Here is a 144179-nt window from a genome sequence, read left to right as displayed (position 1 = left end):
CTAATTATCTTACTATTTTGTTTTTCCTTATTGTCTTTTCTTCTATGCCAAGGTTTCTTATAATTGTGTGTGTGTGTATCCTTCTGTTTTCACTTCACATCATATCATTACCATTTTCCCAATGTCTTTAGTACAGTCATTATACACATCATTTAAAAAATTTTTTTTAATTTCTTTTCAGTGTACCAGAATTCATTGTTTATGCACCACACCCAGTGCTCCATGCAATACCTGCCCTCCACACCCACCACCAGGCTCACCCAACTTCCCACCCACCACCCCTTCAAGACCCTCAGATTGTTTTTAGAGTCCATAGTCTCTCATGGTTCATCTCCCCCCTCCAATTTCCCTCAACTCCCTTCTCCTCTCCATCTCCCCATGTCCTCTATGTTATTTCTTATGCTCCACAAATAATTGAAACCATATGATAATTGACTCTCTCTGCTTGACTTATTTCACTCAGCATAATCTCTTCCAATCCTGTCCACGTTGATACAAAAGTTGGGTATTCATCCTTTCTGATGGAGGCATAATACTCCATAGCGTATATGGACCACATCTTCCTTATCCATTTGTCTGTTGAAGGGCATCTTGGTTCTTTCCACAGTTTGGTGACTGTGGCCATTGCTGCTATGAACATTGGGGCACAGATGGCCCTTCTTTTCACTACATCTGTATCTTTGGAGTCAATACCCAGTAGTGCAATTGCAGGGTCATAGGGTAGCTCTATTTTTAATTTCTTAAGGAATCTCCACACTGTTTTCCAAAGTGGCTGCACCAACTTGCATTCCCACCAACAGTGTAATAGGGTTCCCCTTTCTCCACATCCTCTCCAACACTTGTTTACTGTCTTGTTAATTTTGGCCATTCTAACTGGTGTAAGGTGGTATCTCAATGTGGTTTTAATTTGAATGTCCCTGATGGCTAGTGATGATGAACATTTTTTTCATGTGTCTGATAGCCATTTGTATGTCTTCATTGGAGAAGTGTCTGTTCATGTCTTCTGCCCATTTTTTGACATGATTATATGTTTTGTATACATATCATTTTTAAGAGCTGTATAACATTTGGTTATAGTTCAAATAATCCATTTTCCTTTTGCTTGATATTTAGTTTGTTTTCAATTTTAAAATAAAATTTCTTGATCTTTCTGAATTGATCCCTTTTCCATAAGACTGACTTTTTGTGACATATTTATAAAAGTCAGCTAGGATGATTACATGAATACATTATTTCCTATGTGAAGTAATGAGAACTTGAAGCATTATTCCTCAGTCCACTGACGACTTTATCATGCTTAATCAGAGCATCCAGGAACTAAGTGTACATAGGACTGGGTTGAGCATACTGACTGAACCCTGGGAGGTTTCACTTCTATCAAACATGATTTTTTCCCAAGTGGGTGGCTGTCACACCATCACCAGCAAGTTCCAAGTTTATCTCTTCTTAGCACAACATGAAAACAAAACAAAAAAAACACGTTTTGCTTTAAAAAATGTATTAGTGGCTGGGGCTTGGGTGGCTTAGTTCGTTAATTATCTGACTTGGCTGGGGTTGCGATCTGAGATCAGCCCCACTCCCACTCCTACTCCCTCTGCCCTCCCCCTGGCCTGTGCATGCTCTCTCTCTCTCTCTCTCTCACATAAAATATAAAAAAATGGATTTGTGACACATGTAAATCCACAAACATCAATAATTTGAAACAGTTGAGTATATGTTTTATATTAAAATTACTAGCTCTATAGCACTCATATATTAAGTATATGTATCAGTTCAGAACTGCAGATCTCCTAGAGGAAATTGGGGCAGTGATACAAAAGTGTGGTTAGCTGATCCTTCAGACAGCCATGAAGGAACTCTACCCTTCTTTGTCCTGCCAGATTAGAGTTATATGAACAGATAGTCAGAAGATCTATCATTTGCTGCTGAATTCTTGAAAAAAAACAAAAAAACAAAAAAACTTACCCAGAAGAGGGAGACTTCATATATGGTATTCCCCTTTGCTAGATTTGATTCCAAATGTCAGTCTTGGGTAGGTGTGGGTTATTGACCCCATAGTATCCCATAGGAGGGACAATATGCCCTGCACTGAGTTACTTCCTCCTCTTCATCTGGGTTTGTGGGCTTGAAACTGGAGTAGAAACTTCTGTAGTTAAGCACAGGCAAAACACAAACTCTCTGGTTTAATGTCCGGCTTACCCAGAAAATTTATATGTTATGAAGGTACTATTAGGTTTAGGGGACAGCTGTTTAGGGTCTGCATATTTAAAAGGAAAATTTGAGGCAAAAATCTTGATTCTTCTTTTTTTAAACGATGTTAATAAAACACACCATTATGGGTTTAAATAACAGTGAGTTCAAAAGCAAGTTAATAGGAGTAGTCTTGATACTTTTTGGATTCAATGGAAGGGAATAAAAAATTAACTTAATTTTTAGCTCATGCTACTAACTCACAGTAAAAGTGTTTCAAAAATAGTTTCACCCTCAATTTCTGTTTCTTAAGTCTTGGATTGATAATTTCTTGGGAAGTTTCTGTGTTTTGCAGATGGAAGGCCATGAAGCTGTGACATTGTTATAGTTCTTATAAATGATCTTCCACTATAATCAATTATTATATTGTATGAATATAATTTTTTAAAGTGGTGGACTTCTAAACGGTGACCATTTCCACAAATGTGGTTCATCTTGAAATAATAGGAAATTATAACACTTTCGAAACTCTGTGCATGAACTTTTCGGTGGCATCCCCTAATTTCTTTTAAAGTTGATGTAACCCAGATGTTTGCTGCTCCCTTTGCCTTCTCTTATGCTCCCTCAGAGACCTCCTCTGCCCCTTTCCCCAGAAAGGCATCAGAGAGTAAGGTAAAGTTGACTGAAGATTTGGGGGGAGATAGAAATTAGCAAGTTTATTTTACACACCCCACAGCTAACAATGTGAAATCCTAGTTTAATGTTTTCTCATAGTTGTTCTTCTCTGCTGCTGGCCTTTGTAATCTCTCCTTCCCCCATTCAGTGCTCAGTGTAGTTGGCTCCAGTCTCTTCTCTCAGTGTCTGGGACCCCTCATATTTATCTCCCTTTTATTACTCAAAGTCTCTTGGTTCTTCCTTGGCTCTGAACTCAAACTTGTCATAGCTGCTTACCAAAATAGAAGAGCCTTCTATAACTAGGACCCACTTATCTTAGATAATAATGAAAGTAAAAAATACATCAAACTCTATGTAACATTTAAAGCTTGATTCTCTCTCTTTTAAAAAACAGGCTTATGCATCTCTTCTCAGTTGTCGTAGGATTTCTTTTGAAAAAACAAACCTACACCTAAGTCACAAAGGCATTGGAATTGTTAGAACATTAACTTTAATGAGGCAGAGGTTTCTTAAGATCTTAAAATCTGAGCGCTAAATGAGATCATAGTATTATAGTGAGTAAATTTGGTTTTCATCAGAGCCCACAGGTTGTTTATACCAAACCAAACAAATGTTAATAAACATTCTCAATTGACTATTTATCATTAATTAACTATACATATGTTTCTACTATAGTGGCATTTTCTTTAGAGCTCCTGAGATAATCTCAGTGGATTAATTTCTTCCATGTACTTTAGACTGGTATACTATCTTACCAGTCTTAATTCTCTTGTGGGTGTAGAATTAAGAAAACTTGGGGCACGTAGGCGGTTCAGTGAGTTGAGCCTCTGCCTTCGGCTTGGGTCGTGATCTCCGGGTCCTGGGATCCAGCCCCACGTTGGGCTCTGCTCAGCAGGGAGCCTGCTTCCCCCTCTCTCTCTGCCTGCCTCTCTGCCTACTTGTGATCTCTCTCTCTGTCAAATAAATAAATAAAATCTTTTAAAAAAAAGAATTAAGAAAACTATATATTTACTTATATAAGACTATAAGTAAAATACAGAAATTACTTTTGATTCAGTCACCCAGACCAGAGCAAACTACAGTGTTATCACTCTCTTTCCTCTTCCATCTTTGCTTTTTCCTCTCTACTCCTCTACACAATATTAATTTTAAAATACTTGAGATTATATTATATCCTGTTGTGGTTTGAAGCTACCCCTTCCCCCATATGTCCCCTGGAACCTGTGAATGATCTCTTTAGAAAAAGGGGTTTTGCATATGTAATTATAGTCTTGAGATGAGATCATCCTGGTAATCCAGTCTTCGTAAGAGAAGAAAAGGAAGACGGATACACAGAAAAGATTAATGTGAAGATGGAGGCAGAGATAGGAGTCAAGGAATGCCTAAAGCTGCCAGGAGCTGAAAGAGAGAGGCTGGAACAGATCCTTTCCTAGGTCTTCCGGAGGGAGCACCACCCTGCTGACACCATGATTTTGGACTTCTAGTCAGTAAAACTGTGATAAAGTTTTGCTGTTTTAAGCTACCTAGTTTGTGGTAATCTGTTAGAGCAGATCTAGGAAAATAATACTGAGTTGTTTTTAGCTTCTAATTGAGAGATTCTGTATTTGATCACTTGTTCATTCTTTCATTGAGTACACATTAAATGCCTATTATGTGTCAGGCAAAATGCTATATGCTGGGGATACAGAGTTAAATAAGACAATTTCTGCTTCAAGTATGATATAATCATACATAGATGGTATGTAGCAAGTTTATTTCTAACATTGCCATGATGCTCTCACATTTCATTGTTTTTGCTGACAGGTAAGATAAGTGAGAAAAATGACTCATTTTATTAGGATGTCCAACTTCCAGAAATTCTTTTCAGTACACAGACTCTATAGACAGAGCTATGCCAGGTGGTAGAAAGCCTTGGTAGAATTTGGGAAGCTGTTTGGAAATGGTGTCTTGAAGCTGTAACTCAAGGGAACATTGGACTGCCTTTAAACTTGAGTACTATTTTCAAAAACCAAGATCGCTTTCCCTATTTAATATCAGGAATTAAAAAAAATTCTCTCTTATTGATCTTTAGTGAGGATTAGATGTGCACAAATAGAAGAAAATTAAGAGGTGCAAAGAGCATAGAAAGTAAAAGTATTGATCTCTAAACTAGATTCAAAGACTCAAAGGAACCTGTGATATTTGGGCAAGAGTGATATTTGCTGTAAGAGTGATATTGTCAGCAACCTAGGGAAAGAAAACTCTGGGAGTGGCATTGTGTACCAGTTACTAGAGACAAGGAAGAAAAAGTGTAATTGAGATTGTGATGCAAAGCAGAAGGAAGGAAATGGACTCTAGTGATGGAGAAAGAATGGATTTTGAAGATGTGAAGGAAGTTGATAGTATTTTTTAATGGAAAATATATTGTAAAATGAATATGCTTTCTGTAAGCTTTGGAAAAGAAGTAGCATTCTTTCACAACAAATACCTATTGGATTCTTTTTTAATCGAAGTATAAATAACATACAGTTTTATGTTAGTTTATATTAACAATATAATGATTAATAATTCTATACATTACTCAGCCACCATCATGGTAAGTGTACTCTTCATCTCCATCACCTATTTCACCCATCCCTTGCCCGCCTTCCCTTTGGTAACCACAGTTATTCTCTGTATTTAAGAGTTTATTTTTTGTCTTTCTTTGTTCATTTTTTTTGTTTCTAAAATTCCACATATGGGTGAAATCATGTGGTGTTTGTCTTTGACTGACTTATTTCAGTTAGCGTGATTCCCTCTAGGTCCATTCATGTTGTTGCAAGTGGCAAGACCTCATTCTTTTTTATGGCTGAGTAATATTTCATTGTATATACATACCATATCTTTTTTGGATCTTAAATGTGCCTAGAGTCCAGTGTTAAATTCAGTATGGGGGAGTTCCCACGGAAAAGAAGGAAAGTGCAACATTGAGAAATGGAATTGAGGCTGGAGAGGGCTTCATGGCGAACACATGAACATTAGTGAAGATTGAAGGAGCTATGTTGGCAACAGGGTATCCATTTCATTCAGATGATCTGATTTGATCTGTGTTAATCAGCATGTGCTGGGGCATCATCAGGGACATGAAATGGAAGTTTGATAGGGGCAGTGAGAGTAGTAGCAGGGATCCAGGTTCTCCACTAATCTGTTCATTCACCTATATTTATGTAACACTGATTTGTTCCAGCCACTGTGCAGGATACTAGGGTACAGGGATTATTAGGACCCATGTTCCTTCCTTCAAGAAGCCTGAAGTGCAGGGGAAGAGGGGGACAAATAAACAGACTTCTGTTACAGTAATAGGACCAGGGTAAAAGGAAGCAGGAGTTGCTCTGGCAGCACCCACATGGGAGGACTCCAAAACATGTTTTGGGAGGCTGGTAGCAAGGATATTGTTATCTCAGACTAAGTCACAGAAGAAAGGTCAGCCATTGAAAAGGTAATTGAATGGTGGGCTGAGAGGAGCAGGGAGAAGAGGAGGATTTGGGAAAGGTGCTATTTTTAATTAACACCTCATGGAATTCTTACTCTTACTGAAGTTTGAGTACCCTTGGGCCAGTTACTTCAAGGTACCTCCCAGCCCCCAAATACTATGACTCTGATACTCTCCAACTTTGCTGTGATAGTGAGGCACTAAAGAAGAGAAGTCAGTAAGTGGTCCTATAGGGTAAAGAGATTTAACAGAAAATAGGAGGTTAGAAGTATATGGATGGATCTGATGGTAATAAAAATGATTATGAAGATGATGATGATGGTGGTGGTGGTGGAAGAGAGGAGTCAGATATAAGAGAGAAAGTTACAGAATGGATTGGGGAAAGAAGAGAGAAACTTTATAGAATATTCCATGTGCTAGAAATGCAGTGAATCCAAACAGACATGATCTTGTGCAGTCATGGAGCTTAGTGTCTGGGAAGGGGTAGGTAGACAATAAAGTAATCATTCTAAGTGTAGTTACATGGTGAAGGAAATGCTGCTAAGGAAAAGATTATGGATCTAAAGAAAGGGTTTATATGTGGGGGAAGGAGTGGGCAGAGGTGAGGCAGTTTAGGAATGGGTTTTTTGAGGAAGTAGTAAATTTGAGCTGAGAACTTAATGACACTAGTAGTTCATTAGGCAAGGGAAGCAATGGGATGAAGAAGAATTATAGAGGGAATAGCATGTGCAAAGGCCCTGCAGAGGGAAGGAGGATGGTGAGTATCAGGGACTGAACACAGAGAGTATGGCTGAGAGAAGAGCAGTGTGCGCTGAGGCTAGAAAAGCAGTCAGAGGCCAGATCTTGCAAGACTTGAAGACCATGCTAAGAACTTGTGTCTTTTCCCTAAGAACAGAAGAAATACATGGAAGGATTTACCTTTGGAAAGGCTCATGACTATTTCGTGGAAGAACAGGCAGTGGAGAAACTCCAGGAAAGTGTGGAGAGAGGTGGCTGCTGACTGCTGTACTTGTCTGTCTGTCCTTACAGTACTGTGAATTACTGGAACCTGAGACAATCTCTGTATTCCCATCATTTAACTTAACAATGTCCTCCATGTGGCCAGTGCTCAATAATTACATGATGTATGAACCAAATGCATTTAGATGAATTAAATGAATCATTTTGAGGCAAGATCAGAATTTCTTTTAGTCATTTCCCTCTTCTTCCCCCTTTCTTCACTGCAGCTAGTGTGTGGTAAAGGGAAGTATCCACATGCTGCATGTTCTGCGCACATCATTTTCTGCCGTCATTGCCACTTGATAGTGCTGTCTGTTGTGGGACTGTTGGCTACCAAACCTATCTTTAATCCAGGTGCTCTGGGTTACAGAGAGTCTCCCTGACATCACTGTACCTCAACATGCATGGGACTGTGTAAAGAAAGAGAGAGGATGAGGTTCATCTGGGTTTCATTTCTGCGTTAGCAGAGCTCATTGAAACAATGCTTATGGTGTCTTTTCGCAGCTACCCACAGACTGTAGCATCTCAGAAAAGCAAAACATGTGGTAACCTGGGTGCCCAAGATACTTGAACAGAGAAGCAGAGATGGGCTTCTTTGTGTCTGCATCAGATGTTTCCCTCCGGCAGGACTTTCTGAATTGCCTGGCTAACGAATCCGGTTAATTCAGCTTGCCTCATCTGGTTATCTTACCCCTTTCCAGGCATTTGTGTTCAGACATACTTTCCCTCTTCACACTGCTAAATTTAAGGCTTAATTTTCAAATCAAATGCTCATCTGGCTGACTGCCTGAGAAATCACATATGGAGAGCTCATAGACCCAGGCAGGGAATTGTGCCCTCGCTTCTGGGGAGCAGGTCTGGAAACCATATGAACTGTAAATAGTTTTAAAATGTAAAAAAGTAAAGCTTTCTGCCAAAAGGGGAGAGCTGAGGTGTTTTTTTCCCCCCTTCTTCTCTAGACTTAGTTATTACGTATCTGTTAGAAATTACTGACCTCTAGCATATAGCCTGTTTACTGTCTCTATCAGCTGGGCTGGACCAGCCAGATTTAAGTCCCTTGAGGACTTAGCTCTGCCAACACTTGCTTTATTAGAAATAGGTTCTGAGATCACAGCTATGCACCATAAGTTGTCAGGTATATGATTTTAATAGAAATTGGCTTACTTCACTTAATACTTCGTTCTAGAAATTGGGTGATAGAAATAGTTTATTATTATTTTTTTTAATAACAGAGCCTAATTTTCTAGTAAGAGTAAGAAAAAGAAAAAGAAAAACAGGAAAAGGGTCATGGCTTCCTTAATTGCTCCCCACCAGGTAACACCACAACATTGCCTCCCACTTTGAGAAATATTGCTTAGCATATGTCCTCTTTTCTTTGTTGGACTTTCTCTTTTTTCTTCACTTGATCCTTCATTATAGAAAGTAGTTCCATAAGACTTTTCTTCTCCTTTTCTTTGCCTTTGTCCTCAATTCTTGTGGGTGTCAAGGCACAGAGATGTTGTCACTCTTTCTTATGTATAGACTAACAGAGATACCCTTTCATTCTGAAGTAGCAAAAATCTTCAGATTCTCCTTTTTATCCCCTTTGTAGTCTAAATTTAATTCTTTCTCTATATCTCTTTCTCACTCTTCCTTTAGGAGTAAAGAGGAAAGAACACTGGAATCAAGGTGCAAAGTGATAGAAAAACAATATTCAATATAGGACCTTTAAAGTAGAGGATACTTTAGAATATTAGATGTTGCTCTTGGATAGAGATTATAGCAGAGGTCATACAAATAAATATGCAAAGGACCACGGCATAAATGCTTAGAATTGGCACGCAGATTTGTTGATGTTGCGTTTCTAATCTGGTGCTGATAATGTTGAACTAATACAAGTTCTATTCAAATGGTACCTAATTATTGGCCACCATCCCAGGCATGAGATCTCCCAATTAAACAAGTAAAAAATGCAATTCCCAGCAGTGGCTCTTGTGATTAGGAAAGAAATTCAGAAGAGAGAAGATTGCTTACACATATATTTCAATACATTTTTGCAGATTACAAATAAAACCATAAGGTCTGAAACCTCTCCATAGCTAGAAAACTTCAAGGGCTTGGGGAGAGTGTGAGGCCAACCTGTCATTGCTCTGAAGGAGAAAAATTTTATCCTGGAGAACAGTGGAATATATATTATAGAATGTTTACCAGAAAGAAATTAAAAGAAACTTTCTGCCAGAAAGTCTACTCCAGGCAGAAAGGCATCATCTAGCTATATGCAGGAAGCAGAAAATTCTAGAGACTTTGGGACTTAAGTAATGTTAGAGAGAAATAAAAGGGTTGTTTTAGAAGGACTTTGTCTTCCCCCTTTCCTCTAAAATATGAGAAATGGAAACACCATTTGATCTATCAGCCCTCAGTCCAAGGCTGTCAGCTGTTCCAGGGACTACAGAATTACGGTCTATGGGGCACGGGGCCATGAATGTGTAAGTACCTTCACCAAAAGTCAAATTTACCTAGGCCTTCGGGGTCCAGGGATAGTGGATTAGTTTGGGAGCTCCAGTTCTTGTCCTAGGTTGGGGCAAGGGAGAGTGTTGTAGTTCCTGCTCATACCCCAAACCTAATGGCTTGAATTGGCAAACTGATGGGACTCAACAATAGAGTCAATCTTATGGGTCCAGTTGAATTACTGTTCTGGTACTATTAAAACCAGACATATGGCTGCTCTGAACCAAAAAAGAATGCTTAGGTTTGCATTAGTTCCCCAGATATTGAGTATCTTCAGTGTACTAAAGATGATTAATGTGCCATTGCTTGTTTTATGGATTCAACAATTTGGAGGAGGGAGATAAACAAGTGGATAGTTTCAGTATGATGTGTATAATGATGGGGTTATTTACTGCCATGGAAGTACTGAAGACAGGTAGTTAGCCCAGTCTCAGGATCAGTAGAGAATTCCTGGAAGAGATGAGTCTTTAACTAAAATAAATCAATTAAAAATGTAAGAAACCAAAAACAGTAAAAATTTCTACTTTTTAGAGAAGAGTATTAACACTCACCTCTATATTTATTTGGTTTCTGCAAGTATGCATAGATGCAAAAACCCATGCAATATATACAACTTGTATTCCACCTTTTTTTTAACATGATAACTCATATATGGCATTAAACATTTTTTTGAAAACATTTTATTAGCTAAATAGTAGATGCATTCCCCTGTTGTTGGATAATTTTTTGTTTCTAATTTTCTTGTTTTTGTAAGTAATTCTCAGAGGCACATCTTTGGTAAACTTCATATGCATCTCTTTCTTTAGGCTATATTTCTAGGGAATCTACATTGCCTTTTTAAAAAGATTCTTAATGCATACTGTTAAATTACTTTTGAGGAAGTTTGTGCCCATTTGTCCTCCCATTTGAACAAATGAGTGTTTATTCCACAGTATCATTAGAACTTTGAGTATTATCTTTTAGAAAATCTAGGCCAACTAGATAAGTATTAACAGGTGTCTTGCTCTTTTAAAAATTAATTGGTTCCTACTGAGGTTGATTATTATATTTTAAATATTTATTAACTGTATTTCTCTTTTCAGTAACTTACCTATTTATATTCATTGCCTATTGCTGATATATAGCATGTGTGTGTGTGTGCGCGTGCGCGCAATCTGTTTGGGAATATAGTTTAAATTTTGTCTTCTAATAGATCCCTCCAGTGGGAAAAAATGACATTGCTCTGTGTGTACAGACATACTGTCTCAGGGATTTTGCTGGTATAGTGTGTACCTCGAATATAGTTTCTCTAAGCAGGACCAGGTTGTACGAAGCCATCTACTTTCCTGACCATTCTCTTTCTGTAAAATAGCTCAGATCCAAAGATACTCTTGCTAAAAACTCCTTTGTAACTCCCATTTCCATTCCTTACCATCAGAGCACCTATCACAGTCAAGCTTCCAGTTAGCCTTTTTATCATTGCCTATAGTCACACAGAACTACTTAACTTTTTTAAACCTGCAGTGTGCTCTTTCTCTTCTCCCTTCTTCATCCAACAGGGCTCAGCTTCTCTGTTAATCATCTCTGGAAATCTCTTCAATATCTCTGTCAGACAGGTGGAACAATTAGTACCCTCTTAGTGCTCCCACAGGCTAGAGTTAACCACAGCATTTTAATACTTCGTTCACTTTAGGCTTCCCATTGACTCCTCTTCATACCAGAAACTACACTGTGTTTATCCCCAGCGCTTGGCTCCATGTCTGATGTATATAGTAGGTACTCAATATTTGTTGAAGTCAGCAGAATCTACTTACTCTTTCAACTAGCAACATACATTCATGACATAGATAATAATAAAGAAATTGGAAATTTAAAGACACGAAGAAAGTTGACAGTCCTGTGGAATGTGCATCTTGCCTTGTAGTCATATGAAGTGTAAGTCAAAAGTTAACACTTTGGGCAAAATGAATAATGCTATTATTTTTAAACTGTTAAACTTTGCCAGAAGTGATTCATCCTACCCTTACCCCCTTCCTGTATTTCACATTTACCTCTGCTAGACTTTCTTAGAGCCTCACCAGCAGGTGTAGCCATACGGAACTATTACTCACTTCAGCCCCAGAGCTAAATGTGCTAAGCACACAGCATGAATGACAATGTAAACAATCCACTCAAGTATTGAGCCAGGCACTGTCCTAGAATTGGGGATACAAAAATGAGCAGGACAGACAAATCCCTGCCCTAAGGGGCTTACTATAAGGGGAGAAGACAAATAATAAGCAAAATATAAGCAAATAATATGACTTAAGTTAGTTATAACTATAACAAAGAAAATAAAGTAAGATAATAGAATAGAGAGTAATGGGATTAGAGATGAGGTAGTGATTTCAAGTAGGGTGACCAGAGAAGAACCTTTGAGTGGGTAAAATTTGAGTTGAGAGTGAGCTAGCCATGTCAAAATCTTGGGTAAAAGGAACAGCAAGTATAAAAACACCAAAGCCAAAATGAATTTAATAGTAAGATATCTACTGTGGCTAACGTCTTACGATAAAGGAGAATCCTGGGGCGTTGGCAAGAGTGAAGTTTTAGAAGTTACGGCGGAGAATTTTAATTTTATACTCAATGTAATGAGAAGGTACTGGAGGGTTTTAGTTGGGAGAATTGCATGGTATGACAAAAAGATTTCTCTGGCTGCTGTGTGGACAATGGACTGCAGAGAGGGGCAAGAGCAGAATTAAGATAACAAATCAGGAATTTCCTACCATCTTTCAGTTGAGATGATGCCATGGACTTGGTGGTAGTAATGTAGGATATATAAAAAAAATAGGAATATATATTGTTATGGATTTTCAAACACATGAAAATAGAATAGTACAATGAATTCTCATTTAGGTATTACTCAGCCGGAGCCACTAACTTTCTGTTACTTTTGTATCCCTTGTCACTTTTTATATTCTGGGGTTTTATAGAAGCAAATCCTGTATGTCATATCACATTATCAGTAAATATTTTAGTATATGTCTTGAACAGATAAGGGCTTGCAATATATATATATATACACACACTATATATATATCTGTTATATATATATAACTTATCTGTTATATATATATATAGTGTATATATATATTGTAAGCCCTTATCTATTCAAGACATATATATATATACATATATATATATAGTAAGCCCTTATCTGAAATATATGTATATTTAAATATATTTTGCCATAATATCATTACTGTACCCAATAAAGTAGCAGTACTCCCTTCATGTCATCTAAAACCCAAAGATTAAAATGTATTTTGAGGGTAGAACCAATGAAAGTGCTGCCATATTGGGTGTGTGTGAAGAAAGAAATTGGAAGTCCATGGTTGTTATCTGAGGTTCAAGGATGGGAAATACTGGGAAGGAGGATGCTATTGTGGTAGTGTTTTATTTGTTGTTTTTTGTTTTTTGTTTCTTTGGGTAACCCGGGAGACCAGAATTTTATTGAGATATTAGTCATTCTGCAGAGATGTGGAATGGGTGGTTGAAACTCAGTGAAGACTGAGAACTCATCCTTGGATTTAGTAGCTTGAAGAGAGGTTGCAGTTGGAGAGATGGAGAAAAAGTCCTCACTGGAGAAAGCACAGGCAGTCAAGAAGTGGAGACACTGAATATGGATAGCTTTTTTGACGACTTGAAATAAAAACCAGAAAGTACCATCCTTATATTGAGATACTTTATAATAATAAAAAGCAGTCACAGTACTTTATATATTATAGTTTGCAAAAATGGTTGCATAAATTTATCTTACATGACATTCACAGATGTCCTGATAGGTGTTGAAATGTCAGATGAGTTTATCCCTTTTTAAAGACCTTAGTGTTATGAATAAAGAGGCATTCTGAGGGATTGGCTGAGCCAATTAATGTCGGTCATAGAGGGAAACTTCAATTTTGATCAACTTCTTTCCCAGGTCACATTGCTGATTGGTGGTGAACTTGGACCCAAGTCCACCATCTTCTGAATCTAGGGACACAGACTTTCTACCATGTTACATTGTTTCTTTCATAAATAGAAGGTCAGGATTCTCCTCTTTAAGAATGTAAGGATTTTTTAAAAAATTGATTCCAATTTCCTGTCCTTTCTGAATAATATTTTGTTTCTGAAAGTATCAAGATTGTCTGTACAATGTCATCTTCAAAGGACAGAGTCTTTACTATAAAATGTCTAGCCTTTTGTTTAAACAATCCATTAGGATTTGTTATTCATGAACTTGAAACATTACCTTGAACTTTGTCTGTCTTCCTAATGAGAGTGTCTAGGGTACAAAACTGATGGCCCAATGAAAGGAAGCATTCTAGTAATTGGACGCAATAAGATTTATCCTGGTCCTGAGAGAAATATAAATGACATAATGGTTGAATCCTCAAAAGGAGGAGATACTTTACTCATGACCACAAGTAAATCCTGACTGAAATCTGTTGGCATGATGTTAAGTCATAAGAAGCCAAGTCTAGAGGGACCGGAGTAATACAGTCCAGGCGTATAGTTTTCTGATGAGCTCACTGTATAAGGGGACAAAGCTGGGAATATCTTGAGGAATGAAAGTTAATATATACTTTATTAGACAATTTCTCTGGTCTATCAGTTTTCTTGCTGGGCTTTTGATGATAGCTATATGGCAAACAGTCTTACACTGAGATCATTCTCCTGGAGTACAGGTATTCTTCATTGCTGACTAAAAGAATATCTACATGCTCCAGGTATCAGAAGGCAAAGATGATTTAACTAGTGTTATTTAAGAGCCAGATTTATATTTTCCCATAAGTCTCTAGGTTCCTTGATAACTACAGTCTGCATCTAATTCTACTTGTCGCTCTGACACACAGCCCCTGGCTCAGAGGGTTCATTTTGCAGATTTGGAGCAGCCTAGATCTCACTAATGAAGGGTGATGCTGCTGGATGACGATCTAATTAAGAATTCTACCTACATACTATCCTATTTCTGATGAACTCACAATGATGAACATTATGACCTACTTTAAAGTAACATTTAAAAACTTTCTTAAAAAGTGTTTAAGACTTAATGTGACTATAAATCTAGTATGTAAATAAACTCATGATCTTCCAGTAATATCCATAGCTCTGCTTTGTTCCACAAAATCAGGAATCCTATTTCCAGAAATATTAGGTTCTCTGATTAGAGCAAATCAAATCACACAAGAGACACCATTGCTTTATCTATATTGGTATGGCATATGTTATTACTTGGCACATTAACCAACTAATATTTCTTTTCTGGCTTAACCTGGTCCCATGTAGGAAATTTGATTAAGAATAGCAATGGGGGCACCTGGGTGGCTCAGTGGGTTAAAGCCTCTGCCTTCGGCTCAGGTCATGATCCCAGGGTCCTGGGATCGAGCCCCCCATCAGGCTTTCTGCTCAGCTGGGGGCCTGCTTCCTCCTCTCTCTCTGCCTGCTTCTCTGCCTACTTGTGATCTCTGTCTGTCAAATAAATAATCTTAAAAAAAAAAAAAAGAATAGCAATGGGAAATATAACGTAACTCTTTTATCCTGGAACCAAGATAATCAGGTTTCATTCTCCTCCACTGGGAGCTATTTTCTTTTGAGGTGTTTTTCAAGAAGAGTTGCTTGGTCAAAGCATATTCTCTGATTTCTCAAAATAAGGTGTGACAATTTAAATATTTTACTTATTTATTTATTTGAGAGAGAGAGAGAATGATAGAGAGAGAGGTTCTCCAGCAGACTCTCTGCTGAGCATGGAGCCAGCCCTGGGGCTGGATTACAGGACCATGACGTCATGATCTGAGCCAAACAAAAAGTCAGACGCATAACCGACTGAGTCAGGTGCCCCAAGATGTGGCAATTCGACGAAGAGAATGGTTGATCTACACAGGCTAAGGTGATTTCTTATAATTTTTTTATTAAAATATGTTCCTCATATGAGGAATATCTCAGGAATAGTGACTTTTTTCCCTCTGTAGAAATTCTACGATATTTGAGTAGTCAGTGGTTATCAGTAGAGTATTTTTTAATGGTGAGCTACTAAAAATTTATCTTTCAACTTCATTTACTAATCATTGGAAAAAGGAGTGAATTGGAATACCCAAAGTTGTACAGATTTTTCTCCAAAAGTCGTAAAATGGAGTGGGGAGTTCACAGACTCATGGCAGCTGCTCATATTGACTTAAGAGGACTGAAACTGGAAATAGAGAAAGGTGAAATAGTTTAGAATTGAACAGGCACATTCTAATTACAAGAGCATGTCAGTGGTAAAATTGGGAAGTGGGCTCTCTGTAGTGGCTTCTTTGCTGTGCCACCCACAGTCCCCTTCCACACTGCAGAACATATTTCCTGAGCTACCAGGAATGCTGCCTATGTACAACTCTCAGCTGTCAGTCTCTTCTGGGAACCCATAAGCTGAGGAGAGCTGTTTTGCTAAAGTCACCTCTTCTTGTTGGAGTCACACTGCATTCAATCAGTGAGAATCACAAAGTATAATGGTCTGACACCCTTGATCGAACTCTAAAGGCCTGTTCCATCTCCAGATCTCCGCATAAATTTGGCTGAACACTTTTTTTGTTATAGTATCAACAGCCCAGCTCCATCCTCTGCCCCTCTGTTTCCTCCACTCTCCCACAGGTGCTAATGTAAAGAAGACTTGCAGATAAACTACTACTACTACTACTACTACTACTACTACTACTACTACTACTACTTCTTCTTCTTCTTCTTCTTCTTCTTTTTTTTTTTTTTACTCTTGCCATTAAAATTTTAATTTGGGGGGAAACATGAACACTTAAATGAAACTCTCTATTTATATAATCTTTCTCAATTTTTAAGTTAACATATAATGTATTATTTGCCCCAGGGGTACAGGTCTGTGAATCATCAGACTTACACATTTCACAGCACTCACCATAGCACATACCCTCCAAATGTCCATAACCCAACCACCCTACCCCACCCCCTCACCCCCCAGCAACTCTCAGTTTGTTTTGTGGGATTAAGAGTCTCTTATGGTTTGTCTCTCTCCTGATCCCATCTTGTTTCATTTTTCCCTCCCTTCCTCTATGATCCTCTGTATTGTTTCTCAGATTCCTCATATCAGTGAGATCATATGATAATTGTCTTTGTCTGATCGACTTATTTCGCTTTGCATAATGCCCTCTAGTTCCATCAATGTCGTTGCAAATGGCAAGATTTTTTTTGGCTACATAATATTCCATTGTGTGTGTGTGTGTGTGTATACATGTGTGTATATATACATATATATGTATATATACATATATATTCACACACACACACACACACACACACACCACATCTTCTTTATCCATTCGTCTATTGATGGGCATCTAGGCTCTTTCTATAGTTTGGCTATTGTGGACATTTCTGGTATAAACATTCCGGTGCAAGTGCCCCTTCAGGTCACTATATTTGTATCTTTTTTTTTTTTTTGAAAGATTTTATTTATTTATTTGACAGAGCGAGAGATCACAAGTAGGCAGAGAGAGAGGGGGAAGCAGGCTCCCTGCTGAGCAGAAAGCCCAGTGCAGGGCTTGATCCCAGGATCCTGAGACAGTGACCTAAGCCGAAGGCAGAGGCTTAACCCACTGAGCCACCCAGGCACCCCACTACATTTGTATCTTTAGGGTAAATACCCAGTAGTGTGATTGCTGGGTGGTAGGGTAGCTCTATTTTCAACTTTTTGAGGAACCTCCATACTGTTTTCCAGAGTGGCTGCACCAGCTTGCATTCCCACCAACAAGGTAGGAGGGTTCCCCTTTCTCTGCATCCTCGCCAGCATCTGTCATTTCCTGACTGGTTAATTTTAGCCATTCTGACTGGTGTGAGGTGGTATCTCACTGCGGTTTTGATTTGTATTTCCCGAGTGATGCCGAGTGATCTGGAGCACTTTTTCATGTGTCTGTTGGCCATTTGAATGTCTTCTTTGCAGAAATGTCTGCCTACTTCTTGATTGGATTATTTGTTCATTGGGTGTTGAGTTTGATAAGTTCTTTATAGATTTTGGATACTAGCCCTTTATTTGATATGTCATTGGCGAATATCTTCTCCCATTCTGTTGTCTTTTGGTTTGTTGACTGTTTCCTTTGCTGTGCAAAAGCTTTTGATCGTGATGAAGTCCCAGTAATTCATTTTTGCCCTTGTTTCCCTTGCCTTTGGCAATGTTTCTAGGAAGAAGTTGCTCCAGCTGAGGTCAAAGAGGTTGCTGCCAGTGGTCTCTTCAGGGATTTTGATGGATTTTGATGCATTTCTGTCTCAAATTGAGGTCTTTCATCCATTTTGAGTCTATTTTTGTGTGTGGTGTAAGGAAATGGTCCAGTTTCATTCTTCTGCATGTGACTGTCCAATTTTACCCAACACCATTTGTTGAAGAGACTGCCTTTTTTTCATTGGACATTCTTTCCTGTTCTGTTGAAGATTAGTTGACCATAGAATTGAGGGTCCATTTCTGGGCTCTCTATTCTGTTCCATTGATCTATGTGTCAGTAGCTTAGTTTCTTGATGATTACAGCTTTGTAATAGAGCTTGAAGGCTGAAATTGTGATGCCACCAGCTTTGGTTTTCTTTTTCAACATTCCTCTGGCTATTCAGGGTCTTTTCTGGTTCCATATAAATTTTAGGATTATTTGTTCCATTTTTTTTTTTTTTTTGGAAAAAAAAGTTGATGGCATTTTGATAGGATTTCATTAAATGTATAGATTGCTTTTGGTAGCATAGACATTTTCACAATATTTGTTCTTCCAATCCATGAACATGGAATGTTTTTCCATTTCTTTGTGTTTTCCTCAATTTCTTTCATGAGTACTTTATAGTTTTCTGATACAGATTCTTTGCCTCTTTGGTTGAATTTATTCCTAGGTATCTTATGGTTTTGGGTGCAATTGTAAATGGGATCAACTCCTTAATTTCTCTTTCTTCTGTCTTGCTGTTGTGTATAGAAACACAACTGATTTCTGTTTTCTGATTTTATATTCTGACACTTTACTGAATTCCTGTATAAGTTCTAACAGTTTTGGAGTGGAGACTTTTGGGTTTTCCACATAAAGTATCATATCATCTGCAAAGAATGAGAGTTTGACTTCTTTGTCGATTCAGATGTCTTTAATTTTTGTTGTTGTTGTTGTTGTCTGATTGCTGTGGCTAGGATTTCTAGTACTATGTTGAATAGCAGTGGTGATAGTGGACATCCCTGCCATGTTCCTGACCTTAGCAGAAAAGCTCTCAGTTTTTCCCCATTGAGAATGGTATTTGCAGTGGGTTTTTCACAGATGGCTTTGATGATATTGAGGTATGTACCATCTATCCCTACACCGTGAAGAGTTTTGATCAAGGAAGGATGCTGTACTTTGTCAAATGCTTTTCCAGCATCTATTAAGAGTATCATATAATTCTTTTTCTTTCTATTATTAATGTATTGTATCACACTGATTGATTTGTGGATGTTGAACTAACCTTGCAGCACAGGAATAAATCCCACTTGGTTGTGGTGAATAATCCTTTTAATGTACTGTTGGATCCCATTGGCTAGTATTTTGGTGAGAATAAGGTTAATGGTCTGTAATAATGGTCTGTAATAAACCAAGGATAATGGTCTGTAATTCTCCTTTTTGATGGGGTCTTTGTCTGGTTTTGGGATCAAGGTAATGCTGGCCTCATAAATTGAGTTTGGAAGTTTTCCTTCCATTTCTATTTTTTGGAACAGTTTCAGGAGAATAGGTATTAATTCTTCTTAAATGTTCAGTAGAATTCCCCTGGGAAGCCATGTGGCCCTGGGCTCTTGTTTGTTGGGAGATTTTTGATGACTGCTTCAATCTCCTTACTGGTTATAGGTCCGTTCAGGTCTTCTATTTCTTCCTGGTTCAGTTTTGGTAAATTTATATGTCTCCAGGAATGCATCCATTTCTTCCAGATTGTCTAATTTACTAGTGTATAGTTGCCCATAATATGTTCTTATAATTGTATTTCTTTGGTGTTGGTTGTGATCTCTCCTCTTTCATTCATAATTTTATTAATTTGGTTCCTTTCTCTTTTCTTTTTGGTAAGTATGGCCAGGGGTTTATCAATATTATTAATTCCTTTAAAGAACCAGCTCCTAGTTTTGTTGTTCTACTGTTCTTTTGGTTTCTATTTCATTGATTTCTGTTTTGATCTTTATCATTCCTCTTCTCCTGCTGGGTTTAGGCTTTCTTTGTTGTTCTTTCTCCAGCTCCTTTAGGTGTAGGGTTAAGTTGTGTACTTGGGACCTTTCTTGTTTCTTGAGAAAGGCTTGTATTGCTATATACTTTACTCCCAGGACTGCTTTTGCTGTGTCCCAAAGATTTTGAACAATTGTGTTTTCATTATCATTTGTTTCCATGAATTTTTTTACATTTTTCTTTAATTTCCTGGTTGACCCACTCATTCTTTAGTAGGATGCTCTTTAGCCTCCATGTATTTCTGTTATTTCCAACTTTCCTCTTGTGTTTGAGTTCTAGTTTCAGAGCACTGTTGTCTGAAAGTATGCAGGGAGTGATCCCAATCTTTTGGTACTGGTTGAAACCTCATTTGTGACCCAGGATGTGATCTATTCTGGGGAATGTTCTATGTGCACTAGAGAAGAATGTGTATTCTGTTGCTTTGGGATGGCATGTTCTCAATATATCTGTGATGTCTATCTGGTCCAATGTGTCATTTAAAGCCTTTATTTCCTTGTTGATCTTTTGCTTAGATGATCTGTCCATTTCAATGAAGGGGTGTTAAAGTCCCCTACTATTATTGTATTATTGTCAATGTGTTTCTTTGATTTTGTTATTAATTGGTTTATGTAATTGGCTGCTCCCATGTTAGGGGCATAGATATTTAAAATTGTCAGATCTTCTTGTTGGACAGACCCTTTAAGTATGATATAGTGTCCTTCCTCATCTTTTATTATAGTCTTTGGATTAAAATCTAGTTTGTCTGATACAAAGATTGCCACCCACCTTTCTTTTGATGTCTATTAGTATGGTAAATGGTTCTCCACTCCTTCACTTTAAATCTGGAGGTGTCTTTGGGTCTAAAATGAGTTTCTTGTAGGCAGCATATTGATGGTTTTTTTTTTTTAATCCATTCTGATACCCTGTGTCTTTTGATTGGGGCATTTAACCCATTTACATTCAGGGTAACTGTTGAAAGATATGAATTTAGTGCCATTGTATTGCCTGTAAGGTGACTTTACTGCATATTGTCTCTATTCCTTTCTGGTCTGTTACTTTTAGGTTCTCTCTTTGCTTAGAGGACCCCTTTCAATATTTCCTGGAGGGCAGGTTTGGTGTTTGCAAATTCTTTTAACTTTGTTTGTCCTGGAAGCTTTTTTTTTTTTCCCCAAATCTCTCTTTCTATTTTCAATGACAGCCTAGCTGTATATAGTATTCTTGGCTGTATATTTTTCTCATTTAGTGCTCTGAATATATCATGCCCGTCCTTTCTGGCCTGCCAGGTCTCTGTGGATAGGTTTGCTGCCAGGCTAATATTTCTACTACTGTATGTTATAGACCTTTTGTCCCGAGCTGCTTTCAGGATTTTCTCTTTGTCACTAAGATTTGTAAGTTTTACTATGAGATCATGGGATGTGGACCTATTTTTATTCATTTTGAAGGGGGTTCTCTTTGCCTCCTTGATTTTGATGCTTGTTCCCTTCACCATATTAGGGAAATTCTCTAGTATAATTTCCTCCAATATACGTTCTCCCCTCTCTCTCTTTCTTCTTCTTCTGGGATCCCAATATTCTAATATTGTTTCATCTTATGGTATCACTTGTCTCTCGAATTCTCCCCTTGTGATCCAGTAGTTGTTTGTTTCTCTTTTGCTCAGTTTCTTTATTCTCCATCATTTGGTCTTCTATATCACTAATTCTCTCTTCTGCCTCATTTATCCTAGCAGTAAAAGCCTCCATTTTTATTGCACCTCCTTAATTGTTTTTTTGATTTCAACTTGGTTAGATTTTAGTTCTTTTATTTCTCCAGAACAAGATTCTCTAACATCTTCTATGCTTTTTTCGAACCCAGCTAGCACTTTGATAATCGTTATTCTGAACTCTAGTTATGAGATATTACTAATGTCCATATCGATTAGGTCCCTAGCCATTGGTACTACCTCTTGTTCTTTTTTTTTTTTTTGTGGTGATTTTTCTGCCTTATCATTTTATCCAGATAAGAATAGATGAATGAGAGAACAAAGTACTAAAAGGGTGGCAAAGACTCCAGAAAAATATATGCTAACCAAATCAGAAGAGACTCAAAACCAGGGGGAGAAGAAAGAGGGGGAAAACTGTGTGTGTGTGTGTGTGTGTGTGTGTGTGTGTGTGTGTATGACTGGTGAATAGAACAGAGCCACCCACTTGATTTTGGGTGTATTCTGGTCCCTTAGAAGAAACTACCTCCCAAAATTTTAAAGAAAAAAAGAATTTATATAAAGTAAGAGTAAACTTGATGAAGGGATGGAATATAACTGTAAGGACAAAAATTTTAAAAGATTCTAAAAAAGGAATTGACAAGATTAGAAGTTGGTTGGAGAAAGAAAAAAAAAAAAAAGGAGAGAATGCAGTCAGGCCTGAGACTAGAATAAAGCCATACACTAGATTTAGAGTATATTTTGATCTATTAGAGGAAATTGTATCCCAAAATTTTAAAGCAAAAAAACCCCTATATGTATACAAAAAATAAGGTTAAATGCAATGAAGGGATAAAATGTGATTATAACAATGAATATTTAAAAAGATTTTTAAAAAATATATTGATAAGATAAGTAGTTAAAAAACATTAAAATAGGAAAGAGAAAAGTTAAACAGACTACAAAAAAAATTTTAAAAATTTTAACTTTGAAAGACTAAAGCATCATGGGGAAAAAAGCCATGAATTCTGTGTTGCTTTCCCCTAGCTCTGGAGTTCCACAGTTCTCAGTGACTGGTGAACTTGGTCTTGCTTGGATGCTCTTGCTGGTTTTCTGGGGGGTGGGGCCTGTGATTCTCAAATGTCTATGTGCAAGGGGGAATTTCTCTGCCTTTGTCAGGGGCCAGGCTAAGTAATCTGCTTGGGTTTGCTCCTTGGAGCTTTTGTTCCCTGAATGCTTTTGGTACAGCTTTGGAGGATGGAAATGAGGATGGTGGCCTCCAAATCTCCAGCCCCATAGGAGCTGAGAGCTCGGGCCCCTACTCCTCACTGTGCCTCCAGAGAAAAGCTGTCAATCCCTCCCATCTCCCTGGTCTCCAGCTGCACTCTGAGCTCCCCCAGCCTGTAACCAAGCATTTCTATCTCTGGTACACTGACCCATTTGGAGTCTCCAAACCCAGCAGATTCCTGCAGCGTGATCCTGCACTGCTCCTCCCAGAAGAGGAAGGAGGGGGTCTCTCCAGATCTACCATTTGTGGGGACCCTGCTCAAAGAGCAGTGGTCTGACTGTGCCTTGGATCACGGTTTAAGGTAACCCCGAGCTGACAGCTCCCACCTCGGCTCCGTCTGTGCAGCCAGATTTCCTACTCCAATACCTGGGAGCTCTGCCACACTGCCACACTGAGACACCCCTGGTGTTTCTGTGACTCCATGGGTCCTGAGACCACAGTGTTCCTGTGAGGGCTCTACCCGCAACTTAGTGTCTGGAGTGACATCCCTCAGTGGAGGAGACTTCCAAACGTTCTGATTTTGTGCTCTGCTGCTCCACCACTTGCCAGGAGCTGGCCTCTCCCCCTGTGGTCTATCTTCCCATTGCTTCGGATTCACTTCTCTGCACATCCTACCTTTCAGAAAGTGGTCACTTTTCTGTTCCTAGAATTCTTCTTCTCTTTGATCTCCTGTTGAGTTTATAGGTGTTCAGAATAGTTTGGTAACTATCTAGCTGAACTCCTGGGACCTGACGATATTTTAGTCTGCTACTCCTCTGCCATCTTGCTTCCTCTCTCTTGCTGATAAACTTCTTGCACATAGATGATCTTCTGAATCTGCTGCCCAGAAATCAGACTATACCTAAATAGGGCTGTTTTCTCCATGGTCAACATAAGGCATTTCCTTCAGCATTCATATATGAGAGCAGATGTAATAGTCTTTCTTTGAAATAATTTTCTTGCAATTTTCTTGTGGTCTCATCATCAATTAGGCATCTGTTAATAGAATCCTACTAAAATTTTATGGAAGACAGGACCTTAAGAGGCTGATTCAGAGGAAGGGTTTCAGTTTAGGGAAATGATTAACGAGAACATGCTTTCTGTACAACTTTTAGTAGGCTTATTGTTCAGGTAAAACTTAGCAAATCGATTATTCTGTTTTAAGAATAGGAAGGCTAAATTATATGTGTGTTTGTGCATCCAAATAATGCACAACAGAATTTGCAAGGATTTATATAAATTAGGCAGGACATCTATACAATTGATTACTTTTCCTCAGCAAATCATTAAATTATCCGTGCTGAAGGACTACATCTTTTATCACCTTGCCTTCCTCCTGACACCCCCCAATCCCCACTGCCATAGGAGAGCATCCTTCAGCAACTGATTTCAGACCTCCCTGTGTGACTCTGCCTCAGCATAAGCACTGTGTGAATAAGAAGGGAGAAAAAGGAGGGGAACATCTGTATTTTTCAAAATAAGTAGATTCCAAAGATATGAGTATTATGCTCATTCTCAATGTAATGAGATCCTGTTCACCAGTCTGTTGTTAGAGGATTAGTGCCAAGCTTTATGTCTTATTCTAGTGTGGTTCTGACAGCAGTGGAATTAGAAAAAAACAGAAATTGCTGCTGTCCATTGAGCATTTGTGTCAGGGGACCATGACTGCAAGCTGTCTCGGGATTAGCAGATTTTAAATACGGTAGTATGTACTTTGCTGTGATCAAATCCCTTTAGCTCTTTAGGGTTCATTTTCTTTCTAAAGAGGCAAAACATAATTATCACTGAAAATGTAGCAAAAAATAATAAATATAGATATGTTAAGAACATGGGCTTTGTAGTCAGACAGATTCAGGTTCCAGTCCTGGCTCTGCCACTTACATGTGACCTTGGAAGATTTTTCTTTTCTTCTATTTTTGACTCCCCAGTTGTCCTTTAATCAATATATGTGACACCCCAAATTCTAACAGCACACAAATGTATACCATAAAATGATGTCTCCTTTCCATCCCAGTTTTTGTTCATTTCCTTTCTCTAGTAGCAATTACTGAATAGTTTCTTGGGTCTTTCAGGAAGTTTTCTATGTAAGAACAGTTATGTGTAGGTATGTATGTTCCTGCTTCAAACCACGGTTAGAATCTCACCATTTATATGCAGTGTTCTGCACATGCTTATTTTTAACCTAGTATGTAACTGAGAGGATATTGTATATTAGCACATATAGACCTATCTTATTTTTTTTGGTGGCTGAACTGTATTCATTCCATTGAGTAGATGAGCCATAACTAAATAGGTATACCGTGGTATGTCTATCTAATCCTTATTAATGGATATTGATAGTTTATAAGCTAACATTGCAATAAACATTATTGTACATCCATCTTTGAGCTCCTGTATGATCAGTTGTTTCAGAGGAAATATCTATTTCATAGTAGGTGAGCATTAAAATTTTTGATAGATGTTGCAAAATAGGGAAAATGTCTCTCTTTCTCTGACCCTTAGTTTTCTATTCTATAAAATGGGAGTAGCAACAGTACCTATCTCATAGGGTTGTTGTGAGGATTAAATGAGATAAGATCCATGACTAGGGTTGCCAGGTGTAGAAAACTAAAATACAGAATGCCCAGTTAAATTTGAAGTCCAGAATAATAATGTTTTAGTATAAGTATATTCCAAATATTGTATAGGGGAACTTATACTAAAAAATGAGTTGTTGTTTATCTGAAATTCAAATTTAATTGAGTATCACTTGTTTTATTTGGAAACCTTGTACATGAAGGCTTCAGCACAGTCCCTGGAATACAGTAAGCACTAAATAAATGTTGGTTATTATAATTCTTATTAGGCATTCAGGGAAATGCTGTCACTCAACAAGTGTTTTTGGCAATAATGATTCTGTATTTTCATTCAGTCAACAAAAATTTACTGAGTGCATACTAGAAATTAGGCATTATTCTAGGTCCTGAGGATGCAATGATGTATAAAGCAAGATCTGTCTGGGCAGGAGAATATTTTTGTAAGTTATAGGTTTTACGTGAGCTTGAGATTAAAGAAGAAACCAAACTCATTGTACGTGGATTGTCTGGTTAATGAGGGGAGGTCAGTTATGTCGACCTTCTTGATTGTCTCTTTAGTACTCCAACATGTCATCTGTAGCTTTGAGGAAATTATCTTTTCAGGAATCTATGTTGCTAATAGGCATTCAGAAGTATTGAAATATGGAAAGGATGACAGGAGACTTATGGAGCCCACAAGATCTCCTTCTGCCCTTATGCTTCAGCAATGGGCTTGGTATCTTGCTCAGAGCAAATGCTTGATTTCTAGCCTCTGGAACTAATAGTTCAATGACAGGGAGCATGGTAGGTGCTATCTCACTCAGAATTACATTTTCTCAAGTCTCTAGATGTCTCATCAGGAGGAAGCAGATTCAGACCAATTTATCAAACTATTACTATATACAGTTGCCAACTCTCCCCACATTTTCTCAGAACTCAGATTCTCTGACGTTCTAAGAATAGTCATGTAGTTAGTGGGTGTATTTTTTAAAAGTTCCTTCCTTGAGGTAATTCTAGTTGCCATTCTGTGGCAGTTTAACTTCATATGTTTTATGGTGACTTTGGAGTTTAAATTTCATGAATCGCTTTCTGGAATTTTGGCTAATTATTTAACAACTGGCTTGTGAGTTTACTAAGGTGAAGTCTCTATCATTACGGCAGCCAAAGCCTGATTGAAAGAACCATTAACTAGATTATATCATTTCAAAACCTGGAATAGTTACGTGATGTTACTGAAAATTGAAGCTTATTTTAAAATTTTGGAATTTCTGGATTCAGTGCAGTGAAATGAATTAACTTGCTTTTGGAATATACATATACTGTAATTCCTTTATGACAGCAGAAGAGCTTTCCCTGACAAAGGTAAAGGCAAAGTTTGTTGGTGCAGGTCTGTGGAGCTGGGTGTCGTCATCACAATCCGTGAGGCCATCCTGTTCTCCCTCACAGAACTGTGATGCAAGCTTGATTCAAACACAAGCCCCCAAAACAGCTGCAGTACACATGGAGAGACAGGGAGCGTGTTTTCATTATTTCAGGATGATGACAAAATGCAATTGCTGTTTAAGCTAAAATCTTAGAAGAAGTCAAGAAATATTTCAAAGATGAGCTTTAAAGCAAATCTTCCTGTCTGCTGCTCCTGCTGGTATGTCTTTGATGTTGTGTCATCAGTGGTGTTAGTAGTGGGTAGGACAGTAAAAATGGTGGGATACAGATGATTTAAATTCACTTGCAGGTCTTTATCAGCTTATACTTGTTCAGTAAGTTTCGATACTTTTGTAACTATGATCCTGAATGCTCATTGAAATATACCTCTGAGATCCTAGTATTATCATTACCTGCCAAGATAGACTAGGAAATAATATTTTTGAAAATACCTCCTTTGTTTGGGGTTACCAGCTTTTTTTGACAGATATATATTCAAATAAGGGGTTTGGCCAAGATATCACACATGACCTACTGTAATTCCGATGGACACTAGCACACTTATACTAATTTCTTTTCAATTGCTTTGGTTTTACAGAGGGAAATAAGATACTAGACTTGAGAAAAACAAGTTAGAGAGAACTTATGTGAGAAAACTCAGGTTTTGGTTTGTTCTCCCAAATAGTGACTGTTGCTGTTTATCTGTTCAAACTTAACTATAAAACATGAATTTTGAAATGTGTAAGAGATCCTGTAGAGTTGGTTTCCTTTTTACTTTGGTTGATTTTCCGTTTGGGTGGACAAGTTAGGGTGCAGTCTTTCCTAGTCCTTATAGTAGATGGGAAGCAGGAATAAGTTTGGAAATGAAACTTTGTATCATCTGAGCTTCTCCCGAAAGCAGATGGCACTTTCAGTAGAGACTTAAGGGCAATTCAGTAGCAGTGAATTTTGTATAAATAAAGACAGGGTCTCTATCTCAGTCCATTCATATCAACTTTTATCTGAGATACTCTCCCCTGGGAAATGTCACTAATGCTCCAAAGGAGGTGATGTCCAGGAGGAATAAACCAGCACATAATCCATATCTGTAAAAATAAATAAAATGAGATTTAGAAGGCTTCCTAGGTTCTCCCATTGTTGTCAAGCTAGATAAAGTGCAGGAAAGTGTGGCATTGGAAAAGCGATTGAATTTTGGCTAGAGATGAAAATGCTGCAATTGAAAACTTTCCAGAACAACATGTACTTGGATCCGTATTAAAGAAAAATTCTTTGAGTGTTTAAGCCAAATGACCCAGCAGGGTTGATAGTGTGAGGCATATTTCACAGTTGTATAAATATTTAAAACTGTTTTCCAGCCTATAAAACAAGTAAATTAGGTTGTCTTTTTTTTTTTTTTTAACTGCAGAATGAAATTAATATGCTCACCTTCACTTGTTGGGGAACCTGTCCTTCTCATACCAGCCCATTCTTTTAAAAGGGGATTGCTAGGAAAGAAGTGTGAGGAAAGCTTTTAACTCAGAAAACAAAGCTGGTTTATGTTTCAGGGAATTTCAGAAGGGGCGATTAACATCATGGTAGACTGCCACAGGTGGTTTGTTTCCAGAGGGCCTCTCTCCCCTACGTGTCACAGGGGGCCCAACCAACTAAACACAATAGCTTTTTATCATAAACCCTTTTGAATCTGGCAAAGGGTAGACTAGGGGCTCCATTAGATAGTAAGCCTAAAAGAAAGCAGGGCAGCATCTTGGCCCTATTGTTCTCAATTCCCAGCTGCTGGTCCTAGCCATTAAATTGCCACCAAGCCTGTCCTTTAGCTACAGTGTTGATGGATGATTGGTAGGTGTTCTTTCTCATTCAGTCTTCCAAGGCTGTTTTTATCATTCATTGTTGTTCATGTCCTTTCCAAAATTTTTATCCTTTTCCTCTTATATTTTAGCTATTGCTGTGGACCACTTTCTTTTGCCTCTGGTTAAACAGACTTTGGAGACAATGGCAGTGATGTTTTATTTCTATATTTTTTTAATATAGAATCTGAAAAGAATGTCAATGACTGAATTTATTACTGCCACCCACCCATCCCAACTCGCCACTGTTCTGGTCAAGGAAACACAAGCAAGAGTTAATAGCTGGTATATAAAGCTGTCACCGTGGGTGATGGAAAGATCACACAGCCGAGAGTTAGGCATCTTGAGTTTAGTCCCAGGGATACCCCTAACTCACTGGGTATCCTTGGGCAAATCACTTGGCCTCTCTGAGCCACACCACTCAGGTGAAAGACTTTGTTTTGCAAGGTCCTTGGAATTTTGCATTCTAGAAAAGTCTTATCTGCTTCTTTTATATGATGTACCATTGTGAATACATTCCCTTGATTGTTCTCTATTCCTGAAAACAATTAATTTTGTTTTTGTTCTTAGACTACAGAATGAAAAATGGATGAATGTCAAAGTGGGAGATGTCATTAAATTAGAAAATAACCAATTTGTTGCTGTGAGTATTTAGTATTGTTACAGAATTTATCTCATATTAAAATAGCATATGTACTGTAGCATTTACATTTGCAAGTTTGGATACATCTATGCTAATTCATAATAATTAAGAAGAGAATATCAGAATGTATTAGTAAAGTCTCAATTATAAAATGCTGTTAAAAACATATTGATTAATTACTTTGAATAGTGTGGTAACTCAGATAAGCCTGAGTAATTATCTCTTTTTCAACTTCCCTTGTGATCTTTTAAATTAGTAGACACAAAAGATTTTAAATCAAGCTGTCAATCATTTCATATAAATAAGAGCTTTTAAAATGCTCCAGAGTACTTTAAGAATGCAATTTTTTTCTCACACATTTTGAATCCTATCTCTCAGTAATAGGATTATTACTGTTAATTTGCAATATAGTTAAAGACAGTATGTGCTTCTTCCTGAGTGACCACAATCAGAAAATGTGTGTTGATTGTTCTGAGCTAATAAAATGCAATTTATGAACTTTTGCTTTACATATGTATCAAATGCACTATAGTTTATATTCTCAAGCTGTCTATGTTACAATTTCCTTGTTAAAATTCAAAGAGTCAGTTCAATGACTATAATACATGTGATGAACTGTAGCTCATATTAAATAAAGGGCAATAAGAGCTAACCAGGTCAGAGATTAAAAATTCAAGTTATTGAGGGCACCTGGGTGGCTCAGTGGGTTAAAGCCTCTGCCTTCGGCTCAGGTCATGATCTCAGGGTCCTGGGATCGAGCCCTGCATCAGGCTCTCTGCTCAGCAGGAAGCCTACTTCCTCCTCTCTCTCTGCCTGCCTCTCTGCCTACTTGTGATCTCTGTCTGTCAAATAAATAAATAAAATCTTTAAAGAAAAGCAGGGAGCGGGCTTCCCCCTCTCTCTCTCTGCCTGCTTCTCTGCCTACTTGTGATCTCTGTATGTCAAATAAATAAAATCTTAAAAAGAAATTCAAGTTATTGTAGTCTTTATGTCAAATACACACTAGATTACTTATGAAAATTTTTGTGTTCAGTGCAGTTTTATGTATTAAGCTGTGTTCTTCATTAAATTTGAGACATTTTCCCACAGGAAAAAGAAGTTGCCCCAAGATCTATTTATAAGAATAGCTCAGTGGAGACTCCTAACCATTTCCTTTCAGAAAATTTTTCATTAATGCACCATCTGTGCGTACTGATCTTCTAGAATAACCTGTGCTAAGGAGACATGGGACCGGCCAACTGCAAAAGAGCTCACCCTCTAAAGAGAAAAGTGTTTATGTCCCTAACAACCTCGGTTCTTTAGAAAATAGCTGAAAACCAAAAATAAGCACAAAGGTGTTGGCACAGCCAAGACAGAGGTCTCATAGTCCGTGTTCTGTGGCCTCTGCTCCTTGTATGTAGGACAGTCTGCTGCATTCTCACATTTTACAATTGGCCCTCAAACAACATGTGTTTGAATGGCATGGGTCCTCTTGTATGTGGTCCCCCCCCCCCGCCGATATACATGGTATAATACTATAAATGTATTTTCTCTTCCTTACAACTTTCTTAATAACATTCTCATTTCTCTGGCTTACTTTATTGTGTGAGAATGCCATGTATAATACATACAACATACCAAAATAAGTGCTAATCCACTGTTTATGTTATTGGTAGGGCTTCTGGGCAACAAGAGGTTATTAATAGTTAAGTTTTGGGGGAGTCAGAAGTTACACATGGATTTTTTTAAAAGGTTATTTATTTATTTATTTAAGAAGGGGGAGAGAAAGCATGAGAGGGGAGAAGGTCAGAGGGAGAAGCAGACTCCCCATGGAGCTGGGAGCCCAATGTGGGGCTCAATCCCAGGACCCTGGGATCATGACCTGAGCCGAAGGCAGATGTTCAACCAACTGAGCCTCCCAGGTGTCCCGCACACAGATTTTTGACTGCATGTGAGGGTTGGTGCCTCCTCTTACTCCCATGTTGGAGGGTCAGCTGTGTTTACTTTAATATTAGACACAATTTAAATTAGCTTATCCAGCTTATTTTCCAGCTCATTAAAGATTAACAATAGTACATTAGAGGTGGCATCTGTTAGAAGAAAACACCCTGTAGGAAAGATGGAGACAGATATAGGTATCCTTTGTTATCTGAAAGCAGAGTATTTCTCTGAAGCCTTGAATAAGCCAACCTGATGTAAAACAAAGAAACAATTACCATTAATTTATATGGACAACCTTTTGAGTATTCCCAGAACCCCAAAATAATGTCTCAGGCCTTTCTGATACCTTAGGACACATCTTGCTAATGGATGCACAAAATGAGATAAAACACAAATGTTCACAGACCATTCAAAGTTATGGCGGCTTGATGTCAAAATGCTGAGGTTAGCTCCCCTGGGAAAGAGCTTGGTGGGGCTGTTATTGGTCTCTGGTGCACATGACCTTTGTAAGGGCTTGCTGCAAAGCAAAGGCTGAAAGCTATTTTTGCTTGTCCTTTTTTCGTAAAAGTAAAAGTCCTTTTTGGATTTCTTTCGGTTAGTGAAAACAAGAACAAATGTAGGTCTTCTGTAAAATGAAGTGTTATAATGCAAACACCCAAAAAGCTGGGGGTATCTGTATAGTGGAAGGACACCGAAGGGAACTGGGTTAGCGCTGGGTCTGCTCCATTCCTTCAGTGATAGCAGTCTTTGTTCTCTGCCTCTGGCTTCTTCATGTGTCACATCAAGGTGCTAGACCATTATATGATTTCCAAGATCCCTTCCAGCCCTAGTGCTGTGATTGTCTCAAATGAGAGGACTATAAGATTCTTGAAGGCAAAGAGCATGTTGATTTGCCGGCTCTTTCACACCTAGTGCTGTGTTGGATCGTAGGGGGCAGACAGTAAGTGTCGGCTGAATGAATGTCAGTCTTTTGGAAGAAAGAAGACAGAAGGAGAAAATGGTTAAAAACTTTAAAAATTCAGGGTGTGTTCTGGATGAATAGGGTACTAATATACATCTACATGCTCTAATTAAGAAAAAAGCTAAGATATAGTCAGGATTCTTAGCTTTAGAAGAAAGGGCTTCATGTAACTTGTTTGAGTTCTACTTTCAATTAAAATGATTACAGTGAAAGAGTTTTGCTGAAGTTAGATAGTTAACCTCAACCCTCAACTTTTTTTTTTTTTAAACTGACATACGTGGAATTCTAAGAACTATGCATTAAAAATTTTTTTTGGCAACTACATTATGCCAGAAATGGTGTCAGGTTATAGAGGAATTAGCAACAATTAAAGTATGCCACACGTTTAACTGTTGTATTATTTGGAATTGAATATTTCAGTGGCAATGCTAGGTATATTCCTACTTCAGGTATTCATAAAAACTGTGCATTTAAAGAGCCCCCTTACATGCTCTAACAGGGATAAATGTTAGACTGAAATCACTTGTTCACTAATACTCCACACTCTAGTGTGTTCACTAATCACATTCTTTGGGGTGAGTCCCAGAAAGGCAGGAATCAAATGTATGTCTCAAATCTCCTAACTCTGTAGGACCTCATGGCCAACTTATCTGTGCTCCAATTTGCCCGCTAGCCTTGGTAAAGTAGTTTGTATTTCTCTTGGTCTTCTTTCTTAATTTAGTTGTATTTCCATGTTATAGTACACATGCTTGCATGTTCTTGCAAAACCGTCTATGGATTGAGGCATGGAAGGCAAGTGTACATGCAAGTAGCAGGTGGAAGAAAACTAGTCCAATGGGCATATAATTAACATTGCTTTAAGATGAATTACACATTTAGACAAGTTTCCATGAGGTCATGATCTGTGTGTCCCAGCACTGTCCAATAGAACTTTCCACAGTGAGGAAAATATAACTTTGTGCCACCCAATGTGAAGACCAAAAGCCCCATGTAGATACTGAGCCCTTAAAATTTGGCTAGTGCAATTGAGGAACTGAATTTAAAATTGTATTTAATTTTAATTAATTTAGGTTTTTAAAAAAAGATTATTAATTTATTTATTTGAGAGAGTGTGAGAGACAGAGGGAGAGGGAGAAGCACACACCCCGCTGAGCAAAAAGCCCAATGTGGAGTTCCATCCCAGGACCCCGGGATCATGACCTGAGCCTAAGGCAGATGCTTAACCAACTGAGCCACCCAGGGGTCCCAATTTGGATTTTTAAGTTTAGATTTAAATAGCCGTATGTGACTTGTGGCTACCTGATTGGATGGCACAGAGTGGCTTTTTAATTATGGCTACATGATGAGATGGGAATGCTCATTCTCCACTTTTTCCTAGGTCTCATTCTTTACATTTTCACTTGGAGGGACAGCCGCAAAATAACAATTCGAGCTTCTTGAACTTCCTTGCTCACTCTCCCCTCCCCCAATAGTGACTTCTCTAATTGCTGTCTGGGGGCGGGAGTGGGGGCTGTGTGCTGGACCCAGAGCCTCCTTCCTTCCCTTTTTCTTTGGACTCTGCCTGTGTGCACAGTAGCTTCTGCCTTTCTCCTTCATTCCAGCAATCTTACAGGAGCAGATCCTCCTGGTGGGGGTGGTAGGAGGGTCCTGGTAGTTCAGAGTCTCCCTTGTCAAAAGCTAGATGAGTCTAACAGGTCAAGTATTAGCAAGCCCATTGAGTCCACAGACCTATAGCCTGGCCTCCAGCAGCTTGCTTGCTTTATTTTATTTTATTTTATTTTATTTTATTTTATTTTAGAGAGAGAGTGAGTAGGGGGATGGGGGTCGGGGGGTGGAGGAGCAGAGGGAGACTGACATGCAGACTCCAAGCTGAGTGCAGAGCCTGAGGCAGGGTTCAGTCTCAGGACCCTGAGACATGACCTGCACTGAAGTCAAGAGTTAGACGCTTAACTGACTGAGCCACCCAGGTGTCCCTCCACAGCTTTATTAATAACAAAGATGAAATTTTTATCTCCATTGATCTCGGTCTGACTTCTACAGTTAGATCTTTATTGGTTTAATCTTTGGGTCAGTGAGGAACGGAGTCCTCCAAATGCCAAAACTCTGCGGTATGTCTTGATTAGCCCACTGTATTCAAAGTTTTTCTATGTCTAACTACTTGGCACCTACAAAACTATTTTTTAAGGGCAAACAAATGTTTTTATGGATGAATTGCTGTAATCACTTAGAAGTATAAATATACCTCCTACTCTTTGAGGTTTAACTCATTTAATCTCTACAGTAGCTCAGTGAAGGCAGATTATGTACTATTATTATTGTTCCCATTTTACAGAGGAGAAAACAGTGCCATCAAATAGCTTGCCAATAGGAGAGCCAGGAGTTAAACCCAGGCCATCTGGCTTTTAACTCCACTCCTAATTGCTACCATATGCTGCTCCTTACTCCATTAAAGTTGTCATCCTAATTGCCTTGAACCTGGGCTTCCAGCATTAGTGCCTTCGGGCGTGGGTGCTGGAATTGAAGCGACCAGAGGATGTTGCACCTAATTCTGATGCATAACCTCTAGCTGTCCAAACTTAGAATTTTAAATTAATTTATGTCAGCTTATCAGTACATTTTAAGTAAGGAAAGGAGCTTGCCTGAGATGACCAATTAGCTGGCATATTCCGAAGTTACTCACCTTTATTTTCCAGATAAGGAATCCTCACTGCCCTTCACTTAAAAAGAAATTTAAAACATATTTGGGCTGAATTTCCAGAACTCCTAGTTTTATTTTCGGGGTGGGGGGGGATGTAGAGTGTGATTCAGTCACTGCAAGACCAACATGCATTAAAAGAACTGAGTAAACTATTAGAAAAACATACTACAAAGCTCTCGATACTGCCAAGACTTGGACCCTGGGATCCAGGCACACCTTCCTTCTTTACTTGATGCAAGCGATCTTGTGTTTTGATTTTCTTATCTGGGGGAAATAAACCCCCCACTGGACATGAACATATTTGAACATTACATGAATTTAGTGGTTTAGCTTACTTGAAAGAGTGCCCTCACCCTCAAAAAGAAAGGCATTGAGGTGTTTACAACCGTAAAGGTTTTATTTTAAAACAAAGGCATTCTTCGGCTGAATGGATTGGAAATTTCACCTTCAGAAATGAAAGAACTAGAAAGATGAATCTAACCTACACTGCAGTCCTGACTGAGGGTGGGCTTTGGCTCTTTTTGACCTATCTCATCTTTCCTAATCTTTGACTCATCTAACCTTTCCTAGCACCTTGGTCCTTCCCCAGAGGCTGTTTGGCAGTCTAATTGCCCTCTTTCTTATTTTAAATTTTATAGCTTCAAGCCAGAGTTACTTGTTTCACACTAATTGTTGTAAATAAACTCTCTTTTATTTTTAAAAATATGTGAGACAGTAGAAAGTTGAAAATTTCCAGAGACAGATTTTTAAAAAAACTTTTATCTAAGCTGTATTGAAAAAGAAGCTTCTTGGTGAAATTTAGAGGTGCAACATGTATTTTCTACATGTTGCATGTACATGTTGCAGTACATGGCCAATGTTCTGTTAGTAAGCAATTACTAATTTGTGGGGGTGAAATATATAAGGCAAGGGTTTTTTTTTTTTTTTTTTTTGACTAAAGAAAGGGTGAACCCATGAGTAAAAACTATGATGTCCTTTATTAGTCTCCTTTCCACCTTCTGGTCTTTCTCCCACCTTTTTTTATTAATCTCAAATTCATTTAATTATAAAAACCAAAACAATGTATTAGATTCTAGTAGACACTCAGCATATATTTGTTGGATCTGAAATTTAATTTTTATTTTTATTTATTTTTTTAAAAGATTTTATTTATTTATTTGACAGAGATCACAAGTAGGCAGAGAGAGAGAGAGAGCGCGCGAGAGAGAGGGAAGCAGGCTCCCTGCTGAGCAGAGAGCCTGATGCGGGACTCGATCCCAGGACCCTGAGATCATGACCTAAGCCGAAGGCAGCGGCTTAACCCACTGAGCCAGCCAGGCGCCCCTGAAACTTAATTTTTAAATAAAAATATTACCTACAATCTTACACATTTTCATTTTTACAACTTCATCCTCATTTTTGTCCATATCAAACCTATTTTCCTGTAAGTATAATCATATTGCATGAGCCATTTTTAGGCTACAAAAAAGGAGATAATATTGTAGAGGGTAATGAAGCTAAAGAAGAACTTTATGTGTGGAAATGGCTTATAAGAGAAATTCGAGTATGGTGTTCTAATTCTACAAATTTATCCTTCCATCAGGATATGGGGTCAATAACCCAATATTCTTCACTATTGTGGTTTTGGGTTTTGAACATGAACAAAGTAAAATGAAACAAAGCAAAACACTTTGTTTTTCATGGTTCTATTCCAGTGAATTTGTATCCAACCAGAGGAAAGAGTACGTTTGGGATCGGAGCTATAAATTCTAGTTCTAGCTCTGCTCTTTAAGCTCTGTGTGGCCATGAGTATGGCATTTAATCTCTTAGGGCCTTTTAGAAGTGACGAAGCTCTCACCATGACTTTGTAAAGGCTATGGACTTTACATGAATTAATTTAGTTCATCTACTGCTTGTGAGCCAGAGATGACCTTCCCAAGGTTTCTTATTCACATATAGGAACAAAATTATCTCCTCACAGGGTTATTGAAAGAATAAAGTGACACAGTTGTGAGAGAGTGTTTTGTGAACTCTTAAAGAATTATATAGCTTTTTGGTGTTATCATTGCTTGAAATTTTGGTTTATTCTTTATATCAGCAAACATTAATTATGCCTAATAAACTTATGAAGACAGTGTTGTTGGTTATGAGGACTCATAGCCATGAGGCTCTTTGTGACCTACCAATCTGATGTATTCTTCCTCATTGGCACCCCGCCCATAGCACTTTGGTAATCAGACCTTTAGAAGCCTTATCATATTCTGCCTGTACTAAACTCTACAATCCTTGAAGGAAAGATATTTTTGTTCATTTTAGTATTCCAGCTGTATGTGCCTTCAATTGTCTGGATTCATATCCTGATACGTCACTTACTGTGTGACTTCAAACAAGTTACTAAACCTCTCTGGGCCTCACTTTGCTCATCTGTAAAGCGGAAATAACAATAGAACCTACGCTATAGGATTTTATTAATGCATGCAATATTAAATAAAATATTGCATGTAAAGCTCTTAGGATAGTACCACAGACATGGTAAGCCCTTGCTAAATACTGGTATTATAAACCCCTACAACTCAAATACAGGTTTCTGGGTCAACTAGGAATTGAGTACCCTGTGAGATACTGAAAGGGTCAGTATAAGGAGGCTTGATCTGGGACTCAGAGTCATGAAGCTGGTGGGGTTCTAAGACCACCCCTGAGTTGCTGAACTCATGGCCCAGAACCTCTGACAAAATGATGATGACCAGGGACTAACAGTAGGGCTCTCTTGCCCTACTGCAGCTTTCTTGTCCTTTTCTTTTTAGAATTCTTGCGGAATTTTAGAATTCTTGCGGAGTACACCTGGAAATAGGAGCACTGTGTGATGAGAGGCGGACTCCTTATTTTTCTTGAAGCCCCTATTAGTCCTGCCCCTTCACACTTCCTCCTCAACTGTGATGAATCTAAAAACTCGAAGGGGAGGTGTTAGCAAAAGGGAATGGAGAAGCTTGGCAGTGGGGCAGGGAGAATAAGGATGAATGGGGGGAGTGCCGGATGGGGATCAGGGAGTAGGGAAACAGTAGCGAGGTTCCAAGGACATCAAAGGAAAAGATGACTACAGAGGGTACAGGAGGAGGTAGGGAAGGTGGAAGGTAGGAAGGTAGATGACCCAGGTTCCCAAGGGGTAGACAGGGCAGGAGGAGTTAGCTCAGAACTTGTGGGCTTTTCAGTTCTCAGTAGCAGTCTTTAGGAAGTTGAGTTAGTGCTCAGGACAGAATCTAGTGGCCAGGTGGTGGTGGTGCCTCACTCATGTGTTCTGAGCCAGTAGCGGACAACCGATCCTCCCTTTGTCTACTAACATCTAAGTGTTGAGCAACTAAGCTCAGTACTAAATAGTAGCATCAAATCATCCTTACAGTGCAGAGTTTAGAAGAAAAGCAATTCTGGGTATAAATGGGGCTCTTTCTCTGAACTTTATAACTATTTTCAATCACAGAGGATGAGAATTAGAAAAATTTAGATTTTACTTAAAATGATCCTATGAGGCTCAGGGGAGGAGAGGCATGAAGCTGTACTGCTGTCATATCTACTGAAATTTCAATGTGAGAAGTAAGACTGTGGTGAATTTTTGAAAATACTCTTGTCTTTTTAAAATCAAAGTGTGTGATTTTTGGCTCAAGATTTGTGTACAACTCTTTTTCTTAAAATTAAAAAATTATTATTATGTTAGTCACCATACAGTACATCATTAGTTTTTGATGTAGTGTTCCCTGAGTCATTGTTTACATATAACACCCAGTGCTCCATGCAATATGTGCCCTCCTTAATACCCAGCACCAGGCTAACCCATCCCCTGCCCCCCCAACAAAACCTTCACCATGACAGATTGTGTACAACTCTTTATAAGTTCTCTTTGTAGTGGGTTTGCTGTAGTCACATTGTAACTATTCAGAAAATAATTTTCCTCCTCAGCCTTCTGTGACTGTTGTTTGAATTGAGGAAGAGTCTTGATATATAAACCCATTTATTCCTTTAGAGGATTGTCATTGAGTTGTTTTTCAATTCTGTTTTGTTACAATTCAGACAAAACTGAACACACACGTGTATATACCTCCCCCCCACATCTAAATTTGAATTGGAAATTTAAAAGCTTGAGACAATGAAATAAGTGGATTGATTCTAAACTTAACCTCTAAATTTAACTTGAGAATGGGACAATTCTACACAATTGTTAATGTGTCAAAATAAATTGTTAAAATTTTAGTCAATTCATTTTAGAACTTCAGATCTTTCAGAATCTCATAAAAACCCTTACTTTAAAGTGAAATTTGAAATAAATTGTTCCCCAATATAGGAAGCACCCAGAATTCTAAAACTGAATTTTGATAGGTCATTTCCGAAGCTCAGATGGACAGCTGACTGGAATGATTTGATGTCTGTGAAAGACCCACAACTTGGTTTCTGAATGTTTTCTTCTGTCTTTTGGAACATTTTCTATTCTTTCTTGCCTCTTGCTTAGCCCCTGTTTTATTTTCTCTTTTGCCTTCCTTATACCCCATTATTTTTTCTTACATTTTTAATTTTTTCTTTTAATTTTTCTTGTTAAATTTTCCTTGCCTGCTTTGTTTTTTTTCTATGGTTTTCCATTTACTCCTACTTTACTTCTATCCTTTCCCTGTCAGCTTTGCCTGCTTGTTACTTTTAAATCATCTAGAGAATTAAAGTATATGTATGGAAATATTTCCAATTATCTCACTTATTGGGGAAAATTTTATATTTTTCATTAGTAATTATCAAGATGAGAATGTAGAATTTTATCTATTTCTTGCAAAAAAAAAAGGTAAATGAAGTGGCTATTAATTTATATGATATCCCCTGCTATTGCTTATATTCTGATGTTGAAGGGGTGGACCCAACTGGAGCAGGGAAGGAGAGGGAAGATTTGATTTGGGGCATATATGGCAGAGAGGTGGAACAGGATTTTACTTCTCTCACTTTTTTAATCTAAGGCTCTCCTGGCTCATTAGTTAGTAGGGGTAGTATAACAAAGAAGGGTTTCAACCAGTCTTCCCTTCTCATATATTCTTTATGATTTTTTTTTTTTTAATAGGCTGATCTGCTTCTCCTATCAAGTAGTGAGCCACATGGCCTTTGTTATATTGAAACCGCTGAGCTTGATGGGTAAGTTTTTAAAGTTAGAATAATTATTTAGATTGGTTTTTAATTGAGCAGTAATAGCTTTAGGAACAGTATTCAATCTAAACCTTATTCCTCATTTAATTTTCTTGGAACAAATGAGAGTCTAACTTGCAAATTCCATTTATTAATTACTGTGTGGCTCCTTTGAAAGCTCTGTCTTTTTCTCTTGAATTTATTTTCTTTCCAAAGCAGTAAGTTAAACACGTCTGTGTGAATTATTGTATAGGACTCTTTATTCATATTCTTTAGAAAAGTTGTGTTTTTAGTTTTTTTTTAAATTTTATATGATTCTCCAAAGAAAATTTGAGGAGTATTGATGAGTTTCTGAGGAAAGAAGCATTGATGTTACTTTAGAAGGCAGTCTTTTGGAACTGGATGAAATGAAGGTGAAGAAAGAAGAGAGAGGTGGAGTTTTGACATTAATGTTAATTGAAAAATTTAGTTATAGAGAACATAGCAGTTCCGTTTCAGTGGATTCAATATATCTGGCTGGCATAAAAACATTTATTGGATGTTTACATTTTAAAAGTACTATTACATTCTTTAGATGGATTTTATTACTTAATTCTGATGTAGGTAGTACATAAGCCCCATTGTATAGTTGACAAGGCTTAGAGATACAAAGTAATTTACTCCAAATTTCTCAAAAATGAAGCCAGTACTCATACCTGATAGTCTGACAAAAAGCCCCTGGTTTTAACTGCTGCCTCCCAAATCATTGTTCTACTGGGCTATTCAAATGGAATGTGACATGTGTGATCCTACCCTTGGTTTGGGCAGAATCTAAAATAGTGCTGAGAGGGAAATTTATGATACTGGATGTATATACTTGAAAAGAAAAAGACTGTTAAATATTCCAATGTTCCATCTCAAGAACCTAGAAAATAACAGCATAAACCCAAAGCAAGCAGGAGGAAGGAGATAAAAACAAGAGCTGAAATCAATGCACTTGAAAACCGAAAAACAAGAAGTGGAAAATTAACAAAAGAAAGAGTTGAATCTTTGAAAACATCAGTAAACTTTATAAACCTCAGGAAGACTGAAAAAGGAAAAAGATACAAAATAACAATATTATGAGTGAACTGGGGATATTATGACAGATCGTTAAGATATTAGAAGGTTAAGGAAATCCTACAAGCAACTTTATACACATAAATTTAACAACTTAAATGAAATAGACCACGTCATCAAAAAATAAACTACCACAACTAATTCAATATGAAATAGACAATCTGAATAGCCCTGTAACTATTAAGGAAGTTGAATTCAAATGTAAAACATAAAACTATAAAAGTTTTAGGGAAAAACATAGGAGAAAATCTTCAAGATCTAGGGCTAGTCAAAGAGTTTTTAGACTTGACACAAAAAAACATAACTCATAACAGGATAATTTGACAAACTAGACTTCATCAAATCGTTCAAAAATTGTTGCTGTGCAAAAGACCCTATTATGAAAAATTAAGCTATAAATTAGGAGAAAATATTTGCAAACCATCATCTGACAAAGGATTTTTATCTTGAATGTATGAAAATTGCTCAAAACTCAATCCTAAAAACACAATCCAATTAGAAAATTTGCAAATGATATGAAGGGACATTTCACCAGACATGACATGCAGATGGCAAATAAGCACATAAAAAGATGTTCAACATCGGGGTGCCTGGGTGGCTCAGTGGGTTGGGCCGCTGCCTTCGGCTCGGGTCATGATCTCAGGGTCCTGGGATCGAGTCCCGCATCCGGCTCTCTGCTCGGCGGGGAGCCTGCTTCCCTCTCTCTCTCTCTCTGCCTGCCTCTGTCTACTGTGATCTCTCTCTGTCAAATAAATAAATAAATAAATCTTTAAAAAAAAAATGTTCAACATCATTAGCTGTTAGGGACATTAATCAAACCACGAGGAGATACATACCTATCAGAATGGCTAAACTTAAAAATAGTGACAACTCCAAATGCTGGCAAAGATGTAGAGAAACAGTATCACTCGCGCATTGCTGATGGGAATGTAAAATACTACCATCACTCTGGAAAATAGGTTGGCAGTTTCTTAAAAAGCTAAACACACAACTACCAGATAACCCAGCAATTTCACTCGTGGACATTTAATCCCACGGAAATGAAGACTTATGTTTACACAAAAACTTGTATGCAGATGTTTATGGCAGCCTTATGTGTGACATCCACAAATTAGAAAGAACTTATATGTCCTTTAACAGGTCAAACAAACTATCCGTATCATGGAACACTATTGAGCAATAAAAAAAAGAAAAAGAAATATTGATACATACAAAAACCTGGACAAATCTTCAGATAATTATGTTGAGTAAAAAAATGGCAATCCCTAAAGGTCACATACTATATGATTCTACTTACATAACATTCTTGAAATGGCAAAACTGTAGAAAGGGACGACTGATCAGTGGTTACCAGGAATTAAAGATGGGCTGGAAGGGGCTGGGAAGTGGGTGTGTCTACAAGGGGTAACCTAAGAAATCCTTGTGATGGAAATGTTCCCCATCTTGACTATGTCAGTTTCAGTTGTGATATTGTGATATTGTAATACAGTTTTGCCAATGGTACCATTAAGGGCAACTGAGTAAAGGGTACACAGGATTTTTTGTATTCTTAAGCTAAAAATCTTTTTGAAGTTTGAAGTCAAGATAATGAAGCATGTTAAGGAAGAAAGAGTATGGCATGACACAAGATACTAATCAGGAGTCTTGGCACATTTTTTTAAATCAATAAGTCCTATGTGTGATTATGCTTTCCTTTAATTTTCCACATCTGAAGATGGAAGTGAGATATTGAAGAGAATCCTGAGGAAGTAACCTAAAATGATGATAAACCTCGCTGAATGACATGATGTGTAGAGCTGGGTTAAGGAATGAGGGCTGTCTGGCCTAGATGGGGTCACTGAATGTTTCAATTATTTGAAAAATTGTTTAAATGAATGGATACATTGGTCTTTTAACCTCAACACCACTATCTCACTCTTGTCCATCAAGCCCAGCTCAGTTTCTGCCTCAATTATGAAGTTCTTCTTGAGTATCTCAACCCCTACATATTTCTGCATCCTAGGAACTGATAGATTTGGCAATTAGTGATCCATGAGATTACTATTAAGCAAATTAACTTCAATTATATATCCAAATTAGTGTTTCCTGGAGAAAGCTATTTAACCAAAGGGTATTCCTTGGATTGATTTCATGTTGTCTTAACATCATCGTGAAATTCATTTACAGGAAATTTAAATTAAGTGCCCTCTCGAGCGCCTGCTTCTCGGTTCTCTAAATTCAGTTATTTCATGGTTTGTCATGTACTTACAAATGGTGATATTTGCTTTTTACCTACCACTTGTTTCCCTCAAGAGAACAGTAACCCTTGTGGGGGCAGCACTGAATCTCATGGGTGACTATGGTATGTATTCAATCAGTATTTGTTGACTGAATGAACTCACTGCTAAACACTTCCATAAAAGATAGAACTCTGACAGATGATGTTAAGCTACAGTAGAAGAGAATTAGGTTGAACTCAGTGAGAAAACTGGCATGACAAGCCCTTGTATGCAAGATGTGAGCAATGGCCATAGAATCATGACAGCTGGTCATTTCATGAATACCACAGAGCCATCCATCCAATGTATGTGTGGTTCTGCCTGGAAGTAGATGACCAGCTCACTGTGACCTGCCGAATTACTGTCCGGTTGTATGATTCCAGACTTACAGGATTTTTGGCTTGATTCTCCACGAGAAAGAAAGCTGTATTCCTTTTCCCATTTAAATTTCAGCTACTGTGAAATGAGCCATGACCATCTTTTACAACTAAAATTCCTATGTAGATAGTAGACTCCAGAGTGATACTGGCCTCCTTTATTTGGCAACTGTGTTCCCATTCCTAATATGTTTTGTAACTCATGCATGATGTCTGAGTAGATTCGAATGAAACCATATTTATTATATCCTCTGTTCTTTCAAATAACAAAACAGATTACTGTGTGTTGTTATACAGATGTGCCATGTGTGAAATGCCAACTCTTAGGAGCATGCAAAGCCCTGTCCACTTTACCGAGTCCACTTGACTGAGAGGTGTGAATGACATTTGAAGGGCGTTTCTTGAATCTCTTGTGTTGGATTTTGCATGTGCTGCTCCTGCCTGATTATATAAGATGCTGTTGGGCTGTTCCATATAAAAATTCATGTCGTGTCAATTAATTTCACAGGGAAACAAACCTTAAAGTCCGCCATGCACTATCAGTTACCTCAGAGCTTGGAGCAGACTTTAGCAGACTTGCAAAATTTGATGGTAAGTGTTTAAAACAGAAAAACAAAAACCTCAAAACCCAAAAGTAATAGACTAATTATCTGAAATCCAATTCATGTTGCTTTTTATTTGGTGGAAGGACATAAAATTCTGCAGGCATCAAAGCCTGTAATCTCTTCTCACGCTAAAGAGTAAAACTGTTTACCAAGGGGATAGTGGCTTTATAAATTCATTGTTCATTTCATCCGTGTTCCCTCTTCTGTAGATCTCATTTCCTCTAGTCCCACAGTACCCTTTCCTTGCCTGACCCTGGCCTCCCTGGGGCCCTGTGCAGATTTGCTGAGCATGAACACAGGCCACACTTGTATTTCTAACACTAGGTCTAGCCATCCATCCCTTCTCTGGCTCCATAACAAAGACCAAATACTGGGGCGCCTGGGTGGCTCAGTGGGTTAGGGCCTCTGCCTTTGGCTCAGGTCATGATCTCAGGGTCCTGGGATCGAGCCCCGCATTGGGCTCTCTGTTCAACAGGGAGCCTGCTTCCCCCTTTCTCTCTGCCTCTCTGCCTACTTGTGATCTCTGTCAAATAAATAAATAAAATCTTCAAAGACCAAGTACTAGACTACAGACATCACCAAGATGATAATCCAACCTCATGTATTTCTGTATCGTGCAAAATGCCCGGCATAATGTCTTAAATGTAGAAGGTATTCAGGAAGAACATTCTTATTTATTAATCAGTCACTCTTTATTTTAGACCATGGTTTCCTCATCACCATCTTCACACCACTCAACCCAGTCCCTTCTTCTCAGCATGGGGAACCATTTCTGCCTGTTCTGTTCCAGCTAGGTCTTTTTCTTTTCTGTTAAAGCTCTCACAGAGAAACAAAATCCTTCAGAAGTCAAAGGGAAGGACCACTAGTGGCAGGACTGTAGGCACCGTGACAAGCTTTGGGAGAATCTTCGGGGTCTTCCTCCCATTGCTCAGTGATCTCTAGTTTTACACACTTGTATGTCTGGCCTTGAATATCAATATTTCCATATAGATTTTTTTTTAAATTTTATTTTATTATTTTTTTTCAGTGTTCCACATTTCATTATTTATGCACCACACCCAGTGCTCCGTGCAATATGTGCCCTCCATGATACCCACCACCAGGCTCACCACCCCCCACAGCCCCCAGAACCTCAGTTTGTTTCTCAGAGTCCACAGTCTCTCATAGTTTGTCTCCCGCTCCAGTTTACCCCAACTCACTTCTCTTCTCCATCTCCCAATGAAACCCATATGATAATTGACTCTTTCTGCTTGACTTATTTCACTCAGCATAATCTCTTCCAGTCCCATCCATGTTGATACAAAAGTTGGGTATTCATCTTTTCTTTTTTTTTTATTTTAAATTTTTTTATTTTAATCAACATATAATGTATTTTTATCCCCAGGGGTACAGGTCTGTGAATCGCCAGGTTTACACATTTCACAGCACTCATCATAGCACATACCCTCCCCAATGTCCATTTCCCCACCACCCTCTCCCGTCCCCCCTCTCCCCCAGCAACCCTCAGTCTGTTTCTTGAGATTGAGTCTTTTATGGTTTGTCTCCCTCCCAATCCCATCTTTTCTTTTTTTCTTTTCCTACCTCCTCCCAACCCCCCCCACCTTGCATCTCCACTTCCTCATATCAAAGAGATCATATGATAGTTGTCTTTCTCCGATTGACTTATTTCGCTAAGCATGATACCCTCTAGTTCCATCCACGTCGTCGCAAATGGCAAGATTTCATGTCTTTTGATGGCTGCATAGTATTCCATTGTGTATATATACCACATCATCTTTATCCATTCATCTGTTGATGGACATCTAGGCTATTTCCACAGTTAGGCTATTGTGGACATTGCTGCTATAAACATTCGGGTGCACGTGCCCCTTTGGAGCACCACGTTTGTATCTTTAGGATATATACCCAGTAGTGCAATTGCTGGGTTGTAGGGTAGCTCTATTTTCAGTTTTTTGAGGAACCTCCACACTGTTTTCCAGAGTGGTGGCACCAGCTTGCATTCCCACCAGCAGTGTAGGAGGGTTCCCCTCTCTCCGCATCCTTGCCAGCATCTGTCATTTCTTGACTTGTTAATTTTAGCCATTCTGACTGGTGTGAGGTGGTATCTCATTGTGGTTTTGATTTGTATTTCCCTGATGCCGAGTGATGTGGAGCATTTTTTCACGTGTCTGTTGGCCATCTGGATGTCTTCTTTGCAGAAATGTCTGTTCATGTCCTCTGCCCATTTCTTGACTGGATTATTTGTTCATTGGGTATTGAGTTTGATAAGCTCTTTATAGATTTTGGATACTAGCCCTTTATCTGATATGTCGTTTGCAAATATCTTCTCCCATTCTGTCAGTTGTCTTTTGATTTTGTTCACTGTTTCCTTTGCTGTGCAAAAGCTTTTGATCTTTATGAAATCCCAATAGTTCATTTTTGCCCTTGCTTCTGTTGCCTTTGGCGATGTTCCTAGGAAGAAGTTGCTGAGGTTGAGGTCAAAGAGGTTGCTGCCTGCATTCTCCTCAAGGATTTTGATAGATTCCTTTCTCACATTGAGTTCCTTCATCCATTTTGAGTCTATTTTCATGTGTGGTGTAAGGAAATAGTCCAATTTCATTTTTCTGCATGTGGCTGTCCAATTTTCCCAGCACCATTTGTTGAAGAGGCTGTCTTTTTTCCATTGGATATTCTTTCCTGCTTTGTCGAAGATTAGTTGACCATAGAGTTGAGGGTCTATTTCTGGGCTCTCTATTCTGTTCCATTGATCTATATGTCTGTTTTTGTGCCAGTACCATACTGTCTTGATGATGACAGCTTTGTAGTAGAGCTTGAAGTCTGGAATTGTGATGCCACCGACTTTGGCTTTCTTTTTCAATATTCCTTTGGCTATTCGAGGTCTTTTCTGGTTCCATATAAATTTTAGGATTATTTTTTCTATTTCTTTAAAAAAATGGATGGGATTTTGATAGGGATTGCATTAAATGTGTAGATTGCTTTAGGTAGAATAGACATTTTCACAATATTTGTTCTTCCAATCCATGAGCATGGAATATTTTTCCATTTCTTTGTGTCTTCCTCAATTTCTTTCATGAGTACTTTATAGTTTTCTGAGTATAGATTCTTTGCCTCTTTGGTTAGATTTATTCCTAGGTATCTTATGGTTTTGGGTGCGATTGTAAATGGGACTGACTCCTCAATTTCTCTTTCTTCTGTCTTGTTGTTAGTGTAAAGAAATGCGACTGATTTCTGTGCATTGACTTTATATCCTGACCCTTTACTGAATTCCTGTATAAGTTCTAGCAGTTTTGGAGTGGAGCCTTTTGGGTTTTCCACATATAGTATCATATCATCTGCAAAGAGTGATAGTTTGACTTCTTCTTTGCCAATTTGGATGCCTTTAATTTCTTTTTGTTGTGTGTTTGCTGAGGCTAGGACTTCTAGTACTATGTTGAACAGCAGTGGTGATAACGGACATCCCTGCCGTGTTCCTGACCTTAGCGGAAAAGCTTTCAGTTTTTCTCCATTGAGAATGATATTTGCGGTGGGTTTTTCATAGATGGCTTTGATAATATTGAGGTATGTGCCTTCTATCCCTACACTTTGAAGAGTTTTAATCAGGAAGGGATGCTGCACTTTGTCAAATGCTTTTTCAGCATCTATTGAGAGTATCATATGGTTCTTACTCTTTCTTTTATTAATGTATTGTATCACATTGATGGATTTGTGGATGTTGAACCAACCTTGCAGCCCTGGAATAAATCCCACTTGGTCGTGGTGAATAATCCTTTTAATGTACTGTTGGATCCTATTGGCCAGTATTTTGGTGAGAATTTTCGCATCTGTGTTCATCAAAGATATTGGTCTGTAATTCTCTTTTTTGGTGGGATCCTTGTCTGCTTTTGGGATCAAGGTGATGCTGGCCTCATAGAATGAGTTTGGAAGTTTTCCTTCCATTTCTATTTTTTGGAACAGTTTCAGGAGAATAGGAATTAATTCTTCTTTAAATGTTTGGTAGAATTCCCCTGGGAAGCTGTTTGGTCCTGGACTTTTGTTTGTTTGGAGATTTTTGATGACTGTTTCAATCTCCTTACTGGTTATGGGTCTGTTCAGGTTATCTATTTCTTCCGGGTTCAGTTGTGGTAGTTTATACGTCTCTAGAAATGTATCCATTTCTTCCAGATTGTCAAATTTGTTGGCGTAGAGTTGCTCGTAGTATGTTCTTATAATTGTTTGTATTTCTTTGGTGTTGGTTGTGATCTCTCCTCTTTCATTCATGATTTTATTTATTTGCGTCCTTTCTCTTTTCTTTTTGATAAGTCTGGCCAGGGGCTTATCAATCTTATTAATTCTTTCAAAGAACCAGCTCCTAGTTTTGTTGATTTGTTCTATTGTTTTTTTAGTTTCTATTTCATTGATTTCTGCTCTGATCTTTATGATTTCTCTTCTCCTGCTGGGTTTAGGTTTTCTTTGTTGTTCTCTCTCCAGCTCCTTTAGGTGTAGGGTTAGGTTGTGTATTTGAGACCTTTCTTGTTTCTTGAGAAAGGCTTGCACCGCTATATATTTTCCTCTCAGGACTGCCTTTGTTGTGTCCCACAGATTTTGAACCGTTGTGTTTTCATTATCATTTGTTTCCATGAATTTTTTCAATTCTTCTTTAATTTCCTGGTTGACCCATTCATTTTTTAGAAGGATGCTGTTTAGTCTCCATGTATTTGCGTTCTTTCCAAATTTCCTCTTGTGATTGAGTTCTAGCTTCAGAGCATTGTGGTCTGAAAATATGCAGGGAATGATCTCAATCTTTTGGTACCGATTGAGACCTGATTTATGACCCAGGATGTGGTCTATTCTGGAGAATGTTCCATGTGCACTAGAGAAGAATGTATATTCAGTTGCTTTGGGATGGAATGTTCTGAATATATCTGTGATGTCCATCTGGTCCAGTGTGTCATTTAAGGCCTTTACTTCCTTATTGATCTTTTGCTTAGATGATCTGTCCATTTCAGTGAGGGGAGTGTTAAAGTCCCCTGCTATTATTGTATTACTGTCAATGTATTTCTTTGATTTTGTTATTAATTGGTTTATATAGTTGGCTGCTCCCATGTTAGAGGCATAGATATTTAAGATTGTTAGGTCTTCTTGTTGGACAGACCCTTTGAGTATGATATAGTGTCCTTCCTCATCTCTTATTATAGTCTTTGGCTTAAAATCTAATTGATCTGATATAAGGATTGCTACCCCAGCTTTCTTCGGATGTCCATTAGCATGGTCCATTGTTTTCCACCCCCTCACTTTAAATCTGGAGGTGTCTTCGGGTCTAAAATGAGTTTCTTGTGGGCAGCATATTGATGGGTTTTGTTTTTTTTATCCATTCTGATACCCTGTGTCTTTTGATTGGGGTATTTAGCCCATTAACATTCAGGGTAACTATTGAGAGATATGAATTTAGTGCCATTATATTGCCTGTAAGGTGACTGTTACTGTATATTGTCTGTTTCTTTCTGATCTACTACTTTGAGGGTCTCTCTTTGCTTAGAGGACCCCTTTCAATATTTCCTGTAGAGCTGGTTTGGTGTTTGCAAATTCTTTCAGCTTTTGTTTGTCCTGGAAGCTCTTTATCTCTCTTTCTATTTTCAATGATAGCCTAGCTGGATATAGTATTCTTGGCTGCATGTTTTTCTCGTTTAGTGCTCTGAACATATCATGCCAGTTCTTTCTGGCCTGCCAGGTCTCTGTGGATAGGTCCGCTGTCAATCTAATGTTTTTACCCTTGTATGTTACGGACTTCTTTTCCCGGGCTGCTTTCAAGATTTTCTCTTTGTCGCTAAGACTTGTCAATTTTACTATCAGGTGACGAGGTGTGGACCTATTTTTATTGATTTTGAGGGGCGTTCTTAGCATCTCCTGGATTTTGATGTTTGTTCCCTTTGCCATATTAGGGAAATTCTCTCCAATAATTGTCTCCAATATACCTTCTGCTCCCCTCTCTCTTTCTTCTTCTTCTGGAATCCCAATTATTCTAATGTTGTGTCGTCTTATGGTGTCGCTTATCTCTCGACTTCTCTCCTCGTGGTCCAGTATTTGTCTGTCTCTCTTTTGCTCAACTTCTTTATTCTCTGTCATTTGGTCTTCTATGTCACTAATTCTTTCTTCTGCCTCATTTATCCTAGCAGTGAGAGCTTCCATTTTTGATTGCCCCTCATTAATAGCTTTTTTGATTTCAACTTGGTTAGATTTTAGTTCTTTTATTTCTCCAGAAAGGGCTTTTATCTCTCCGGAGAGGGTTTCTCTAATATCTTCTATGCCTTTTTCGAGCCCGGCTAAAACTTTGAGAATTGTCATTCTGAACTCTAGATCTGTCATGTTACCAATGTCCGTATTGATTAGGTCTCCAGCCTTTGGTACTGCCTCTTGTTCTTTTTTTTGAGGTGAGTTTTTCCGCCTTGTCATTTTGTCCAGATAAGATTTGCTTTCTCCTGCTGTGGAATTCCGCTGTTCTTGGTGACTGAAGTTGGTTTTGGATGGGTTTCTTGTTGATCTTCTGGGGGAGGGGCCTGTTGTAGTGATTCTCAAGTGTCTTTGCCACAGGCGGAATTGCACTGCCCTTGCCAGGGGCCGGGCTAAGTAATCCGCTCGGGTTTGCTTTCGAGAGCTTTTGTTCCCTGAGCGCTTTCCGTAGAGTTCCGGAGGACGGGAATGAAGATGGCGGCCTCCCAATCTCTCAGCCCAAAGGAGCCGAGAGCTTGGGGTTCCGCTCCTCAGTGCGCTCTCAGAGCAAAGCGCCCAACCGCCCCGCCTCTCTGGCCTGCGTTTGCACCTTGAGGAAAGCAGTCAATTGCTGGAGCCAGAGAAAAGCCCTGGGTCGCTTCCGTCTCCGCAGTCTCTGGCCGCGCTCTGAGCCCACCCAGCCTGCAACCGGCACAAGGTAACCCCGGGCTGAGAGCTCGCTCCTCGGCTTTGTCGCTGTAGCCGGCTTCCCCGCTCTAATACCTGCGAGCTCTGCGGCACTCAGACACCCCCAGTCCTTCTGTGACCCCGTGGGACCTGGGGTTATGCTGACCCCGCCTGGGTTTCCCCGTGGTTTAGCCTCTGGAGCGATGTTTCCCAGTGGAGCCAACTTATAAAAGTCCCGGTTTTGTGCTCCGTCGCTCCGCCGCTTGCCGGGTGCTGGCCACTCCCCCCGGGGTCTATCTTCCCGTCGCTTTGGATTCACTTCTCCGCAGGTCCTGCCTTTCAGAAAGTGATCGATTTTCTGTTTCTAGAATTGTTGCTCTTCTTCTCTTCAATTTCCCGTTGGATTTGTAGGTGTTCACAATGGTTAGATAAGCTATCTAGCTGATCTCCTGCTACCTGATGTCGTCTCAGCCTGCTACTTCTCCGCCATCTTGACTCCTCCCTCCGGGTATTCATCTTTTCTGATGGAGGCATAATACTCCATTGTATATATGGACTATATCTTCTTTATCCATTCATCCATTGAAGGGCGTCTTGTTTCTTTCCACAGTTTGGTGACTATGGCCATTGCTGCTATGAACATTGGGGTACAGGTGGCCCTTCTTTTATTTATTAATGAATCTTTGAGTTTGATACTATCATCCAAATGTTTTCTTTTGAATCCATCAAAGAAAAATGTGGTGAAGGGTCTTAGCATGATCCCATGAGTTAAAGTGCAGGCAAATTTATATTATAAAATTTACCCAGTGCACAGCTTAGAGTTTATATTGCCTGGACTTTGCATTCACCTATAAATTCTGTCTGTATTCTGTTAATATTTTAATCTCTTAAATGAGTGCTGTTATAATACACATTTATAGAAAACAATACTCCTCTAGTTTGGGATTTAAGTCAGGGGAATAGCCAGGAAACTTTGAATTGCCCAAGAAATATTTTGATTAGAGTAAAACAAATTATTTTCTACTAAGTAATTTTTTCAATGAAATTTTACTGTTCTAAAAATCCAACAAAAGTAAGTTGTGTTCATGAATCAAAATACTAGCTTAAAATATTTCATAGAATATTTACAAAGTCCTAAAAGGGCAACGTAAATATAATTTCCCATTACTAATTTCTTTCTTGGCAGAACTGTACGTTTATTCCTCTGTCAACCTATGAAGGAGTAAAAATTCATGCTTTTTAGTTTTCTTTACCATAAAAAGGCAGAAAATGATTGTTAAAATTACCTAGTTCACTTTCTTTGATAGTGGCACAGAGAGCCTCTACTGTGATTTAGTTCAGCCAACCCTGAAATAGTTGTGTAAACAGTGGAAGGGTTATTTCTTGCTCATGTCACATTCTGATGTTAGGTCAGGCAGCCTTCTCCATCTTAGACCCATGGTGCCTAGACTAATGGCCTCTAAGGTTACCACATTAAAGCAATGACTAGATGAGGGGACATGCTGACTTTTACCTGCTTCTTCCTCTCACGTTTCACTAGCCAGCATGAGCCACATGGGCCTGGCCTAACTGCAAGGGAGGCTGGGAAATAACAAGGAGGTATATTTGTTGGGCACTGTCTTTACCGTACTCTCCAAGAACTCTGATCGTAGGTCATTGCCAAGATAAGGTATCAAGGGTCAGGATGGAATAAGGTTGATTTCTTACATGCAACTGTGGGAATGGGGCCACGAATCCTCCTCCTTAGTCAGAATATGACTCCTCTTACTCTCAATCCCCTCTACCCTGTTCAGCTTTTTCTTTTTCTCATAGCTGGTATTACTATCTGACATACTCCATAACTTGCTTATTTTCTAAGCAAGTTTCTGTTGTCCATCTCTACTTGCTGCAGTGCAAACTGCACAGGGATCTTTGTTTTGCTCACTGATACATGACACGTTCCTAGAACAGTGCCTAGTGTATAGTAGGTGCTCAAGAAATACTTGCTCAATGCATGAATAAATGGTTGCGAATGCCAGAAATTAGAGGGCAGGATCAACATCAGGCCCCAGAAAGACAGGGAAGAGGGGCCTAAGGTAAAGGGATTGGGAGTGGTGGGTGGAAGGATGGGGTGAGACAGCAGCTTCCTGATGGGAACTTGCGGGATAAAGCAAGAGTGCTGGGTCCCCTCCTCTTGGAAGACAGGCGGCTGAGAGAGGGATCATCTGATGGGGTGGTTTTATATTGTCTTTTCTTCAGAATCCTTTTTAAACAAAATTTTACACAGAAGCCCAAAAGGTAAGCCAATACAAGTGGTGCTGCTCAGACTGAGGCAAGAAAACATTTCCTCACCTAAAACAGTTCCTTTCTCACAGATGCAGTATCCTGAAATATTAAGAAACTTGCTTATATATAAACTAGTCTTTAAATATGTCATACAATTTATTTTTAAAGTGTGTTAACAGTTATTACTAGATATGGCTTGAATTTGCTTCACAGAGCATAGGTAACTCAACAAATCTCTATCGTATAATTGTTTTCTCAAAGACAACACAGGCTTCTCTTTTTTCTTTTAGTCATTTATACTTAAACTGTGGTCACTTCTCAGAAAACACATAATCCCAAATTCATAAGGCTAAGAACCAGATTTTTGCTGAATTTGCTCTTTCATTCTTAAATTTTAGGTTGAATTTCGATCTACCTTAAAGTTTAAGGCAATATGGTATTTTATAGGTTTAATTTTGTTAAAATATAATTTCCTGTTTCCAAGAAAGCATCTTGAAATGGATAGAGGGATTAAGGGGAAATGAATTAGATACAATATACAAATTAGATTTCCCCTGTTAGCAGCCAAATTTAAAGCCCAAGAGAATGATGTAAGATGTGGTATGGAAAGTCTTAAAAGAGATGGGACACTTAGTAAACACTAAATTCTTCCCATGAATGCTCTTGCATTTAAGCCCTAGTTTAGGCATGAAGAATCAGCATCTCCCTGACTCTCTGACACGTGCAGTCACGTATTATACACTGTATACACACATTTCTTTACCCAGTCCACCATTTCCTTCCTTCCTTTCCTCTCTTTTGGCATTCTTTCTTACTGTTTTCATCTTCCTCTTCCAGTCTTTTTTTAGTTTGCTTATGTTATCTCTGTACATGCATTGTCTGGTTTTCTGTAATTCTTCATCTTTTCTCTTTCCATCCCTCTGTCCATATTAATTAGCTTATGAAGTCTATTTATTAAGCATTCCCTAGGGACAAGATGCAGTACAAACTGTGTAGGATTATAAAATATCTCCATATGTATTATCTGGTTTCTTTTGATCCTTTTACTACGTTCTTTTCCTGCTGCTTCTGCTGCTGCTGCTGCTGCTGCTTCTTCTTCTTCTTCTTCTTCTTCTTTTTTTTTTTTTTTGGTCTTCTCTGTCCACCTTCGTCGTAATGGGTATCGGTAGATTTTAGGTTTTCCTCTGCGGACTAGAAAAAACTTCCTTGAGTCATGGGAATTAAAACCACATACTGCATCCTTTAGTTTAAACTAAAAGCATGATATCAATATTGTGTACATTTGGCAATGCCCTGACTAGCTGTGGCATGGTCTAATAGACGAGACAGAAATGTGAGGCACGCCCTTTCCCATGCTCTGTCTGGGCTAAGTATATCTTTTAGCTTGTGACTTCTGGGCAAATCTCGGTATGGTATTATTTTTGCTTCTAGTTACCATGTGGTTTTTCTTCTGAGGCTTGGCCAGAATACTTTCTCTAGGACCAAACTACAGTTTTTTGTCCTTGAGTCATAAGTGCACATCTTCTAAGTATTTGAAGACCTCAGTTTCCCAATGCTATTCCTAGAGAAGTCCCCACTGTGGACACTAAGGCTCAAAACTGAGATGGCGAGGGCCTTAGGATATCCCTTGTGAGTCTCCCTGCCTTCCCACCTTTGCACCCAAACCCAAGGACAGCGTCTTGCTAGTGGCTTCCTTAGGGCTTTCATTCATTCTTTTCTTTCATTCATTCTCTCAGTCACCTGTTCATTTACTTAGTAAATGTATCTTTAACATAATGACAAGGTATTTGCTAAGCCTGCAGATACAGTGGTTAATAAGTGAGACCCAGGCCTTGCGTTCATCGAGCCTATGGCCCAGCAGCGAAGGCAGACTTGAATAAGTGCTCATTCCCAAAGAAGCCTTTAATTAGGTAAAGGTCCTAAAGTTCTCAGGCCTTCAACATGAGATTGACACAAGGCACTGTGCTAAGTAACTTCACACATTATCTTATGAAATCCTTATAACTCTGAGATGAAGAGATTATTATTACCTCCAGGTTATGGGAGAGGAATCTGAGACTCAGACACATTGAATGCTTATTCCAATGCCACCTGGTGACTAAGTGAAGGAGCCAGAACATGAACCCAAGATTGCTGGCAAAGCCTATACTATGGAAGGCCATAACAGGCTGTAAACTACAAGAAAGGCAACATTGGAGAGGGAGGGGATTAGCATGACAACTTAGCTAGGATCAAGATAAGAAATAAATTTTAAGAATACTCTGAATCGGGGCGCCTGGGTGGCTCAGTGGGTTAAGCCCCTGCCTTTGGCTCGGGTCATGATCTCAGGGTCCTGGGATCAAGCACCGCATCGGGCTCTCTGCTCTGCAGGGAGCCTGCTTCCCCCCCCACCCCCCGCTCTGCCTGCCTCTCTGCCTACTTGTGATCGCTCTCTCTCTCAAATAAGTAAATAAAGTGTTTAAAAAAAAATACTCTGAATCTAAAGATACAAAATTAATTACCAGAGATCAAGTCCATCCATGACTCAGATGACATCCTATTTTTAAAAAGCAGCAATGTTCTCAGTGATCTTGAATGTCAGGATTCCTGACAAGATAGTATAGAAGAGTTGGCCAAACAGAGGAGAGTACATACAAGATAGTTTTGAGTTTTGGTAGGTAAATCTATTTATTTAAAAAACTGTCACATAAATATTTTCATTTATTAAAAACATCAGGAAATATTTGATATATTGTTAAATTTTGTAAGAAAAAAACCGATCTGATATTAGAACAAGTATAAAAATAGAATGGGCCTCAATTTTTCATGTTAAAGTCTTACGGGGATTGAAAAGGTTTTTATAAATAAGTAACTGGAGTTAGTTGTCAATTATACATTTATAAACTGGACATTTTTATGCCTTGGGGAAAGCCCTAGATATAAATTGTCCAAATGTGTTTAAGAATCTGTTGCATATTGTTATTGACTGGACTAGGATCTGTTTTTTTGCAGCTTATGACAAGTTTACATATTTTGTATGACTCTTAATACTGAGTTCTGAATCAGGGAAAGGTTGACTCTTTATTTCAGGAATCTTTGTGTATTTTGTGGTCCTTTCTAAAGAATATCATGTGTGTAGTTTAAATACACAAACACAAGCATGTCTTTTTGGTTAAAAAAAAAAAGGCTTGATTAACATCTTATGACTTTTTACTTACTAGACACTTTCCCATTCACCTGGACAGAAGCACAGCCCAACTAATAACTTCCCTCTTTACTGCTAGCATTTATATGGCAATTATGATAGCAATGATGGGTGGCTGAAGCTTGAAGTTTGAAGACTGAAGAGGCTTTAGAAAATAGAAAGGCGATACTCTTCTTTGTAAGAAAAAAAATATATTTATCACATCATTAGAGCAACAGTAATGGGCAGTCTTCTAAACTCTGAGAAGCTCTTGACTGGAGAAACTCTTGAATGGCAATAATGATGATGTCTTGTTCAATAGATAATTTGTCTTATTAAAGAGTTGCCATGCAGATAATCAAGAAATATTGTTGATAATAATACATAGAAAGAAATAAAGCCAGCTTCTCTGGAAAATGATGGAGTATTGGGTACTGAGTTCCATTTTCATGATAAACTATAGATTTCCACTTTGAGATAATGCTCTAGTTGAAGAAGGTTGTTAGGTTGGTAATTTACCCAAAACCCAGAGGACTCAGTTTAGAGTGCTGAGGGAGGTTGAGAATGATATCTTGTGAATTTTGTTTAGGATGGACCTAGAACATTTCTGTGTGATTGTGAACTGAGTGACTTGCTATCTGCTTTCTTGTCTGTTCTCTTCAGGGGGCAAACAAGTAAATAAGGTAGTTTGATTGTATTTCTGTTTCGTTATTGATATGATTTTTTCCCATTTGTTTTATCTCCCATTTAAGATGTTTAGAGCACAAAGTCATGTTTTCAGTGAACAACTGTCTGAGAGAAAACGTCATTTTTCCTAAACTGTTTTCTTATCCATTGTCAAACTATTTACTGCCTTTAATTCTTCTTGGATACTATTAGAAAAAGGTAGAAGGGTCTTAAGTTTTCCCCTACTCCTTATTGTGCTTTATGGTTAGAGTATGTATTTGGTTGCTTCTAATGCACTTTAAAGGTTCTCACTTTTGTCTCCAGATCTATTTGTATCTTTTTAGAGTTAGGTCAACCTAAGCCTCCCAAGATGACGAGACTCTTAGGCCTTCCAATCCTCTTTATCATAATTACCGTGGAAATATACCCACTTCTTTCATTCATCTTATATCTACTCTAGCTCCCCTCTCATTTCCGTACTTCTCTTAAAGTCATATGAATTTTTTTGCTGTCTCTCCGTCAAATATTTATTGTGTAGGCATTATGGTAAGTTATGGAATACAGAAATGAATACAGTGCTCTCTTCAGAGGAAACGAGTCACTCTTTTTTAGAAAAGGGAAGAATAGAAGTTTGGAAGTATTTGACACTAACAAGGCTAAGATAGGGGAAGCTGAGCACTTCTGAAGACAAAATATGTAGTTTGGCTTTGTCCCCCCACCCATTTTGTTTTGACCAGGGTCTGTATTTAGCACTTAAATCAGTGGGACCGTACTCTTTGAGAAAGTCTGAATTGGGGCTTGGCCTTCAAGAGCTTAGGCAGAACACTTTGGCCTTACTGCCTGTTCCTGTCTAGAACCACACCCTTGGTGTCAGGCCAGAAGTGGATGAGCCTTGAGGCTAGGGAGGAGTGAGCCAACATGTTCAAGGCTGTATTTGTCTCCATGTCAGTCACTGCTTGCGACAATAAAAATGACCAAATGAGCCTGTTTCTTATATTCCTTTTGGCAGGGACTGGGTATCATGTTGTTTTTGCAGAAAACACTTTATTTATTTATTTATTTATTTATTTATTTATTTTTTTGTTGGCCAACTTTGAAGACTTGAGAAATTGAGTCTTTGGTCAAAAACTAGAATAAGTTCTAAGGGTTGCTATCACCCAATATTTTTGTAGGTTTTGCTGGTGATATTAAATTTAAGCTTCTGCAATTTTTAAGAATTAAAATTATTGGTCAGGAAGAAAAAGGTAGCGAATTCTTAGAATTTAGAAAAAAAAAATCCCCTCTTCCACAACCTAATTGTCCAAACAAGTTGGGCCAGCTGAAATCAATCTCAATTTACTTTTTAATATGAGTGATAGACTATAATGGGAGCAACCAGAATTTAGCTACATCCCTTTGTATGAAGAATGACTTTGTACAGGTTGTCTAGCCTTGCCCACATCCTCTTGCCAGCACTCTGATTTAGTGGTGGGTGTCTGGGAAGCTGCCAGGGAATGTTGTTGAGTTGGGGCCGTTTAGGCAGCAATTTTGTTACAACTGGGGAAGGGAAAATGGAGTTTGGAAAAAGTAGTCCTGAGGGCTGGAGTCCTTCACTCCTTTTTGTTTCTTGTTTGTTTTTATGTTTTTCATGCAAGATCCAATGTTAGTGATCTGGTTGGTCAGGAGTGATCAGGCCATGTGAAAACTGGCTGCTGTCACCTCTAAGAGCTTTAAAAGGAACAAATACAATTGCAGGAAGGAAGGGTGTCCATGTAAGCCCCTAAGTTCAGGTGCTCAGTCAGTGGTGTGAGTACTACAGAGGGTCTCTAGGGTGGGCTGGTCTCCTTTCTCTTCAGTCAGTGCTGAAGACTTCTTTCTTAAGTTTCAAATGTCACTTTTCAGGTTCCAACCTACACTTTTGGGTTTAATTAAATCCATGTATTTTTATTGTTCTTGAGAGGTACTAATCTCACCCCTGAGTTGGGTTTGAGCCCATCTGGATCTATCCACTGCCTTCTTTTTTTTATTCCTTCCTCTTTTCCTTCATCTCTCCCTCTGTCTTTCAAGTCTTAGAGCTTATTTCTTATGAAAGTTTAACCCCAACCATTTGTAATGCAAACGTATTTAATCTAATAGTTTTAGGTTGTGATAGGGTCCCTGCAACATTATTTCTGGTTTTGCTTTCTGTCAAAAGAACCCCCACTCTGAAAGTGTATTTTCTTATTGTAATAATGGAACGAATTGATTTATTGATTTGGAATGGGCACACCCTTGGTTTGGAATGGGCCTGGAATTAAAAAAACTAGAAATGTCTTCTGGCCAGGTTGGGACAAGTTATATGGTAGCTTTGAGGGTCCCCAGAACTCTGCATCTAATCAAGATAAGAAGCATACAACAGCTGAAAGGAATCACATGCATTCTCAGACACATGTGGCATACAAGGCCCAGGTTTCCAGGGGGAGGAACATCATAGGACCCCCTCCCCTGCCCCTGAAATATTGATGATGAGACTAGAAAGACCTAATTAACTTTGGTTGTGAAGCTGGAAGTGTGCCATCTTAACCTATTTGAAAGTTCACAGTAAGTAAAAAGACAGGAAGAAAAACTTTTAGGATAGTCCCTGCTTTATGTTTTCAGAAATCATTGTTGCAAACTAGACGTAGAGGGGAGTGATTTTTATTTAAGGAAAAAAATCCGTGGCTCTCAAGTTTTCCATTCTTACTTGGAAAGTGCAGAAAGCTGTGTTAAAACACTTGATAGATTTCCATCTTTGTACCCCTGCCCTCCAGCAGACTGCTGCCACTCACCACCCCTACCACCACCAAGCTTATTTTTTTCTAGCACAGTCTTGTATACATAGCATTGCCCTGTCAAAAAGAGAAGGAAAAATAAAAATATCCTGTGTATTAGAAGGAGGGTGGTAACACAGTATGATGGACTGCTAAAGAGAGTTTGAGGTCAGTCATAAACAGGGTTTCGTTTTTGTTTTTTATTTTACAGGGATTGTTGTCTGTGAGGCGCCCAACAACAAATTAGATAAATTCGTGGGAGTTCTCTCCTGGAAGGACAGCAAGCACACCCTCAATAATGAGAATGTAATCCTGAGGGGCTGCATCCTGAGAAATACCAGCTGGTGTTTTGGAATGGTTATTTTTGCAGGTACCGCTGACTGTCCCGGGTTGGTTATAGGGGAGCCTGTCCTGAGGTGTGCCTGGGCTGTCTTCACCTCTCCAGTTTGGATGAGGAAGGTACTTTTGTTGCACTCAAGGTGCTGCTCTGGGCAGACGGCAGAGGGCAGCACCACTGCCCTGGGAATAGTCTGGACTGGGTGGGGGCTGCTGTGTGAGGGACCTCTGGCATCAGGAACCCATTTTTTTTTTAAAGAGTTTTTTTTTTAATTTTTTTTATTTTTTTAAGATTTTACTTATTTATTTGACAGAGATCACGAGTAGGCAGAGAGGCAGACAGAGAGAGAGGAGGAAGCAGGCTTCCTGCTGAGCAGAGAGCCTGATGTGGGGACTCGATTCCAGGACCCTGAGATCATGACCTGAGCCGAAGGCAGAGGCTTTAACCCGCTGAGCCACCCAGGTGCCCCCAGGAACCCATTCTTAAGGGGTGCTTGAGCTTTAGTTGCTCGGTGGGTGCTAGATAATGTTTAATTTCTCTTTCTTGAACTTCATCTCAATCACTCCCATCATGTATATATGAATCTACCTGCCTTTAAAGTGGGGGAAGTGTGTGAAAGAAGCCCCCCCCAAAAAACTGCTCTGCTGTTAATTTTGTAGTTTGCAGAGGTCAAGCGACCCTTTTGGAAGAGATTTCTTGGAGATCCTGCAATCATTTCTGTTTATACTCTGTAGCTTCTTCTACTATTTGTCAGCAGCACAGTGGGGCCTGGAAAGACTGTGCACGACGGAGGGGAGGGGGTAGGAGGCTGGGAGGGAGGGAAAGTGCCTTTCACTCTTCCTGCTGGCCACTTTTCCTGTCTTGACTTTATCTCTGCAGGCCCAAGGTGACATTCTTCTGCTAAGGAAGCTTACAGTAGCTCCATTACATAAAGCCACTCAGATTGTACTCATGGCTTCCATTGCCAGCCCTTTGATTTTTAAAAATCCTGTTTATTATGACATCAAATTAAGATGTGTTTTGTGTCCATTGACTATATGTGCAATCAGAATTGGAATGTTTTTCCTAACTGACTTTCCTCAACAACAACAAATGTTTATTAAAGACTCAAAAGTGTTCCAAACCTAGAAAAGTCCTCTCAATTTCTCCTAAATACTCTCAGCTGCGGGTATCAGCAAGGCTTTCGCTGCTTGGGGTATTGCCATTGTAAGGTCTTGAGAAATCCCTAGAAGGATGGCAGTATATGGGCTTTTATCTGGGGATGCAACTGCTTTCATGATTTGCTTATCAGATGTTTTTACTCATTAGGGAAGTAAACCTGTGGTCACATATTTTCTTATTTGCATTTTTCTTGTATTAAGAAAAAGGGCTAGACCTATATATTAGCCTCCATTTATCTTCCCATATAAGGAGGGGGAGAATTTTTGAAACTCCTTTAGTGGGAAGGGTCCTCCTGGTTTGGTTCCTGTCATCATAGAAGTTGTGGGGGGGGGGCTTCATCCCAGGAATGGGTTATAGCTCAACGTTGTGTTTGCATTTTTGTGAACTTGCTTAGAATGACTAATTCAGGACTATGGCTCAATTACAGCATGTAATGTTAGGACAGCTGTGTGAGCCACTCAGGGGCCACGTTTTTCTGCATAAGTTTCGTTCTGGGAGAATGCGCCTACATAGAAGGAAGTGGGATGGTAAATTGAACAGGTCCCCCTCCCTGCCCTCAAGAAGTATATCAGAAAGCTCCCAGAATTAGGATTAGACAGAGCTGGGTTCAGATTTGTTTACCAGCTGTAGGATGTTAAGCCTTAGTTACTTAAACTTCCCAAGCTTTAGTTTCTTCTGCTATAACATGGGGATAATGAGTGCATTAGAGAGTCACTGTGAAGACTCAGGAAGAACGTTCATATGGCAGAGGATGCTTGACAAATATTACTTTCTTTCCTTCCCTTCTTCTTCCATCCAGCATCAATTCTGAGTGTACTGCCTGCTTCAAAGACTGAGGATTGGTCTGATGTACTGCTCTTTGGATCTTGGCAGGCAGAAGTGGGGGAATATCCTCTGCTTTTTGTGTTATGGATTGGATGTTCTTCATGAGGCAGATATTTGTAAAGCAGAGAATGCCTGCATTGACTTCAGTCTGGGCATGAATGTTAACAGAAAGCTTAGCTAGAACAGTGACAGGCAGAGGAATGGTTGGTTTGGTCAATGTCAGATTTGAACAGATGAGTGTCTCAGAACCTCCAAATCTTAGGACATCTAATTTGGAGAACTAGTTCCAGGTGAACACTTAGATCTTATGAAAGTTATCCAAAATGAATGATTAACTATTCTTTCTCTATTACTCTTATTATAACTATCACTAAGGATTGTGTAAGGAATATAGTTGACATAGACATGGTTTACTCTACAAATCTATAATTTGCGAGGGTCTAATATGCATGAACAGCCAGGCCATGCCTCCCTAGTAATAGCTTTTCTTTCGCTCAAGAGAGGAGGAAGTCTTGTTCCTGAGTGGAGGAGTTGTCTTCATTTAAGGAATTCATGGGAGTCAGCACAGTAGATTTTTTTGTTGTATGTTTTTCATTTGCCCCTCCAGATCTACTGTCCCATTTTTTCACTCTTCTTTCTGCCTTGGGAAACTGATTTGTATGGTTTACACTAAAAGGTTTCCTTGAATTTTGACTTGTAGTTAGGCTCTGTCATTGTAGTTAGGCTTTCTATTGTCATGGAAAGAGGTCAAAGGGAGAAAGAAGACTGAGATCATGGTATTTATTCCCCCAGATTTCCTCCTGAAGTAGTCACTTCAGGCTGACTGGGTACCTCAACCTAAAGTCACTCACTCACTTACTTCCTTTCTTTCTCTTTTGAGTTTGGAAATGTGAGTTTTATTTTATTTTATTATTTATTAACATATAATGTATTATTTGCCCCAGGGGTACAGGTCTGTGAATCATCAGTCTTACACATTTCACAGCACTCACCATAGCCCATACCCTCCCCAATGTCCATCACCCAGCCTCCCCATCCCTCCCACTGCCCTTCGCTCCAGCAACCCTCAGTTTGTTTCCTGAGATTAAGAGTCTCTTATGTTTGTCTCCCTCCTGATCCCATCTTGTTTCATTTTTTCCTTCCCTATCCCCACAACCCCCCATCCTGCCTCTCAAATTCCTCTTATCTGAGAGATCATATAATTGTTAAAGTCACTCTTTCTTAAAGGCTGCAAACTCTATACTGTCCTTTAGGGTCCAGTAACCACTCCCTTCTAGCTTAGATAGAGAAACATCCTGATTGCTTCTAAGTCTTTGGTTACTGCATGAACATTTTCTTCCCCTGCATCCCTACCCACAGTTTTGTAAAGAGTCCCTTTCGAAAATTTTTTTTCTCCAGTTATCCTTGTCCAGTATGTCATCTATTTCCTGTTTGGAATCTGAATGAGTCTTAGTCTTAAATACACATTGATTGAATGAGTCCGTGAATTAATGAATTAATGGAGTATTTCATATAGTTTTAAAAATAGTGACAAAGAGCAAAGAACTTCCGAGGTAGATATATCTGGGTTTGAATTCTGGTTCTGATACTTACTAGACAAGAAATCTCAGGTAAGTTACTTAAATACTTTAAGTTTGTTTCATTATTAGTGAATTAAGGGTAATGATACCTAATTAATTGGATTATTTTAAGCATTAATTGAGATAATAGATGAAAAGCGTATCTGCACATCACCTAAAAACATAGCAGGTACTTAATAAATTTATCAACTATTTATTGAGTGCCTACTATGTGGCAGGCAATATACTTCTTATTAATTTCTGATTAAGAATGTGAGCAAAGACAAATGAAGTCCATTCACTCATGTGGTTTTGACTCCAGTAGAAGTAAGAGACCTTAATCTCAGATAATTGTTGTAATGAATATATAACCTCAAACTGAGATAAGTGCTCTGGAAAAAAAAAAAAGAGCATGTACTCACACAAGTATGTCGTGGAGGAATATAAAGAGAAAGAGCAAGCTAATTAAAAGTCACATCATGGACAAAGTTCCTGTAGCAGGACTGAGAATGGTGAGGTTAAAAAAACAATAACAAAAACACAACTTAAGGCCAGTGTGGAGTATAGAGAACATGGACAATATAGATAGACAAGTGATGAGAGATGTGGATAGGATCTGGACCATACAGAACCTTGTGGTCTGTATCCAGAACTTTGATCTTTATCCTAAGAGCACTGGGAAGAAATTGTTAGGTTTTTCAAACAGATGGTGTGTGTGTGTGTGTAATTTGAAAAGCTCACTATTGCCCATGGTATTTGTAAGGTTAGTAAATAGCAGGTCCCTGAATGAGTATATCACTGGGGGTTGGGGGGGCATGAAGAGTTTTGATGATAACACTAGATCTGAAACTAGGCTGAGTAATAAGTAGGAGCTGAGAAAACAGAGGCTGCTGAGTACAGAAATTCTTTCAAGAGCTGTGGCTATGAGTGGAAGAAGAGATGTGTGAATCAGCATCTGTAGATATATTTAGACAAATGATTAAAAACCCCTAGGTGTGTTCTCTGCTGCTCTGTGTGTAGGTATGCCTAAGAAATATAACATTTTAGCACAAAACTGGGGTCTGTCAATATTTCAGCTTTTACTAATCACAAACTTCATTTGCCCTTTATGATCTTTACTATACAAGAAATGCTTCCCACCCTCAGTGTCCATGTGATTTTAATAAACAATTCTGAGAAAATGTGGGTGGTCTCTTTACACAGCAGTGGTTGGGAATAGGACAGTGGGGTATAATTTCCATCTTCAGACTGAATTTTATGAGACCCCAATCTTTGCTTCCATTTGTATTTTAAGTAAATTATAGTCTTCTAAGGATGTGCTCATTCTTCCCCGACTTTTAGGATGGGATAAAATTTTACGTGTGCCTCTCTCCTTTAATTCTTTCAATTTTCCTCTCTCCTATATTAAATGGCTACATGGATTGATGACAATAAGGGGAAGATGACATGGAGAGGAACAATAGAGGAATCAGATATAATTAAAGCTTAATTGCTTCCATTTAGTGTCTTCATGACACTTCCATGACTCCATGGAATTTCCTTAGCAATATATTCTAACATTCTCTTTTGTTAATCATCTAGTTATCTAACTCGAAGGCAGTTAATAATAATTCTTAGAATTTCCTGACAGTGGAATACTATGCAGCCATCAAAAGAAATGAAATCTTGCCATTTACGATGACGTAGATGGAACTAGAGGGTATTATGCTTAGCTAAATAAGTCAGTCAGAGAAAGACAGTTATTGTATGATCTCCCTGATATGAGGAAGTTGAGAGGCAATGTGGGAGGTTTGAGGGGGTAGGAAAGGAATAAATGGAACAAGATGGGATTGGGAGGGAGACAAAGTGTAAGAGACTCTTAATCTCACAAAAAAAACTGAGGGTTGCCAGGGGGAGGAGGGTAGGGAGAGGGTGGTTGGGTTAAGGACATTGGGTAAGTTATGTGCTATGGTGAGTGCTGTGAGTGTAAACCTGGCGATTCACAGACCTGTACCCCTGGGGCTAATAATACATTATATGTTAATAAAAATTAAAAAATTAAAAAAGAATTACTTGAGAAAGGGACTTAGTGAATATGAGAGAATGCATTTATCTGAAATAAAGCTAACATAAGATTCAATTCCTGCCCTTACAAAAAGTGTGTATTATATGCATACTGTGCAATATACAATAAAGGTTTAACTTATTTGCTGATGTATTTATTGTTTGCATTTATTGTAGTTTTTCCATAAAGGCACCCCAGATCTTTTTGGGAAACAGATCCAGAATTTGATTGCTGATTTTAACTTACCATTTTTGATCTCATTGTTCTGAGTTATGTTTATTACTGCATTCTTTTTAACATGTCAAATTATTCCTCACTTGGATTGGCCTTGTTTCCTCTCATTTCTTCAACTACAACCACAGCCATACACAGCTTTTTGAAAAAATAGCATTTCTCAAATGTTTCAGCCACAGGTTCTATCTGGATTTGTCCTATTCTAAGGAGACCAGTTCTCTTGCAAGTCTCCAGGGTTGTTACTAAGCTACCAGTTGAGAATCTCATACAACTTAAAAATGGCCCATGTTCTTAATAAAAGTTAAATTATTTTGAAAAACATGTTATTCTCCTTTCAGGAACATTTGACATGATAAAAAATACTAATGGTAGTAATACATCATTAAACCATTTTAAAGTTGCTATTTAATTTTTTTTGGCAGGTCCTGACACTAAATTAATGCAGAACAGCGGTAAGACAAAGTTTAAGAGGACAAGCATTGATAAACTGTTGAATACTCTAGTACTATGGGTAAGATACTATAACAAAATTAGGGGAAAATCACTTGTCATTTTTATTTTTATTTATTTATTTATTTTTAAAAAGTTTGAGAAGTGCTGAGACAAGCTGTGAAGAGGCTTACATGATATGTTGAAATATTTGGCCCTTATCTTTAGATTTTGGGGCAGAAACTCTTTCTTTCTTTCTTTCTTTTTTTTTTTTTTTAAAGATTTTATTTATTTATTTGACAGACAGAGATTACAAGTAGGCAGAGAGGCAGGCAGAGAGAGAGGAAGGGAAGCAGGCTCCCCGCAGAGCAGAGAGCCCGATGCGGGGCTTGATCCCAGGACCCTGGGATTATGACCTGAGCTGAAGGCAGAGGCTTTAACCCACTGAGCCACTCAGGCACCCCGTCATTTTTATTTTAATATATTTCTTATATATTGCTGGGAATTCTTTCAGAAATCTTCATTCTCCTTGTGGAATTTGTTTTTGGTGATTTTGCTTCTGGATCCTAGTTATATTGCTCTCTACTTTCTAGTTTATAATTTCACAACCATGGGTGGAATTTCTCATGAGAGGGGAAGATCATGTTTATGGAGGCTGTCATGGTCTTGCAAGTTCTCCATGTTTCAAGTATTTGTTTTTAAAAAAGAAAACAATTTTTGAGGTAGTTCTGTCCTTTTGTTGTCTTACCTTTGCTCATGTCTTCTCAACATAGCTTGTGGATGGAGCTGGCTTCATGGGTATGTGACCTGTATAGTTACACACATTCCCCACTCAAATGGGCTTCATACTTGGTTTATTCACCTGTCACCATGTAGAAATTATCAGTAATTTTTGAACAAGGGGTCCCGTATTTTCATTTTGCACTGGGCTCCACAAATTATGTAGCCGGTTCTGCTTATGAATCTTCTAAGGCGCAGGTCACAGTTTTCCTCCTTTGCAAAACTTCTGAACCTCCTTAACATGGGATTATTTCTTTCCTCTGAATTTTTGTTCTTTTCTGCATTTTTGGAAAATTTTTTCCTACCATCCATTTACCAAAAACAGTTGACTATTCCTTGCATGCTACACTTTTGTCAGTTAATCCTGTGCTTCCTCAGGCCGTGCATCTGATTGTTATCTGACTTTTTGTGTAATACTGCTTTGCCTCCTTATGTTGGAATTAAGTTGGAAGACATTGACTTTAAATATGAGGACAATGACTTTGAACCAAGGCCCACCCCCCCATCACAGACTCACAATCAATTATAAAGAATCTGAGCTCAATATATATTTGCCTAATTGATAGAAGATAGTGGGACTTTGAATAAAGAAAGAAGTGGACTCTTACTGGGCACAAAATACTGGACAGGCTCTGTGTTTTACATTTGGTATCCTCAGAACTGGGCTTTCCTCCCACTACATCCATCCCCTTGGGGCAGAGACTCCAGGGCCAAGGGGACATGCTTAGCTTGTGTCCCCTCCTAGAATTCCCTATTTAAATGGCCCTAACCCCACTTCTGGGCTTGCATGGAAATTGTATGTGTATCCACCACAGAGTAAGATTACTGATTGTGAAGGAGAGACTATCCCAGCTTTTCATACTAGAAAATCGAATAATCCATTGGAGAATTAGAAATTGAGTCCATCCTACTTAGGGCATTTAATGCCAAGTACCACCAATTTTAATGCTCTTAAAGTAATTCACTTCAATTAATTTGTAGTATTAATCATTGAAATAAAAGAGGATACCATGATACAGGTATCAAATTGGTAGGATTTCAGGAATTTACAATTCTACTTTTCTCTAATACATGGTTTTCTAAGGTACTTGTAAGTCAGGTTTTTCCATACTTTTTTTTCTATATAAATATCTTCTTACATGTATATTTTGTTCATGAATGAATAAAGAGGAAAGCAGTCCTAGAATGCCAGAATATTCCTTCTTGGAGGAAAAAGGAAATAAGTTCAATACATTTCTATTCCCTAGACCCACTCCTCCCTCAACAGTGGTTGGTCTTGTCTCTTAACACAGTATGAAACTTTGCAAAGCAAAGTCCCCAGAATCCCTTGTTCAGCTCAGGTCTTACCTATTCACTGACTTTGTGTCTTTCCTTTCCAACGCTGGCATTTGAGCGAACCTTGCTCTCTTTCTAGATGCCTTCAAAATGTTTGTTTTGCTAATCCTGATACTAATCCCAATTTAAGAGTTGGCTAACAGTTTTCAGATTGCTTCCCACTATTTTTTAATCTCGAAAGAAAAACATACATGCCATGCTGCATTTTAATTAATCCTTCTTTTTCTTGTGGACCGTAAATAAAGATTGTGCAGCTAGATCTGTGGCCAAGAGTCTTGACTAGTCTTAGATTATTCTTTATCCCTGACATTTTCTTCCTTTTGCTTTTATGCCTTGGGTGATCATATAATTTATAATTCAAACAGGGACACTTTTGAAGGGTAAAGGAGAAAGCACAATTAGCATGACATCTGGACAACAGATATAAACTGGGGCAGACCAGGGCAAATCAGGACATATGACCTTCCTTACTTAAGGCACTTAACTATATGCACTCATCACAAATCAAGGGTGTGAATTTATTGGCTTTGTGACCATGGATGAGTTACATAATCTTTCTGTGCTTCTGTTTTATTTTGTTCTGTTTTTGATTCTTAACCTGTGAATAATGATTGTTCCTATCTCAATCAGTGGGAGAATTAAGTGAGAAAATGCATGTAAAATATTTAACCAAGTTCCAACATAAAAATATTGAACTTTACTTGTATGATTAATGATAAGTAAGAAGAGCTTTGCTTGTCTTTTCAAATGACCATTTCTTGGAGTTAGGAGTGTAACGGTATTGGGTTGGGATGATGAGTTTTGGGTTCAAGTTAACCTTAGCCAGACTTCTATTCTCATTTCAGATTTTTGGGTTTCTGGTATGCTTGGGAATTATTCTTGCAATAGGAAATTCAATCTGGGAGAATCAAGTTGGAGACCAATTCAGAACTTTCCTCTTTTGGAATGAAGGAGAGAAGAACTCTGTCTTCTCAGGATTCTTAACATTCTGGTCATATATTATAATCCTCAATACAGTTGTACCCATTTCATTATATGTGAGGTAAGATGAGAATTTATACTTTGGGTAAGCCACTTTGTCAAAAGACCGTTGTGCATAATCATGTTCTGTAATCATTTTTGTTTTAAAATGATGACAGTGTGGTCGATGTCTTGCTCTAACTGCTTATGATCTGCTGTATCTGTTACAAATCAGGCAACTAAACTGCTTAATCTGCTTAACTTTTATATTTTCAAATTATAGTAAATGCATTTTATTTTATCCTTGATTTGCTCTGGTTTCTTAGGGATCTTATTCTTTGGAAAAATGGACTACAGTGTCCCATGCAACCTGATCAGTTAGAGTCGGGTTGATATTGGGTGAGAAATGGAAGAATACTTGGGGACATCTATTATGATGGTGACTCCCTGCCACTAGTTTGGCTCCAGATACACAGATTTGGATTCTGTTCCACCACTTAGTAGCTCCATGACCTTGGGCAAGTTATTTCACCTTCCAGTCCTCAGTTTCCTGATTTTAAAAGAAAAGAAAATAGCATTTTACTTAATAGGGATTGTCTGAAGAGTAAACAGACTCTAAAGCTCTTAAAAGAATGTCTGACACACCATAAGAGCTTGAGAAATGTTAATTTTTCCTATTATTGTAACTATAACATAAAGAAGTTGAAATACAGTTGGTAGCACTTGTCCATTGTTAAATAAGTATGAGTTGTAACTCCCACCACAACACCATCTGTCATTTCTAGATTTGGTCTCACAAAAAAGAGCTAAAATGACCTCTTTTTCTCTCTCTGTCTCTCCATACACACACACACACACACACACACACACACACACACACACGCACACGCAATACTGTATAGGCACATATATACGTGTATTTGTGTGTGTGTATTTGATAAGGCTTAGGAGTTGGCCCTAGGGTGTGTAGCTGAGATACTTTTGATCCTAATCCTACCAAGATTGCCCCAGACTATCTCAAAGGCGCTGGAGCCAGGGTGAGACGTGGTTGTTTGACATCCCTCATCACCAGTACTTTAACAATACAAAAAAATTACCGGCTCTAAATCCCCACTAATTTTTACAAGCTTCTTTTTCTCTCTTTCCAAAATCCTGGCTATGATGAAGCAAGGGAATTTCAATGCACAAAATCCACCCTTGTTTTGGATAGCAGTCAGAAAACTGAAATGTCAACTTGTGGGAAATTTACTTGAAGTAGTGGCATGTGGCCACAACACCGCAAATTGCTCTGGGCCTTCTGGAGCTGTGGTCAGAGCAGGCTCTATTTAAACTGTATCCTACTGGCTCATCTTTGATTCCGAGGACCTCTCATGCTTGTATCCAATTATAAAGTCTGTAGTAAATCCTGCTCTTTGCCAGAAGAGCTACGGTCAGCTTTTATAGCTTTCCTTTTATGTCCTAAACGAACCATAAATGCTCATGGTGGCTTACCATCTGTACATGTGCAGTTTCATATGTCCTCACAAAGAAAGTATATTCTGTGCATGTTCTTTCTTTGAAGTGCGTTGGCATTTTTCACTTAGTGATTTGAAAGATTGGTGTTGTAGAGGTCAAGGCTAGATTCCCAGGTTAGCCTTCCTTTTCCTTCTAACGTGTCTCTTGCAGTAGTGAAAAGAAAACCTAGGTGGGATAGTTCAAACCCAGGTTCTGGTTTGGGCACGACCACAAATAGCTGCGTGACCTTGAAGAAAGCACTTGGCTTCTCTGTGCCTTAGTTTGTTTATGAACTATGTGCTGCTCAGAGAAATGGCGGGATTAAAATAATTGATCTGAGTTCCTGTCTGCTCCAAATAATACCACCTTACCCCAGCTAACATTTTATATTTTCTATGAAGTGCTTCCATATACTTTATCTTACTTATGCCTCCCAACAACCTTCTAAAGTAGTTACTGCCCAACTTCTTTCAGAAATGAGATTATTTGTACAGGCTCATGGGGCTGATTAGGGATAGAACCAAGATCCAAAGCACGACTTCTGACACTTTGTACAGTGTTTTTCTTCTCTCCCTAAACTGTGTCTGGTTTATTACTCAGTGAAGACATCAAGAGAAGGAAAAGAGAGCCTAGAGTTCTGTACCTGTTGTAAGGCATAGTAATGATGAGGGTAAATGTGAGCTTTCCTCTCAACAAACAAGAGCAGTGATTCTGATCTGAACGTGAGGAGAGGAGCATTCCAAGGAATTTCAGGTTGCTCAGTCCTAAAGACTGAGACCTACGAGAAGAGAATCCTCAGGTTTTTCTCTTTGGAAGGAAGGCCTTTTATAAAATCTTCCTCTAGGCTTTCAACTAGGTACATAGAATAAATTAGGACTGTATGTCACTCGAGGGTAAAGTGTTGAATTTACTTTGAATAGTTAACAATTCCACATGAACAGAGGGTGTTGATGTTGGTAAAATATTTCTGTGTTGTCAGTTTGTTTATCTGTAGTATTAAAGCATACCCAGCTACAGTTTTTTAATACATCATCTTAAGAAATGCAGCCATGTACTCCCAAGGAATTAGATTTTGGGTGTTTTGTTTTGTGTTTTTTTTTCAAAGCAATAGGAATTCATTTCAACTTTGCTTGTTTAGCCACAGAATGGGTGAAATCATAAGTCTTGCTCTTTGAGCATTCAGGCAGAAAACACTAAGCACTTGATTATGCTAACTCTGAACATTTGTCTCCTTTTTTCTGCTATTACAAGACAAAGAGCTGAATGTTCCACTATGACTCTCCTAAATCCTCTTCCCAAATAAAAAGGATACCCTTCCTCTCCACAGACTATTTTAAGATCTAAGAGTCCAAGTTAGTTTGCAATACTTCCATTGGTTTGAAGTGTGGTACAGAAGGATCAGATGCTATTGCATTCATTTTGCTTTGAGTTTTCAGGGAGCTCTCTCACTTCTGAAAGATGAAATCTTCATATTGTTTGTATAGCTACCTCCGTAATGCCATTCTTAAGGTCAGGTCTGCATTGGCTTTATCAAATGCCTGAATTCTTGTCTTGGCTCTGTGGTTAATTATTTGTGTGATCTTTGGTTAGTCACTTTACTTCTCGGTCTTAATGTCCTTACTGGTGAAATTAGGGAATAGAAGGTCAGGATTCATTCATTCAGCACTGATGGACTGCTTATTACAGGTAAAGCACTGTGCTTGGTCCACTATAAGTGCTAATTTTTTTTTTTTTTTTTAGTGAATGGAATAAGGAAAGCAAAGCTGAAATAGAAAAGCTAGCAAGGAATTTACAAGGAAGTATGTGTGTGGAGGGGAGAAGTGGGGGGCACAGATGGGTAAACTATATAAGGAAAATATGTAAACAAATTCAGAATATGACTTTATTTTTATATTGTAGGATTCCACAGAGTCATAGTGTGATTTTTAGTTTAGGTGAAAAAAAGTGTTACCATTTAAATAGGTCAAAAATGAATGGGCACCATACCACTTTTGGAGAGGGAAATATTAGGAGCATAGAATATAATGCTAGAAAGGATTTTGGTTTCATCTTTTGTCTTAAGGGAGACAAATGTTCATAGTTAGCATAATCAGGCCACTGTAAATGTTCTCACTTTACAGTTGAGAAAACCAAGGCTTAATTCCCATTAAGATCAGAAATGGGTCTTTGCTATTGTCATTACTGTGTTATACTCTTCTGGATGACCTTGTTAATGTACTAAGACATGTAGCAAAATATCAGTGAAGAGATGTCATGAACCTGAAATGATAATAACTCTATTAGAAAGTAAGAGCATAGTCAATGTGATTATAGACCTAGGAAATCCAGTTGAATAATCCTGTCAGTCTCTTAGTAAGATAATTCATTTAAATGTCTGATTTTGTGTCATAATCACATTTCTTACTATTAGAAAAAGCTTTTAATGTTAAAAAGAACTTTCCTTTAGGTCAACAACGATTTAAACAATGATCTCATCAATAAAAAGATACAATGTGCAGGAACACATCTATCAAGCTGTGGTGTGGACTTATATAAAAAACAAAGGCAAACCAAAACTAAACTAGAACTCTTTACCAATAGAGGTATTCTATTACCTAATACCAATTTCAAAATTGAATTACTATAAAGATTTATCCTTCTCCTTGAAGTGGCATTGATATATTAAAATATTCTTTTCCAATAATTATAAGTTTAATGTACACTTAATACAAGTCTCAAATAAGTTTTATGAGAAAGCTGGTACATTGATTCTAAAGTTTGCTTAAATGAACACCTTGATTCTATCAGTAAGAATAGGTGAGTAATTATAGCTAAGAATTTTTAAAGAGAATAAGTATTCTCACATCCTCCCAGGTATTGCCAAATTTTATAAAGCTGCAATAAGGAAAATAAGAGATGTATTTTTTCCTTTTTTTTTATTATGTTATGTTAGCCACCATACAGTACATCATTCGTTTTTGATGTAGTGTTCAGTAATTCATTAGTTGTGTATAACACCCAGTGCTCCATGCAATATGTGCCCTCCTTAATACCCATCATCGGGCTAACCCATACCCCCCAAAACCCTCAGTTTGTTTCTTGGAGTCCATAGTCTCTCTTGATTTGTCTCCCTCCTCTTATCCCCCCTGCCTTCAATTTTTCCCTTCCTTCTTCTCATGTCCTTTATGCTATTCCCTATGTTTCACAAATAAGTGAAATCATATGATAATTGACATTCTCTGTTTGACTTATTTCACTCAGCATAATCTCCTCCAGTCCCATCCATGTTGATGTAAAAGTTGGGTATTCATCCTTTCTGATGGCTGAGTAATATTCCATGTATGTATGTATGTGTGTGTGTGTGTGCATGTGCATGCATGTGTGTGTATGTATATATACATACATATACCACATCTTTTTTATAATTATATATATATGTGTATATATATACACATATATATGTGTGTGTATACACACACACACACACATATTTTTTTATACACACACACACACACCACATCGTCTTTATCCATATGTCTGTTGAAGGGCATCTCATCTCTTTCCACAGTTTGGCTATTGTGGACATTGCTGCTATGCACATTGGGAGGCATATGGCCCTTCTTTTCACTATATCTGTATCTTTGGGGTAAATATCCAGTAATGCAATTGCTGGGTCATAGCATAGCTCTATTTTTAATTTTTTGAGGAACCTCCACACTGTTTTCCAAAGTGGCTGTACCAACTTGCATTCCCACCAACAGTGTAAGAGGGTTCCCCTTTCTCCACATGCTCTCCAATATTTGTTGTTTCTTCCATTGTCAGTTTTAGCCATTCTAACTGCTGTAAGGTGGTATCGCAATGTGGTTTTGATTTGAATATCCCCGATGGCTAATGAGGATGAACATTTTTTCACGTATCTGTTAGCCATTTGTATGTCTTCATTGGAGAAGTATCTGTTCATGTCTTCTGCCCATTTTTGGACTTGATTATTTGTTTTTTGGGTGTGGAGTTTGAGAAGTTCTTTATAGATCTTGGATACCAGCCCTTTATCTGTAATGTCATTTGCAAATATCTTCTCCCATTCTTTGGGTTGCCTCATTGTTTTGTTGACTATTTCCTTTACTGTGCAGAAGTTATCTATCTTGATGAAGTCCCAAAAGTTCATTTTCAATTTTGTTTTCCTTGCTTTTGGTGACATGTCTTGAAAGAAGTTGTTGTGGCCAATGTCAAAGAGGTTACTGCCTATGTTCTCCTTTAGGATTTTGATGGATTCCTGTCTCACGTTGAGGTCTTTCATCCATTTTGAGTTTATCTTTGTGTATGCTGTGAGAGAATGGTTCAGTTTCATTCTTCTAAATGTAGCTGCCCAATTTTCCCAGTACCACTTATTGAAGAGACTGGTTTTTTTCCCATTTGGTATTTTTTCCTGCTTTGTCAAAGATTAGTTGACCACAGAGTTGAAGGTCCATTTCTGGAGTCTCTGTTCTGTTCCACTGGTCTATGTGTCTTTTCTTGTGCCTGTATCATGCTGTTTTGGTGATCACAGCTTTGTAATACAGCTTGAAGTCAGGCAACATGATGCTCCCAGCTTTGTTTTTCTTTTTCAATATTCCCTTGGTGATTCAAGTCTTTTCTGGTTTCATAGAAGTTTTAGGATTGTTTGTTCTAGCTCCTTGAAAAATGCCAGTGGTATTTTAATAGGGATGACACTGAAAGTGTAGCTTGCTCTGGCCAGGATAGACATTTTAACAATGCTTATTCTTCCAATCCATGAACATGGAATATTTTGCCATCTTTTTGTATCTTCCTCAATTTCTTTCATAAGTGTTTTGTAGTATAGATCCTTTACCTCTTTGGTTAGGTGTATTCCTAGGTATCTTATGGTTTTTGGTGCTGTTGTAAATGGAATTGATTCCTTAATTTCCCTTTCTATGGTTATAGTATTAGTGTATAGAAAAGCAACTGATTTCTATGCATTGATTTTGTATCCTGCCGTATTGCTGATTTACTCTATGAGTTCTAGTAATTTGGGGGTGGAGTCTTTTGGATTTTCCACATAAAGTGTCATGTCATCTGCGAAGAGAGAGAGTTTGACTTCTTTGCCCATTTAAATACCTTTTATTTCTTTTGTATGTCTGCTGAGGCTAGGACTTCTACTACTATGTTGAACAATAGCAGTGAGGGAGGGCATCCTTATCATGTTCCTGATCTTAAGGGAAAGGTTCCCAGCTTTTTCTCATTGATAATGATATTCATTGTGGATTTTTCATAGATGGATTTTATGAAATTGACGAATGTTCCCTCCATCCTATACTCTGAAGGGTTTTAATCAGGAAAGGATGCTGTATTTTGTCAAATGCTTTTTCTGCATCAATTAAGAGGACCATATGTTTCTTCTCTCCCCTCTTATTAATATGTTCTGTCACATTGATTGATTTGCGAATGTTGAACCACTCTTGCCTCCCAGGGATAAATATCGCTTGGTCATGATGGATAATCCTTTTAATGTGCTGTTGGATCCCATTAGCTAGGATCTTGTTGGGAATTTTGGCATCCATATTCATCAGGGATATTGGTCTGAAATTCTCCTTCTTGATGGGGTCTCTGCCTGGTTTTGGGATCAAGGTAATACTGACCTCATAGAATAAGTCTGGATGTTTTCCTTCTGTTTCTATTTTTTGAAACAGCTTCAGGAGAGTAGGTATTATTTCTTCTTTGAATGTTTGGTAGAATTTCCCAGGGAATCCATCATGTCCTGGACTCTTGTTTTTTGGGAGGTTTTTGATCACTGCTTCAATCTTGTTACTGGTTATTGGTCTATTCAGGTTGTCAGTTTCTTCCTGTTTCAGTCTTAGAAGTTTATAGGTTTCTAGGAATGCATCCATTTCTTCTAGGTTGCTTAATTTACTGGCATGTAGTTGTTGATAATTTCTGGTGCTTGTTTCTATTTTCTTGGTGTTAGTCATGATCTCTTCCCTTTTGTTCATAATTTTATTAATTTGGGTCCTTTCTTTTTTCTTTTGGATAAGTCTGGCCAGTGGTTTATCAATCTTATTAATTCTTTCAAAGAACCAGCTTCTAGTTTTGTTGATGTGTTCTACCATATTTCTGATTTCTAACATTGATCTCTGCTAGGATCTTAATTATTTCCCTTCTTGTGCATGAGTTGGGCTCAATTTGTTGTTGATCCTCTGGTTCTTTAAGGTTTAAGGGTAGTTTCTGTATTTGGGATTTTTCTTTTCTTTTCTTTCTTTTTTTTTCCACTGAGACTTGGATGGCTATGTATTTCCCCCTTAGGACTGCCTTTGCCATATCCTGTAGGTTTTGGACTGCTGTGTATTTTCATTTTCTTTAGTGTCTGTGAATTGTTTAAGTTCTTCTTTGATTTCCTAGTTGACCCAAACATTCTTGAGCAGGACCGTCTTAACTTCCAGGTGTTTGAATTTCTTCCAAATTTTTTTTTTCTGATTGAGGTCCTGTTTGAAAGCGTTGTGGTATAAGAATTTGGAGGGAATAATGTCAGTCTTTTGGTATCAGTTGAGACATGATTTCTGACCCTGTATGTTGTCTATTCTGGAGAAAGTTCCATGTGTGCTAGAGAAGAGTGAGTATTCTGTTGTTTTAGAGTTGAATGTCTGTATATATCTATGAGGTCCATCTGGTCCACGGTGTCATTCAAAGTTCTTATTTCTTTGTTGATTTTTTTCTTAGATGCTCTATCAATTGCTGAGAATGGAGTGTTGAGGTCTCTCACTATTAATGTATTATTATCAATATATTTCTTTATTTTGGTTAACAGTTGGCTTATGTAGTTGGCTGTTAGATCTTCTTGTTGGGTAGACCCTTTAAGAATATATAGTGTCCTTTTATATCTCTAATTACAGTATTTAGCTTAAAATCTTATTTGTCTGATATGAGAATTGCTACCCCAGCTTTCTTTTGAGGTCCATTAGCATGAAAGATGGTTCTCCATCACTTCACTTTCAGTCTGGAGGTATCTTTAGGTTCAAAATGAATCTCTTGTAGACAGCATATGGATGGGTCCTGTGTTTTTATCCGATCTGTAACCCTCTGCCATTTTATGGGAGCATTTAGGCTGTTCACATTGAGAGTGATTATTGAAAGATATGATTTTATTGTCATCATGTTGCCTGTGAAGTCCTTGTTTCTATATCTTGTAAATTTCTGTTCTATATCACTCTTGGGGTCTTTGTCCTTTTATAGAAGTCATCTTGCCTTAATATTTCTTACAGGGCTGACTTAGTGGTCACATATTCTTTCAGTTTCTGTTGGTCCTGGAAGCTCTTTATCTCTCCATCCATTCTGAATGACAGACTTGCCAGATAAAGTATTCTTGGCTGCATGTTCTTCTCATTTAGTACCCTGAATATGTCTTGCCAATCCTTTCTGGGTTGCCAGGTCTCTGTGGACAGGTCTGATGTTATTTTGATGTTCCTCCCTCCATATGTAAGGCATCTTTTTCCCCGTACTGCCCTTAAGATGGTTTCCTTAGTTCTAAGATTTGCAAGTTTTACTATTACATGTCAGGGCATTGTTGTGTTCTCCTTGATCTTAGGAGGGGTCCTCTCTGCCTCTAGGACAGGAATACTTGTTTCATTACCCAGGTTAGGGAAGTTCTCAGCTACAGTTTGCTCAAATATGTCTTCTAGTCCTCTCTCTCCCTCTTCACCCCCTCAGGGATCCCAATAATTCTGACGTTGGAACGTTTCATGGTGTTATTTGTTTCTCTTTTACTGTTATTTCTCTTTTACTATTATTTCTCTTTTACTATTGCTATATTACTATCTATTTCTCTGTTTACGTGGATTTTAAGCTGTTTGTTCCAGGCCTCCTCCTGTTCCTTCTTTTCTATCAGTTTGTCTTTTAGATCACTAAATCTTTCTTCTGCCTTGTTTACCATAGCTGTCAGAGCATCTAGATTAGATTGGATATCATTCATAGCATTTTTAAGTTCTTCCAGATTAGCTCTCATTTCTGCCCTTAGAGAATCTATGTTGCCATTAATGGTTTTCTCCATCCTAGCTATTGTCTTTATAACTCTTTCTCTGATGTCTATTTCTGACAGCTTGCTTATATCCATATCCATTAGTTCTGTGGCAGAGGTCACAGTCTGTGAATCTTTCCTATGTTAGGGGTTCCTTCTCTTAGTCATTCTATTGAGGGGTGGTTGAGGGAATGTACAGAGTCCAAATTATTGACCACAACCCAAGCGAGATGCACCTGTTTTATAGGGACCTTAGGATTGGCTTCCTCTTGTTCTTCGAGCCTGTCTTCTGGGGGGCGTGGGGGCTGCCATGCTGTTACTCAGGCAACCCTGTTTGGGCAGAGTTGCCCTGCCCCCTTTGGGGGGGTGGGAATGGGCTCAGTGAAAACCGGTATTTTGGGCTTTTGTGTCTCTTCTGAGAGTCAGAGCAGAAGTGACCATACCCAAACCTCTATCTCAGAACAGAGAGAGCTCAGTCTGCTTTCCACTGAGCTCTCCATGTCACACTATCTCTGTTTCTGTCTGTGCTGTTAAAACTGCAGATTCCTGGGTTGTGCATCCCATGGCAGTACTCCCAGCCCTTGCTTCCAGGTCCAGGCATGTCTCTGTCCTTTGTGCTTCTAAAATCCACAGCCACCCCCAATTTGCATGCACTCCCCTGCAGCTCGAGGTTTCAGTCTGGGGGGTTGCTGTAAAGTCCTTTTCCTGCCAATACTGGTCTGTGAGTCTGTGCCTGGTCCCCAGCATGGGAGCCTTTTGCACTCCAGTGGTGCAGGATCCTAGAGGCTCCCCCACTTCCATTTATCTTTCAGTATCTACCCACAAAAATCACAGCTCTCCACTTCATACCTGGAGACCAACTGCCAGAGATAGTCTGTTTGTGAGATCTAAATATATCTTCTTACATCTCAGGCTGATTTCGTGGGTATTCAGAATGGTCAGGTAGATATCTACCTCAATTCAGGGGACCATTTGAAATAGGGTCACTTACTCCTCCACTATCTTTTTCTCCCCCACTAAGTGACATATTAAGGAATAAAACTGAAATCCCTAGAGTAGATTCTAGTGAGGAATATAATTTATAAGTGGCATGGAAGCATCCCAACACAGTAAGGGAAAGGATTTGTTGTTCAAAAAATGATGATAAAAAAAACTTCATAAAAATTGAAATTAGCACCTTGTATGTACATCATACTTATAAAAATTCCAACTGCGAAAAGGAATTAAATGGGGGAAAATTCAGTAAAGAACCAGGAGAAAAATAAAGATGTTTGTGTATATAATCTTGGCATAGGGAAATCCTAAGCAAAATTCCCAAAAGAGAAACTATAAACTATTGATAAATTTAATCAATTAAAAAGAAAACTTCTTCATGTCAAAAATAGTGGAAACAAAATTAAAATACAAGAGATAAATTGGTAACATTTTTATGATGTGTATGTATATACATTATACATAGTAAATGATAATTTTTAGTAACCTAATTGCACAAATTTACAATGTTAATATTTTTGGAAATTGATTTAGTCTTACATATGACAAAGATTTTAAAAGTTCATACATTTGGCCATAGAAATTTCACTTCTAGAGTTGGAAAGTCATAAATTACCACTAGAACCTGAGGCAATGCTCTTTTCCTGGCAAAGGGGCAAAGTAGTATAACAACAATAATTACAATATTGAGATTTACTCAGTATCTATTATGGTTTACTTAGTGCTTTATAGAGCTACTGCTTTTATCTCTTTTGACAAAGCAAAGCACATCAAACAATGTATTAGAGAGAAAGTCCTCAACGTACACATTTCTTTAGATCTTCTTTCTGACAAACATCTTTAATCATAGTCACTTTCTCCTAAGATATAAGAGAAATGCCAACTTAGGTTACCCAGGAAATCTCTACTGGGCCTGTTTAATATAAATGGTGACCCATGGGACATTCTCCAATGTTTTATGCAGAGTCAGTCTATTTTTTCACGGTGTTTCAGGGAAATAACTTTGGCAGGTTCATGATCAGACTCTGCTGAGATGCTTCTGAAGGTCACTAGAACCTGGGGACGGAGCATCCATATTTTCTCCTACACTCTGAAGACTTTGATGGACTTCTTACTTTGGCAAAGCTTTGTGTGTTCTGAAATTGATGGAGCGTTTCTTTTTCTCCATTTTAATGGATGAAGTATGGAAGTAATTCGTCTGGGACACAGTTATTTTATAAACTGGGATCGGAAGATGTATTACTCTGGAAAATCCACACCTGCTGAAGCTCGGACGACCACTCTCAATGAGGAACTGGGCCAGATTGAATACGTTTTCTCTGACAAAACAGGAACCCTTACTCAAAACATCATGACTTTTAAAAAATGTTCAATTAATGGGAAAATATATGGTAAGGGAAAGAGTTCTTCTTTCTTACTGATATTGGTTTTTTTTTTTTTTGGAGATTTTATTTATTTGACAGAAATCATAAGTAGGCAGAGAGGCAGGAAGCAGGCTCCCTGCTGAGCAGAGAGCCCGATGTGGGGCTCGATCCCAGGACCCTGGGATCATGACCTGAGCCGAAGGCAGAGGCTTTAACCCACTGAGCCACCCAGCGCCCCTCTTACTGATACTGTTAACAGTTCTTAAAGGCCATAAGCAACTCTATTTTGTAAGACAAACCATTTATTGCTGGCTTTCTTATTAATACGGGCACTACCAGCATCTAACATAGTGCTCAGCATATAAAAACACTCACTAAATATTTGTTCAATGAATGTTGAATAATTGAGATGAAACTTTGTATTTGTTACCATTTGGGAATAGAGATAGGGGTTAGATATGGTACTATCTGAGATTGCTTTTGGTGCTCTGTGTAATTATGCTCCGTGGTGCTTAATATGCCCATATCCCAGGGAGGAAAAGTTTTTTGTAACTTAATTTGCTCAGTAAAAGCTGTGTTTCATATTTGCTTCCTAACAGCTCTGGAAGTGGTATTAGGGCCTGTGTTTGTAAGAATTTACAATTCATTCCTAAGAATTCACACTGCGCAGGCCTATTTTGAGTGACCAGACAAGCTATATCATTAATATCTAATTCCTGTTTGCTTTTGTCAGGACACCTGCTCTGAATTAGGATTTTCAGGCATTCTTTTTATATGTGACCCTTGTCACTCTGATTTTGGCCAGTTGTTAGACAGTTCTGCTGAAAGCATGGGAGATCAGCAGAAGGTTTCCTTAGGGTGTCTTGGATTCCTGATCTCTCTCCACTGACTCTGAGAGCCCAGGTTTTCGGTACAGAAATTTCAAGAAGAAATAACCGAGAAAGAGAGGGAAAACTTCCTTTTGTCTCCTGATGAGAAGCTTTACACATTGCCAAATATTTTAAAGTAAGATTTGATCTTGAATAAAATTAAGAAATACAAGAAGTTGATGTTTATACTCTCCTTCCTGTTGACTTCCCTTTGCTACCCCCACTCCTATAACCCACCTCTCCTCTGCTCTAATTCCCCCTTTTCTGGGTGAGAACCAGACAATTCTTAATCTGGACTTCCATAAGTCCTCAGTTACATTGTGTTTTTCTCATATTACCATTACAGTAACTTGTAGGCAAAATAGAGACTTTCCCTAAAAATTTTTCTTGACATTATTTTTAGGAGCTTTCTAAGAATACTGGCTAAGCCCAAAGAGTAGTTTACATGGGAAAATTTTAGCCAGGGTAGTAGAGATTTTTTTTTTTTAAAGATTTTATTTATTTACTTGACAGACAGGGATCACAAGTAGGCAGAGAGGCAGGCAGAGAGAGAGAGAGGAGAAAGCAGGCTCCCTGCTGAGCAGAGAGCCCGATGTGGGGCTTGATCCCAGGATCCTGAGATCATGACCTGAGCTGAAGGCAGAGGCTTTAACCCACTGAGCCACCCAGGCGCCCCATAGAGATATTTTTAATTTGGAGGACGTTTTTGGATTTTTTTTTGTCACGGAACATATTGATAATAACATAATAATGATAATATCACTTTTAGGAAATGATGCTAAGTAACTTATCAGACATGTGTACCAGGATTTCTTTGTAGAGATGTTTGTCACAGGTCTATTTTTAGCAAAGACCCTTGATTTTCAAAAGTATATATATCCCAAGACCTTTGCAAATTTCCAAATTTCCAAATCCCATGATGCTTGCAGTTTCCCTAGTAAAATGCAGAACTGAAATATTTAACTAACCTCTTTATACCCTTAATTTATATACTATTATAATTTATAATGTATTTTTGATGTCATTTAAATATATTCTTACTAAAGTACTCACAGAATGTTCAAGAATCACTTTTTCTTGTTTTCCTATAGATTGGTCTTGTTTATGTCATATATCCAGCCTTGGGAAAATTTGGCATTCTACTCTGATTTATCTAAATCTGTTTTCTAGCTCAGAACTTTTATTTTCTTCAACTTCTTTAACTTTTCTTCACTTTTATCACCACCTTTATAAGCACGCGCCCTTTTGAGGGGTCATTTTACAGGAAGGCACAGCTTTGTTTCATTTTTATTAGTTATGAGTTACTGCCTTATGGCACGATGGCTGGAGCATAATCTTAGTGAGTTTGAGATTTAAATTCTAGGAACATGTCAAGTTTCATTCACTGGCTTGGGGATTCCGCCTATGTTGTAGTCACACAGCGGTCCAGATTTAGACCAGTGCTCCAGAAAAACAGCAAATACTGATTCATCAGAGGCTTTTCAGGGTAATAGCATTGTCTAGTGAAAAGAGAGAGACTCAGGTTCAAAAACATACAAGGCTGACATTTTAGCCTCAGTTTAGTAACTTCCCATGGGTTTCTGTTCTTCGGTTCCCTCACTCGTAGAATAGGAATGAAAAATCTTCATCTTGCAAGTTTGTTATGAAGACGAGTGATAGTACAAGTGCCTGGCACAGGATTGATCCAAGAAATACTTACTATCTTTGCAAGAAATATAGTCTTGGTAAATGGCATTAAATCTTCAAATGCTAAGCAAAAATTAGAAAAATCTTAAAAGCTCCCAAAGAGGAGAAAGCTAAAATAAATTATGCTATACAGCTATTATACAACCATTCAAAATTAGATTCACAAAGAATTTTAATGACCAGAGAAATTCTCACAAATTCTTAGGTTAAAAACAGCAGGAACCAGGCATTTTTGAACTCCATGATAAATATATGTTCACACACATACACACGAACTCAATGTTAAAGAAACTCTATAAATACTTGTTATCCCGAGGGGGTGGGATTATTAGTAATTTTTATTTTCTACTGTAACCCTCGTATTTTCCAATTTATCTATAATAAGGATATATTGGCTTTATACTAAGATAAATAATTTTTAAATATTTGGCACATACTTGTCTATGCTTTCTGACTGTAGGGGGCATGGACACTGTTTAACCTACATGCTAATTTGACCTTGATACTGCATAGCTGTACCTGGCCCAAACCAAGATGGAGATGTACTCACCAGGCTCTAACATTGGTGAGAATTAGTCTGTCTAGGATGTCATTTTGAATGCCCCAGCTGTGGGGATAAAGTGGAAAACAAAAATTTGCCTCTGGCAAACATCATAGGTAATGTGATAGCAGAATGATAAAATTTACAGAAGTACATGATCATGAGCTTCATATTTTGTTTTAATGCATGCTGCATTTTAGTTCTATCTTGGGCAAACCTGGGTATTTCTCTGGATTAATCACTATGTCTAGGCCTATAGTTTGAAACCACTCCTAAAAAGTCTACCTTCGAACTCATAATGCCATCTAGTAATGGTGCTTTAATAAGTGTATTCCTTAAATGTCTAAATCTAGTTTTAATTTCATTTACTATTCTCAATTTGTTTTGGCAGGTGAAGTTCATGAAGACATGGGTCAGAAAACAGATATACCTAAGGTGTGGAGGTGATAAATTTCATTCTTACTTTTAATTTCAAATTGTACATGTGTTTCTTTTTTTTTCCTTTTTAATTTTAAATTAAAACAATTTTTAAATTAGCATATAATGTATTATTAGCCCCAGGGGTGCCGGTCTGTGAATCACCAGGTTTACACTTCATGTACATGTGTTTTTAAAATGAGGAGTTCCTGGTGGCCTGATTTCCACTGTGACCAGATGAAATATTTAATATATAACTTAAAAAAAAATAGATTCAGATGGTTCAAAATCCCTTCTGTTGAGGTCCCTCAACTACAGAGTTCCCTCTGTTTTATTCTTTTAAAGATATTTCAATGTATACAAGGAAGTATTTTTTCTCCATTTTTTACATAGGTGGTAGCATACTCTCTGTGCTGTTCTTAACTTTCTCAATGATATATTTGAGATCTTTCTAGAGTAGTGGAATCGGAATTCCACTAATTAGTGGAATTGCAAATGGAATTGCTAAATCAAAAGGTATGTACATTTGTAATTAATAAATATTGCCATTGTCTTCTTTAAAATTTTTACAAACTTACATTGCCACAAGCAATGTACAAGAGTGTTTTCCCCTACTCTTACCAACACAGTGTTTTGTCAGAGTTTTTTTTTTTTTTTTTTTTTTAAGATTTTACTTATTTATTTGACACAGAGAGATCACAAGTAGGCAGAGAGGCAGGCAGAGAGAGAGAGGAAGCAGGCTCCCTGCTGAGCAGAGAGCTGGATGGATGCAGGTGACTCAATCCCAGAACCCTGGGATCATGACCTGAGCTGAAGGCAGAGGCTTAACCCACTGAGCCACCCAGGCGCCCCTTGTCAGAGTTTTTGATATTTGACAAGACTATGTAAAATGATATGTCAATATGGTTCTTGTTCTAATTTATTTTTTTATGAGTGAGGTTGGACATCTTTTTATATTGCTAATAGTTGATTCTATTTCATCTTTACCCATTTTTCTGTTGGTTTGTAATCCATTCATGGTTTCTGCAAATATATGTCACTGGTGTTAAGCTGTTTTCTCTGTGTGCTGCTAGATGCTTTATTTAGCTATGTGCCGATGGGTTTGTAAGACACATCAGTCCTCAGTGGTTTTGGGGGAGAAGGTGAAATCTGTTTTACTACCAATGTTATAATTACTTCGGAAAGAGAATAATTTTTCCTATTTTTCATTATTTTTGTATTCCATGGGACAGTTTTTTTCCATCAGAATGATTTTTGCCTTAAAGTTGAGTAAAGAAGTCTCTTATGATCCTTTTAATTTTCTCTTTGTGGCTATTTAGAAAATAATTTCTTATTTTTGTTTGTCTTTTTCCTTTTCTATCTTGATTACATTAGAAAGTTGCCCTCTTCTTCCACAGAAAAGTGCAGCTTTGGGTTTTATTTATTATTTGTATATATTTTCCTGTCTCTGCTTTTCTCTTTATTAATGCCATCTATCTTCATTTTTGAAGATTTTTTTCTTTTTCTAACTTCATACTTGGATGCTTAAAAACTTCATTTTTCCTTTTTTATATACAAATATTTGTTTTTTAATTTTTCTCTGAATACTTCTTTAATTTTATCACATAGATTTGGCCTGTAGTTTATTAAACTAATTTTATTTTTGTCATATCAATTTGAATATCCAGATTGAAACACAGGTTTTTAAGGAAGAGTTTTAAAATTCCCAAGGGGATAGAGTTTTCTCCCCCACTTTATTACACTTTTAATAAAAGAACAGATTTGTATTGTTTTTACTTTCTTGGAATTTATGGGGTTCTCTTTGTGACTTAATGTAGTCAATTGTTGTCAGTGTTCCAGGCTTTTTAAAAAGAAAGTGATGTATATTCTGTTTTCAAGGTATAAATTTAGGTATAAATTTATAAACACATTTTCTGTGTTTCTGAATGATTTTATGTGTGTCTTGTGTGTATAGCATATAGCATGCTTATATATAGCATATATAAGATGAGAATTTGCTTTGCATTCTAATCTTTTAATAATTGAATTTGGGCTATCTACATAGGGCTATGTATTGTCTTAGTTATAATATCTGAGGTTGCATTTTGTGTCCAACATTAAAATAATTCTTTATATGGATTCTTTATTCTGTATGTATGCATTTCTTACAATGTCTGGGAATATTAGGAAAGTATTTCATTGTTTTTCTACCATATGCTTTGAAGAGATTATGTAATATTCTTAATACTTTTTTAAGGCAATGTCTATTAATTTCCTAACATAAACAATGATGAAATTACATTTCTCCTTTCCCTCATATTTTCCTATTGTTATATTTTATATTTTTATATTTTTCTTAGTCCTAAATACATATGGATTTTTATTAGTTGATTTGAAACTTTAAATATCATCTTACCTTCAAAAATAAAATGAGTAAATCCATATTTTTCCAATTTTTTAGCTGTCTCTTCATCTTGCGTAGTCAAGGTATATAATATAGACATTTTGTTTTGGCATCTCAATCTCTCTATTTCTTTTAGACTTAGTCCTTCAATTAAAGGGATTTAGTGCTCACCCTTAACTAGTCCTTTTCTAATGATTTTCCCAATTATCTCTTATTTGGATGAAGTTCATCTTCTAGTTTCAAGAAGGGTTCATAATAATGAACTGTGTGAGAGCTTGATTGGTTATAATCTCTTTGAGTCACAGTTTCTTCGCTGGGAGTGTTAGGGAAGTCTAAGGTCAGTGTGTATTTTACTCCTTACTAGTGAGTTGATCATTTTTTCTCCAAATGCAGTTGTTTTCAAAATTTCTTACATGAACCAAACAATCTATGATTAAATAAGTCTTTGTGATTCTGGGATACACAAGAGAGTGTCCTGTATGCAGGTCTTCTCAAATACTTGGATATAATAGAAAATATTCTATAGTTTCCAAAACAAAGTACATATTAAAAGTATTTTCCCATCAACTGTTTATTTTGCCAAGACACTATCATAAGATTAGTGCTTTCAGTAATAAACTTTTAGAAGTACATTCTGTGCTTTCCAGAAGTTACTGAATTAACAGGACCTTCACTATTGAATCCTCCTCCACTATTTTGTTCTACCATATTTCTTTTATCATGTTTTTCTTTTTCTCAACACATTTTAAAGTATAGAGTTAACTGTTATTAAAAATACTCATGATGTTGCACGGCAGATTTCTAGAACTTTCTCATCTTGCATGATGGAAACCCTATACTCATTCAACAGCAACTCCCCATTTCTCCATTCCTCCAGCCCCTGGAAAAAACCATTCCACTTTCTGTTTCTATGAGTTTTACTATTTTGGTGCCTCATGTAAGTGGAGTCATACAGTAATAATTCTTTGGTGACTAACTTATTTCACTTAAACATGTGCCTTCAAGGTTCATTCATGTTGTGGCATAAAGACAGGATTCTCTTCTTTATGGCCGGATAATATTCCATTGTATCTGTATGCCACATATTCTTCATTCATTCATTTGTTGATGGATATTTACATTGTTTCTACCTCTTAGCTATTGTAAATAATGCTGCAATGAATATGTGAGTGCAAATATCTCTTCAAGATCCCAGTTTTAATCCTATCATTATTTTATGCACTACCTCCAGAGAGATCTGAGAAAGTATGCTGCAATAAAACACATTAATATTTTTGCATTGGAAATTATTAATTCATACTAAGTGGACTAAAAAAAGTCTATAATTAGACACATACCATTTTAGGTCAGATATTGCTGCCAATACAAATTCAAGTCAGGTCAGGTTTTGCCACTGAGAAGGTTTTGAAAAAGACATCACTTTTAGGGCTTCTTTGTATGTTGGAATTGCAATAAGTATTTGAGGATCTGTACAGCCACTGCATTTTTTTTACTTATGGTTTCGGAGGGGTCACTGCTTTGGTGCTTGGCTCTGTAATTAGAAGATAATATTTAACAGTAAGGAAGAAACAGAAAGCCATTGTAGTGCCAGATGTTTGGGGCTGAAAAATCATACGAGTACTAAAAATACATAGAGGAAATGTTTTTGAATTTTAAAAGATTATTATTGGATTGAGATGTATAGTTTTTTTCCCCCCCTATTTTTCTTCTACAGAAAAATGAGCCTATGGACTTCTCAGTCAATCTCCAAGCAGATAGAACATTTCAGTTCTTCGACCACCGTCTGATGGAATCTGTTAAACTGGGGGATTCCAAAGTGTATGAATTTCTTAGGTTACTTGCCCTTTGCCACACCGTAATGTCGGAGGAAAATAGTGCAGGTAAGTACAAAGTATGTCCCAGTGGTGATCCTTTTTAAAATCAGAAATGATACTTCATTTAAAATATTTGGAATTAGAAGGATGTTCAATTAAAAGTATACATTGCATAAGGGGTTTACCTATCACTAGCTTTTCTTTGCATTTATTCATATACTGAGTATTTTCCAAAAATTATGGAGAGACTGAAAAGGAGAGAAAAAGAAGAGAAATAGGAGTAATGGAAAGACGAGGCCCAAATGTGCAAGTACAAGGGGATGAAATCTTTCTAACGATTGAGCAACATATTTAACTGTGAGCTTCCTGGTAGCCAGGACAAGCAGGAAAATAACAGCTCAGGTGTTTAGTTCTCGTCATTAACATGAACAGCTAATAGGTGCAGATGATGATCATGCATATGTGTAGAATGAATGGGTTTTCCCAGTAGTGGGGGATAGATGCACACAGATGGTGGGATATTCTTAGTTCCCATTATGAACAAGTCCTCACACTATTAAGATGGTTGTTTAGGGCTCAGAGTTCATAGAATAGAACAAAATCATCTGGGCCACTTCAATATTGAAGTGATAAGGCAGGTAGATAATGGTATAGTGAATCAGCTTCTTGTTTCAGTTGAGTCCAATCTATTACATTTGCAAGTTTTATTTCTTTCTGCTACCAGTGAGTGAGTAAATATTACCACCCGAGTAATTTCAACTGCAAAGTGAAATATATATAAAGACTGTTGAATGTATGTATGTATGTATGTATGTATATATGTCATATATATGTGTGTATGTATATGTACATATATATATATTTGCATGTCTTTTCACTCTCTATTTTTTCTTTATTTTTTCTGTTCTTGCAATTACATTCAAGCCATAGTTTTGTTCTCCATGATGCTGGACTAACACTTTCCCCAGTTTTAATTGCTGTGAGGATTTACATTTTTATATTTATGACTCAAACTGATGTTTATAATTTTAAGGCCAATGATTAATTATATTTTTATCTGAGGATATCAAAATGCCTCTAAGTAAGGCATTTTTTCTCTTTGCCCTTTGAGGTTATTTCATTTCTAAAACTGTTTTTATTTTAATGTTATATACCTTCTTAGAGCTCTTTGAGGGTCTTAATTATTCTTAATTGGAAATTTTCTTTTGTTTCCTCTATGGTTTTTTTTTGTTTTATGGAATGTTGTTTTTTGAATTCTGTGTCTAATTTTCATTTTCTCAAAGGTTTGATGACTTGTGGTTGCCTGTTCTTTTTGTTTATTTGTTTACAGTTGCTTATTTAGAGATGACTGTTCTTCTTTGTATTTGAGAATCATTGTTTGTCCCTTGGTGAATGTAGATTCTGATTACAGTGGCCAATCTCCCCAGATTGTGGGGGAGAGAGAGAATGCATAGCTCATCTTCTGCGTGTGGAGTTCCTCCCTGCAGGAATTCATATGATATCTGGGCTTAACCATTTTACTTTCTCAGATCTAGTTCTAGGAGTCTGTGTCAAAACTCCCACTTGAGGGAGAGTTGTACTCAACATCTGACCACTGGGCTCCTTTCCCTCATTTTCTCTCTCTTATCCTTGTGGAATTGAATTGAAGCAATTCAGGCTCTTCTCAGTTTTGGTCTCCAGCTGCAGCACTCAAATCTTTGCGTTTTTTTTTTACGTGGATTGTACAATTTCTTTAGAAGAACATTTTCCAGGTTTTGTTCTGGCAGCAAATGTTTAGAGAAAGCTGGCAGAAGAAGAAACTCAAATGGGCTGGAGTGCTGAGTGGAATTCTTCAACTAATTTTATTAATGATGTCCCCAAGAGCACTACTCTTCTCATTTGCTGACTCTGAGTTTGGAGACTCTTTTGGGGATTTCTCTTACCTCTGTATCCATTTCCTTTTACAAATGCTTTGAGCTGTGTTTTTCTCTTACTTCTTCAGTGGTTAAATCTACTTTTTATCTTGCAGACATTTCTCAAACTTCTAGTTTACCGATAGTTTACTGATAGCATTCATTCTTCTTTTCTAGTATCACTAAAAATTTTTTATAATATGATATAATTAAATGTAATAAAACACACAGATCTTATGTGTGTTGTTTGATGAGTTTTGACAATTGTATACACCCATGTAGTCCCTGTCCCCAACCCCAACAAGGTATAAACCCTTTCTGTCACTCCAGAGAGATTATTCCTGTCCCTTTTCTGTCCACAATCCCAACCCCTGCCCAGCCAACCACTGCTGTGATTTCTATCATCAGAGATGAATTTTGACTGTTCTTGGACTTCATATAAATGGAATTATAAAATATGTGTTCTTTTGTGTCTGGCTTGTTTCACACAGTGTATTTTTTTTTTTTTAAGATTGATTTATTCCTTTTTTAGAGAGAGAGAGTATGTGTGAGCAGGGGGAGGGGCAGAGGGAAAGGGCGAGAGAGAGTCTCAAGCAGACTCCACTATGAGCACAGAGCCCAATGTGGGGCTCAATTTCATGACCCTGACCAAGATCATGACCTAAGCCAAAACCAAGAGTTGGATGCTTAACTGACTGAGCCATCCAGGCACCCCTCATATAATGTAACATTTTTATCATTCATCCGTGCTGTATCAATCAATAGTTCATTCCTTTTTATTGCTGAGTAATATTACATTACGCAAGTGTACCATAATTTTATAGTCTTCTGTTCATGCACATTTGGGGTGTTTCCAACTTTGGGCTATTAGGAGTAAAGCTACCATAAACGTTTTTATGTCTTTACAAATATTTAACAAATTTGTTTTTGGTAAACACTTAGGAATAGGAATTGCCAGGTCATAGTATATGTTTAATTTTATAAGAAACTGCCCAGCTATCTTTCAAAAGTGGTTGTATCATTTTACAAATTCCACCATCGGTGTATGAGAGTTCTAGTACCTTGACATTCTTGCCACCATTTAGTATTATCATTCCTAAATTTTACCCATTCTGGTGGTTAGTGGGTAATACCCTGCCATAAAAAGGTATTTTGAAGTGAAGAGATATAGATGTATATATCCTTTTAACTATTTCTATCTCTTGCTTTAAGATATCAAATTCTAAGTGAAGGTTTAACATCACTGAGTGGGGGAAATTATTTTGCTCTTTTATTAAACCTTTAATTACAGGATAGCTTAAATCCATATGTTAACGTACCTTGAAAAACAAAGTTTTCTTGTATAAATGTTAGTTATGGAAAAAAGTAGAACCCAAATCTAATAAACTTAAAATTTGTAATTGTATAATTAATAGTTGAAGCTATTGCTTTAATTTTAAATGTGTGCTGTTTCATTGAGAAGTCATTTGGGGAAGTTGACATTCTCATTTCCTTCACCAGGATGAAATTTTAGAAGCAGGAAAGTGGAAAGTACAAGAGTTTTTGATAGGATTTTTTTTCTATTTTAGTGTATTGCAATTAAAGAGATAAAAAATTTAGAATTTTTTTCCTTATTGCCCCATTATATTGGTCTTTTAAAATTTGTTGAGGCTTGCTTTATGGCCTGGTATGTTTTCAGTTCCTATAAATGTCTCATGTGTGCTTGAAAGGAATGTACATTCTACGGTTATTATGTCCTGGGTCCTAACTATATCCATGAGATAATATTTGTTAATTGAATTGTTCAGTCTCCTACCTCTCTGTGGATTATTTTGAGTACTTGATTTCACAATTAGTGAGTATGTTAAAATCATCAACTATTGTGGTGCATTTGTCTGTTTCTATTTGTAGCTATGTCGATGTTTGCTTTCTATGTTTTAAGGTCGTGTTATTAGTTAGCTACTCATTTAGACTTATGTCTTTTTAAATTAAACTTGTATCAGTATATGTTGATTCTCTTAATCTCCAGTAGTATTTTTGCCTTAAAGTTTATTTTGGCTGATATGAATATAGTTATAGATGTTATAGATGTTTTGCTTTTGTTAGTATTTGCATTGTTTCTTTTCCCACTATCTCTTGCCAACCTACCTGTCAATCTTTTCTTTGTGTTTTAGACACATCTTTTGTGAGTGGAATAATTTTTGACATTTAAAAATATACTTAGTTTGACAGAATGAAAGGTTAAGCACAACATTTAGTCCATCACCTTTATTGATTATTGCTATATTTAGATTTTAAGTATTTCATATATAATTATTGGTGTATTTAGTTTATTTCTATTATCTTATTTGTATTTTAAAGTTGCCCCATCTTTTGTCTTAGTCTCTTCTTTTTTTTTGCCCCCCTCTTATGGATTTATTCTATTTTTACTTCTGCTGTTTTGGAATCCTTATTTGTATTTGAGCGGTTACCCTAGAAGTTTTAGCATAATGAACTTATCAAAGCCTAAGCCTTCTTTTGAACAAAACAAAGAATTTAGAACCCTTCAACAGTAATCAACCCTGTAAGAAGACTTACATAGACCTCTTGTCATGTATTTTCTTTTTTAATCCCACAAGATGTTTTTATTGTTTTTATAGTCAGTGTTTCCTTAGATTTATCCTATACACTTACTAATTTCTATGCTTTTTAGTGCTTGTCCTATCTCTGATCTTCTGTTGCCATAAAGTGTATTCTTTAGAATTTCTGCTAGGGGAACCTCCTGGTAGTAAACTTTCAAAAACTTTATTTGAAAAACAACTTTATTTCATTCTTATTCTTGAAGATTTTGCTGTGTGCAGAAATTTAAGGTGACAATTTTCTCTCAGCACACTGAAGGTACTCCATTGTATTCTGCCACTATTTCTGTTACTGTATAGTCAGCTCTCAGTCCAGTTGTCAGACTGAAGGTCATCAGTCTTCTCCCCCGGCTACCTTTAAGATTTCTCCTTCCATGTTCTCACTGTAGATGTGGGTTTTTATAAAATTTATATTGCTTAGAATTCATTGAGATTATTGAATCTGTAGAATGTCATCTCTCACCATTTCTGGAGTTTCCTTGGCCATGTATTTTTTCCAGTGTTGTCTATGACTCATTTTCCCCTCTCATGTTAGATGTTCAGCGTCAGGTATTTTCACTCTGTTCTCGTCTTTTAAGAAGTCTCTCATTTTTCCCTTTCTTTTTTCTTTGGGATATATCTTGGAATTTTCTCCATTTTTTCCCCCAGTACACTACTTCTTTATCTAGTAGAATCTAATTTGCCACTTTTAATTTTTAATTTCTATTAGGTCTTTTGTTCTGTATCAAATCTGCTTAATTTTATGCCTCTTTCATTTTTTGAAATCTATTAAGTATTTGTGTGTGCTATTTTTAATAATTCCAATATCTGCTGTTTTTGCAGATCTTATTCTTTCTTTTCTTTCTCTTGGCTCTCATTGTGTCTTATTTATTGGGATTTTAATAATTTTTCACTTTGAGATGACCATTTTACTTGGAAGTTTGTTTTTAGAAATCCTTTGGGTCCTAAGGTGAAGGCTGGTTCCTCCAGAGAGGACTCGCTTTGCTTTGGTCAGTGTTCTAACACAGGAACATATTAAACTAAATTTTCAATTTGATTTTTTTAAGCCACTTAGATATTGTGAATGTAGGGTGCAAATATGCATGAACCCTCAGAAGCTGGAAACCAACGATCAAGTTCTCCTGGTTCAGAAAATGCCCTCAAGGCAAAAGCTGGCTACAGTCTTCTTTTATTCATTTTATTTTTTTCCTCAGTCTTTGACCTGAACAATTCTTATTTTCTTACCAGTACCTCTTTCATGAATGTATTTAAAAAATTAAAATGTTTAATATGGAATTGTAGTTGTTTGTAGCAGGGAAGTTGGTCCTGGCACCTAGTTTACCATGTTTCCGGAAGTGGAAGTTATATCATTTCATAGGTAAATCAAGTAATTGTTTTAATTCCTTTTCCTTTTTGAATTTCAAAATTAATTTATGCCTACTATATAAGGGAAAACCACACAGTACCAAGTTTATAAAGGCAAAGCTAATAATTCCTTCCACGAACTCCTCCAGTCTCACCCCGGCAGTCATAACCAATGAAAACATTTGGTATGCATCATTTCACCCTTTCCACTTGTGCATATATATATGAAGATATATAATAAGCAGGTGGTTTATTTGTTTTTGATGAAAAGGAATCATAGTATACACATTAATATGCAATTCATTTTTTAAGAATTTATCTTGGACAGTACTATAACTCAGTAAATATGGTTATTACTCTGCCTACTTTTTCTGATGTATTTTTACAAAGATAATACAATTTTATGTAGAAGGTTTTACCTTATACATGCTGTATTTTTATGGCTTTTTTGTTTTGTTTTGTTTTCCTCATTTCATTCTTTCTCTCCTCCCCTCTTATTCTTAGCCTAATACTTTCACAATATCAGGCTCCAAGAATGAACACACCAGTTTGATTTCTTACATTTCAAGAGTTTCTTGTATGCATTCTCATGAAATGGTCATTAGTAGCAGACTCAAGTGGAATTTGGAATATCTGCTCTATTACTCTTTGGCTGTATGATCTTACCCAAATTATATAACCTCTATAGTCATAGGTCAGTGGTATAAAATGGAAAAAATAATTTTAATAATCCTTACCTCAGGTCTGTCTGTGAGGATTATGTGAGTTAACACAGATTAAGTGTTTTAGTTTGTGAAACTTCTACTGCACAATTCTAGTCACTGAAAATACAAAGATTCAGCCTCTGACCTAAGAAACTTCCAGTATTATGGAAAGGGAGATGTAGAAATGGGCATTTTTGTATGAGATGACAAGGACTGTGTTTGTGGTATGCATGGTGTCCTGTAGTATCTCGCAGGACAGGCACTTGGACCAGCTGGTTGGCAAGTAGAAAAGTTCTGGTTTCTAGAACTAACCCTTGAGTTCAATGTTACAGAATGAGTTGACATTAGTATTGGCATTCTGTGAATTTTAGCCGTTAATCTCAGTATTAATGCATTTGTTTCTTTTCCTTTTTTGTTTAATAGATTTTTTTTTTTTGTGCTATTGTTTAACATGGTAGTTTCTTTTCCTTTTAGGGCAGCTGATTTACCAAGTTCAGTCACCTGATGAGGGGGCTTTAGTGACTGCTGCAAGGAATTTTGGGTTCATTTTTAAGTCTCGAACCCCAGACACGATAACAGTAGAAGAACTGGGAACACCGGTTACTTACCAACTGCTTGCCTTCTTGGACTTCAACAATATCAGAAAAAGGATGTCTGTCATAGGTATGGCTGGTAGCTGAGATTATGTTTGATCTTTTGATAGTACTTGTTACATTGCTGCTTCTCAAGAATGATTTCACTCTTGGTTACGTACTGAGAGTTATGTTTTGTTTTTTTTTTGTGACTTTATGAGTGCCTTTCATTTTCAACTTAGCCTTAACACTGCAATAATAAGTATAAGTAACATATCACAAGTGCTTATTAAGTCCAGCACTGTTAGAGATGTTCCTCATGAATTAAGTGATTTAACTGTCACAACAGCCCTATAAGTTATGTAAGTACTATTTTTTATGCCCATTTTAAAGTTAACAAAACTGAGACACAGAGAATTAATAGATTCCTCAGATACTACTCGTTGTGTTTCTAGAGATGTTTCCCAGTATAATTGCTTTAGTTAAGGCTCTAATCACCACTTGCTTGTATTATTGCAGTATCTTCAAAACCACTTCCCTTTAAGATAATACTCTGTGTTGATACGAGGGTATTCTTTCTAAAACATTGGCCTGATTTTGCCATCACCTACATAAAATCCTTGATGGCTTCTTAGAACTTAGAGGGTAACATTCTTAGCAGGACATTCAAGATTATTTGCAATCTGACCTCAATCTACTTTTCTTCTATTTCCCCAAACTTCCCAAGCCTCCCTAGATCTTGCCATTTCAGGCAAGCATTGTGTACTTTCACTCTTTGCATGTGCTATTTCCCCTACTTGGACTTTCCTCTTCCCTACTTCTTTTAGAAAACTTCTCCTCACCTGGAAACTTAAGTGTCCAACTTCAGTGTCCGTTATTCTCTCAATTCTTTCTCTACTCTCCAAATAGGAGCACTCTCTTCTTCCTCGGAGCACCTTGTTCATAAACCAGGGTGATACCAGCCCCGGGATACTCATGAGCTTCCCAGGTGTTAGAGTATGAGCTACCTGAAGGCCGTACTGTGTTTTAGTCATCTTAAAATGCCCAAGGCCCAGCACAGAGCTTGGAACATTATAGATTTTCTATAAATGTTTGTTAAATAAGATTTAACCCAATACTTTGTAACTTACGAACACCCTGATCATCATATTAAATCAGTTTCTACTATAGAAAACATATGTATACATGGTCAGGTTTTTGTCCTCTAACTACTGGAAACTAGCCGTGGGAGATTGCTCTCAGCAGGTAAAAGCCGAACATCAGCTGGGGATGTTTATGTTTATTTATTTATTTTTTTTGAACAGGCTGTAGGCAGTCCTCATTGGTGCTGCTGAAGAGCACATATGCTGCTCTAGGCGTTGGCTTAATGATGTATTAGCAGAAGTAATCTTCTTTTTACAGCTTCAGGGGAGGTGTTACTAATGTTGGGTTGGCTTAGAACCGGCTTCCCTTTGCTATGAGGGTGTTGACAAAAACCTAAAATTGCTACACAGGGAAACTTTTGGCTTTTCCCCAGCATCAGTCATCACTACAGGCTGTGGAGAAATCACAGCCTAACCACAAACTTCAGATGTTTGACTTAATGGATCCATATGAAGAAAGGTAATCTTCCACCACAGAATGCATGGAAGCTTGTGGGCTTTATTTGGTTCTGTTTGGTTTTTAATCAGGAGGAATTTGAAAGAGGGGCTCCACTAGTGTAGAAACTCTCTGTTTGATAATAAGGCACAAAAAACAGTGCTAGTCTCATGACTGTCACATGGCTTGGTCTGTGGGGACAACACCCTGATGTGAGGACTCAGATATTTGCTGCTCTTGCTGCCCCTTTTCTTCTCGTCCTCCTCCTCCTTCTCTTGTTCCTCCTCCTCCTCTTCCTTCTCTGCCTCCTCCTCTATTTCTTCTTCTTCCTCTTCATCCTTCTTTTCCTCTCCTCCTTTCCTCTGCCTCTGTTTCCTCTTCCTTTTTTTTTTTTTTTTGAGGGGGAACTATCATTCATTGAATCATGAATGTGTAGTTTTGATACTAGTACTACTTTCATTCCAGGGCAAGAGCCCCAATTTAATTCAGTTACTTAAATAAAAATAGATTTCTACAAAGAATTTTGTCAGAATGTAGAATCTACTATATTAATAAACATATAGATCTTGTTATACAGTTTTAAAAGGACCAATTCTCATTGTGTAAATAAAAATACAGAGATAAAATTCAAAGATACTTGTTAATAGAGGCAAGTGGCACATAAACATGGAAGTAAGCAAAAATTAAGCTAGGTCCTTGAAAAACCCTTGCAAGATCTTTAGTAAGAGTTGCTCAACTCTAAACTTTTAAGAGATGATCAAAATACAGATCACACTGCCATATGACAGGCATTTCTCTGTGTGGATATATGAACAACCATCCAACTGAGATATGGCAAAATAGAATTATTCATCACCCTTTACAGTGTTGCTATTGTATTTACTCTTATAGCATACACCTGGAAACCACTTCTTTTTTTCTTTTTCTTTTTATGTCACAAAGGCATAACTGTTGCTTTCAATGAGTTTTGTATAATTATAATTCAACTCAAGCAAATATTTAGCAAGTGCCTATCATGCACCGGAGACTTGACACTAAGGGAGAATGTGGAATTGAAGTGTTCTGTGTGATTGCACCCAGGAGAAGATGGTGAAGTAGGGTAGGAGTTGGGCTGGAAAAGGACAGGTCTTGGGGCACCTGGGTGGCTCAGTGGGTTAAGCCTCTGTCTTCGGCCCAGGTCATGATCTCAGGGTCCTGGGATCAAGCCCCGCATCGGGTCTCTGCTCAGCGGGGGGCCTGCTTCCCCCTCTCTCTCTGCCTGCCTCTCTGCCTACTTACGATCTCTCTCTCTCTCTGTCAAATAAATAAATAAAAACTTAAAAAAATTAAAAAAAAAAAGGAAAGGACAGGTCTTAATGATTCCTGTTTATGACATGTTAAGAGTGTCCAAACTTAATCTACATACATAGGAGTACATAGGGAGGCAATTGCAGGATTCTAAGCAATAGTGTGAAGATGACTCTGGCAGGATTACAGTAGAGTTTGGAGAGAAGCAGGGTTGAAATGAGTAAAACCATGTGGGTTAATGTGACAATATAGGCAAGAGGGGAGGAATTCATAGCTGCAGTTGGATACACGGGTGGTGGAGGGAGAGGAGGTTTGATTATGGCTGGATATCTGATTTGGGAGATAGAGTGAATGGTGAAGCTTGTTATTGAGATGGAGACTTAAGAGAAATACGTAGTTATTAGAGGAAGATAATGTGTCCAGTTTGAGTCTGCTGTGCCTGAGCACATCCAAAAGGAGATAACTAGTTGGTGGTTGGATGTACAGATTGGAAGGGAGTGCTGGAGATAGATTTGGGCAGGAGGTATACACTTAAAATCAGTCATTCTGTCACTGGAACCTGAAGCCATAGAAATGAATGTGACCACATGGAGAATGAAAGGGGAATTAGATCATAGGAAAATCTTTAAAGAACACCAATATATAAAGGACCAGCAATGGGAGAAGATTTATAAATAAAAAATATATGATTTTCGATTTTTTTCCAGACTCTGCCCACATGTTATCTTGACCATTTAAAACTGTTACGTTCTTTTTAATTTAAATTTTTTTTGAGAGAGAGAGAGAAAAAGTGTGTGTGTGTGTGTGTCAGGGGGAGGCACAGAGGGACAGACAAAATCTGGAGCAGACTTCCCACTGAGCATGGAACCCATCAGGGGGCTCAATCCTGTGACTCTGAGATCATAACCCGAGCCAAAATCAGGAGTTGGATGCTTAACTGACTGAGCCACCCAGGCACTTCTCTTTTTATTTTGAAAAGGCTAACTTCTGAAATGAGTGAGACTTGATTAGCCTAGAAATTTCCTAGCAGATATGACTAGAAGCCTTGAATAAAGAGACGCAAAACCTGCTGCACTGCAAAAGGAAAGATTTAGTGAGTAAAATTAAGCAAGATTCCATGAAACTAGATTTATACAAACTCAAATTTAAAGGGGCTAATGCTGGCTTAAGAAAAAAATGTGGAAGAAATGGGAATCTTTACTGAATGAGAAAAATATAGATTGAAAAGGACCTTAGAAGCTAGAGTGTTTAAATATCTCCTTTTTTTCATATGTAGAAACTGAGATGAAGAGATGGTAAGGGATTTCCACAATTATAATTGGCTTGTGATTTCCTAGACCAGTGACTCTCCATGTGTGGTCTAGGGAACCCTAAGAAAACTTGGGAGATTTTCAGAGAATGCACAAGGATAAAAACATTTTCATAATAATACTAATGTTATTTGTCTTTTTCCTTATTTTTCTCATGAGTGTACTGCAGAGTTTTATAAAAGCCACATGGTGTGTGATATCACAACTGATTGAACCGCAGAAGCAGATAGGAGAATCCAAACACCTTTTAAGCCAGATGTTAAAGAGAACTGCTATCATGTAAAACAACGCCACTCCCCAAGCTACACTTTTTTTTGTTGTGGAAATTATAATTATAGAAATGTTATTTATGTTAATATGTAAAATGTTTATTATCATAATTATAATAGTCATTATTATGGTAATATAATTATTATCAAAAGACCATTGATATAATAATATTTCTCAACTTTAATTTCTAATATGGTAAATATTAATAAATAAAACCCACTTCAAAAAAGCCCTGGAGTTCTCACAAAGTTTTAATAGTGTACAAGGGTTCTGAGACCAAAAAGTTTGGGAACTGATGTCCTAGCCCAGCCTATAAACAATAGTCAAAGAGAAGTCGTACTGGTAAAAGTAGGATGCCCATCCTTGGCCTTTTTAGCTCTGGTGATGGAAGGGAGAAAATATGGGGAAAATTATTAAATTGGATTGCTGTAGAAGAAAAGCAAAAGAAAGCTAGGATTAAATGTTCCCACCCCCCTCCAGCTTGAAGAATTAGATAAATTATATATGCTTTTTCCCTTGTTCTCCAACATGGGCAATTAGAGGCAGAGTACAAGAAGAACTGCAGGAGTTCTGGTAACTAGGAGAGCTGACCAAGGGTTTTAGGAGAGAAGACAAGCCCTAGACAAGTCCCAATACAAAAAAGTTTCCAGGGTGTATTAAATATATTCAAAGCCATGAGGAAACTAGAATAGATGAAATCTTAAGTAAGAGTAGTTAAAGGTAAAAAGGGAAATTAATTTATTGTACTTTGGTATTTATATTCCATTAAGTCAAGCTCTAAATTTTATATTCTGTTAAATTAATAGTAGTCAATATTTATGTTCATTTGTTTTGAGACATTCTATTTTTAGAGAAAAGTTACAATTGATTGGAAAGCATGTAACAATCTTTGATATGATGAAGCTTGTGAAGGTCATTGTTCAGACCATCACATCATGACCCAGAAAGTTGTCTTAAACTGTAGGTAGTTCCTGGAAAGAAATATATTGCCATGTCATGTCATGTCATGTCTTCATTCCTTCATTCATTCAACAAATCATTAAGGGCCTAATATGTGCCAAGCTATAAAGCCAAGCCTACAAATGTAGGCCAAGCATTTCGTAGTTTAAAAAAAGATTTGACGGCAATATGTGGGACAGCCAGGGGAAGGTTTAAAGACTGGAAATGAAGGGAGGGGAACCTCCTCAGGGCTGTCATTCCCAAACCTGGGAGGGGTGACAGATTAAAAACATAGCCCTAACTGATACAGACTTCCAGTTAAAAGAAGATAGAAACTAATTTTGAAAGCCCCCTGTGAGGTATGCTTGCAGGCCAGGATTGTGACTGAAAAATCAACCACCAAGAATGAAAGAAAGGGCTTTTCCAATGAGTAAAGAGGGTAAAGAAAAACATCAGCAAGAATGGAAAACTAGGGCATAAACCATGGCTTTGAGTGGCTAGAATTCCATGTGGAGATCATTTGGCATAACAGTGGTAGCTGATTCCTACAGTAGGACTTGAGTTTCACATCAGGAGACCTGCAGGCAAAGCTCTCAATTCTGTTCAATCCAGAAGACTTAGTTTGAATTTATCAACCCTTCAAAGTAGTAGGCAAGGAAAATGGTAAGGTCATTTACATCTGAATAAAAACACTTGTTTCTGAGTTTGAGAAATCAAAGGATTCCAGTAGATGGAATATTTCTAAGTTAATAGAACAGGAATATGGCCAAGTGACTTAGATAGTGACCTTCTAATTAAAGGCGCTGAATATTTTACTACTGGCTAAAACATTATGCCCATTTCCAAATTTCCTGGCTGGAGCCCTAGGAAAGTCTAGTTTTGACGGATTTCATTGATTACCTACTATGCAAAATTTTTCTTTTCAGTTCGAAACCCAGAAGGCCAGATAAAGCTTTATTCCAAAGGAGCGGACACTATTCTGTTTGAAAAACTTCATCCATCCAATGAAGACCTTCTGACAGTGACGACAGACCATCTCAGTGTAAGTGCTTCTGTCTGAAGGTTAGCACAATGGCCCTTTGGCCGCTTGCTACGATTAGGTCTTATTTTTAAAATATCAGCGAATGATCTGACTTTTGAAATAGAAAGCATAGGAAACTGTGCCAGAGAATGTCTGGAACTGGCACATGGACACCTATAGTTGCCCTGCTGAAAGTCTGATCAGTCTTACCACAAATGGATTAACACACAGCAGCTGTGGAGTAGCCGCTGAGTGTAGGCTCCTGAACTCTGGCCGGGGAAAGGCTCAGGACACCTAGGGAAACCTGCCCAAACTCCCCTGCAGTTTGAGGCTTCTTCTCTTAGAGACTGGCTCTGGAAAGAGAAGCAGGACAGTTGGATTCCCTTGGGTTCTAATGTGTCTGAAACCAATGGAGTTTTTTATGATTACCCCCAGGGAATAGCTTAGGGTCTTGCTTACATGCTGAAGAGAAATAGCAGCCAACTTTCTCCTCCGGGGGTCGTCCTTCTGTTCAGGTCGTAAATCACGATGAATCATTTATATTCTTTACGTTGAAGCTACCAAATGCACACATTCTGAGACTATGCATAATTTATTTACAAAAGCTTTCTGAAGGGAGCAGGAATAATCTTTGGCATATATATTTATGCCATATAAATTTGGCACATATATTTTGGCAAAAGAGTAGGAGTCTATGAATTAATATGATCATTAACCTGATTTAAACCTGAAGATTCAAGCGTCTCTCTAATACTTATTAGAGGTTCCATTTAACAGAATATGAACTTTAAGGGCAACTGGTCAAAACTCCCATAGCCTCATTGGTTTCTCTCCTTTAAAAAAATTATTGAGGATTCATGTCCTTTGTCAAGCCCTATATTTAATACAAAACATTCCCTGGATCTTTAAAAAACAAACAAACAAATAAAACAAAACAAAATTCTGCCTGACTTTAAGTTTAAAGAATGATGGTTTAGTAATATTGGTTACAAACATAGCTATTGTTTTTGTCTTTCCAATAGAGCATTCTTGATTTTCTTTTAATCTTTTCCAGAAGGCCGGCATGGTCTTTTTAAATTTTGTTTGTGTGTGTGTGTGTGTGTGAAAACAACATTAGAATCATAAGTGTCTGGTTTTTGCCATTGCTCAAACACCAAAGGCCTTGGATTTTCGTACGTTTTCCTCTCATACTAAAGTGTAGGAAGTCTAATTTGGTCTTTTTACATTTCTTTGCAAAAGAGATTTTTTTCCAGGTAATATCAATTTGACTTGCTCTTTCCTTCATTCACTTTATTCGTTTTGGCTTTAAATTCTGAAGTTTTCAATTTATATTTAATAATTGCTTTTGAATTCTTTAATGGTAGGAAATGACCTTGCTCAAATGCTCATTTAGGATTAAACTTGTGATTCATGCACTAATTAAATAACTTAAATCATCTGTCGCCTTTTGTAATGCCGTCTTAGAGTTGATTCACTGTTGTACAGAACAGGGAGGAAAGCACTGGCCATGCCCAGTGCGGTTGCAAGTTAAAGGCAAAGAAGTGCTTCTGTGAATTAAGGAGACAAAAGATCATTACAAGGCAATAACTAGATTTTCAGATCAGTAGGGGACCCAGTGGTGGTCTTGCAAAATGTGATTACAATGTCCAGAGTGCTACCAATTGCCTACAAGATAAATTCGGATAATGTTTTCATGGTGAAACCACATCATTGCGGCATGCACTGAATTTACTTTCCATTTACCAAGTTAGGGTGTGTCATGGTGTAACTTGTGCCTGATCAAGAACCTATGTCTGTTCTATAAGCCAAAACACAACAGAGAGGATATGCTCAGTGGCAATGCCCAAAGGAGTGGAAATGTTCTAAACACACTTGCAGTGTAGAGGCCCATAAAATGACGACTGGAGGCCTAGACAAAGTGGGAGGTTTTTACATTTCCCCAAAGCAATCTACATATGCTTCTAGCTATTGTGGCTATGTGAGACACTTTGCACCTACCAGTGTCCTGTTTTTATTTATTTATTTTTCCTATTAGAAGGATAAAGCACCAAAGGTATCATTTGAGATCATCAGTTTACTGAGACACTAAAGGAAAAGTATGACTCTTGAATTAATTTGACCAATTATTAAATAATAACTCCATAGAAATCAGTTTCTCAAAAAGAGTAATTTTTAAAAATAGCATGACTCGATGTTTTTTAAATTTCTAAGAATTTTCATTATTAAAATAAAACTTACCATATAACAAAAAGGAAGAAGATTTAGATGATCTAGAATGAACAGTAAAAGTCAGCCTTTACTTGCTTCCCAGAAACAAATATTTGTTTTAACTTTGCTGCCTCACTCTCCCTTTTGACCCTAGATATTATTCTTATAACCTTAATATGTTTCAACTTCTGTAACCTGACCAATGTTTATTCATCTGTAATTGACTTTAGCTTTTTATTATGGAAGATTTCAAGCATAAACAGAAGTAAGACTCAATTAATTTTAGACATAGCTATATTATTAGGTGGAACATGACAAGACTGGTGAAATGTCATGCTGCCATCTTTTGAGAGAGTTTCTGCCTTTGATTTGAGAGCTATGGTTCCCCTGAGGATCCTTTCCTCTCCACTGGAAGTCAAGGGCTATGTGCCATGAAACAGGCTGGGTCTTTCTTACTGCCAGGAATGCTTCCTTTATGCAGGGGGTAGGTTGAAACCAATATATATTGCTTCAAACTTATATCTCAAGTCATGGGTGTGGTTGATCACTTCTTACCTGGGGTACTTCAGCAGGCATTGCCGCTGTCTTTAGGGAGAAGGCTAGCTCCCCTGAATGTTTTAACCCCATAGAAATAAAATACCAAATATAAACATATCCCATTTCCAAGGGGATTAAAAAGTTGGGGGTCAGGATGGCCAAGTAATACTCTTGAAACAAAATGAATGTAAGTGAACAACTTATCCATTATTGTTGCTGTTATTTCAGTGGTTACTACTCTGTGATGGTTCCTAAATCTGTGTCTGCTCTGGCAGGAATTTGCAGGGGAAGGCCTTCGAACCTTGGCCATTGCATACAGAGATCTGGATGACAAATACTTTAAAGAGTGGCACAAGATGCTTGAAGATGCAAACACTCTCAAGGATGAGAGGGATGAACGGATAGCTGGGCTATATGAAGAAATTGAAAGGGATTTAATGGTATGAGTTTAGAAGCACGGTGGTTTGCGTTTACAGAAGGGATAGTACGTATTTAGAGATCTAGCGCAGGAATAATCCATTGCCAAATCATTTTGCATGTAGCAGATGTTACTCTTTCAAACACTGAGTCATGCTTTATACATTGGCTTCAAGTTTGCCATGTATGGCCCTAGAGAGCCTAGAGGATTATTTCTGTTGGCAGTAGATTATACAATTGGAAGTTTCCCCAAAGTAGAAGATAGTGGCATCTCTATTCTTTGTCAGCCTCCAGTATGTCCTTGATTTTATGTTTTGTTTTTGTTTTTGTTTTTTTTCTCTCCCTGCTTTATGATCTACCTTTTTAAGCAGGAAAACTTTGCATGAAATGTAGCTATAGCTCTAAACCATCCTAGGCCCTAAGGTTCTGATTTTTTCTGTGCTGCCCAGAGTATGAACTGCTCTTCCCTGAGGCCCCAGTGGTTAGGATGGTTAGCAATCGTGAGGTACTAAGGAGTATGTTATATTCATCCCTGGATGAAATATTATGCAAGACCCTTCACTTTTTAGTTTATGGCATCTGCTGGTGTGTTAATTTAGGAGAATGGCTTTTTTTTTTTTTTTTTAAATAAGATTAGGGCTCTCCTTTGGACCTTTCCATGTTGATAAAAGTGGGGAAGAGGCTGGGGAGTTCTTCAGTTCTCAGAAGGCCAAATGGCTTCTGATGGTTTATGCTTATATGTTACCTGAGCATATCAGACCCCTCATAAATTCTGACCTCCAGGATCTCTGTCATTAATTGGTGTGACTGTCAGTAGGCTTGATTTGGGAACCTCCACTTAAAGACCTTCCCAACCCATCACTGCATATAATAAGATGCTTGCCGTATCAATGCTTCATAACTTCCATCTTCAGTTCATGTTCCTTGACCTCTAAACTCTGTGATTTAAAGCCATAGATACATTGTGGTTGTTGTTTGCCTGCATTAACATAAGATATCCTCTATTTTTCAATATAGCTACTAGGTGCCACTGCTGTAGAAGATAAGTTGCAAGAGGGTGTTACTGAAACAATTGCAAGTTTATCACTAGCTAATATTAAGATCTGGGTCTTAACAGGAGACAAACAAGGTAAATTGAACATGGATGTCAATGATATCTTAAAGGGGGAGCAATAATTTCTCTGGTAAAATTTTAATTAACCAGAAAGCTTAATGAATTAGATATTTGCATAGCCCTTCACATAGGAAAGAGTTGAAATATAAAAAGGAAAGCTGATATATTACAGAAATTTATTATTTAAAAACAAAAACTAATGAATTATCTTCTATGGTATACTTTTCAGTCAGTTGAGTTTCAGCTCACTTGCTTCTTAAATATAATAATTTCACCTGGAGGCAATGATGGTATTATAAAATGTTTATTGTTTCACGTGAGCACTGACCCCAGTCAGGACAGAGAGAGGCACAGCACTGAAGTAGGACATTGGAGATCTCAGGGGCTATTTCTTTAGTTTCTTGGTGGTGGGGAGGTTTAGGGATATTAGGGATGGGGTCAGGATGGTAGGTAGGCTTTGGGGAGACTCAGGGAAGTGGCTGTTTATCAACTGGTGTGGAAATATTCTGGCATTTTAACAATAATCACAGGTGTACCAGTGCAACCAGGCTAAATTCCAGGACTGCCCATGTAGTGGTACAATAAGAGCAGACCCACTTTCAGACATGACAGAACGCCAGGTCAAAAGAGAAAGAGTCATCATGTTCAGGGTACTGTATTTCCTAAGAAGGAAAAGGGATCGGTACATTTTTGATCCTTTGCTAGCAATGATAGTTAAAACAAAAGTGATTTTATTCTTGGTCATCTGTAAACCAGAATATTTAGTAAATTGGCACACATACGTTTTGAAGATTCTATCTACTTGTTACATATTTTTTAGAACATCAGAGGATTTGTAGATATGGTAAGTCTGTTCTCCAGGTGTTCAGCCAAATCACTGATTACAAAAAATCAACAGTAGAGAGTTGAGCTCTGTGGTGTGTAAGTAGAGACCTCCTAGAGTTTGATGTTGATCAAAGGGTACGTTCATAACTCTTCACTTAGTTAGGAATATACACAGGTTTACTCTTATTTAGTTTTCATTTCTGTGGCTTATATAAAGGATATGCTAAAATTTTATCAATCGCCTACAGACTTAGGGCAAATCTAATTATCCCACAAATTGGCAAGAGCCTAATGACTCAATGGACTGAGAAACAAATGACCTTGTTGAGGATGGAAGGGCTACCTAACTGTCCAAGTGTCCAGTTCTACAGAAGTGGAGGGAGGGCTGCTCAACATTGTGTACTTGTCCACTTACCTAGTCACAGCAGTCCTGGTGGTGTTTGAGGTGATAGTCAAATTCCAAACTTTAATTTGCTTAATGGGAAAATGGCAGCGTTGTACCTGAGAGAACTATAAAGCTATTACGATAATATTTTTGCTGTTCAACTGAACAATTTGTGAGTATTTTCAATGTGTCTGTCACATCAGATCGAATAATAACTAAATTAAGTATTTTAGCTCTCCAAAGTCAGTATTTGGTACTTCAGGTAAAAAGTTTTTTATTTATACATTTCACTATATCACAGGGCCTCAGGGTATTTTCATAAATGCTAATTTTGGGAATCAAGAAGTTTTTTTTTCAAAAAACTAGATGAGAAGGCTGAGAATTCATAGATATTGCTACTTCTCCACAGTTTTAACAAGGGGTAAGTTTGATCATGGAATCTGGATCTTTGAATTTAGCTCTGGGTTTCTTGGAGTTTATCTCTCATCATGCTCTCTCTGACATTAAGGGGTAATGCATCAAAACTTTTATGGAACAAGTACTTGTGTTATTAAATAATATTCTGAGGTGGGTTTTGTTTTTGTATCAGAAACTGCCATCAACATTGGCTATGCCTGCAATATGCTGACTGATGACATGAATGACGTGTTCATTGTAGCAGGGAACACAGCAGTGGAAGTCAGAGAAGAACTCAGGTAAGTGTTGAATGAAAGAAGAAAGGAAGAGGGAGGGACGGATAGTTGAGAAAGTAGAAAGGCCCTTTATAGTTCCTGTGGCCTTATTTTGGAAGAGAATTCTTCCCATGTGTTTCCTAAACTCCTGTTCATAAGTTTGACATCAGTAGTGAAACATTGTCTTCAGGCCTCCAACATTTTCCAAATATTTTTAGAAAAGGATTTCAAATCATTTATGTCGAATTACCCTTTAAAATATGCATTGATGAGTAGCTCTTATATGATGAGTGATCAGATTCAGTGAGGGCATTTGTTTAAAATAGTAATTCCCTAACTTCATTCTGGCCCCCAAATTAAGAATCTCCAGGGGATGGGGGATGGGCACCTGTATTTTCATAAACACCCAGATGAAATTATGATCAGATAAATTTGGAAAACACACCTGCAGGAGATGGCATTTAAAGTTGGAATAGAGTTTTTCAGCATTAAAGAAAGTAGGTATTTTGACATAGTTACTGTTAAACCCAGCTGTATAATGCTTATGAGAAATAGAATATTGTGAAATTTGTGTAACTGCTACAAATACTGGGAAATATGTAAGTGCTGAGATTAGGTATGAGTGGACAAACATTAAATTTTGAAAAATAACGTTTCTTAAAATCTATCCATTTTCTTCTTTATTTTTTACTATTTCATTTTAAGAAGAATATTTTAAAAGTCTGCTTAATTATTTTCCCAGACCTTTAAAAAATGCTGTCTCATGACAATATTTGCTTACTAATGTTTGCAGTAGCATCTCTAAGCTCAATCCATTTTGGTTCTGGCCAAACAGATTATTGTATTAGAGACAAACTGCTTATATCTTGCTACATTCTAGATGAGGCTAACCTCCCCTCAACACAACAGTAAAACACTATGGGCTTCCTTAATGTGTCTCCATCATTACACTTTTGTTCCTGAACCTTGAAAAGAAAGGAAGTCTTAACTGTCGGCACCACCAGTTGCTACTTGTAGGTCAGGTTTCCCAACTTCCATACCTTTTTACTCCCAGTAGAAAACTGCTGTACATGCTGGTTGGAAGCTATGACAGACTGCAAGTCTTTGCCAAATACATTGGGAAACTGGGGAAATATTCTTAATTTGTTTAATAATTTAAAACAAATATTTTAAGAGAATCTCTTTGGTGTACTGTTGGATTCTATTGGCTAGTATCTCGTTGAGAATCTTGGCATCCATATTCATCAGGGATATTGGTCTGAAATTCTTTTTGATTGGGTCTATGTCTGGTTTGGGGATCAAGGTAAAGCTGGCCTCATAGAATAAGTCTGGATGTTATCCTTCTGTTTCTATTTTTTGAAACAGCTTCAGGAAAGTAGGTATTATTTCTTCTTTGAATGTTTGGTAGAATTTCCCAGGGAATCCATTATGTCCTGGACTCTTGTTTTTTGGGAGGTTTTTGATCACTGCTTCAATCTTGTTACTGGTTATTGGTCTATTCAGGTTGTCAATTTCTTCCTATTTCAGTCTTGGAAGTTTATAGGTTTCTAGGAATGAATCCATTTCTTCTAGGTTGCTTAATTTATTGGCATGTAGTTGTTGATAATTTCTGGTGCTTGTTTCTATTTTCTTGGTGTTAGTCATGATCTCTTCCCTTTTGTTCATAATTTTATTAATTTGGGTCCTTTCTTTTTTCTTTTGGATAAGTCTGGCCAGTGGTTTATCTATCTTATTCATTCTTTCAAAGAACCAGCTTCTAGTTTTGTTGATGTGTTCTACCGTATTTCTGATTTCTAATTCATTGATCTTTGCTAGGATCTTAATTATTTCCCTTCTTGTGCATGGGTGAGGCTTAATTTGTTGTTGATTCTCCAGTTCTTTAAGGTGTAAAGATAGTTTGTGTGTTTGGGATTTTTAAATTTTTTTTAACTGAGGCTTAGATGGCTATGTATTTCCCCCTTAGGACTACCTTTGCAGTATCCCATAGGTTTTGGACTGATGTGTTTTCATTCTCATTAGTTTCCATGAATTGTTTAAGACTACATGGTACTGGCACAAAAACAGACACATAGACCAGTGGAACTGAATAGAGAGCCCAGATATGGACCCTCAACTCTATGGTTAAATAATCTTCGACAAAGCAGGAAAAAATATCCAATGGGAAAAAGACAGTTTCTTCAATAAATGGTGTTGGAAAAATTGGACAGCTATATACAGAAGAATGAAACTCAGCCATTCTCTTACATCATACTTAAAGATAAACTCAAAATGGATGAAAGACCTCAACATGAGACAGGAGTCCATCAAAATCCTAGAGGAGAACATAGGCAGTAACCTCTTTGACATCGGCCACAACAACTTCTTTCAAGACATGTCTCCAAAGGCAAAGGAAACAAAAGCAAAAATGAACTTTTGGGACTTCATCAAGATAAAAAGCTTCTGCACAGCAATGGAAACAGTCAACAAAACAATGAGGCAACCCACAGAATGGGAGAAGATATTTGCAAATGACACTACAGATAAAGGGCTGGTATCCAAGATCTATAAAGAACTTCTCAAACTCAACAGCCCAAAAACAAATAATCAAGTCCAAAAATGGGCAGAAGACATGAACAGACACTTCTCCAATGAAGACATACAAATGGCTAACAGATACATGAAAAAATGTTTATCCTCAATAGCCATTGGGGAAATTCAAATCAAAACCACAGTGAGATACCATCTTATACCAGTTAGAATAGCTAAACTTGACAATGGAAGAAACAACAAATGTTGGAGAGCATGTGGAGAAAGGGGAACCCTCTTACACTGTTGGTAGGATTAAAAGTTGGTACAGCCACTTTGGAAAACAGTGTGGAGATTCCTCAAAAAATTAAAAATAGAGCTACACTATGACCCAGCAATTGCATTACTGGGTATTTACCCCCAAAATACAGATTTAGTGAAAAGAAGGACCATATGCACCCCAGTGTGCATAGCAGCAATGTCCACAAAGGCCAAACTGTGGAAAGAGCCAAAATGCTCTTCAACAGACGAATGGATAAAGAGGATGTGGTCCATATACACAATGGAATATTACTCTGCCATCAGAAAGGATGAATATCCAGCTTTTGTATCAACGTGGATGGGACTGGAGGAGATTATGCTGAGTGAAATAAGTCAAGCAGAGAAAGTCAATTATCATATGGTTTCACTTATTTGTGGAACATAAGGAATACCGTGGAGGGTATTAGGAGAATGAAGGGGAAGATGAAGAGGGGGGAGAATCAGAGGGGGAGATAAACCATGAGAGACTATGGACTCTGAGAAACAAACTGAGGATTTTAGAGGTGAGGGGGGTGGGGGAATGAGTTAGCCCAATGATGGATATTAAGGAGGGCATGTATTGCTTGGAGCACTGGGTGTTATATGCAAACATGAATCTTGGAACACTACGTTAAAAACTAATGATGTACTGTATGGTGACTAACATAACATAATAATAAAAGAAAATCTCTTTAAATGACCTTTATGGGGGGGGGGTTAACTCTTGCTGAAGGAAGATGGGTGTGAGCAGATCTAGACTGTATTGTGCCTAGTGCTAAATGCTTTGAGCCAGTGCTGGTGGAACTGTTATAAGCAGGATACATGTATTATATTTCATTTCCAAAGCAACCCAGTGTTAAGCATTATCATTTTCCTTATTTTACAGATGAAGAATTTGAGGCATAGATAAGATAAATAACATGCCTGAAGTTTCATAACTGGCTAATGTTTCAGCTGGTATTTGAAAATAGCATGGTCCCAGAGCCTGTGCACCGAATCACTTGCCACGTGTGTCTCTAAACCTACTTTGATGTGTTTTTACTCCCTTTAAATGATTAATAGAGTTTATGGTGACTAACATAACACAATTAAAAAAAAGATTGACCTAAGAATTGTAATTTTTGAGGCATCTTACTGCTTCCCTTGAGGTCAACACACACAGGAGTAGTGATGAGAGCAGAATAAATTCCAGGGAAAGACAGCAGATGTAAGAGGAAGGGTATGGAGCTCATGTTAGCTGGGCCCAAGTTTGGATCTTGGCTTCATACTCACTGGCAGGCCGAATTACTGTAAATATTCTGTTCAGCCTCTCTTTGATTTGTTTCCTCATATGTAAATGGGAAAATATACAAATATCTTCTCTGAAGATTATTTTATTCAGGAGATTAGAAGAGGCTGGAATGTAAAGATTTGTGGCTATTCAGTTAGCACCCTTCTTGCCTTCCCCCTCTCTTTTCACTTCCTCCATTACCCTTTATCTCTTTTCTTCAGCCATTGTTCCCACAACAGGGACTACTTTTATTAACATTTCCCCAATAGACCCTATGGAGTCTATATTAAAATTATATAAATAATAATAAAATTATAACAGTCATAATTAATTAGATTTCCCATTATGTATTGTGCAAAGGCATAGGCAATCAATCAGCTGCTAACCAGCGTGATACAGCAGCTTTCTATACCCAGTTGATGTAATGGTAGCTAAAAATAACACAAAAGTTAAGAAAAAGTGGTGAGTCTCTATGTTCTTATCATAGAGCAATCTATATTTTTTATTAACCTTCTTAGGATATTGAAAACAACACTCTGACCTCTATTACAACCTTTACGGATCCCTTCCTCAATTGGTTACGTTGGATGAGGTTATTGCAGGTTGATGGAACAGCACACTTGAAGGCATAGAAACAGGAAGGAAATCATGTTCTATTTTCAAAAAATATTTTATTTATTTATTTGACAGAGAGAAAGAGTGAGCACAAGCAGGGGGAGTGGCAGGCAGAAGGAGAGGGAGAAGAAGGCTCCCTGCAGAGCAGGGGAAGCTCAATATGGGACTTGATCCCAGGACTCTGGGATCATGACCTGAGTCATGAAGGCAGTGGCTTAACCAATTGAGCCACCCAGGTGCCCCTCATGTTCTGTTCTAGAAGCAATATTCCATGTTGTAGCTAGAGTGTATGTTAGAACTAAGGGTGAGGACCATTTTTTCAGAGACAGATTGGTGATTGATTGGCAAGTAAAAGTGGTTATACTTCATACTAAAGTTACTGGGTGGATGTGAATGGCTTCTAAGCACATGAGTAACAAACCCAATTCTACATTTATGAAGTCACACTCCAGTGATAGGATAGATGGGGTATGTTTGATGGGAAAATGAATGGTTTGGGGAGTTGTATCAGGAAGATGTTGGAATACCCAAGTTAGAGATGATGAGGTTGAACTAAGGCAGTGAGGCCAAAAGAGTGGAATGGATATGACTCAGAATTTGATTGGATGTGAAGAGACGTAGGAGTCTGTCATTTCTAGCTTGTCTTTCACAGCCCAGAATACACTCAACATATATATATATATGTTTATATATATAAAACACTATGCATCTATATGCATATCTGTTCTTTACCTACCCGTCAAGTTCTGTAGGACATGTACAGTGGTTCTGAGTGTTAGAATTATGGATCATGTTTGTTTTGATCTTTATGGCTCTTTACATTATTTGAAATTGTAATAGTGTTCATGCAATATTTTCATAATTGGGAGGAAAAGCCAAAAGTTTTTACTGAGAAGAAAAATATTCACAGGGAAAAATAAGGAATTTCTGTCTAGACTAATTATTTCAGGACCCTTGAGGCCATCTTGCTTAACTGACTAGCAAATAATGTTTATTTTAACCCAGACTTGAAGGTAACACCATTCTCTGAGTCTACCAGACAATGCATGGTAGAAATTCTGTATAAAAGGAATGAATACATTTGTAGTATGCATTTCCTTAATATTAGGATTGGGGGAAACAGAGCATCCAAGAAAAGTAATTGCCAAAGGTGCTCTTTCTAATCCTCATCTGGGCTACTTATATGTAAATGCATAGTTTGGGAATGAAATATTAAAATCATAAATTGCACCATTCAGTTTTCTTGTGTTATGTTTTTGGGTTTAGTGGAAGTTTATGCAAAAACAACCCCAAAAATGCATCAAAAAAACCAGGATCCAAGTGACAGTAGCTATTAGAAGGAAATTAATTTAATGGTTATATTTAAACTTAACAATGTGTTTAGATTATTTTATAAACATGGATATATAATTTTTATGCATATCATGCATATGGCTTGTTTCAAATTTAATATCATGAAACTGCTTTAGGGACTTTGAGTCCCAGGTTCCTTTGGCCCCATAGCTGTTTTAGTATTAAAGGCATGCCCATAAATCTACAATTAAACCCTGCTATGGTTTTTCAGGAGATTACTACATTGATTACATTTCACCAATACATATGTCTTCTGGCCAAAGGAAGATAGCCTGGGAATGTAATTTTGCTTGTGCTGACAGGCAGACTCACTCCATGTTTCATTTGTGTTGTATTGGTCCCATGTTTTGTTGGAGAAATTAATTAAATTAATTTTAATTAACTTATTATTTATTATTTTTAATTATTCATTTAATTAATTAAATTAATTAAACCATGAGTGACTGTACTGCTTCTGAATAATATTCTGGTGGTATACCTAGGAATTGATATTTCTTCTTTAATCAGCAAAATACACGTTGCACTTTTTTTGAGGACCACTTGGTAGAAAGTTACTTGTTTGAATGAGCAGAGTTCTCAAATGCAAAGGGCTCCAGAACCAGGCAGGTAACAGTTGTGTGGTCTGGGCTATATAGGAGACCTGAGGGAGTTGTGGAGCCTTTGGTGAAGGTGAATATCATGATGTCCATCAACTTACACAGATTTTTAAAAACACTGTGCAGGCCAAACAACATGCATCGCATTCCTCAGTTCCAGCTTCTAGTCACCCAGGCCAAATTTTTAGTTGGTCAGGTTTCTATCATAAACCATAACATTTTAGAGTACTAAGAAGTCTTGGCGATGTTTTAAGCCATACTGGTGCAGCTGCCCGCATTTTCTTAGCTGTTATCAACCAGCCTGATGGGAAAGTCTCATTCGCCTAATTTCTAGAAAAAAAAAAAAAAAACACTGGTTTAGGGGTTGAGTGTCTTATAGATCGCATGGTTGGTAAGGGATGGAACTAGGGCTTAACATAAAAATGTCACGGACTTCCTCCCTTTCTCTGCTGTTGGCAGCGTGATGCTGTCCCATACGTGTTCCTGTGGCAGCCTGTGGCTGACTCTATACGTCAACCAGTTTAGTGCAGCAGACTGTGAACTAGGAATTTGATGACCTGGGTTTTATGCTGGGTCTGTAACTGACTTGTCAAGTGGCTAGAGGTCAGATCACCCAGCTGTGGGCAAATGAGATGCTGAGGCAAGACTTCGGGCCTGAGCCCAGCTCTCCAGGTTCCAAGCTCAGTGCTCTTATATCAAAGTCAGGATTGTCTTCTTTTAAACACGATGCCATGGTTTCAGTCCATTTCCTAACATGTCATGTTTGAACCCAGAGTGCCTTAAGAGCATGCCATCTCTTTTCTTTATAGAGTGCATGCAAGCCAGCGTGTACCCAGCTGTGCTCTGCTGTGTTTGTGGTGACACCGGACCTTGAATGCCACAGTCACCTCAGCCACTAATGTATATCTGCATGCCAGCATTCTAATAGACTCTGCCCTTCATTAACACAGCTTGGGAAAACACAGGCTTTTTTTTTTTTTTTTTAAACACAGGTCTCCTTTTGTTTTACCATTTGTTATTTGTGTTCTGTGGTTAAGCATTGTGTGTTATGCCTGCAGAAATGTATAGTTCCTGTTCAATAAAGGGAGTCACGTGTAGTTTTTCCCTTCCTAATAAATTTTTGTTTGTTTGTTTGTTTGTTTGTTTTTGTTTTGGGTTTTTTTTTTTGAGAACGAGCTAGTGTTTTAAGACCTAAGTTCCAGGAAGAGAAAGAAATGATAGCTATAAAGCATGGGCAGAGGTCTGAAAATGCATGAGCTCTGTCTGGGGTTGGCCTCTGTGGAGGGAACACAGTGGGAATTCAAGCCGAGCCTGAAAAACTGTCCCTTTTCTGCCTGGAGATGTTAGGAAGACAGTTTAGGGGGAAAAAAAGTCCTAAGTAAATAGAATTTCAGCCAATACTTTCATGAACTTCACCCTTCTTTGGAATGTTTTTATTCTCTGGGGGGAAAACAGAGATTGAGTCATTTATACAGCGAGTGAGAACTTTACTAAAAAGGAAACCTCGGGAGATGTTTGCCCTTTGGTGCTTCCTTAAGATCCAATTTATGAGTTCTGCAACATTGTCAGAGAAATGCTCACTTCTGAGGAGCTTGTTTCTCTAGCTTTCTTCATTATATGGGACAGTAAATTTTCATGACTGTTAGGAGGACTCCTTGACATGGTTATCTGATGTAAAAGTCTGATTCTCCTACTAAACAATGATTTTTCATGTCTATTCTTCACCCCTTCCCCCAGCTTAACTCCCTAAATTTCACACGTAACACTCTGAATTTGTAAATCTTTTTCTTTGATTCTGCACACTGATTGTTAAGTGCATGATGTCATTCTTGGAGCCAGGGTCATGTAATCTCTGGGTTCCTTGGGTTCTTTAAATGCAGGCTGTGCTTTTGGTCCTGGACAGCAGAAGGAGATGTTGAGCCAGAAGATAAGGGTATTTTGTGTGTGTGTTGTGGGTTTTTTGTTTTTTGTTTTTTTTAGACTTTACTTATAAACAATCAGTGTTACATTTTCAAATAGAAAGCTGAGGGCTGAAGTAGTTGTTTTTGTACAGTGAAAAATCTCTTCTTTCTACATCATAATTTTAATAAATGTTTTCTATATAGGATGAACCTTTGGGGAACTATTTCATTTTGCTGTAGGCCAAAATCTCCATTTCCTGCCCCCCCCCCAATCCCCATTTGCTCCAGGGCACTCATTTTGTGGGTGCAAGTTGTGGCCTACCATATTGGTGGCTGGCTTTGCCACTCATCTTTGGGGGGCATTTGCCATGTAGCTCTCTGGTTGGGGTTGAAAGTTCTGGAGTTGTGTTAGCTTGCCCTTGTGTTACTTCAAAGCCTGTCATCTGAGGGTCCTCAGAGAGGACATTTCCCTTCCATTAAAGGCATTATCTTTCCGTTTTGAAGAGAAGAGTAAAATGCCTCTTCTAAGCATGTTAAGTGACCATACAGTCTTCCTCTTAAGTAGAAGATATGGATGGGTATGAGGAGGACATTTCTACTGCTAATTAGATCTGGGGCATTGGAAGGAGTTTCTATTTGGAAAGACCCTCTACTCTTGGTGTCTGTATTTGCTTTCCAAGAAGATTTATTGTATTGTGTGAGCTGATGAGTGCAATTTTCACTTAAAACAGTCCATTATATTCTAATGACTATGCCAATTCAGTAAATGCCATCATTTAGTTTTATTGTCACATTTTTAGAAAATGGGCTTCTTAAAAGACTGCTGTTTTAAGCCAGATCATATGACATTGTTCTGTGAATGAATGAATTTACTTTATATATTGATGTTCTGGAATTCCTAGACGATCTCATCAATTGTCTTTAGTCTTTCCCTTTTCAATATTTAACAATATTTCACTCCAGACCAGTGGTTCTAAAGCCCCTGAAGCTCAGACACCCTTATATGCCAAATGTATCGAGAGTACCTAGCTTCAGCCCAACTCAAGATGGTAATTTAGATTTAAGGTAATTGTAAAAGTTCCAAATGATTCTGTTTTCATTACGTTTACTTCCCTACTTCCTGGAATTTACAAACTTGCTATGGTCTCCCCATCACAAAGAACCATCCGACTTGCTTTATTGTAACCAAATCTTCTGCCATTGTCTATCCGAATAGTGACGAAATGAATTTACCTCTAGGCCAGTCTCTTGTTAGTGTAATAGGTATGCTCTGTATACTTGTTATGATTTGTTTCTCTCCTCCTGCCTTCAAGAAAAGCAAAGGAAAATTTGTTTGGACAGAACAGAAGTTCTTCCAACGGCCATGTAGTTTTTGAAAAGCAGCAGCTGGAGCTGGACTCAGTTGTAGAAGAAACCATAACAGGAGATTATGCCTTAATCATAAATGGCCACAGTTTGGTGAGTTTGCTTAAGGCTTTTGTTCTTTCTTTTTCTTTATCCCAATAATTGTCTCTTTTGTGCTGTCATAATGAGATTGCCTTTTGTGTTTTCCAAACAAATGATACCACTAGAAACAGGGTATACATAATGATTTCCTGTTTGCAAGAGAAAAGGAAACTTCTGATATATATTTCATACATTATTGCTTGAACCACCACAGTGAAAGGGAGGATCCAAAGAAATACTGTGTTCACAGAATATCAATCTTGTCTAAATGACTGTAGACCATTTAGCAGTATTGTTTAAGTGCTTTCTAAGGGAGAGTGTCACAGCTCCCTGTTATTTAATTAAAATAATGCAACTGTTGCAATTGTTCTTGCTGATGTTTATGATTTGGCAGAGCACAACCTGATCTTCAATAATTACCACACCAAATTATTGCCATTAAGATACCTCTGGTGGTTTTTCTAAATAGAAGTATTTTACAGCAATGCCAAACAATTTGCTTTGATTAGGAAATCTGGTTCTTGTCGTAATAGAATAAACTTGCATTGTGCTTTTAATGTAGTTCAGGTTCCAAATCTTGAACAAATATCAAAACACTCCTCTGAGTTTCTAATTTAAAAAACAAAAGCTCTGATTGCACTCCAGTGAAATTATCATTTATATGCACAAAGAGCTAATCTCACATCTTTCCCTAGCTTTGATGATCATTTTTCACTTTTGGAGTTTGGAAAATAAATGTGTCTTCTTGTAGATAGTTTCTTAGAGGACAAAAGAAGTTGGATATGAGTATATTGTATTTTCCCCCTTGTGATCAGCTGTCTGTTAGCTCTTAGTGCTTAGGGTATTATCCAGCTGGATTCCAGACGTAATGATGTGTTGCCTTCTACACCATGGAAAGTTACAGAGCTCAGCTGCAGGCCAAGCTCAGTCGAAAGCTTGTCCAGATGACACAAACTTCTCCTTTGCACAAATGAGCAGGAACTGAAAATTATAAGCCTGTCAACTGGGACTTAAAGCTGGTGGCCTCCAAGCTGAATTGCCCAGGGACTAGAAGACTAGAATATGGAAAGGTTCCTAATGAGTTGAGCTTTGACTTTCCCTCAGGCTCAAAGAAGCCAGTGTGTGGTGAGTTAGAGTACTCAGGTGATAATATATGCTATTTTTTCTTTGTCTCTAAATCCGTTGAAAGAAAGAGCTAAGATTGATGCTCTTCAAGAGCCCTTTAGGCTTCAAAGCCTGAAGCTTATGAAATCATGAAATACTATTTTTCATTTAAGGAGAATTGACCACATTTCTGCTTGGTATGGTCAGAAGATTTTTTTTTTTTTAATCAAATCATGATTCCAGTTTGCTTCAAATTTCAATGCTTTGCAGAATGTAATTGAGTCCTTTATCAGAGTCTGAGTTTAGATTTTCACTTGTTGATAATAAGGAAGAAAAAGAGAGAAAAGGGGACCATTCTAAGCAAGACAACCAGTTACATGCTTTCTCTTTCAGAAAGGGCAATTATATTTGAGAAAGCGAATTCACTGTTTCCCCCAGGCATCGCAGGCCTTGACGTAAGAATTTTCTACATCAGAGTCATGTTTTACATTCATTCACACATCCTTTCATTGATACCATTAACATTTATTACATGCCCAGGTCAAGATGCTGGAGCCTGAGGATAAGGATATGACTAGAACATGGTTCTTGTTTTAGGGATTGCGGTCTAGTGGGAAAGCTAATCTCACAGTAGTATGACAAATGCTATATAGAGGAATGAACACAAAGCTTTGAGAGTATAGAGGCACACACATCTAGTTTCTTGTGTGGAAGTCAGGGAAGACTTCCTGGAGGAAGTGATGTTTCCAGGCACAGAAGCAGCAAGTACAAAGGCATAGAGTGAAGAAAGAACCTATCACATTATGGAAACAAGCAATTTGGCATGATGAGAGTACAAAGTAAACTTAAAGGTGTTGGTAGAAGACCATAACCATATAGGAATATAGGGGTCAGATTGTGATGGGCTGTGAATATCTTGCTAGAGATTCATTCAGAGACACTGATGACTCAAAGTTCAGGTGGATTGCTTTCCTTCTAATGTGTTTATTAAATATTGTACAGTTGGGTGTCTTCTAGAAAGCAGATTGCACAGTTAACCACAAAGGATTATGCTCTCTTTTTCAGTCATTTCTTGGCATATTTTGAGAGGAACAAGGCTGGAATTGGTTGGGAACCCTGAGATGCAGGTTGCATGCGAGCCCCCCTCTTGCACAGGCCTCTCTCCATTTCAATCACTTTGTTTTTCAAAGGCTAATCTCCAGGTCATCTGCTTTTCATTTGCCCCACCAACCACAACAACAAACACTAAACATACAAAACAACAATGCAAAGGAAACAAAAGTTCCATCACATAGAACAAAGAAGTCCCCATCGTTTTGTAGTTCATTCTGAACTTGGTGAAATGGTGGATAAGTTCTGGCTGTTGCTTTTCTTTATTTTAGCGGATTCTGGAACTTTTCTGGCATTGAGTTGTATCTTACCTGTACAGCGTGATAATGTGTCATAGAGGACACGCAAGGGCCCCGTGTCATTTTATTTTTATTCTAAAATTCCTTGGCACTTAGTAGGAGTTTAGTGCTCATTTCTTTATTTAGTTGTTTATGTGGCTCTGGATCGACAGTAACTTGTTGAATGAATTAAACTGTTTAGAAAAGAGATCAGTTGAGAAACAAGAATTCTGTTTCCCAAATGACCTCTCTCATTGATTAGGTCTTGTTGTAATCTGGATTTTTTTTCTTTTTAATAATATAGGCCCATGCCCTAGAAAGTGATGTCAAAAACGATCTCCTAGAACTTGCCTGCATGTGTAAGACTGTGGTTTGCTGCCGAGTCACTCCACTCCAGAAAGCCCAAGTAGTAGAGCTGGTGAGGAACTACAGGAATGCTGTCACTTTGGCTATAGGCGATGGAGCCAATGATGTCAGCATGATCAAAAGTAAGAGGATGTTCACTCAGTAGGGTTTGCCATAGACCAGAGTCCTGGGGTTCAGCATCTGGCAAGATGCAATGGAGATTACACTGTAATTTAATTTTACCACTGGTTCTAAAATCAGTAATTCCTGGGTCTAATACATTCGGCATTATTAGCATTCATAGAAGAACCTTTGTCTTTAATTAATTCATCTGTGTATTTTTAGACTAAAAAGGGATATTGATCACCTTGTATTATATGGTAACTAGCTATGGTGTGAGGAACAAACACTGGATCCACAGTCCTGACATTTGGGGTTAGTCCCAGCTTTGCCACTTACAAATCGTAAAACCTTATGCAAATTAATGAAATTTTCAGGCCAGTTTTCTCTTTTGGAAAACTAGGATAAATACCTAACTAATGATATTTCGTAAGATAATACACACAATTATAAATGCTATAGCTATAAGATTTTTATAGATAAATAATGACTTAAAAGAGATTGTATCTTTGTTTAGGGAATGAAAGCATTCCTCTCTTCCTTTGTAGGTGCTCACATTGGCGTTGGCATCAGCGGCCAGGAAGGACTGCAGGCCGTCTTAGCCAGTGACTATTCATTTGCACAATTTAGATACCTCCAAAGGCTCCTCCTTGTTCATGGAAGGTGGTCCTATTTTCGAATGTGCAAATTCTTAGGCTATTTCTTCTATAAGAATTTTGCATTCACACTTGTGCATTTCTGGTTTGGTTTCTTCTGTGGTTTCTCAGCCCAGGTTGGTAAAAAAAAAAAAAAAAAAAAGTGCTTTTCTTTCTTTTATTAGGTCCCCCTGAATTGCAGATGGCTATTCTTCATGGCTCTTTATTAATAAGTAACATTTTTATATGTCTCATAGAGATCACAGTATGGTAGTTATGAAACTATAGTGGACTTGATCTTGAAACACAAAAAGAATATACATTTAGCTGGAATTTTATTTATTTATTTTTATTTATATAGGTAACCAATGAATCTCCATCCTGTGGGGTTTAAATTTTTATTGAAATATTTTGGTATGATGACAGGTAAGCTTGGTGTGGAGCTTTCATTCAGGACAGAAGCCTAAGAAACACTAACAAGACATGTTGATGTATTTCTGGGAAGATGGTCACTCACCCAACATATAAACTGTGTATAGGCTGAGAGTAAATATGTTTTAAATTCAGGAGAAATAATTGACAGCTTGACATCAAGGATGTTTTGATAGCATTTCATCAGATAAAAATTGATAAAATAGATAATGGTGATACAATAGATGATATTGGTGACAAGGAAGAAAAATTAGCAGTTCATAAGGTAGCATTCTATTTTTCTATCTATTCACAGCCATTTTTAAAGATAGTTAGTTATTTCACCCCATATCTGGATACCAGGAAAGTTTTGACCCTAGGTATCAACTGTGTCAGGCCAATAGCATCTGAGTATAGTTCTAAGAAAGAAAAAAGAGAGAGAGAGAATGAGAATGACATGGTAACCCTAACTCTCATGACAGAGTTCTTCTACTGTTCTTCCTTCATTTTGGATTTAATCATTTGTTTCTATGATATGCATACAACAAATTTTTTCAATCATTTTATTCCAAAACAATGGAGTATGAATTAAATTATAACATTTTGTGTTATTTTAAGTGTGCCAAGGGAGATTAGTAAATAATTTTTGTAATGAATATAGATGTTGTATGTTTTTCCCTTTATCTGAGAGGTTGAGATTTCTTAAAATGAGGAACACCTATACTCATTCCTAATGTTCTCTTTTAAGGATAATATGCCCAGAACTAAAAGCAGACTATGTTGATATTTTTGTTGACATATTTTGTAAACTCCAGACATTGAAGTAAAGCAAAAGTCTTGATTTAGTTTCTCAGAAAGAAGTATTAGCATTACTTCAGGGAAGGCTGAAGGGGGACTTACCTGCTTATAATCTCACCTTGTCCAATAAAAACAAATGTGAGAATGAGAATGGGCTTTTCCTCCACATAAAAGTGAAGCAGGCTATTCACTAAGCAGTCCTTACAAGAGTCACGATTTTCATAGTGCAAAGATTTGGGCTTTTGAAAAATCACAGAACTATAAAGGGACGCCTTGACACTCATTTAGATCTCTTAAGACACAGAAGAGTGGCCCATGATTTTTATTTACAGACACACAGAGCTTGGATAGTAGGTTTAGTGCCAAGGGTTTTTTTTGTTAAACTCTGAAGTTGGAAACTAACGTTCAGTGACTTCTAGCCTTTACATTTAGGTGATTTTCTGCTCTGCTTTCAAGATCTAATAAAACTGGCCAGCGTCAGATGTTAAGCAACTAGCTTTCCAATCTTCTCACCAGTACTTACCTTTTAAGAGAGAACACCATGGGAGAACAGTGATCATTCCAAAGACATGAGTACCTAATGCTTAAATCTAGTTGTAAGACATACCACCAGTCTATGATTAGGTTTCTTAAATGGTTGGTTCAACTTAGCTTGCTTCCTTCCTTCCTCCCTCCCTCCCTGCCTTCATTTATTACACTGAAATCTCTAATTTGTTACACCATCTTTATTAGACTACTGTCAGTCCTGCCTGGCCCTCTGTGTAAATGTGTACAGCTTGACAAGCACTGTGGGAGAGGGGCTTGTGCCTTAAGATCCCAATGTAATTATGGCTTTGATATCAGAATGCAGAGTGATGTTTTTTGTATGTGTTGTATTGTGTTTATGTGGTAGTTAATTGGACCACAAATGATGTACTTCTTAATTATTCATATATTTCTTCATTATAGAAAAAATACAGAGTAGATTTCCAGCCCAACCCACCAGCACAGGAGAGAAAACAGAAAGCCAGTCAGGCCTGACAGTAGTCAAATTTTCAGTTTTATTTTGTTTTCCCTGGGTCTTGGATGATTTAAATTGGGCAGGGCAAATCCTCTTTAGGCAGAAGAGCAATCACCACCTAAAACCAATTGAGCTACGGAGGAGGAGTCCTGGACTGTTATCTTTTGTGCTCTAATTTTTATGATGATTTGATCAAATTGGGATTCAAGTTTATACTTACTGAACAGGATCCCTTGGTTCCACTATTTAAGACTTTGATTCATTGGATGAATATTTATTAAACCCATGGTATGTGTCAGACTATGGTGCCTGCTGGGGCTTCGCATGATAAAGATGTCTAAGGGATGCATTCTTTTTTTTTTTTAAGATTTTATTTATTTATTTGACAGACAGAGATCACAAGCAGGCAGAGAGAGAGAGGGGGAAGCAGGCTCCCTGCCCAGCAGAGAGCCCGATGCGGGGCTTGGTCCACTATTCTACTTTCTGTTTTTATGAATTTGACTGGGAAATTTGAGGTGATCCATGTTCAGGTTCGCTGATTCTTTCTTCTGCTTGATTGAGTCTGTTATTGGTGTCCTCTATTAAATTCTTCAGGTCAGTCTATATCTTCAGGCTAGGATTCTGTTTGTTTTGATGATTTCTATTTCTTTGTTGAACTTCTCATTTTGTTTATACATTGTTTTCCTAATTTCACTTAATTGTCTGTGTGTTCTTCTAGTACACTGACCTTTTTTTTTTTAAGATTTTATTTATTTATTTGACTGGCAGAGACCACAAGTAGGCAGAGAGGCAGGCAGAGAGAGAGGGGGGAAGCAGGCTCCCCGCTGAGCAGAGAGCCCGATGCGGGGTTTGATCCCAGGACCCTGGGATCATGACCTGAGCCAAAGGCAGAGGCTTTAACCCACTGAGCCACCCAGGCATCCCTACACTGACCTTCTTTAAGAGGATTATTCTGAAAAAAAATTTTTTTTTTGGTCCATAGATTTCCATTTCTTTATATTCAATTATTGCCACTTTATTCATTTCCTTTGGTAGTGTTATTTTACCTGATTCTTCATGGCCCTTGACTGTTGGAGTTTGTATTTGCATATTTGAGTAAAAGGTGTCTACTTCCAGACTTTGTAGGTTTGCTGTAGCAGGGAAGGACAGCTCAGCTCTGTTGGAGTACTGGATTGGTCAGGTGGCAACATTTATGGGTAGGTGGGGCTTCCCACAGGATCCCTAGTTGGGTAAAGCCACTGCTCGTGCTCTGAGGTCAGAGGGACTGACTCTGGGTGGGCTCTGTGATGGGGTAGGGCTATAGACTAGGATCTGCAATTGCACACAGTTGAATAAGTTGTCAGGCTGAGCTCCCTGACCAGATGGTGCTACTGGCTAGACTTTGTGTTCATGCAGGGTTGTAGACAGGGCTTTGTGATTAGGTGGGACCTCAGCCTATGCCTTATGATCAGGCAGGACCATAATGTATGCCCCTAAAGTTGGGCTGGGTCACTGTCTGGGCTCCCTCATCAGGTAGGACTGCAGACTATGCTCCATGACTGGCTGGGCTCCCTGACTAGATGGGGCTGCAGGCTGTGTTTTACAATTGGCAGTTCTGTAGGCTGAACTCTGTTGTAGGATGGAACTGTAGGCTGGGTTCCTTGATTGGGTGGTACCATAGACTGGGCTTTGAGTCTGTCCGGGGTACTGTCCAGGACCCCTGGTTTTGTGGGGCCAGAGACTATACTTTAAGGTGGGACTGCTGGTTTGGGTCCCTGCATAATAGGGCTGTAGGATGGGCTCCATGGCTACCTGGGGTCTCTGGTTGTGTGGGGTTGGAGGTGATACTCAGCAATTGGGTAGAGCTGAAAATTTTCTTCCCTGCCTAGGTGGGGATCATAGGATGGGCTCCACAGTAAATACATCTCTTTGGCTGGGTACCCAAATCAGGCAGAACTGCCTACCAAGCTCCCAACCAGACATAACCACTGACTCGGCTATATAGGTTGGTAGAACCCCCAGTAGGGATCTCTGCTCCCATGCTGCTGCCAGTAGGAGTGAGGTCCATTAAGATCTGAGTGCTGGTTGCTGTATGCCTCACCTCCTATCTCCATGTCCATCTCCATCTGATCCTCAGTGGTTGAACCCTGCAGATTCCCCCAGTGATCCCCATGAGACAGGACCTGAGTAGGGCTCCTGGGAAGTGTCCTGCAATGCTGGAAGAGCTAGATGTCTACCTTGGTTTAGTTCTCTTTTTCTCATGGAGAAACCACAGACCCAAAGGGCCATCTTGGTGAGGCACTATGCCAGCCTTGGGGAGGGGGATGTGGTCAGAGTGAAGCTGCTCCTGTTGTCCTTCTAATGTGTCCTTCTCAGTCTCTGTGCTTTAGCTTCAGGCTCTGGTTCTGGGATTTTCACAATGGTGTCCAGTCTGTAGGTAGTTGCTTGTTGGTGTTCTTGTGAGGCAGACCGAAGCTGGGGATGACCTGCATTACCATCTTGATGGCATCACCCCTGAAGTCACTTTTTTTCAGAGAGCATTTCCAGTTCAGAGAACTACCAGTTCTCTGGGGATACTGCCTACCTGTGACCTCTTTCTCTGTTCCAGGATTTTTTTTGAACTTGAATTTCAAACTCTGGTGAATACCATTTATGGTTTAAATTTTCAAGAGAAATTTTTTGTCTTTTCTTTTGAACTAGTGCCATGGTTCACATAGGCATTCCCTTTGAGCACAAAGATTTGTTCTTCCTTTAGTTTTATACTAAGGATTCAGCCCTTTGCTACCTTAGTTTTATGAGAATGTTAGATTCCCCATGTGCTCTAATCTTGGGATCAATAATGATGTCACAATAAATAGTGTGTTAGAGTCCATGAGATTTGGTATTATTACCCAAACTCATTTGGTATGGAACCCCATTTTTCCAACCAACATGCATAATGTACTTAGAACAGATGCCATACAGAATCCACTTGGGAAATTCTGGAATAGATGTCTCTACAGCAACTGTTGCAAAACCTGACATCACCCTGATTCCAGTGTTTTGGAGGCAGGAAGATGTATGAAGCACAAAAATGATGCTAAAAATACTATCCCCATCCATAGGAATAAGCTATTTATGTGTTTCTCCCTTTCAAAAACTTCTGTTTTTTAAATTAACTCTAGTCCAGGGGACAAAATAGCCTTCCAGGGAGTTTACATCTAAACTTCTGTAGTTTTTTCCAATATCCTCAGTTTTTTCTTGATTATAAAAATAATTATGTGTGAATATGTATCACATTTTATATATTGGAGACCGTACTATTTGTATCTTTCTTGAGAAACACCTCTGGTTTTACATTCCTTAAAAAAATATTATTTTTCTTAATGGCATTCTGAAACACAGATTTATTATAAATTATTTGACTCTTCTTTTTTTTTATTTAATTTCGTGTGTGTTTCAAGATTCATTGTTTACACACCACACCCAGTACTCCATGCAAAATGTGCCCTCCTTAATACCACCACCAAGATATTTTCAAATTTGAGTGGAGGTCTGAAGGTGTGAACTCTCCCGACCCTGCAGGGATTTAGGGGCTGACTTGTGTAAAGGTGTGAAACTGCAGAGGAACAGGAGTAAGACCCTCTCCTCCTATCTGAACTCTTTCCAACTGACCTAAAGATTAGCTGAATTTGAAATCTTATTTCGATTTCTATAATTCCATTTAAAACTAACTCATTCAGAACCATATGATCCTCTCAATTGATGCAAAAAAGCATTTGACAAAATACAACATCCGTTCCTGTTTAAAACTCTTCAGAGTATAGGGATAGAGGGAACATTCCTCAGTATCATAAAAACCATCTATGAATAACCCACAACAAATATCATTATCATTGAGGAAAAGCTGAGAGCTTTCCCTTAAGGTCAGGAACATGACAGGGATGCCCACTCTCACCACTGCTGTTCAACATAGTGCTAGAAGTCCTAGCATTAGTAATCAGACAACAAAAAGAAATAAAATGCATCCAAATCGGCAAAGAAGTAGTCAAACTCTCTCTTTGCAGATGACATGATACTTTATGTGGAAAACCCAAAAGACTCCACCCCCAAATTACTAGAACTCATACAGCAATTTAGCAATATGGCAGGATACAAAATCAATGCATAGAAATCAGTTGCTTTTCTATACACTAACAATGTAACCATAGAAAGAGAAATTAAGGAATCAATTCCATTTACGATAGCACCCAAAACCCTAAGATACCTAGGAATAAACCTAACCAAAGAGGTAAAGGATCTATACTCTAGAAACTACAGAAACTTATGAAAGAAATTGAGGAAGATACAAAAAGGTGGCAAAATATTCCATGGTCATGGATTGGAAGAATAAGCATTGTTAAAATGTCTACCCTAGCCAGAGCAAGCTATACTTTTGGTGCCATCCTTATTAAAATACCACTGGCATTTTTCAAGGAGCTAGAACAAACAATTCTAAAACTTCTATGAAACTAGAAGACCTTGAATTGTGAAGGGAATGTTGAAAAAGAAAAACAAGCTGGGAGCATCACGTTGCCTGACTTCAGGCTATATTACAAAGCTGTGATCACCAAGACAGCATGGTATAGGCACAAAAACAGACACATAGACCAATGGAACAGAATAGAGACTCCAGAAATGGACCTTCAACTCTGTGGTCAACTAATCTTTGACAAAGCAGGAAAAAATACCAAATGGGAAAAAAACCAGTCCCTTCAATAAGTGGTGCTGGGAAAATTGGGCAGCTACATTTAGAAGAATGAAACTGGACAATTCTCTCACAGAATACACAAAGATAAACTCAAAATGGATGAAAGACCTCAGTGTGAAGACAGGAATCCATCAAAATTCTAGAGGAGAACAATAGGCAGTAACCTCTTCGATATCGGCCACAGCCTCTTCTTTCAAGACATGTCTCCAAAGGCAAAGGAAGCAAAAACAGAAATGAAGTATTGGAACTTCATCAGGATAGAAAACTTCTGCACAGCAAAGGAAACAGTCAACAAAACTAAGAGGCAACCCACAGAATGGGAGAAGATATTTGCAAATGACATTACAGATAAAGGGCTGGTACCCAAGATTTATAAAGAACTCAAACTCACCTCAAAAAACAAATAACCCAGTCAAAAAATGGGCAGAAGACATGAACAGACACTTATCCAAAGAAGACATACAAAAGGCTAACAGACACATGAAAAAATGCTCAACATCACTAGCCAGAGAAATACAGTTCAAAACCACAATGAGATAACCACCTTACGCCAATCAGAATGCAAAAATTAAAATAGGAAAGAACAGATGTTGGTAAGCATGTGGAGAAAGGGGAACTCTCTTACACTGTTGGTGAGAATGCAAGCTGTTACAGCCACTCTGAAAAATGGTATGGAAGTTCCTCAAGATGTTAGAAATAGAGCTACCCTATGACCCAGCAATTACACTGCTAGGTATTTATCCCAAAGATACAGATGTAGTGAATGAAAAGAAGGGGAACATGCACCCCAATGTCCATAGCAGCAGTATCCACAATAGCCAAACCGTGGAAGGAGCCGAGATGCCCTTCAACAGATGAACGGGTAAAGAAAGTGTGGTCCGTATATACAGGGAATATTCCTCAGCCATCAGAAAGGATGAATACCCACCATTTGCATCAACATGGATGGAACTGGAGGGGATTATGCTAAGTGAGTAAGTCAAGCAGAGAAAGTCAATTATATGGTTTCACTCATATATGGAGCATAAACGATAGCACGGAGGACCACAGTGGAAGGGAGGGAAAACTGAAGGGGGAGAAATCAGAGAGGGAGATGAACCATGAGAGACTATGGACCCCAGAAACCAAACTAAGGGTTTCAAAGGGGCGGGGGTGGGGGACGGGGTAACAGGGTGATGGGTACTAAGGAGGGCACGTGTCGTGATGAGCACTGGGTGTTATACACAACTAATGAATCATTGAACACTACATCAAAAACGAATGCTGTACTATACAGTGGCTAACTGAACATAAAAGAAAATAAATAAAACCAACTCATTCAGAAACCCTTTAAAAAAGCTATGTGGCATTGGCAGTGGGGAGGTCTTACTTAACAGTATTGTGGACAGCAAGATGTCTTAGAGAACACATGTTATACCACTCTGAGGATGGAAACTCTGGTGTCAGCCCACCCCACCCATACGTGAGTGCCCCAGTGGACTAGCAGTCCAGGGACTGGCTGTGAGGGTAACATGGATGTGGAACTGGGAATGGTAGGGATTGTTGTCTCTTTTCCATTCCATCTTTAGCTAGAAGGTCCTGATTAGTAACAAGTGTAACTGAAAAATCCTTTGGCTTTTTTTTTTTTTTTTTTTTTTTAGCTCTGTTTTCCCAAGACAATATGCTATAAACAAGGCAGCTGAAAAGAAAACAGCATATTTTTCTGCATCGTTGTCTACAGATTATGAGAATTTTTGAATAGGGGACATTTTTGCAGTAATGCTTTTTCTTCCCCCCACCCCGCACTGAAATTACTATTTAGCTGGCTTTGGCCTTCAAAGCTGTGTTGGGTGACAAGGCTTTCCTAGCTCTTAAAGCCCATTAGATAACCACTTAGTTCCAGTCTGTTAACGAAAGTAGGCCATCTGAGGTCTTTCTACCCCTGCCATCCCACCCCTAAGTTGCTTCAGTGGAACTGAAAGCTTCATGGGGAAATGCAGCCAGTAGTAATAAAAACCCTAGAGCCTGGCAGATTCAGGAATAGCAAGCATGTGTTTAGAGGCCCTTTCCTGGCAGGCCTCATCCCCAATCACTTGTCTGTCCAAACCTGACAGGGGTGAGACTCACACACACATCCGCTGACACACAACCTGGAGTCTTTGAATTCTCGGTCATTTAACAAGAATAAAGTGAGGGCCAAGGGCTCTCCAAGGACACCAGAATGAACCAGACTGATGCAGTTCCTGCCTTCAGGGAACTTACAGTCTGGAAATGATTTTATTTTCATAAATGTGAAACTGATGTTGAATAGTGACCTTTGGTAGAAAATAAGGGTTTTTCCACCAAGAATTTTTTTTGAATTAAGTTTGTCATGGATGAGTCGTGTCTTGGGGCCAATCCTGTCTAATCCCAGCATGATTCATAGTACCCTGGTACTTCTTTCCTGCACCTCTCCACAGATTGCTTTGAAGTAATCCACTCTGCAGCTGAAAACATCTGATCAGATGGAGACAGGTTATGCTTTCTTAGACACAATGTTGACTTTTAAAAACATCAGTTTAATTTCTTAATGAAGTGACATGTGCTATTTCTTTACTACCTTGGCCTGTCTCTGGGGGCCTTGTGAATTTTATGCAGACTCTTATTTTCTGGTGATAGCTCCAGCAGATTCCCACCAATGCCCCATCCTGGTAGGTGGGCTGGGGCAGATGTGCAAGCCAATCCAGCTGTGGCGTGTGAGGCTCCAAGGGGCTGGGGGGTGGAACCATTCACTGCCTGTCAGATGGTGGTGGCCTTGGACATCTCTGATGATGTAATCCAGGCTGGGTTGTACTTGGCTTGTGGACCTTCTGGTTAATTTCAAGACCCTAGCTCTGTTATTGTTGCTTTGGGACCCATGGGGAAAGAATCTGCTTGGGAGGGACCATACCCCTTTTGTTTGCTTTGCTGGTTGGACTTACTTTGGAGAAACAGATGGGACACAGAAAAAAAAAAAAGTGTACGTTTTGTTGAAATCTAGAATCTTTGCTTTGTTAGGGAACGTCAGAGATACTGAGTCCAGCCCCCCCTCTTATAGAGGGGGAGCCTGAGTCCTGCAAGACCTGAGGATCAGTGGTGTGCAAGGCTAAGACTGGAATCACATTTTCTGACTCTCTTTAGTGCTTCCTCTGTTCTCCTTGATAAGTGGCCACGGCAATTGTCACAGACTTGGAAGAGAGAATGGCTATATCTTCTTAAACAAACAGTTTTCACCCCACCCCTCATCAGGCAAGTGTTTGCTTTATTTGGTATCTAAAGGAGAAACATCCCACAACACTCAGTACAATAGGACTATGAGGAGAAAATCAACTCTTACTGAGAGCTAATGTTGTGGTTGTGTGTGTGTGGGGGGGGGGGCGGGTTCCCACAGATTAGGCACTTAGAAAGGGCAGACTGCCTCCTGGGATCATCTAGAAGCTTGAAGCCCCCCCCCCCCCCCCCCCCCCGCAAACACTCCTACCAAACTGCCACTGAGCAATAATTTAAATATAAACTGTCCTGGTGAGATTTCCAACAAGATTTCTGGACCTGAGGGGTTTGGATGAAGGTCAGAGAAGTCTCTGAACTGAATTGTGGACCCTTTTTAAGGACATACCTTATCCCAAGCTGTTATAAAGCCTACATGATTTTCATGGAATGTAGTGTGGGCTTGTGTGCACTACATATATGAGTAATTTACTTTAAAAGTACCCTATAAGCTCAGAATTTTTAAAAAAAGATTATTTATTTGTTTATTTGACAGAGAGAGACAGCCAGAGAGGGAACACAAGCCGGGGAAGTGGGAGAGGGAGAAGCAGGCTTCCCGCTGAGCAGGGAGCCCCACGCTGGCCTGGATCCCAGGACCCTGGGGTCATGACCCGAGCTGAATACAGATGCTTAATGACTGAGCCACCCAGGCACCCCTAACCTCAGGATTTTTTAATAAATATGAACTTCTCCCAACCAGGGACAGAAACAAACAAACAAACAAAACCCAACGCAATCCACCATTGGTTGAAGCCCCATTTAGGAAATTCACATTTGAAACTATGTAACTACTGGCACTGTGTACTTTTGGGAATGATATTATCTGATGACAATTTATCATTGTCAGTGAGATACAGGACCGTGTATTTTTTTTTCAAACTCTGTTGTGATATGGAAACAATTATCTTGTCAAGTCCAGAAAAACTTTAGTTCTGTCAAACAATATAAGAAGACTCACAATGAAAAATTGGGGAAGTGACGTGAAAGAGTGCGACTAATCTCCAGGCTTTGATGACTTCATGGATGTGGTTACCTGTGAGTCCTTCTCAACCTGGCATGGCAGTTCCTCTCCCCCTTGCCTTCCAGATGTGCTCTATGGAAACCGAGGGAGGGGTGGGTGCTCAGGCAGGGGCCATTCCTCCTGGCTCCTGCTAGTGGGTTTCTGTTAATTACACAAATCAGGAACAGATGTGCTGAGACTGAGCACCTCATATTTATTCCACAATGTGTTTTCTTTAAATGACAAATGTTTTTTAAGGCCAAAAGGAAATATCACTATATAATTTTTTTGCTACAACACTCAGCAAAAGGGGGTGGTGTATGTGTCTCCAAAGAGGTAGTCCATCCTGTCATTTGAACAAGGAGCTAAGCCAACAATCTTGGAGTAGAAAGCCCTTTGTAATTGTTTAAGGGTCTTAAGATCTATTTAAACATGGTATTCCATAAATCATAGATTGTGTGTTCCTCAAGCTGTTGGATTGTAATTTGTAACTGGAGTATTTTTACTCTATCTAAAATGGTTGATAAGGTTGATAAATTACTCCTACAGAGAAGTGAGCGAGGGGGAGCTTTCCTTAAATGGTAAAAGTCAAGTTGGAAAAATGGGGAACTCTTCCTTTTTTTCCGATCTGTGAAGAGACACTTTATACGGTTCCAAACAGACTAGTGGTATGTTGCAAGAACATGGCTTTTCTCTCTGATTCAGAATATTGGAGATGGGAAAAGAAAATTTGGAAGTGGGATGGGGGCAGGTATGGCTGTCCTAGGAGTACAAAGGCTGTAGACAAATACTTTTTTGCAGAGCTTTTGTTTATATACACCATTTGAGTTATCCAAAGCCAGAGTGCTGCCACCGTTTGACTGGTCTGGTCTAGTCTCAAGCCAGAACGCTTTCTACAACAGAGGCTCCAGAGGGATCATTTTCCCTCCTTTGCCCAGCCAGTCTCTTTGGGGCATCTGGTCAACCAACATGTAGGTGCATGTGTGTTTAAGATGGAGGTGGTGGAGTTAGGTGGTAGACGGCTTGAGCATGCTAGGAAGGGGATAAGCCAGGATAGGTTCCTTGTGGGTCATCATCTGGACTAGTGTGCCACTCCCAGCTGGTCCTGGTCACCAGAGGGGACCTTAAAAACCTTCTGAGGGTATATAAGGGCCTTAAGGAGAAGTGGGATAACTATTTGAGTAGTTAGAAACCTCTTACAAGGGGAGGAAAAAGTCTGTTGTAGAAGAAATATTGCCTGTGACTTTAATTTTCATGGTAGCCCCCAAACCTCTAAACTACATTAAACCAATGCACATAACCCAGGAATGTGTTTTTTTATTCTTAAGGTGAATGACTCAGGTTAACACATTTTGGTACAGTGTGAGGCAAAACTAGAGCTAAGGAGTGACTAAGTTTATAAGAGGAAAATACTTAACTATATCAAGATACTCAGTTTTCTTTAAATCTTGTTCTCTAATTTTGTACTTATCTCATTAACATGGTATCTTATTATAAAAATAAATAGTTGTAGCAATAAAGAATTGTATTTTCCATAAAAATTATCATTAATGGATAAATACACCTTTTTCTTTATCCATTAAACCTACCACTTGAAGCTTGGATCCTTGCATGCTCCTTCCTCGCAACTTCCCTCCTTGTTCCCTGCCTCTTCCTCCCTCTCTCCCTCCTTCCCTGCCTTCTGTACATAATAAAGGTGTTCACTAACTGAGCACTGAGCCACCCAGGCGCCCCCAAGGGTGGCACTTTTTTATACTTAATCTCTTACTATTTGGCACAGTAGGAGACAACTGGGTTCTCATATCTGCTTCTGTATCCAGTTGGTTATGACATCACAAGTCATAGACACTCATGGGAGAACGAGAGTAAAAAGGGAATATAAATAACTGTTTAGTATCATTGTGAAAATAGTTTTGATGTGCATATCCCCTGAGAATTCCTCAGGTCACACTTAAAAAATCTTTGTGTTACAGGTATGACATTGAACAATCTCCTAACAGGTGGGATGGGCATCAGTTTCCCCATCTTTATATTGAGGGCTGCTAGTAGTACCAACCCCAGAAGGCTCTTGTGAGGGTTTAAGGGGTCAGTATATGTTAAGCCCTTAAAATGGTGCCTGGTACATAGCAGGTGCTCAGTAAGGGTCAGCTAGTGTTCTTTTTGTTATTGTGATTCCAAGTGGCAGTAAAAACTCTTCCAAGGAATTGCAAAAACTCATTTAAACTTTATTTTCACTGACTTTTCCCTTCCTGTCCTCTCTTGTTCTAGTCGTGAAATGAGGTTTCAGATCTGAGCAACTTGCAGATGCTGCTGCCAAAGAGCTGTGGGTTTTAATGCTGATTTGTTTGTGATGATGATGGCACTTCATGCCAGACCATTAGCCCCTCATGTCATAGTTTCCCAGATTCTTTCTTTCTTCCTAATCCCTGAAATCATCTCTTCTCCGTGAGTGGCCTCTGACTGGTGGAGGAGATGGAAGAAGAAGTGATTTGATAGCTTCAGGTTTTGCTTGGGGCTACAAGACTTCAGTTGGATGGCTTCTCCCCTAGAAAATTTTCCAAACTGTAATTGTGACATGAATTGATATATTGGAGGAATGAAAGTCAGATGCCATCCTCAAATTCTTGAACATTTGTGTCAGCTTTTTTTTTTTTTTTTCTTTTTTGGATAGGGGCAAGTGAAATTGTTGATCTTGGCTTCATAGCAGAATTACCTGAAGAAAAATTTTAAACTATCAATGACTTGATCATCCCAATCCCAAAAGATACTAACTGGCCTGGGGTGTGATATGGGCTCAGGATTTTAAAAATCCTTTCAGTGTCCTAAGTCTCACCAGGCAATGACTAAAACAGAAGGCCACATATTTCCCTTTTTTTATTATAAAATATAATGAATCTACAGAGTACAAAATACATAAATGTCAGCTTAACAAATTGTTGTAAAATGAGCACTTATGTAGCCATAATTGACTGCAAGAAACAGATAATTGCCAGACCCCCAAAGCTCTTCTTATGTTTTCTCAGTCATGCTCTTTTTCCAATGGTGTAGAGGTAACAATTACCCTGAAATTTTACAATCACTCTGTGACTTTGTTTTATAATTTTTCCATATAATCTTGAAGCCCTAAACAACACAGATCAGGCTGACACCTTTTAAAATTTTATTAATATGGAATCTTCCTTCTTTGTCTGGCTTTTTTTGCTCAACCTTATGTATTTTTTTAAATTCACGTGTGGTTTTATAGTTCCTTGCTTTTCATTATTCTGTTGTATTCTATTATATCAATATGCTACAGTGTCTTTCTCCACTCCACTCCTGATGGATGTTTTTGGTTGTTTCTGGTTTGGGACTCTTACAACCAGAGCTGCTGTGAGCATTTTCTTATGTCTCCTGATGCACGAAGGCGGATGTTCTGAACATACATCGAGATATGGAACTGTTGCTTGTCCAAAGAAAAGAGAGTCCAAGCTGCAGTTTTGGTGGACTCTTAGGGTAGACAGGAGTTGGTGTCTGGGACCCTGTTATCATTCCTACTCTGGGTCGGGAGCCTGGAAGTTTGTACTGCTCTGAGCCACAGGCCTTGGGACTGTTGATGGTCTATAAGAGGCAATAGAGAAGGCTGTAATCATCTGCTTTTGGTCATTTCCTAGGACTAGAGGGACAAGTTTCAACACCCATCAAGGGTAGAGATCCTGATGGAACATTCCACTCTGGGCTGAGACCCAAGGGAAGCCTCTTGGCAATAGGGTGGACTGTGCTATGGCAGGACAGCTGGCTGGCCCCCAAATCGTCAGGACTTCATTCCATTCTCAGCAGCTGGTAGAAGGAAGTAAACAGTTTCTGGAGAAAGATAACGTTATTCTAGGCCTTGAAGTAGTTCTTAAGTTCCAGTTCTCTCCCTAATCTTAACAGGCAAATTTCCACTGGATTGTTAGTTCATTGATGCTTTAAAAAAATTTTTTTTTTATTAACATATAATGTATTATTAGCCCCAGGGGTACTGGTCTGTGAATCACCAGGTTTACACACTTCACAGCACTCACCATAGCACATACCCTCCCCAATGTCCATAACCCCACCACGCTCGCCCAATCCCCACCCCGGCAACCCTCAGTTTGTTTTGTGAGATTAAGAGTCTCTTAGGGTTTGTCTCCCTCCCGATCCCATCTTGTTTCATTTATCCCTTTCCTACCCCCTATTCTTGTTTTCTTATTCTTTTCCTACCCCCCAAACCCCCCACGTTGCATCTCCATTTCCTCATATCAGGGAGATCATATGATGGCTGTCTTTCTCTGATTGACTTATTTCGCTAAGCCTAATATCCTCTAGTTCCATCCATGTTGTCATAAATGGCAAGATTTCATTTCTTTTGATGGCTGCATAGTATTCCATTGTATATATATATACACCACATCTTCTTTATTCATTCACCTGTTGATGGACATCTAGGTTCTTTCCATAGTTTGGCTATTGTGGACATTGCTGCTATAAACATTCGGGTGCACGTGCCCCTTTGGATCACTACATTTGTATCTTTAGGGTAAATACCCAGTAGTGCCATTGCTGGGTTATAGGGTAGCTCTATTTTCAACTTTTTGAGGAACCTCCATTCTGTTTTCCAGAGTGGTTGCACCAGCTTGCATTCCCATCAACAAGGTAGGAGGGTTCCCCTTTCTCCGCATCCTCGCCAGCATCTGTCATTTCCTGACTTGTTAATTTTAGCCATTCTGACTGGTGTGAGGTGGTATCTCATTGTGGTTTTGATTTGTATTTCCCTGATGCTGAGTGATGTGGAGCACTTTTTCATGTGTCTGTTGGCCATCTGGATGTCTTCTTTGCAGAAATGTCTGTTCATGTCCTCTGCCCATTTCTTGACTGGATTATTTGTTCTTTGGGTGTTAAGTTTGATAAGTTCTTTATAGATTTTGGATACTAGCCCTTTATCTGATATGTCGTTTGCAAATATCTTCTCCCATTCTGTCAGTTGTCTTTTGGTTTTGTTAACTGTTTCCTTTGCTGTGCAAAAGCTTTTGATCTTGATGAAGTCCCAATAGTTCATATTTGCTCTTGCTTCCTTGCCTTTGGTGATGTTCCTAGGAAGAAGTTGCTGCGGCTGAGGTCGAAGAGGTTGCTGCCTGTGTTCTCCTCAAGGATTTTGATGGATTCCTTTCTCACATTGAGATCCTTCATCCATTTTGAGTCTATTTTTGTGTGTGGTGTAAGGAAATGGTCCAGTTTCATTTTTCTGCATGTGGCTGTCCAATTTTCCCAACACCATTTGTTGAAGAGACTGTCTTTTTTCCATTGGACATTCTTTCCTGCTTTGTTGAAGATTAGTTGGCCATAGAGTTGAGGGTCTATTTCTGGGCTCTCTATTCTGTTCCATTGATCTATGTGTCTGCTTTTGTGCCAGTGCCATACTGTCTTAATGATGACAGCTTTGTAGTAGAGCTTGAAGTCTGGAATTGTGATGCTACCAACTTTGGCTTTCTTTTTCAATATTCCTCTGGCTATTCGAGGTCTTTTCTGGTTCCATATAAATTTTAGGATTATTTGTTCCATTTCTTTGAAAAAAATGGATAGGATTTTGATAGGGATTGCATTAAATGTGTAGATTGCTTTAGGTAGCATAGACATTTTCATAATATTTGTTCTTCCAATCCATGAGCATGGAACATTTTTCCATTTCTTTGTGTCTTCCTCAATTTCTTTCATGAGTACTTTTTAGTTTTCTGAGTACAGATTTTTTCCTCTTCGGTTAGCTTATGGTTTTGGGTGCAATTGTAAATGGGATTGACTCTTTAATTTCTCTTTCTTCTGTCTTGTTGGTGTAAAGAAATGCAGCTGATTTCTGTGCATTGATTTTATATCCTGACACTTTACTGAATTCCTGTACAAGTTCTAGCAGATTTGGAGTGGAGTTTTTTGGGTTTTCCACATATAGTATCATATCATTTGCAAAGAGTAATGGTTTGACTTCTTCTTTGCCGATTTGGATGCCTTTAATTTCTTTTTGTTGTCTGATTGCTGAGACTAGGACTTCTAGTACTATGTTAAATAGCAGTGGTGATAATGGACTTCCCTGCCGTGTTCCTGACCTTAGTGGAAAAGCTCTCAGTTTTTCCCCATTGAGAATGATATTCGCGGTGGGTTTTTCATAGATGTCTTTGATGATATTGAGGTATGTATCCTCTATCCCTACACTTTGAAGAGTTTTGATCAGGAAAGGATGCTGTACTTTGTGAAATGCTTTTTCAGCATCTTTTGAGAGTAGTTCATTGATGCTTTGATGAAGATGTGCTCTGCTTTGTTTTTTTTCTCAACTTTTTTTCATTATCTTCAGTGGGCAGTTGGTATGAATCAATTGGCACATGCCCCATCCTATATGAATACCATAAATGCAGGCTTGTTTCATATACCTCTGCTAAAATACCCTGGGGGTTCCCAAGGAATGATGACAGACTCTTCTAGTCTCTCTTCATGGTTGCCTGACATTCTAGGACACTACTCTGCCCTTCTGCAGGTTCTCTCTCGCCACATTAAGTCTATGATTCTTCAGGTGGATGTGGCTGTTTTCTTTTACTTTGCACCAATCATGGACATAGGCTGTGGTGTGCTAGAGCTGGCCCATATTGGTTCATAAGAGCTGACTGTTTGATTTTGAGAAATATTATGGAGCTAGTGTTTAAACACAACCATTATTAAAAATTGAATTATATCAACTTATAATTTAAATAAATTACATTAGAAACTGAGTTTATAAATACTCAAAACATATCACTTCCTAATTATTTTACCATGTTTTACTCTTATGCACTTGAGATTTATTGATCTATTAAATATACATGGTAGAAATACTCTGTAATGGTATACTGTGGCACATCTCTTCTCAGCTCCACATTTAGTGATATCACTACATAAACAGCCTTGGGAGAAATATTTACATCATGGAAACTGGCAAATGCTACATATAGGGACTTTTTTTTAAGAGCCAGTTGTTGAATACCTAGCATATCACTGGATGTAGCATGCCTTTTCAAACCCTTACAGCAGAGTTCAAATGGACTCCAAGAATACAGTTTAATAGGACTCAAAGAATTATGAAAGGGAATTATCAATTAGAGAACTTTAAAACTGATTATTAGAAGTGGTTATTTTTAGTCGTAAGCCTACTCGTCTTGACAGTATGGTCCCTAATGATGCTGCCTTGTCTAAATCCTAGCTCGGCTACTTATTGGTGGTAGAATTAAACTTTTCTGCTTTGCTTTGACCTATCCTCAAAGAGAATGATGTTGAACAGATCTTTCTTATGTGGATTCCAGACCTCAATTCTGAGACACACAAAAGAGAAAACAATTTCCCTCTCTCATCTACCCCATTCTTCCTTTTCCCTTTTCTGCTCTCATTTTTTTCCCTGCCCTAAGATTGAACTCCCCCCAAGATGATTGACAGCAGGAATGTCCTTACTTCCTTACTTCTTGCCATAGGGCTAACTTTGCTCAGAATACAATAATCAGTGTATTTCACAGTGCCTGTTTTATTCAGTGTTGAATAAAGCCACCTGTGGAACTTCAACAGAACAGCCCAGGTTGAGATTTGGCATTAGAAAACTGGCCTTCATTTCCCTTTTCCTTGAACAAATATACACCTGTTTTAAGAATAAACAATGAAGTGAAGACAGGGTAATGAAAATCAAGATTTATCAATAAAGACACCAAAATATTTTCTCTTTGATATAACCTACATGCACAAGACATAATTTAATGGATTACCTTAATTATATAACTATATGGAATCTACCTTTAGCTTCTGTTTGGAATATTTGCATTTAAGATTCCTCATTGCTTTCAGAACTTTTCTAAGAATAATATGTCCTTCAGAATATATTCAGAATTCAGCACAACTGCCCACTGGTCACTTGACCCAGCCACCTCTCTCTTCCATCTGGCTACTGTGTTAGCCTCCTAATTGGTTTCTTAGCTTCCATCATGGCCCCTCTTCAGTCTGTTCTCAGTGCAAGAATCCAGGGTGATTCTGATAAAATATAAATCAGATCAGGTTGTTCCTTTGCTCAAAATTCTCTAGAGTCTTCTCATTTCACGTAGGGAATAAGCCATGGTTACCTACATAGGATCCAATTCCTTATTCCTTTGACATAGCCAGTTGGGCTGCCCTGCTGTCCTCTGAACAGATGTTTTCTTTCCTCAGGATTTTCTCATGGGATCTACTTGCAGTATGGAGTGCTTCTGTCCCAGAAAGCTGCATAATTTGATAATTTGTTCCCTTATATCATATCCTGTAGATCTTTTCCAAATGTCACTTCTTGGTGAGCTTTTTCTCCAGTCACCTTATTAAAATTATAATCCTCCGACATTTCCTATCCACCTTTCCTCCCTAGTATTTATTATCTACTTACTTACTCATATAAATAGATATAAATATTTATTATTAATTGCTTATTTTTTTGCCACCATCAGAATGCAAATTTTATGAAGAGTTTGTATGTGATTATAGCATGTTGAATTACCATTGCCTAAAACCAAGTACCTGGCACATCACAGATTTTTGACAAATATTGAATGAATGAATGGATGAATGGGTGACAGAATGGTAGACCAGACTGTCGGTTAGGAGCTAGAGACCTAGGTTTTAGTTTTTGCCTTTGCATGTGATAAGCTCTATAATATTTATTACATTTTGTTTCTACATCTCTATGTGCTTACCAACAAAATGGGGATATAACAACTGTTTCATATGCCTCATTGGCTTTTAGTGAGGCTCATGCAAGGAAGTACTCTAAATAAGTGTTAGGGGATATTTTAATTGTCTAACTTGTTTATACCCAGTGTATTGAGTGACTAGCTCCATGCCCACTTTCCTTTAAATCAATTCCCAAGAAAAAAAACTCTCCATTTGAACACAGGGTTGGACTGACAAGTTCATTTCTGCATCTCCCTCTGAAGATTTTAGTGGATCCTTTGGTTGTCACTTAGATCAGATCATTGGATGAACTATATAAGCCACTGAAGACCTGAAGAATGAAATACCCCACCACAGCGTTTTAGGCCTTCCATGTGTCTAGTGTCATGTTGGCTGTTCTGCATATGTGGTCTCCTTTCATCCCACTACAACTGGAGAGCATGGCTTTATTTTAGAGATGAAGAATTTGAAGTTTAGAGGGTCTGGTATTCCAGTGAGACAGCAGAGCTGATAAGAGAGAGAGCCTAGGGGAGAACTCGTGTTTGTCTCTAATATCAAACTCTCACCCATCTCAGGAAATTGAGATATTTAACCCAAAAACTTAAAAAGGAATATTCTTCCATGGATGGTGTTTCTCACTGATATATTGTTTCTTTTCAGACTGTATATGACCAGTGGTTTATTACCCTTTTTAACATTGTCTACACATCATTGCCTGTTTTAGCCATGGGCATTTTTGACCAGGTATGTATTTTTTTTTTCTGTCTTTATAACTTACTTTGCTCTCTGGATGCTTTTTAGTTGCTTTTAGCTTCTAAGAAGAAAGCACAAATCATGGAAAGAGTCCTAGAAGTTCAGTTGTTTTAACAGGTATTGCATGGATCTAAAACCCTTCCAGATCCTTCTCCCACCAAACGGTTCTCTGATCAAAGTTAGGCTACCCTCCTCTTTGAGATTCACACCCCACATTATTTCCCTAAGGCCTCTGAGATATCCTACATGAAATGGTCTCTAATTTCATCTTAGTTCAGCATTTACCAGCCTTATATGACTATACTTCTATTTATGTATTTTTTATATAACACCTATTAATGTGCCTCAGAACTAGTGCCTTGTGGTTCAAACACTGGGAAATGATGCATTAGCCCCTGAATACAGAGAACCATGCAGTGATAGATAGAAAATGATGGAACTCATCGTTGGAAGGCAGAGGGCCCGCATTTGTGGTGAGATTTCCTTGGCCAGCACCGCTCAGAATGGGAACTAGAGGCCAGTAGAATACCCTGCCAATAGCAGAAGAAGATATGAAGCCCCACAGTGATGGAGAGAAGGGCACAGTCTTTTTTCTAGCTCAGAATTCTTGGAAGAGAGAGGGGAGGCAATCAGTTAAAAAAATGGTGGATCCTTGGCATACTTTATTGCCTTGGAAGGTACTTCCGGGAAGGGGGAAGATGTCTGGCTACCTGTGGAGAAGTGGAAGGATAGCCAGAGGAGTTTCCATGGCACAATTAGAGTGTATTATTTTTTAAAAAATGTTTTTTTGAAAGTATATTTGAGGAGACCAGATTTTCTCCAGGCTGTTGTTAGACCTGTTAGCTAGGCCTCATTTTTCTGGCCCAAAGTTAGCTATCTTTTGCAAAATATAAATTTTCACGTTATGAGC

At 38.1% G+C, this 144179-nt stretch overlaps 2 protein-coding genes across 2 annotated transcripts in view; both read left to right on the top strand.

The window, feature by feature from the left end:
- Positions 1–54735: 54735 nt before the first annotated feature.
- On the top strand, positions 54736–122937 carry LOC308346675 (putative phospholipid-transporting ATPase IM; the record flags this gene model as incomplete). The annotated part of the gene is made up of 13 exons (XM_080809724.1): positions 54736–54745; positions 58582–58653; positions 60389–60547; positions 85164–85207; positions 89287–89452; positions 96398–96586; positions 102806–102921; positions 105921–106085; positions 107080–107191; positions 108976–109081; positions 118911–119055; positions 121840–122023; positions 122549–122937. 13 exons carry the CDS (start codon positions 54736–54738, stop codon positions 122818–122820), a joined length of 1740 nt encoding a protein of 579 aa, XP_080665850.1. The 3' UTR covers positions 122821–122937.
- A 19959-nt stretch (positions 122938–142896) lies between these two features.
- The window catches only part of LOC308345812 (putative phospholipid-transporting ATPase IM), an 18919-nt gene continuing 17636 nt past the window's right edge, over positions 142897–144179 (top strand). The window contains exon 1 of the mRNA XM_080808328.1: positions 142897–143260. Within this exon, the coding sequence (XP_080664454.1) occupies positions 143243–143260 (18 nt within the window). The 5' untranslated portion in view covers positions 142897–143242. The remainder of the gene's footprint in view (positions 143261–144179) is intronic.

Source organism: Martes martes (assembly GCF_963455335.1).
Source record: "Martes martes genome assembly, chromosome: 7".
In the NCBI taxonomy this organism is placed as follows: Eukaryota; Metazoa; Chordata; class Mammalia; order Carnivora; family Mustelidae; genus Martes; species Martes martes.
This window is presented reverse-complemented; position numbering and strand designations above follow the sequence as displayed.